General features: G+C 44.2%; 2 protein-coding genes and 1 non-coding gene across 6 annotated transcripts; 1 reads left to right on the forward strand and 2 right to left on the reverse strand.

The window, feature by feature from the left end:
* Window positions 1-64867: 64867 nt before the first annotated feature.
* On the forward strand, window positions 64868-102384 carry DIS3L (DIS3 like exosome 3'-5' exoribonuclease). Of its 3 annotated transcripts, none has more exons than XM_087704377.1 (17): window positions 64868-65008; window positions 68305-68458; window positions 74485-74613; window positions 76237-76372; window positions 79350-79526; window positions 84049-84127; window positions 84745-84924; window positions 87193-87362; window positions 87472-87633; window positions 89427-89674; window positions 91280-91372; window positions 93275-93808; window positions 95325-95479; window positions 95571-95749; window positions 98167-98312; window positions 100245-100419; window positions 101089-102384. In XM_087704377.1, exons 1-17 carry the CDS (start codon window positions 64879-64881, stop codon window positions 101401-101403), a joined length of 3162 nt encoding a protein of 1053 aa, XP_087560503.1. In that variant the 5' UTR covers window positions 64868-64878; the 3' UTR covers window positions 101404-102384. The 3 variants fall into 3 exon arrangements, with proteins under 3 accessions (XP_087560503.1, XP_087560505.1, XP_087560504.1); XM_087704378.1 differs by lacking the exon at window positions 64868-65008 and adding an exon at window positions 67563-67686; XM_087704379.1 differs by lacking the exon at window positions 100245-100419 and having other exon boundaries at window positions 101089-101225.
* A 1646-nt stretch (window positions 102385-104030) lies between these two features.
* TIPIN (TIMELESS interacting protein) lies at window positions 104031-121078 on the reverse strand. Of its 2 annotated transcripts, none has more exons than XM_014056667.2 (8): window positions 120987-121078; window positions 117939-118091; window positions 112394-112487; window positions 111341-111416; window positions 108937-109059; window positions 108776-108839; window positions 105883-106086; window positions 104031-104481 (listed from the first exon to the last, which is right to left on the reverse strand). In XM_014056667.2, exons 2-8 carry the CDS (start codon window positions 118066-118068, stop codon window positions 104351-104353), a joined length of 822 nt encoding a protein of 273 aa, XP_013912142.2. In that variant the 5' UTR covers window positions 118069-118091; window positions 120987-121078; the 3' UTR covers window positions 104031-104350. The 2 variants fall into 2 exon arrangements, with proteins under 2 accessions (XP_013912142.2, XP_087560506.1); XM_087704380.1 differs by having other exon boundaries at window positions 117939-118083; window positions 120987-121049.
* Window positions 107206-107340, reverse strand: LOC148048487 (small Cajal body-specific RNA 14). The gene has a single exon (XR_015695712.1).
* Window positions 121079-121896: the final 818 nt, after the last annotated feature.

Below are 121896 nucleotides of genomic sequence, written 5' to 3' on the forward strand. Positions count from 1 at the left end.
GGACTGGATATTCCTCATCTACAAAGAGAGGAGGCTACATGAACGTCTCAAAAGATCAACTGAGAAGGCACCCCTTGCTCTCTCCCAGGGAGGGGCTTTTTGTGGTGACCCGGAGCATGGCACAAAAGCAACACAGCCAGGGAAAAGGTCTAACTGCCCCTTACTGATCCAACTTTGTCCCCAAACGTCCCCACGTTTACTACAAGCTATGGAGTAAAGCTCTCACATGCACCTTCAGCAGCCTCTGGCTGCCAGTAGTCCAGTAAGAATGTTTAGTCAAACAGTAACCAGGGCCAGCAGTCCAATAAGCCAGGTTTAGGCAAACAGTAATCTCCAATCATTGGCAAAGTGCACATGAGGCTCCACAGATTCAACACTTATTCCTGACAAATGCCCCTCCCACCGGCACCTCCTTACATCTCAATCCCCAGGTGTGCCTTGTGAATGGGGAGGGGGCACTCTCCTCCCTCATAGCCGGCTCAGTCTGCGTTGTTCATGCCTTCTCTCTTCTCTCCAGGCTCTAGGATCAGGAGGCAGTGGTCCTTGCTCTTCACCTGAGCTCTGTCTCTCCTGCTCCTCCCTGTCTGCAAGCCTTTCTAATCCTGAAATGCCTTGCCCAATCTGACTCTGCCCTTCTCCAGTTTCCTCCAAGGCCAACGGAGCCACCCTCTCGATCCTGTCGGCTCTTGTTCCAGCTCATTTTCCCCCACAGATTCAGACTCCAATGGGGGCATGACACTTTTGATTCTAGGTACAGCCCTCCATCTTCCTTCACTGCCCCTATCTCCCCAGAAATCTGTTTCCTTCCAAATAGATTTCATTTCCTCTGTTCTCACCCAGTTTATTATGATTATCAAATGTTTATCTGCATAACTACCGGGAGTGGGAGTGTTGATCATCTTCTATTGATCTCGCAAAGCCCTTGAGAGAAATACAATTAAGCTGAACAGAAGGAACAAACTCTGCAGCTGAGTGATGGTTCCCAGTATTAAGGTCCCGGTTCAATTAAGCTAAGAGCTTTCCTCCGCGGGAGGCAGGGGGCTCCCCACCCCTAAACCTCTGCCTTACAAAGGAATCAATGTTCAAAGTATGCACCAAAATGTTCTGAAGTACCCAGAATATTTTCATACAGCTTTGTACAGTGCTAATGCACCCTTGCTTTAAAATATGACAAGCTGTCAATGTAAGGATTTAATTTAGTATTGTTGCTGTGGCACCGCACATAAACTAAAAGGCTTATAAAACTCTGAGAAATAAAGGAAATGGCCTAGCAGCTCTCAGTGGGGAGGGAAAGGGCTTGTTTAACAAAATCTATTGGACTGGAAATGGTGGGTCAAATATTTCAGCACATACAAAGCAGCGGCACAAAGAAGCTGAGATGGAGGCCCAATTGCCAATGGACCGGGATTTTCACAGCTCCCAAAAGGGGCTCAGGAGGATGGTAAGGGGTCTGGAGGCTAAACCGTTGAGGGGATGTTGAGAGCCTGCAAAGAGTGCAGAGAAGAGAAGCCAAGAGGTTAAGGGGTCTAGAGGCTAAAACCATAGGACAAACAGAATTGGGTATGCCCATTTTAAGGAAGAGGAGGACTAATGGTGACATGATAGCAAGTCTTCCAATATTTGAAGGGGCTGTCACAAAGAAGACGGGGCGGGGAGGGTTGCCCTATTCTCCGAAGCACCTGAGGGCAGGACTTCTTGTAACAGTTGGAGTAGCATTAAAGAGACATCCAACCTAGAACTAAGGTGAAATTTCCGGACAGTGAGAACAATTAATCAGTGGAACAACTTGCCTCTAGAAGTTGTGGATGCTCCATCACTGGAAGTTTTAAAGAGTATAAGGCTGTGATGGTGAACCTATGGCATGCATACCAAAGGTGGCACGCAGAGCCCTCTTTGCTGGCACATGCACAATCGTCCCAGGTCAGATCTCCACGGCGTTTCTTTTGTAAGCTTCTGTTTCACTGCAAAATGACGAAACAGAAGCTCACGAAAGAAAAAGATATTATTATTTCTTGCTGCACTGCAGGTGTGGGGATGCCCCACCTCCCAGCAGCCAGCTGATCTTTTGGTCTCTGCTGCGCATGCACACATGTTCGCATTTGCGCACACAAGACCTCTCAGTTTGGGCATGCACACCCACGCTGTTTGCGCACTCGGTGGAAAAAAGGTTCGCCATCCCTGGTATAAGGTCTCCTGCTTGAGCAGAAGTCTTCTGGCCTAGAAGACCTCCAAGGTCCCTTCCAACCACATTATTCTACATCAGTGATGGCTAACCTTTTTGGAGAGGCGTGCCAAAATTGTGTAAGCCCCCACTATCGCATGTGCGTGCATGCCCAGACCCACGATGGAATGCGCCCCACCCAGCTGCACATCCATTTGCACCCCTGTGGGAGGGAATTTTTGCCCTCCCCAGGCCCCAGAGGCTTTTCTGAAGCCTGGGGAGGGCTAAAACTTCCTCCTCCGGGCCCCTGGAGGCCCTCCGGAAGGCAGAAACAGATCGTTTCTGAACTTCCGGTTGGCCCATTGGGCCCGTTTTTTGCCCTCCTCAGGCTTCAGGAAAGCCTCCGGAGCCTGGGGGGTGAAAAACAGCCCAAGCGGCCTTCCCCGGCCCTCCAGAAGGCCAAAAATTGTGCCAGAGCTGAGGGCTGGCATGCCGGCAAATATGGCTCCGTGTGCCACCTGTGGCATGTGTGCCATAGGTTTGCCATCATGGTTCTCTATTCTAAGGAGGAAAAATGTAGAATTTAGGACTCTTAGCCCACAAGTGTCCAGTACAATGATGTCACATGCCTTGCGACATCTTCATGCAACTTTAACCCAATTGGCATCCTTGGATGTGATGACATCATCATGCCTGTAGTGTCACTTCCTCCACTTCCTCCCACCCCCAGGCATCAATGCTCTGGGCTGCAGGAGTTTGCCAGGATGAGGTTCATACGGGACTGGCGGAATTTCACCTGAGTTTTGTGAACTCCGTCAATTGTGGCTTATTCAACAACCTTAGATCCTGTAATCACATGAATCAAGTCAAAGTATTGTTGGGAAATCTAGGGGAAAGGAAGGCTTTTGAGTTGTCTGAAGGGGATTGCTGAGCATAATTCTTTGTTTCTAAATCTGCCAGAGCTATTCACCCCTTATTCGAATTAGGTCCATTTCAATTTTAGGTAACACAGAGACACTCAATAACAAGTTCTACATGACTACCCACATTAGTCTCCTTCACAGTACAATAGAGAAGTCCAACACAAGTTCCTTTAAAAGAAAAAAAAAGTGAAAGACTAAAAATGAGATGACAGTGCACTAAAGCCACTGTGGCTAGAATTACTAACATCCAAAGGCCTGGCCGAAGGATTGCGTCTAGACCTTTCCCAAAATAGATTAGATAGATAGATACCGTAGATGATAGGTAGGTAGGTAGGTAGGTAGGTAGGTAGGTAGGCAGGCAGGCAGGCAGGCAGGCAGGCAGGCAGGCAGGCAGGCAGGCAGGCAGGTGAGCCAGGCTGGCCACGCCCCGGAACTGGTTCCCCGGTCTCTTCTACCATTGCTGGCATGTTTCTGCGCATGCTCAGAACAATTTACAGTCAACTGCGCATGCACAAGCAATGTTCAGCAGGCAGGCAGGTGAGCAAAGCATGCGAGCAAAGAATGCACACAGTGAACCAGTACCAACCAGTACAGGAACCCACTCCTGGTAGATGGGTGGGTGGGTGGATGAATGGATTGATACATAGATAAATGATTGATTGACAGATAGATAGATAGATAGATAGATAGATAGATAGATAGATAGATAGATAGGATAGAGAGAGAGACAGACAGACAGACAGATATGAGACAGACAGACAGATAGACAGACAGACAAATGTCCGCTCCAATTTCAAGCATCAAAAGCAAGAGCGGGCCTTCATTTAGGAAGAATAAAAGCGGCGAGATACTTTAATAAGCCCAAATAATGTATTTTTCATCACTCAGAATATTCAGAGCTAATGTACAAATTAGCTTTTACATGGCAAGTTCATTTCTCTGGTGATCTCATTTAGATCTCGCAAAGAACAAGCGGGATTTGAAGGGACGTGCAGGTTTTCTCCTCCAGCTAGGCAGCTCTCTGACACTTCTCAACCCAGTTGCTAATAATCTCTCCATAATTGGGATCTTTCAAACCAGATTCATGCATGGTAATTAGGGGGCTTTGATTTCTGACCCGGTAATTTGGGAGATTCCAGGAGAGGAGAGGGATGGAGGACTAAAAAAAAGGGGGGGTTGTATATTTAAGGAGAGCATCTGCAAATCCAGATGTCTTCTTTAATTCTTTTGCTGAAGAAAAATCTCTTGTGTGCATTTATGCAGTTGGGGATGGTGATACCACCAAATACAGGCAGCCCTTGACTTACAACAGTTCATTTAGTGACTGTTTGAAGTTACAACAAGCAGCAAAAATGTGACTCACACTTGCAAAATTTGCATGATCAAAATTCAGGTCTTTGGCAACTAACTCATATTTATGATGGTTGTGGTATCCCGGGGTCATGTCAATTACTTTTTGTGACCTTCTCACAAGCAAATTCAATGGGGGAGCCAGATTCATGTAACAACTGTGTGACTAATTTAACAACTGCAGTGATTTACTTAAGAACAAAAGGTGGTAGAATTTCTTCTGCATAGTTTTCTCTACTGCTCTTCACCTACAGACAGAAATATTGCCAAATTAAAGCAATACGTGCATAACCAAAGATATTCCTCTGAGAATTGCTAGGTAAGAATAGAATAGAATAGAATAGAATAGAATAGAATAGAATAGAATAGAATAGAATAGAATAGAATAGAATAGAATAGAATAGAATAACAGAGTTGGGACCTTGGAGGTCTTCTAGTCCAACTCCCTGCCTAGGCAGAAAACCCTATCCCACTTCAGACAAAGGGTTATCCAACATGTTGAAACACAACTGTTTTAACTCTCTTCCACTCAACCAATGTCAACCCTGAAGTTGGCCCAAATGTGGCCATTTTCTTTTTGGTAGTTTCTCTCTAGGGAGGTTTCTCTTCTCTTTTTTTCAGGGCTGACACAGCCTGGATTTAACAGATTAACCGGATTGGAAGGGACCTTGGAGCGAAGAGGACAGGGGGAGGGGTGTGTAGAGATAGCAGGGGTGTTGTAGCCTAAATAAAATTCTTTCTCCTGGGAATCAAGGACGTTGGTGCAGGTGGAGACCGGTGGAGACTGAAGTCATCTGGCAACTGGACCAGGGGTGGGCTTCTGCCGGCATTACTGCCGGTTTGGTGCGCATGCAATTTTGTGTGCACTCCACGTGCATGCACAGGTGCCTATAGGTCTGCGCTTGTGCAGAAGATTTAAATAGATCAAAAAAAGATGCTGCGGTGACTGGGAAACTGTTTGGGGCATGGCGAGCATGCCATCCCTACTGGTTCGGAGACCCAGTTGCCATTTCCACTACCAGTTCCACTGAACCAGTGCAAACCAGTAGGAACCCACCTCTGAACTGGACTGTATGCTGATTGGATCATGTGACTGGAGACTTTGTAGGAAAGTGAGAAAGTTTTACTTTTAATTGGATGTAAAACTGGCAGGAACTTAGAGCCGGTTTTCCACCAGGAACATTCCCAATTTGATATGTCCCAATAAAATGTTCTTTGTGGAAATTGCCTGCCTTGGAGTCCTTATTTAATGGGATGTATTACTTGGAACTTTGACAACCAACCTATCTAAACTTCAATGTCTCTTTGACCTCTGGAATGCAGCCCCTCCCTCCTTGGTATCCAGGCTACAATCCACCATGGTAGAAGACACAATTGTCACCTTGAAATAATGTCTATGCTTGGCCCAAGCCTAGCACAAGCATTTCACTATGATCCACACTTTGGCATAGTATTATCAGGTGGTTGATAGGATATGATGTACAGCAAAAAAAAACAACTGAGGGCCAGCAATCTATGACCCTATTTCATCAAGAAAAAACTATATATGAGTCGTGGTGGTGTAGTGGTTAGAGTGCAGTACTGCAGGGCTACTTCTGCTGACTGCCGGCTGACTGCAATTTGGCAGTTCGAATCTCACCAGACTCAAGGTTGACTCAGCCTCCCATCCTTCCAAGATGGGTAAAATGAGGACCCAGATCATTGGGGGCAAGAAGCTGACTCTGTAAACCACTTAGAGAGGGCTGTAAAGCACTGAAAAGCAATATATGTCTAAGTGCTATTGCCATTTTCCTTCCTTCCTTCCTTTCCCTTCCCTTCCCTTCCTCTGCACAATGATTAGAATGCAGTATTGCAGACTAATTCTACCCACTGCCAATCGTTTGAATCTCAGTAGGCTCAAGCTTGACTCAGCTCTGTAAACCACTTAAGAGAGGGCTGTAAAGCACTGAAAAGCGGTATATAAGTCTAAGTGCTATTGCTATATTTAATTTATTACATTTATATCTTACCTTTCCTTTTTTTTCCGCCAACCACAATTGAAAAGTAGGCTCCCATGGCCACTTCCCTGGATAAATCTGGATTAGAAGCTGCATCTCCCTGGCCTTAATCGAGCACCTTCGTCTCTACTCCATGATGGCTGGAAGGGAAAGTATGGCCCAAGACAACCCTGAGAAGCTTCCATGGCTGAGGACAGACTTGAACCCTGGTCTCCCCACTCCTAATCCAACAACTTTTCCACTGGCTTGCCCTAGCGGTTGGTGTAGTCTCCAAACCTGGCAGCTTTGAATTGTGGACTTCAACTCCCATAGTTGCTCAGCCAGTAGAAAGTTGCCAAGTTTGGAAATGCCTAGTGTAGAAAGTTTGAGCAGAGAGATCTGTAGAGATCTGGTAGATCTCCTAGCTCGATTTTCCAGTACCAAAAGCCATCACAATACAGAGCTTGCATCTTCAAAGCAGAGGACTAATTTTATGTCATCGTCCCCCTCCCCTGAATGAGTCCTTGATCTAGAAACATACACCATCAAGAGACAGAAGGTAAGTCTATTTGCAGCTATTCCCATCAACAGCAACTCAACTCGGTGGCACAAATTCATTCAGAAGACTGTCTTAATTAACTCATTTATAAATGAGACTAGAGACGCTCTTCTTACAATTTCCAGAATTCTGTGTTTATGCCAAGTTCAACATTAAAATATAATCTATCTGAAATCTGTGTTCTTTGTGCTCCCTTGGTCTTGTCCAGGGGTGTCAAACTCCGACAGTAGTCTAGTTTTGCTCACTTTAGCATCGTGCTTTTCCAGGTGCTGAGTTCAGGATCTCCCTTCCTTTCTGCGTTTGATCCATGAAAAAGTCACACTCTGGCAATTTTGTTCAGGATTTCTGGTTTACACTGCCTCCTCTCCTTGATCAAGGCCAAGAAGAGGCCAACTGTTGCGCCAACCAAAGTACCCAACAAGCAATGAGTTTCCATGAGGTGAGAGGCAGACTAGGCTGATTTTGTGTGGTTTAGTCAACCGCCCTCTCGCCATCCAGCAGATTCCAGAATTGTGTCCTACTACCGTATTTTTCAATAAGACACACCTTTTTTCTTCAAAAAAGAGGCTGAAAATCTGGGTACATCTTATACAAAGAATATAGCATTTTTTGCCTCCTGATGCCAAAATGGCCATGCCTACCCTTATGGAGGCTTTCAGAGAGTTCCAGAGGGCTGGGGAGAGCAGAAATGAGCAAAAAATGGGCTGTTCTGTGCCCCCGCAGCCCCCAGCAGCACTCTATAAGCCTCCATAAGGCTATGCATGCAATTTTTTGACAAAAAACGGGCCCATTTTTGCAAAAAATGTGCTGTTTTCTACTCATTTCCCCCCCCCCCCAGGAGCACTCTGCAAGCCCCCTGCCCCAAGGCTATTCGTGCCTTTTTTGAAAAAAAAAAACAGGCCCGTTTTCGTGAAAGACAGGCCATTTTGGTGAGGTTTGCAGAGTGCCAAACCTTTTTTTCTTTTCCGAAAGCTCTTTAACTGATTGATGAGAATTACATTGATCAAGTGCTGTGCCAGCAGAAACACCTACCTATCTACTGTATTTCCCTATCTATCTCTATTTCTCTCTCTCTCTATCCCTCTACCTACCTATCCACCTACACACACAAACACTCTCTTTCCCTACCTATCTACTGTATTTCTCTCTCTTTCTCTCCCTGTCTATCCCTCTATCTACCTATCTACTTTTTTTTTAATTTGCCTCTTCAAAATCTTGGTGCGTCTTATACTCTAGTGCATCTTATACTCCAAAAAATACGGTATGTGAAGGTCCACACTCATCAACGATACAAGAAAGTCTTGGTGGCCTGGCCAAGTGTAAGCAACACTTGATCCAAATCAACCTCCTGACAATGCTAGGAACTTCTCTATCCACACATTCAGCCCTCAGGTCTCCAGAAACACTTCTATAATTTTTGCAATGTCTCTCACTAGATCATAGAATCATAGAATAACAGAATTGGGACCTTGGAAGTCCCTTGCTAAAATAAGTGCAGAGAAGATCAACCAGGATTATTAGGGGACTGGAGGCTAAAACATAGGATGAATGGTTGCAGGAACTGGACATGGCTAGTCTAGGGAAGAGAAGGACCAGGGGAGACAGGCTAGTCTTCCAATATTTGAGGAGCTACCACTGAGTGGAAGGGATCAACCTGTTTTCCAAGGCACCCGAAGGCCAGACAAGGACCAATGGATAGAAATTGAGCATGGAGAGATTCCATCTAGAAATAAGAAGGAATTTTCTGACAGGGAGAGCAATCAACCCATGGAACAGAAGTTCCCTTCAGAAGTTGTAGGAGTTTCATCACTGGAGACTTTCAAGAAGAGACTGGGCTGCCATCTATCAAAAATGGTGTAGGGTCTCCTGGTTGGACAGGGGGTTGGACTAGATGACCTGCAAGGTCCCTTCTAACTCTGTTAATCTGTAAATGGCTGTCCAATCTCTTTTTGAAAACCTCCGTTGATGGAGCACCCAAAACTTTTGAAGACAAGTCGTTCCACTGATTGTTCACACTTTCAGGAAACTTCTCCTTGATTCTAAGTTGGATCTCTCTTTAATGACCTCCCATCCATTGCTTCTTGTCCAGCCTTCAAGTGCTTTGGAGAATAAATGGACCACCTCTTCTCTGAAACATCCTCTCCAGTACTGGAAGACTGTGATCATGTCGCTCCTAGTCCATCTCTTTGCTAGACTAGACATACACATTTCCTGGAACTGTCCCGGGCCTGATCCAGAAGAGCTTAGGGTTGTATGAACTGGGACCTTTGCAGATTATTTCATCCACCCGTGTAGTTTTTCCAAAGAATATAAATTGAAGAGCTCAAAAAATGTAAGCTTGTCAGCCACAGAAGCTTCAGCCTGCCGCACATATCAATTCTGCAAATTGCCTCATTTCTAATTGTATGCATTTTGCCAAGTATGGAAAAAAAATGAGCTTTTCATCAGCCTTTTTACCGTCTGTGTGCTTCCAAGCATATTCTTTGCAGCCACCGCTTTAGAACAAGAATACACAAATTATAGCATGTCATACAAAGGAAGCTGGGCGAATTTAGCATAATTTATAGAAGATGCAGGATTTTGGTTTGTCAGAGGCAACAGACAAGGCTCCGTTTGTCGTGGCTGTTGTGCATTACACAAAAGTCACTCCAGCCTGCACAGAAGCGGCTTACGCTTGAGAAAATCCATTTCCACTTTGCAAAAACATCCTCCATTGTGAGCAATCTGTGCTTGGCCTGATAAACACAATGCAAACCTTGCACATTCCTAGCCCCATATTTCCATCCACTCCGATGACACACGGTAGTAGATACTGCCCTGAATGAGTGGCTATTGAAGTGCAACCAATGCCTTCCCAAAGAGCCCTTTGATTCAACGGCCCCACCCAAAAGCCAGCTCCTCTTTTTCTATGCCCACTTCAAACAAGGAGAGAGAGATAGGATTCATGGCTCTGATTAAGCAAAGCATTGCACAAATGCCAACCATATGATTGATAGTTGAGTCTTGGATGAAAGAGAATTGTCTTCTTAGATCAGTGTTTCATGGTTGACTGGAGATCTTTGGGAGATGAAGTCCACACATCTTCAAGTTGCCAAGGTTGGAAAATACTAAATTAGGAAGATTTCCTTGCTGGCTTAAGAATTCTGGGAGTTGAAGTCCACAATGTTCAACTCCCAGAATTTGTCAAGGCTGAGGAACAGATAACATAACAGTTATATCTTATGTATAATGGTTGGATAACCATTTGTCTGAAGTGGTGTAGGGTTTCTTGCCTAAGCAGGGGGGTGGACTAGAAGATCTCCAAGGTCCCTTCCAACTCTGTTATTCTATTCTATTCTATTCTATTCTACTCTACTCTACTCATTCCATATTCTATTCTTATTTCATATTCTATTCTACTCGACTCGACTCTATTCTATTCATTCCATATTCTATTCGTATTTCATATTCTATTCGTATTTCATATTCTATTCTACTCTACTCTATTCTACTCTACTCTATTCTAATTTATTAAGACATCCTTGCTGGCTGCAGAATTCTTGTAGTTGAAGTCCACAATCTTCAAGTTGTCAAAGCTGAAGAACACTAATTTAAGAAGACTTCCTTATGGATTGAAGAATATTGGGAGTTGAAGTCCACAAATCTTCAAGTTACCAAGGATAACACTAATCTAAGAAGATATCCTTGCTGGTTGAAGAATTCTGGGAATTGAAGTCCACACTTCAAGCTGCCACAGTTGACAACTTGGTCTTCAATGCAGTGATGAAGAGATGACCTTCTCCCATGTCTCCATTCTTAGCAGCCTTCTCCAACGTCCTCTGCGATAACTATATTTGCAATCAATAAGGCATGGATTGCACGTCTGAGATTCTTCACCATCCCACCTGGGACTGTGACCTACTAACATGGTTTAAACATCAGCCACAGCTCTTGCCCACTGAGATGATGGCTTCTCCTACCCTTATTGCCTTATTTAGGCCATGCTGAGATTGGTCTGAGCCTCTTTCTGACCTCATGACATCAGCAGGTTCAGCCGAGCGGGCTTCTTTATTTCTGGGTTCTGTGATGACTCACTGGACATGACTGCAAAAGCTGATATTTCCCTTGAAACAGCTCCAAAGGCTACAAGCAGCCTCTTTTTATGCTGGCAAGAATGCTTGCCTCTCGGCTGAGGCTTTTACAAAGCACAGACAATTGTATGTGTGGTTACAAATGGAGTTGTAGGGGCCAGAGGGCTGGCAAGGCAAAGGGAGCAGAAATGTTTTTTTTTTCTTTGCAACAATTGCATGTGTTTTCTATCACTCCAGTTCAGGAATTGCTTCAATAAGGGTTAGGGAACGTGATATATCCATGGTGGCGAACATATGCCACAGGTGGCACGTGGAGCCATTTCTTAGGGCACGCGAGGCATTGCCCTGTCAGCTCCAGCGTGCGTGCGGACTTCTGGTTTGCGTGTTGAGTCGTTTTTCTCCCTTCTGAGGCTTCAGGAGGCTTCTCTGAAGCCTCCGGAGGGCGATAAACAGCCCTACAGGAAACCTGGAAGTTTCGGAATGGACTTCCGGGTTGCCCATAGGGGCATTTTTCACCTTCCAGAGGCTTCAGAGAAGCCTTCTGAAGCCTCCAGAGGGAGAAAAACAGCCCTACGGGCAACCTGGAAGTCAGAAAATGGGCCTTTTCCGGCCTCTGGAGGGCCTGCGAGGAGTGGGGAGGCCGTTTTTGCCCTCCCCAAGCTCTTAGAAAGCTTCTGGAGCCTGGAGAGTGCAAAAGCGGGGGGGGTGCACACGCATGCATGTGGAGAGGGCACACGAATGCACCACCACCACCCGCTCCCCCCGCTTTTGGCACGCGATGGGAAAAAGGTTAGTCATCACTGAGATATACTATCCTTGAATACTGCTCACCTGCCTGGAACCCACACTGCCTTTCGGACATTAAAACATGAGAGAGGGTCCAGAGGTATTTTAGAAGAAGAGGACCCAACTCCTCCGCTCGTAATAAAATTCCGGATACCATCAGGCTTGAAATATTAGGCATGGATAACCTGAACTACGCCGTCTACGTTCCGACCTGAACTTAGTGCACAAGATAATCTGCCATAAGGTCCTACCTGTTAATAGCTACTTTTACTTCAACTGCAATAACACAACAACACAAGGGCTATCAATAGATACAAACTAAATGTAATCTATTCTAATCTTGATTGCAGGAAAAACAATTTCAGCAATAAATGTGTGGAACACCCTTCCTGATCCGGTTGTTAGTTCCTCTAACTCCCATGCCTACCTTAAGCTGTCTACCGTGGACTTTACACATTTCTTAAGAGGTCCCTAAGGGGGCATGCATAAGCGCACCAGTGTGCCTACTGTCCCTGTCCTACTCTCCCATTTATATGTACTCTTTTTGTGTGATTATGGCTATGTTTTGCTTATTTATATCCATTTATTTGTACCATTTTTTCATGTGTTTTCATACTTGGTTCCTTGTACTTGTTGACCATAAACAAACAAACAAACAAACAAACTGCTTACTCCTTTACACCATGCAAAAATAGCCCAGTCTTTCCTGGAACAAGATTACCAGGCAAAGGTTGACAACATGGAAGTATTAATACAGCATTTCATTTATCCTTCAAATCTGGGCTTATGGACAGCTGCAGCTCGGGCACAAACTTTGAAAATTGTGGTGCACTTAAGTTGGTTCGGTCATGTACTCCAAGGATCCCCAAGCTGCTTTCTACAGACACGCTGCTGATTTATTTAAAATATTTATAGGTCATCTTTCAGAATAAATACTACGGATAAGGGGGAATTTGGCTTGCTTTGGTTTTTGATATCGGCTACGCAAATATTTGAGACTTGAAAATCCTTTTTTTTCCTGAGCAGGACAAAGAGGAATTGACTTTTGAGAAAAAAAAGAAAACCAAAATGGGAAACAAAATGAAGATTGAGCTATCCAGACAGATTGGTATATATATTGACGTATATACAGATTCTCCTTGACTTAGTTAGAACCATTTGCTGAATGACCATCCAAAGTGCAATGCCACTGAAAAGAGTGACTTATGATGGGTAACCAGCATGTATTCAAAGAATTTCAGCTTCTCAGTGTCACCTGATCATCATTTGCAATCTTCTCGGAGACCTTCCTTCCCACAAGCAAACCAGGAGGGAAGCCATATTTATTTCACGTCCATGTGCTTCACTTAGCAACTGCGGTGATTCCCTTAACAATGGAGGCCAAAACAATTGCCTTGCTTAACAACGGAAACTCTCGTCCTCTGGTTTAACTCAAGGACTCCCTGTAATCCAAAACCCACAACGCTAATATTTTCATTACGTCCAAGCGGAGAAAATTGGCAAAAACCTTTCAATCTTCAAGAATTCTCCTTTAGGAAAGATGCTCAGGACGATAAAAATGAAGAAAGAAAAACATGACTGATTTTGCTGGAGGACAACAACTAACATGGTTAGCCTCATGGAGAACTTTCTGATTTTCCATGATTACTTTTTTAAATTGAATTTCCAAATTTCTATAGGAATATGAGAGAAAGAAATCCACATTTTTTAAAAATCTGAAAATGGAGCGAACCTGTTCGTCTAGAACTCCTGCGTTCAGCAACATACATACAACACTGGAATTAAATTATAGATAAAAATAGACCTCATTCAATAAAAAGTACAACCCCTGAAAAAAGAACAAAAACTAAGGAACTCATTTATAACAATGCAGTTATTATCTAGCTAACAAAGAACTGTTTACACCCAGCTAATTTTTCAAACAATGTTCAATAGGATAAAATACCACAAATTTCTAGAAATCTATGAGAAACTCATCAGAAATATTCCTTTATTGAAGATTCAGAGTCCCACATATATATAGTTTCTATATAATACTAAGCCATAGTTTAGCTACCATTTGCAAACAATCATTGCTTGGATTTGTATACAAGTTACAGCACAATGATTTACAGACCATAATACTCATAAAGCCTAAACCAAACCAAACCAAGTAACCCTAGTAAGACCCTACCGCATCCAGTTTTGGTCACCACACTATAAAAAAAAAGATGTTGAGACTAGAAAGAATGCAGAGAAGAGGAACAAATATGATCAGGGGACTGGAGGCTAAAACATACGATGAATGGTTGAAGGAACTGGGCATGGCTAGTCTAGTGAAGAGAAGGACCAGGGGAGACAGGATAGCAGTCTCCCAATATTTGACGGGCTGTCACAGAGAGGAGGAAGGGGGTCAAGCTATTCTCCAAGGCACCTGAAGTCCAGACAAGGAATAATGGATGGGAACTGACCAAGGAGAGATTCAACCTGGAAATAAGGAGAAAATTTCTGACAATGAGAGCAATCAATCCATGGAACAGAAGTTGCCTTCGGAAGTTGTGGGAGCTTCATCACTGGAGGCTTTCAAGAAGAGACTGGACTGCTGTCTCTCAGAAATGTTATAGGGTCTCCTGCTTGGGCAGGGGGTGGGACTAGATCAGTGGTTCTCAACCTGTGGGTCGGGACCCCTTTAGGGGTCGAACAATCCTTTCACAGGGGTCACCTAAGACCATCGGAAAACACATTTTTTTAATAAAAAAAATACCGAAAACATGAAATCATTTTATGGTTGGGGGTCACTACAACATGAGGAACTGGATTAAAGGGTCACAGCATTAGGAAGGTTGAGACCCACTGGGCTAGATGAACTACAAGCTCCCTTCCAACTCTGTTATTCTGTTAAACCAATCATAACAGAAGAAGAGTTGGAAGGGACCTTGGAGGTCTTTTATTCCAGCCAACAAATGGCTGTTTAGTCTCTTCATATATGAAAAGGACCATCTGATTGTTCCAAATTGTTGCTGGGTCCTTGAGAAGCAGAAGACCAACTCTTCATCCAGGGTCTTGACCAGCAAGGGAGGACATCTCAGAAGATAGCAATAGCAATAGCAATAGCAATAGCAGTAGACTTATATACCGCTTCATAGGCCTTTCAGGCCTCTCTAAGCGGTTTACAGAGAGTCAGCATATTGCCCCCAACAATCTGGGTCCTCATTTTACCCACCTCGGAAGGATGGAAGGCTGAGTCAACCCTGAGCCGGTGAGATTTGAACCGCTGACCTGCTGATCTAGCAGTAGCCTGCAGTGCTGCTTTTAACCACTGCGCCACCTTGGCTCTCCTCTGACTATCTCCACTCACCCATCCTCCCCCCCAAAGGTGACCAGTGATCTGGGAAAAGACCCTTTTAGTATCTCTATAATTCTGTCCCCAGAAAGACCCACCCAGAACCTTTTCTAGTGACTCTCCTAAAGCCAAATATTTTCCTTCTCCAATGTTGCATAACAGCAATTGCTACAAAATGGCCTTTTGAAATTCTCCATCAAGTTTGCAGAACAAATGAATGGATGGTTTCTCAGGAAGAAGGAGAATTTGTTCAGCAATCCATCACTGGTAGAAGTTTCCTTCCACAACTACAATAAGCTTCTTGATGGAGAAAGGGTTCCTTCGCTCACACAAACACAACATATATTTTGGGCCATCTTGTAACTTAATAAATACCGTGCTACTCTTCATCCGTGGGGATTTTGTTGGAAATTTCCTTTTCCTTTACAAGAAACTTCGACAGCAAATTATATTTCATCTAATTCAGAACCAGGAGTGGGGAATACAGAAGGTCTCTACACTGTATTTGGGGCTACTTTCAGATTCTGCAATAGAATTCAAGGCTGCTAATTTTCTTACCATGCAAAAACAAAAACAACCCATCATATGAGCTCAATAAATCTTAATCCTAGGCCTTCCCATGTCTGAATTCAGAACATTTAGAATAGAATAGAATAGAATGGAATGGAATGGAATGGAATGGAATGGAATGGAATGGAATGGAATGGAATGGAATGGAATGGAATAGAATAGAATAGAATAGAATAGAATAGAAAATGTAGAGAATGGAATGGAATAGAATAGAATAGAATAGAATAGAATAGAATAGAAAATATAGAGAATGGAATGGAATGGAATAGAATAGAATAGAAAATATAGAGAATAGAATGGAATGGAATAGAATAGAATAGAATAGAATAGAATAGAAAATATAGAGAATGGGATGGAATGGAATAGAATAGAATAGAATAGAATAGAAAAGAATAGAAAAGAAAAGAAAAGAAAAGAAAAGAAAAGAAAAGAAAAGAAAAGAAAAGAAAAGAAAAGAAAAGAAAAGAAAAGAAAATATAGAGAATGGAATGGAATGGAATGGAATAGAATAGAATAGAATAGCAAAGCAAAGCAAAGCAAAGCAAAGAAAAGAAAAGAAAAGAAAAGAAAAGAAAAGAAAAGAAAAGAAAAGAAAAGAAAAGAAAAGAAAAGAAAAGAAAAGAAAAGAAAATATAGAATGGAATGGAATGGAATAGAATAAAATAGAATAGAATAGAATAGAATAGAATGACAGTGTTGGAAGAGACCTTGGAGATCTTCTAGTCCAACCCCCTGCTTAGGCAGGAAACCCTACACCACTTCAGACAAATGGCTATCCAACCTTTTCTTAAAAACATCCAGTGTTGCAGCATTCACAACCTCTGGTGGCAAGTTGTTCCACTGACTAATTGTTCTAACTGTCAGGAAATTTCTCCTCAGTTCTAACTTGCTTCTCTCTTTGATGAGTTTCCACCCATTGCTTCTTGTCCTGCCCTCAGGTGCCTTGGAGAATAGCTTGACTCCCTCTTCTTTGTGGCAGCCCCTGAAATATTGGAACACTGCTATCATGTCTCCCCTGGTCCTTCTTTTCATCAGACGAGACATATCCAGTTCCTGCAACCGTTCTTCATAGCATGTGGTGGAGAGAAGCAATTGGGCAAAGATGGCAAGGTCAACCAGGGAAGGTTATCAAGAGTATCCCCCAAAATTGGGGGTGTGGATGCGGAGAGGTTAGAGATGAAGAAACTTCTTGGATTAGAATTTAAATGTTTTTAAAGAAAAAAAACCAAGAAAATCCATTTGCCTTTTGGAGAAGCACCTTTGAGACAACTGTCATGATTTACTTAACAACTATGGAAATAAGTCATAAAGTCAGGCATGACTCATTACAACCCCCTGGTTTAGCAATTGAAAATTGTGTCCCCATACTGTGGCCATAACTTGAGGAATACCTGTATTAGATGGGGGGTGGAAATCATTCCTCCCCTTCAAATGAGTCTGCTAAAGAGCATCTCTTGGTGCATGGAAGCACATGGACATGAAAGATGCGTATAAAATCATAGGGCTGGAAGCAGTGGTGGGATTCAAATAATTTAACAACTGGTTCTCTGGCAACGACCATTTGGGTAGGCATGGCTCTGTGGTCATTTGACTGTGTGGGCGTGGTCAACTCAACATCACTCATGTCAACGGGCACTTCGCCCTAGCTGTGACAATGTAATGAGGGTTAACCGGAGAGGCAGTTTCCGTAAGCAGGGCAATAAAGATGATGCTAGAAACAACACCAGAATGTTTCCTTCCTGCCTTCCTTACAGGATTAGCCCTGTAAAGTGGGGAAAAACAAACGGAGATTTCTTCCAACAACCGGTTCTCCAAACGGCTTAGAAAGTTAACAACCGGCTCTCCGAATAGGTGCGAAATGGCTGAATCCCACCACTGGCTGGAAGGGACCTTAGACATCTTCTAGCCCAATGGTCCCCAACCTTTGAGGCTTGGCAGTCCAGCTTGGTGAGGGAGACGGGAACCAGCCCACCGAATGGAACTGTGCCCACTGTGCATGTCGGGCTGTCTCTTGCTTGGCCCAGTTCCAAATAGCCCATGGCCCAATAGTGGATCGCAACCCAGGGGTTGTGGATCCCTGTTCTAATCAACCACTTGCCAGAGGCAGGAGACCTTAATGCACCATGGACAAATAGCTGTCCAATCCTTGTTGAAAGCCTTGAGTGATGGAACACCTGCAATTCCAGAACCATAGACCTGTGTAAAACCCGCCATCCTGGGCCCAACATTTGGGGAGCCAGCTCTGTCTGTCACAAGCCAGGACAAAGGGTGAGTTATGGAGGAGTAACACCTCCTTAAAAAAACCTTGGTCCAGCTGGCCCGGCTGGTAGCCCCTCATAAGGGCCCCTTTCCAGAGTTACAGGAGAAGACAGTCAATGGTTTTGAAGGTGGAAGAGGGCTCTATGCCCCAACAGCAGATAAAGCGACAGAACCATCTTCTAGGAGAAGAGAAACTCTGATTACAAACCTCCACTGCCTTGTGGCTGTATCCACTCCTGGAAAAGGCTTCAGGAGTCAGCCTCCAGGCAAAATCCAGAACCGGAGTCCCAGAAGCAATTCGTGACTGTGTACAACCACATTCTGGTAACTCCTGCGACGCAGCTGGAACCAACTGTATCAGCTCTGCCGTTCCACTGGATTATTTCAGCAACTTGGAGAGGGAGGATCTGCTGCTTGGGTAACAGTCTATCCTCCATATTAATCTACCCAGGCCTCATGTTCTGCAGAGAACACTCCAGCTTTGACCTCTTCCCAGAGCACGATACCAGAGTCTTTTGAAATGCCAATGCAGACCTATGTAGCTCTATAGGTCTGTGGATTTAGTACTCCTACCTCTTACCAAAATTATAAGCACGGAAACAGAGAGCATAGAGCAGATATTTTAGAATATATTTGCCATTTCGTCTGTCCTCCTCCCTATACATAAAACAGAATTTCATGACCCATTTACTATTCGCAAGAGCTGAGCAGATGAACCTCATTCTCACTTTTGAGTTTTCGCTGTGCAACCACCTCACCCACCTCCTGCATAAGTCCGGAGAGGAAGAGGGAGGGAGGGAGGGAGGGAGGGAGGGAGGGAGGGCAGATTCTTTGAAACAATACAAACTTGGAAAATTACATGTCATCCCTCATCTTCCAGCAGGCTGATCCTAAGCTCCAAAGGCCAAAAACCGCCTCTGTGTGATTCTCAAAACTCATTTCCAATTAAGCGCAATCACAACGTTCTAGAGATGATGAGCGGCTGGGAGAATGGAAGAAACATTTCACAAGGCCGCTTTTAAGCTGCCTTTTGCAGGAAATTCAGCCTTGATAGATGGGCACCAGGGTAGGATTAGCCAAAAACCACTTGCAAAAGAAAGCTCTTAGATGCTTTTTCTTTTTAATACAGGCAACATTGATTTAAAAGACTGGTTTCCCTAAAGAGCATAGAATCATAAGACTGGGAGGGACTTTAGAGATCTTCTAATCCAATCCCCTGCTCAATAGGAGACCCTATACCAGGGGTGTCAAACCTCAGCAACTTTAAGACTTGTGGACTTCAAGTCCTAGAATTCCCTAGCCAGCCTGACTGGGGAATTCTGGGAGTTGAAGTCCACAAATCTTAAAGTTGCCAAGATTGGACATCCCTGCCCTATACTATTCCAGACAAATAGCTGTCCACTCTCTTCTTGAAAGCCTCCAGTGATGAAGCACCCACAACTTGTGGAGGCAATCCATTCCACTGGTTAATCGCTTTCACTGTCGGGAAATATCTTCTTAGTTCTAGATAGAATTTCTCTCTAAGGATCTTCCACCTGCTATTTCTTGTCCTGCCCTCAGGTGCTTTGGAGAGTAGTTTGACTCCCTCTTCTTTGTGGCAGTCCCTCAGACGTTGGAACCCTGCAATCATGTCTTCCCTAGTCCTTCTTTTTATTAAACTAGACATAACCAATTCCAGCAACTGTTCTTCATATGTTTTAGTCTCCAGTCCCCTAATCCTCTTGGTTGCTCTTCTCTGCACTCTTTCTAGAGCTGTGATGGTGAACCTATGGCACATGTGCCAGAAGTGGCATGCAGAGCCCCCTCTGTGGGCACGCATGCCATCACCAGCTGCTCTTTTGGTTTCCGGCACGCATGGTTTCCAGTTGGTCTTCATTGGCACTGGAGCACAGGAGAACGGCCTGAATACAGCCTGAAAAATGCCCAAAAAACAGGTTGTTTTTAGGGCCATTTTCAGACCATTTTCAGGCTGGTTTTGGCCTGAAAATGGCCTGACAACCACCCTGTTAATGGCCCAAAACAGCCTGAAAATGGCCCCTAAAATGGCCCCAAAACAGGCACCCATGTGCTAGCCAGCTGGTCTTCAGATTTCCAGCGCCCCGACACTCGCATATGCACACTTGCACACGTGTTCTGATTTGGGCACGGTGCCAAAAAGGTTTGCCATCACTGTTCTATTCTATTCCATGCCATTCCTTTTTCTATTCCTATTCCATTCCATTCCAATATTCTATTCTATTCCTATTCCCATTCCATTCTATTCTTCATATGTTTTATCCTCCAGTCCCCTAATCATCTTTGTTGCTCTTCTCTGCACTCTTTCCAGAGTCTCCACATCTTTCTTTCTATTGTGGTGAGCAAAAGTGTACACAATATTCCAAGTGTAATCACTCCAGTACAGTATAAAGCAGCATCAACACTCCATGTGATCTCAATGCTATTCCTCTGTTGCCAATGCAGCCTGGGATTGCATTTTGGGCAGCTGCAGCACAGGGCTGGCTCATATTGAAGTGATTGTCCAGTAGGACTTCAAAATCCCCCTCCTAGTTACTACTGTTGGGCCAAGGAGCACCTAGTGAGTCTCAACATCTTTTTTTTTATTACATAGACAACAATGGGAAAAGGAGAAGAAAAAAAAAGGGGGGGAACCCCATCATCACATACAATATGTCATTTGATCATAGGTGCATCCCTACTAAGTTTATACATCCCATATCTCTCTATTGTATATTTAATAAACACCACAATAAGCTAGGGTTTTTTTTAAAAAGGGGGGGAGGAGAGGGAAGCCAAAAAGGACAAAAAAGTCCAAAAAAGAAGGCAACCAGAACTGGGTGCAGTATTCTAGGTGTGGTCTTACCAATGCATAAGTGACACTTTATCCTATGGCAAGTAACTTTGCCAAGTAGCTTAAGAAATGAGTGTCAAGCAGAGAAGATTGCGGCTTTCTTCATAGTGGGAAGTTCTGGGATAGAAAATCTGAGCTCCTCACATCATAGGACTAGGACATCTGGACAGCAGATATGCAGACTACCACTATATGCAGCCAAATCGCCACCAATTTGCCATGGCCAACAAGACAATTCACTGTGGGACAATTCAACAATTCAATTTAATTTTAAAAATATTTTGTTTTTGTCATTTACAATTTATTTTGGCCCTCCTTTGGCATCCTTTCTTTATTGATCCTATTCCACTATTTTTTCAATATTAGTGTAACTCTTGTTCTGCAGCTAGTTGGCTTCAGTTGAGTTGGCCATGATGAGTTGTTCTAGACCCCACTAGATGGTTAAACACGTTGGTATTTCTGCGCTATCAGTCATCTGAATTGCGTGCAATCTGGATAGGGTAGAGAGAGTCTACCATTAAAAAAAAAGACTGTTTGTACATCATGATTCAAGAGTGTGATTTTCTTTCTCCCTCTCTCTCCGTCTCTTTTTCTCTCTCTCTCCCTCTTGCGATGTTGGCCGTCAATGACTGCACTGAGGAGGAAGAAGCAGAAGTACATGCCAAAGAGGTTGACGACAAGAACAAGTAAATGAGTGGAACCAGGCTAAACATTACATTTGATTCCATGTAATTTACATTTTGCTATCATTAAAATTAAATTACCTCCATTTAATGTGATTAATATAATTATCATCACCGTATTTAATAGCTTTCCTCCTTGTTACACTAGAAGTCACAATGTGGAAATATCTGCAGAAGTGGCTCTGGTAGCTGTACTAAAAAAATAAGTGTGGGGTGGGGTTGCAAATATAACTGTGGGGTTTTGTGTTGTGAAATCTGTCCTGAGCCATGGCTTACAAAGAACAGTAATTCATAGAGCTTCTCTACCAAGTCCTCTGTTTTTCTGCCATTCTCATTCAGCCGGATGAAGAATTTGCTTTCAGGTGAGAAATTTTGGTGAAATTCACATGTTAGTTTGAGGTGACAAAAGAACCCAAATATGGGGGTGAACACCTTGGCAAACTTCTCATCTACCAAGAAAGATTCCTGAGGATCTTTCTCTGATTTGAATGTCTAGGTGGTGAACCAAAACATAAAGGAACCAACAATACCAATTGTAACCCTCTCTGGCTCCACACCAAAACCCTCTGGAAGATTTCAGCCAGAGGGGTTTGAAAGAAATGTCCGTGTCCCTTGAAAATAAAACAGAAAAACAGAAGTAGAAGTCAGAAATACCTGGGGAATGGCAATTTGACTTACACTCGAAATTCCAAAGAAGACAAAAGAAGGAAGGAAGGAAGGAAGGAAAAGAAAGAAAGAAAGAAAGAAAGAAAGAAAGAAAGAAAGAAAGAAAGAAAGAAAGAAAGAAAGAAAGAAAGAGAAAGATTGATTTACAATACTTTAAAAAATCTAAAAATAACAAGAAACAAAATCCATGTTCTGGTTTGATTCATAAACACCTCATTCTACTGTATGATCCTGCCCTCTTGCAGTCCCAAAAGCATCAGGCCAACCTCAGAGGTAGATCTCTTATTCCAATTCTCCCAAAGCACCTCTTTAGGAGACGAATTATGAGATCCATACAAAGTTTGGAATCCAAGGATCCGCCCATTGGTCAACAGTCAAAAATCTCTGACTCCAGAAAGCCAGATCCCATTAACATCAGGGCCACTGTTATTCTCACTCTCCAGAAGCACTGGCCAGGAGATCTTGAAACCAACCAAGGACAAATATCTCAAAGCTGGTTCTTAGTTAAGATCCTTCAAGCACCTTCCAAGAGAAAAAAATGTCCCATCTGCTGGCACATTCCTTCTTAGCAAGTCATCTGTGTGGTGATGTAAGGTGCAACCCAATTGACCATGTCAGGTTTGTCATGACCTAGAGACCCTAATGCAGGCCATGTCCAACCTTGGCAACTTTAAGACTTGTGGACTTCAACTCCCAGAATTGCCCAGAAAGCATGGGGAATTCTGGGAGTTGAAGTCCACAAGTCTTAAGATTGCCAAGGTTGGACACCCCCTGCCCTAATGAATACCATGATACCAAATGAAGGCTATGCTCTCAGGGTTCCAAATAGTATCTTCCATGAAATAATAGCTCAAGGCAAGAAGTTCCTCAAAACACCAATTTATTAGAAGAGCCAAGTTGGCACATCTGGGGAAAACCAGATCTGAAAGCTTCCAGGTTTTCCCCACCCAGTTGAAAGTTCAAGATCCTGCCCAACACTCAAAAGTCCATCACACGGTCCAATCAGTCACTGCCGTGGATGAAGATTCCTTCCATCCACATCGGTCCAGGTGCAGAGGTAAGGTGACCTTGACTTTCTGAGAAGAATGTTATTATGGCTACACATCTCCCAAGCTCCATACCATCCCCCCGCCCAGTTTCCCATAGTAACTATGTTTGAATATGTGGCCGGCTTGAGGCCCTATCCCTCCTATGGCTTCCAAGCGTGTTTCTTACCTTCTCTACCGCCTGCAAAGGCAAATTAAATTTCAGCATTTTCCTGATAAGTTACAAAACAGCAGAAACTAGAAGTGGACGCAGGTTTCCAACCTGTTTCGTGTTAGAAATTTAGAAAGGTCAGGATTTGCCCACCGCCCTCCTCAAGCAAAAAAAAATTAACCTTATCTCCAACACAGCGAGGCTACAATTTATTCCAAACTAATTGCCCACACAGTTTTTTAAATACAAGCAGTTCTGTCCATCTTTTGAATTTAAAGCCAAGGCAATCAAAAGACTAATTAACACCGTATCTATTGCTACAATGCCACCACATTGTTTTAATTTGAGGATGGGGTGAGCTAGCTGGAGGGAGCAGATTAAAAATATCTCTTCCCAGAGAGGGGGGCAACCTGTGCCTTACCTCCACAGATTCTGTCTTTGTCTAACAGCATTGAGAGTTTCGCCCTTAGCGGAAAACATCCAGCTACGCATGTCAAAGAGACAACTTTGCTTTTTAATGCACCTGGACAGCTCATTTAATAGGATTGGAAAAGGCTCTCAGGCCTCCAAAAGGGGCTTTGAAGAAGCCTTTTGAAGTCAAAGGACCATCTTCCCTCAAAACCCAAAGGAAGACCTTTTTCCAATTGGACAAATTCATAAGTTCTTTAATACCAGCAACAAGAAAGCAGAGGTTATCCCAGTGGTGTGCTCAAAAAAGTCAAGGTGGCAATGCGGCTGAATCTCGAGCAGACTTTATTTCTTAAATATGTTTTATGGTCAGCCAATTTTATATGCAGGACATCTTCTACATGAAGCCGCTGGGTGAGATCATTCGACGGTACGGGATTAAATACCATCAGTATGCGGACGATTCCCAGTTGTATTTGTCCGCCCAGTGCCAACTCAGTGAAGCAGTGGAAGTAATGTGCCAGTGCCTGAAAGCTGTCAGGGTCTGGATGGGAATGGACAAGCTTGCGCTCAACCCTGACAAGACTGAGTGGCTTTGGATGTTGCCCCCCAAAGATAGTCCAGATATTCCACCTTTAAACCTGGGGGGTGAAATCTTACACCCCTCAGAGAGGGCTCGCAACTTGGGTGTTGTCCTGGATCCGCAGCTGACTCTAGAACACCATCTGTCAGCTGTGACCAGGGGAGCCTTTGCCCAGGTTCACCTGGTGCACCAGTTGCGTCCCTATCTGGACCGGGTGGCACACCAAATGGTCACTCACACCCTCGTCACCTCAAGACTCGACTACTGTAACGCGCTCTACATGGGGCTGCCCTTGAAAAGTGTTCGGAGACTACAATTGGTCCAGAATGCAGCCGTGTGAGCGATATTGGGTGTACCTAGATACACCCATGTTACACCTATCCTCCGTGAGCTGCACTGGCTCCCTATTGGTCTCCAAACACGCTTCAAGGTGCTGGTTATTACCTTTAAAGCCCTACATGGCCTAGGACCTGGATATCTCCGCTACCGCCTCCTGCAACATACCTCCCAGCACCCAATAAGATCGCACAGGGTGGGCCTTCTCCGGGTGCCATCGACTGCACAATGTCGTCTGGCGGCTCCTCGGGGGAGGGCCTTCTCTGTAGCTGCCCTGGCCCTCTGGAACGATCTACCCCCTGAGATCTGGACCCTCCCCACTCTCTCGGCCTTCCAAAAGTCTGTTAAGACCTGGCTGTTCTGGCAGGCCTGGGGCTGCTGATCTTGAGTGACCTTCAGCCCCATTAAGATCGAGTGCATGTTGTGTCCTTTTTAATTCGTTCTGTCTTATATTTTAAATCTTTTAATATATATTTTTTTAAACTGTTTTTATGTAAGCTGCCCGGAGTCCTCCGGGATTGGGTGGCATACAAATCCATTAAAATTGAACTGAAATTAAATTGAAATCTTAGAAGCAGGTGCTTTGACCGCATCCTTAGGAAAAGAAGCAAAACAAAAAGTACACTGGAAGCTTTCAAGAAGAGACTGGACTGCCATCTGTCAGAAATGGTGTAAGTAGGGTCTCCTGCTTGGGCGGGGGGGTTGGACTAGATGACCTACAAGGTCCCTTCCAACCAGTGGTGGGTTTCAAAAATTGTTGAAACCTACTCTGTGGGTGTGGCCTCCTTTGTGGGAGTGGCTTGCCACCCATGTGACCGGATGGGAGTGGCTTGCTGCCCATGTGACCAGATGGGAGTGGCTTGCTGCCCATGTGACCGGATGGGAGTGGCTTGCCGCCCATGTAACCAGATATGAAATTATAAATTAGTACTTAGGTCGGTCCAAATAGCTATTCAGAAGTTAGTGGTTAGCAGCAATCGTAAAGCAAGATATGGAATTAAAACCAGAAATATTTTGTTGGCTATTTGAAAGGGAGTGTAATATATATTTAATTTTACACATGTTTGGAATGTTTGAAATGTTTATTTAATTTGTATGCTGCCCCACTCCCGAGGGACTTGGGGCGGCTAACAACCAAAGGGGGGGAAGGGGGTACAAATAGGACAAAAGACAAACAGAGTAAAAACAGCAACAGTCACAACATTTCAGGTGGGGCTGGAAATCCATCAGCCCCAGGCCTGCCGGAACAACCAGGTCTTCGTGGCTTTGCGGAAAGCCTGGAGGGTGGTGAGGGTCCGGATCTCCACGGGGAGATCGTTCCAGAGGGCCGGAGCAGCCACAGAGAAGGCCCTCCCCCGGGGATTTGCCAGTCGGCACTGGCTGGCAGATGGAATTCGGAGGAGGCCTAATCTGTGGGATCTAATCGGTCTTAGGGAGGTAATTGGCAGGAAGCGGTCTCTCATGTTATGTTACATGTTAGCAGCTGCTGGAATTGTGCTTGTACAACAGTGGAAAACAGAGATATGTAAATGAATAAATATTACAATGTGCAGGAATAAATAAATTGACAATTAAAATCAAGAAGGCTTTGAATACTTTTTCACGTGGGATTTGTTTTAGCAATTGCTAACTAATGGAAACAGAAATTAGAAATCCGAAAGTATGAAAGAAAATACCAATTATGTAAGGAAAGGTCCCTAAAATGTATAAGGAAATATTACTAGATCATTATTAATGTGTAGATAACTGTGGGACATTACACACCCACCAGTGGTGGGTTTCAAAAAATTTTGGAACCTCTTCTGTAGGTGTGGCCTGCTTTCCGGGTCCACTGTGGAACCTCTTCTAACCGGTTCGGTAGATTTGACGAACCGGTTCTACCGAATAGGTGCGAACTGGTAGGAACCCACTTCTGCTTCCAACTCTGTTAACCTGTATCTGCTGGATTTAAGGAAAGCCCTCCCCCCCCCCAAAAAAAAAACCCACAGGAAAAAAAAGAACAAAACACCAAATCTTGGGGAAAGAAAGGAGAAGGCTGGGAGACTCACAAAATTAGATTCTGAAGACCCAGCTGCAAACGACTCCAATAAGGAGGGAAGATTTAAAAGCACTTAAAATAGCCCCTGGCTGGGTTCACCCATTGCGGTAAATTGCTATAATGTGGTTTTTCTGATTCTGGCTTAGACTATTGTACGAACACAGCCACTGTGATTAACAAGTCATGATTTACAGCTTGGCGGGGTGGGTGAAGCCGCTCCGACTCTCCGCATGGGAAGAGGGGCCGAAGGTTTTAAAAGGCACAAACTGGAGATGAAAGGAACCCAGCAAAAGCCGCTCGCTCGGGGGCATAACTCTGGCGGGGAAGGGTCCACAGGAATAGTCTAAAGTAAGGGGAGGGCTGGGGTGAGAGGATTAAAAGCTGGGGGGAGGACGAGGAGGAAGGAGGAGGAAGGAGATGGAAGGAAGGAGGAGAAGGAGGTAAGAAAGGAAGAGAAGGAAGCGAACAAGGAAGAGAGGGAGGAAAAGGAGAGGGAGAGACAGAAGAAGGAAGAAAAGAACAAGGAAGAGACGGAAGAGGATAGGGATGAGGAAGGAAGGAAGGAAGGAAGGAGGAAAAGGAAGAGAACAAAGAGGAGAGGGAGAAAGAGGAGAGGAGGGGAAAGAACAAGGAGGAGGAGGAGGAAGAGGGGAGGTAGGGGAGGAAGGAAGGAGGAGGAAGGCAGAAGGAGATGGAAGGAAGGAGGAGAGGAGGAGGAGGGGGAAGGAAAGAAGAAGGAAGAGAGGGAGGAAGAGGAGAGGGAGAGACAGAAGAAGAGAGAAGAATGAGGAGGAGGGTAGGGATGAGGAAGGAAGGAGGAAAAGGAAGAGAACAAGGAGGAGAGGAAGAAGAGAGGAGGAGAAAGAAAAAGGATGAGAGGAGGAGGAGCAAGAAGAAAGAAAGAGCAAGGAGGAGAGGGAAGAAGAGGAGTGGGGGAGACAGAAGAAGGATGAGAGGAGGAGGAGGCAGAAGGAAAGAGCAAGGAGGGTGAGGAGGAGGAAGAGGGGAGGGAGGGGAGGAAGGAAGGAGGAGAAGGAAGAGAAGAGGAGAGTGAGAAAGAGGAGAGTAGGAGAGTGAGAAATAGGAGGAGAGGAGGAGGAAGAAGGAAGAAAGAGAAGAACAAGGCAAAGGAGAAAGAAGGGAGGGAAGGAAAGAAGGAAGGAAGGAAGGAAGGAAGGAAGGGGAAGGAGGAGAAGGACATGAAAGGAAGAGAGAGATGATCGTTAACTCCTTCAAAACATCAAATCACTGTTGGGCGCAACACCCAAAGGGAACCTGGCACTACAGTGCCTCCTCCCCCCAGCCCCCACCCTTTGCACGCTCACTTTTTCAACTAGAGCTTTTTCACATTCCCCAAATCGGGAGCAGCAGCCCTCGGAGGATTCATGTAAACCGGACATTGCCACAAGAAAGGACTTGAAGCCCAGGAGATTATTAGAAAGCATCTCTCCGCTTTACACGGCTAGCCTCAGGCACCAGGTGGCTGAACAACAGTCACTGAACTCAGCCAATATCCCGAGCCGAGCCCGGCACTGAAGGGCTCGTGGCAATGAATGGGCATAAGTGGGGGGGGGGGGAGCTCCCTGGCTGCCCGAGAAGAATTGCACCCCAGCCCTTCTTCCAGCCGCTCTTCAGAACCACTGCCTGAATTCTGGATGCTTTTCTCCAATATCAGAAAAGCAGATTTGGGCCAGCACTAGATAGAAAACATCAGCTGGGTTTCCACAACGCTCCCAGGTAGCTTCCTTGCAGGTAGTTTGGTCTCTGGGGTGAACCCAGCCAATTGTGGTTATCCATAAGCTGCAGTTAAGCAAACCAGACGTAGCTTGTTGTGTGACTACAGCCACAAAGTGGCCTGTTTTGTTCTCACCCGGTATTGATGTCAAGGATGGTTCTTAATTAACTTGAAGACAAGAGAAACACAAAGTTAAAGAACGTTAATTTCTGGATGTGGACATCAATAGAGTTACGGAATTATCAGGAAAGGCAAAGATTGCGGGGGGGGGGAATCTTAGAGGTCATCTAATCCAGCTGGCTGGAGAATTCTGGGAGTTAAAGTCCATAAGTCTTAAAGTTGCCAAGTTTGGGGACCCCTAATCTAATCTAACCGTCGTTCAGAGCAGACAGAATTCCTGAAGCATTCTTGCCAAATGAAACCCACCCCCCTTCCCGGCCTCTGATTTAAACATTCCCAGCAATTGAATGTTTTTTTTTAATTCAAATTTTTTTAAAATCAATTTTTTCTTGAAATGCAGACTCCCCCCCAAAAAAAGGAAAAAAGGGGAAAAATACAGAAGCAGAACAAAACTAGACAAGAGTACACAAAAAGGAAAAAATGTGCATTAAAACATTTTACAACCTCTTAAATTATTTAGTATTTAGTGCACTAACAGAGAAGATCTCCTTTCCGGACCCTTCTTTTTCGTTTGTTTAATTTTCCATAATTTTCATAATCTATTTTATATTTATAACTGTGATTATATGTTGTAAGCTGTTCATCAGAGTTGCTTCATCTGCAAAATGGCCTACAAATAAATTTTAATCAACCAATCAATTAATTCATTCCATTCAACCCCTTGTGACTCCCTTCGTCACATTTCCATAGAATTAAAGATCTGCTTAACTCTACAAAAGTCCTTGTTTTCTGTCTGTTCGATTCCTCTGTTTTGTTTTGTTTTTGTTCCAGGAAGAAACTGGAATCGTTCAGTGAATTGTTGGAGGCCAAGTGCACATAATGAAACACTGAGATATTTGGGGCTTAACTTTTGGGCAAAAGTTATTTTGGATATAAATTGTATTCTAGAGGAGCGACGATTTTTGCCGATGATCATTTTCTTTTGAATTACATACAAATGGTTGGAAATTAGCAAGTGGAGAACTGTTGTGGACCATCGGCGAGCAGCAGAGTCGGACAGTGAGGAGGTTGGGGAGGAACACAGGCCAGTCCTGGGGGCTGAGGGAAGCTCAGACGAGGGCTCTGCATCGGAGGCAGAGAGGGAGCTAGACAGCAGTGAGGCAGAGGAACAGCTGGAGCCTGTTCCCAGTGTGCGCATGCGCAGAGCTGCCAGAAGACAAGAAGAACTAAGAAAACAGGGTCGACTTAGGCGTAACGCCACACCTTGGAGGTGATTGTCGCCTCCCCTAGGAAACAAAAGAGGAAGGAACGGGGAGTGGGCTTTGGCAGGAAACCATTCATTCATTCGGTCATTTCAAGAGTGGAAAGTTCTATTTGTGATTTAAGAGACTCTGTGCCAAGAGAGTCTGTGTTTTGAAACTGGCAGCACTTCAAACGAGATAAGGTGCGTGTGGATAAACATTCCTCTGAAAGACTTTTTGCTAAGCCTTGCTGACTGTGAATGAAAAGAATTCACAGTTCGTGTAAATAAGAGGTTTTGCCGGGACCAAGACTTTGCTTCTTGCTTTCTAAGGAAGCCTGGGCCAGAATAAGAACAGAAATGGAGAAGGCATGTTGTTAGAGTTGGGAAAAAAGTAATAAAACTATTGCTGGTCAATTATATAATGTTCTGAGGGACGTATTTCACTTTCTTTATTTGAACAACCATTTTATTTGGGGGGATGGAAACTGGAGAACTGGGGAAATTTGGACTTTATATATCAATTTGTATATTCCTTTTTTTTTCTTTTTTTCCCTATCACGTAAACTTAAACCAGTTTGCCCAATAGTAGAAAAACAGAGAGAAAAGCAATTTTAATAATTAAATAGTACAGTTTGACATGGTCCCCTATGGAAAATTAAGAAAAATATTTTCAGTTGGTCTGAAAATGGAAATAAGAGACTGATTCAATGGAAGATTCAGTCAAAACTGGATAGCCAGACAGAGAAGGGATAACAGAAATTCAAAGGATCACTAATGAAAAACAAAGAGAGGGGAAAACTTATTTGCTGCCTTCTACTGGGGGTCTAATATTTGTAGAACATCTGGAAGCCCTATCAGAGCCCACAGTTGTGTTCCTCACCCTTGACAACTTTAAAATGTGTGGAATTCCATTCCCAGAATTCCCCAGAAATTTTAGAAGGGGAACTCCATACATTTTAAAGTTGCTAAAGTTGACAAAGTTGGCATTTATGAAATATCCTACAGCCTATTGCAGGAAGTTAGCACCCACCCCTCTCCTAGAGAAATGAAATATTTTAGGAAATATAAAAAGGGCAGATTTTTTTCTCCTAAAAGGGAGGCAGAAACTCAGCCTCCCCACCTTTGTCAATGGGCCATTAAGGCCTGGGCCAGTCTATTCTACATAACAAAGATACCTCCTTCAAGCAGAGCTATAATAGGAATCCCAAAGCCCTTTCATTACATCATCACCCAGCAAGAGTCAACCAAGCCTGGGACTCAGGACAGCCTGCAGAGTTGCGCCTGCATGGCCCCATGGGAGTCTGACAACCAATCAGAAGACAAGCTCAAATTCAAAAGCCCAGAGAGGGCATAAAACCCGAGGCATTCTCAGCATCTCTTCCCTTTTTCCCCGCTTTGCCCAAGATCTTCAAGGCATGTCATCCTGTTCATCAATAAACCTTCTTTCCAAGCAACTTCCATTAATCCAGTATCTTTTTCCCCACTTGGAAGTAGACCCAGAAGGACATTTCTTCCAACACTATCATACAGCTATCAGATATGAATAATAGAGAGGATTTGATGTGGAGATAACACAGAGAAGAAGAATTTACTTGACCAGAAAAGTAGAATTAGAAATCTCGAGGAATTTTAGGTTGCATAAGCAGGTCAGTGTCTAACTAGTTTACTTTCCCCAACCTGCTGCCCACCAGTTAAGGTGGGGCCAGAACTTGGAAGATTGGAACTGGCAGTGCCAACTATTGTTTGTTTGTTTGTTTATTGGATTTTCTCCCAAGGACTCAGGGCGGCGTACAACATAAAAAAAACCCGCATATTACAAAAGTTTAAAAAAAATTAGAGTATCCAAAAAACAAACCTAATTAAGATGAACAATAACATTTAAAATTCGATTAAAATTAACAATAATCAATCATTTATTTTATTTTGTTCAGGCCAGGCCGGCTTGCTGGAAAAGCCAACTTTTTAGGGCGTGTCGGAAGGACCGGAGGTCAGGGATTATACGAACTATAAATTCTAATACAGATAATTGACTCTCAGCCATTCATTCAGCGACCATTCAAAGTTACAATGGCATTAAAAAGAGTGACTTACAGCCATTGTAGTATCCCCACGGTCACCTGATCAAAATCTGGGCACTTGGCAATCAGCATTTTTGTAGGAGATGACAAGGCTGAGCTTGAAGGAGAGGTCAAAGGCGCCATCAGTCATGAGTCCCTGCGTGCCCACAAGAGATCAAAGTGCAGCCAACCTTGAATGCCTTTCTATTCTTAACTGCCACTAATTTCCTTTGACTGTTAGTAGTTCAGATTTTTATAAAGAGCTTGCAATAAATCTTTATAGTCATGTGAACTGCCTTGATTTTATGATTTCCTGGGTGGCACAGTGGTTAGAGTGCAGTATTGCAGGCTGCTTCTGCTGACCGCCGGCTGACTGCAATTTGGCAGTTCGAATCTCACCAGGCTCAAGGTTGACTCAGCCTTGCCTCCTTCCGAGGTGGGTAAAATGAGGACCCGGATTGTTGGGGGAAAGAGGCTGACTCTGTAAACCGCTTAGAGAGGGCTGTAAAAGCACTACAAAGTAGTATACAAGTCTAAGTGCTATTGCTATTCCTGGCACCCACAGGCCTCCAACCAGCAAAGTAAATGGGGGAGGAGCCGAATTCACTTAATGACGCATGATTCACTTAACAGCTCAAGTGATTCACTTAACAACAATTGCAAAAAGTAATAAAATCTGATCCGACTCACATAATAACCACCTGGCTTAGCAATGGAAACTCTGCCCCAATTAAAGTCATAACTTCCTGTATTCCCTCATTCCAACAGATTTTCTTTTAAGAGATGAAATTTATGAAAATCATTCAGAGTTTGCTGTCCATGCGCGACTCTGAATCTGAAATTGGCAATCTTTCTTTTTAGTTTTAGTTTAGACCAACTGGATCTATATTGAATAGGCAAAGGAAATCAATCTAAAGAAACAGCATTCCCAAATCCATCTCCCTTGCAAACGTTTGCTTCCCAGCAGCACCTTTGAGAATTTATTACAAATTCTAAGGTTTCCTGCCATTGTTTTTAGCTGATTTTATTTTATTTTTAATAAAGTTATTAAAATCCAACTGAAAATAACGCAGGCTCAGCAAAAGGAGACACGAAAGCTAATAAAATTTGAAATGTAAATCAATATTGCTGTGCATGTGGGAAGCACGATAAGCTAATATATGGGCGAACACCGCACAGCCATACAGGAAGTCACCAACAGAATGGCTTTGGCAGTCCTTTGTGCTACTTGCAACCAGCATAAAGATTTGGGGCATTTAGAATGGCACTGGGATTAGCCCCACGGACAATCCCTCCAAATGCATATAAAGAATGGTTGCTGGAATTGGGTTTGTCTAGTTTGACGAAAAGAAGGACTAGGGGTGATGATAGCAGTCTTCCAATATCTCAGGGGCTGCCACAAATAAGAAGAAGTCGTCAAGCTATTCTCCAAAGCACCTGAAGGCAGGACAAGAAGCAATGGGTGGAAACTAATCAAGGAGAGAAGCAATTTAGAACTAAGGAGAAATTTCCTGACAGTTAGAACAATTTATCAGTGGAACCATTTACCTCCAGAAGTTGTGAACTCTCCAACACTGGAAGTTTTTAAGAAGATGTTGGATAACCATTTGTCTGGAATGGGACAGGGCTTCCAGCCTAAGCAGGAGGTTGGATTAGAAGACCTCCAAGGTCCCTTCCAACTCTGTTATTCTAACATTCTAAATTCTAGAAGCTGACACGTTGGTATCCTGGGTGGCTCCTACAAGCATGCTTCAAGCTCCAATCTGGTCAACATTGTGTCCAGGTGGCCAAGAAGTCACCTGGGGGAAAGGAAGGTATCTACATAAATAAGGACCAAGTTAAATCATTTTCCCAGAAGAGATGCTGTGAATGTTGTAAAAAAAATCCCCCAGACCCATTGCCAACAAAATGAGCAAAGCTTCTTGTCCTGTTTGAGCAGAAGCTTGAAGGGATCGGGAAAACCAACTGGGGTAAATGCCACCACAGGGGCAGGGGATGGGATATCTAGTAAAGGTAAAGTTTCCCTTTGCACATATGTGCTGGTCCTGACTCTAGGGGGCGGTGCTCATCTCTGTTTCAAAGCCGAAGAGCCAGCACTGTCCAAAGACGTCTCCGTGGTCATGTGGCCGGCATGACTCAATGCCAAGGGCACACGGAATGCTGTTACCTTCCCTCCAAAGGTGGTTCCTATTTTTCTACTTGCATTTTTAATGTGCTTTCAAACTGCTAGTTTGGCAGAAGCTGGGACAAGTAACAGGAGCTCACTCCGTTACACGGCGCTAGGGATTCCAACCACCGAACTGCCGACCTTTCTGATTGACAAGCTCGGCATCTTAGCCACTGAGCCACCGCATCTCTCCATGGGATATCTACCGTCTCCTTAATTCCTGGGTGAGCCGAGAACAGGAGCAGTTGCCATATCCAGAAATCATAGGATAATGTGGTTGCAACTGGGTGCTATCTCAGATGTTAAGCCGGGGGTGAGAATGTTTTACATCAGAGGACAAACTAAACATTGGAAAAGAGCTAAAAAAGTTGCAGGATTAAACTTTAGATCCCCTTCGTCTCCCTCCCATCTAAATTCAGAATTTCTTCCAGAATAGAAACATCCAAAGTTGCCTCTGAAGCACAAATTCTTAGAACACTGACAAGCGTTTCATCAGAGTAAAGTATGAAAACACAACAACAGAAGGAGGGAAGGGAGAGAGGAGGAGAGGGAAGAGGAGAGGAGAAGAGAGGAAAGGAGAAGGAAAGAAGAAAGAGTAAAGGAGAGGAAGGGAGAGAGGGATAGTAAGAGTAGGAGAGAGGGCAGGAAGGGGAGGAAGAGGGAAGGAGTAGTGGAGCGGAAGGGGAAGAAAAAAGAGAAAGGAAAGGAGGAAAGAAGAAAGGAGAGAAGAAGGGAGGGTAGGAGAAAGAGAGAGGGAAGAAGTTGTAATGCAAGATGGATGTACGGGATGGCAGGAAAGCAAGCCCAGCTATAAATATTAGATCTTTAGGGAAAGAATGGAAGCATAAATGTTAAAGGATGACATATAATACTAATAATATTTATGACAAATGTATATTTGTGAATCTTTGAGAAACAAAAATAATTTTTTTTTCAATAATAATAAAAAAAAGAACACTGACAAGAGTTTGAGAATCGGTTTGTCTTTTCTCTCCTTGGCGATACGAAGCCATTGGGTTTCTGGTACATCTGGCGCAATTCTAGTGCTCCATACAAGACAGATAGTCCTTGACTTATGATGGATCATTTAGTGACCATTCAAAGTTATGACCATTTTTCACAGTTACGACCTTTGCAGCGTTCCCATGATCGCATGATCAAACTTCAGACACTTGGCAACTGATTCATACATACGACAGTCGCTGTGTCCCAAGGTCACATGATCCCCTTTTGCGACCTTCTGACCAGCAAAATCAATACATAAGCCAGATTCACTTAACAACCAGGTTACTAACTTATCACTTGCAGCAATTCACTTAACAACTGAGGCAAGAAAGGTGATAAAATGGGGCAAAACTCACTTAAAGAAGTGTTTCATTTAACAACAGAAATGTTGAGCTCCATTGTAGCCATAACTCGAGGGCTGCCTATAATAAAGATGCTTTTTCGGCATCTGTACTCTGCCAATACAGCTCTTCCTAACATGCGCTACTCAAAAAAATCTAAGTGGTATTTGGGACAAACTGGGATCCCTAGTCTGGAACGGAGGAAAGGTGGGAACAGAGCAACTGGGAAAGGGGCTTTGTGGACAATGTTCCTCCAGAGCAAAGTCAATGTCACCATTAGTCCCTTGCTCATCATGCCAGTCCTTAACCATCATTTCTACTTTATGCCACAAGGGTTTCGCCCAGTGGTGGGATTCAGCCAGTTTGCAACTATTCGGGAGAACCGGTTGGTAACTTTCTAAGCAGTTCGGAGAACCGGTTGTTGTTTAGTTTCCGTCCACTTTACAGGGCTAATCCTGTAAGGAAGGCAGGAAGGAAACATTCTGGTGTTGTTTCTAGCCTCATCTTTATTGCCCTGCTTACAGAAAGTGCCTCTCTGGTTAACCCTTATTACCATTGTAACAACTAAGGTGAAGTGCCCATCGACCTGAGTGACATTGACTTGGCCACGCCCACATGATCACATGACCACCGAGCCCTGCCTACCTAGTTGGTCATTAGGGCAGAGAACTGGTTGGTAAATTATTTGAATCCCACCACTGGTTTCGCCCATCATGCTAAGCCATAAACCGCAGTGCAACGAACAGTTGGATTTGCACAACATCATCTGAGCAGTTGTTTTTTTTAAAAAAAATTGCCACCTTTAAGTGCTTTATGTGTGACTGCAAAGACGTTTCCTTGCATACACAGGAATACGGCCCCACCTGCGTTTGATGAGAAGGCTGCTTTTGAAAGGAAAAAAGTATTTTTTATTTCCCAGTTAATTTTGGTTCCTAGAGGCTCTATAGATGCATCCATATAATGCTCTTGGCAACAACCCGGAGATGGTTTCCCCATGCCCCCCCTTTTTTTTCCTGGAAGCTTTTTAGATTTCCCAACTTAGCCTACTGTCCTGGGATTTCCTGATGGTGAGCCATCCAAGTACCTAACAAGACGCACTCTCCCTAATTTCTTTAAGTGCAAGAATGGACTTGAAAAAAATATATGTGGGAGGCCACAGAAAGACTCATGGGCATCCAAAAACTCTTTGACACTTCTTCAGAGGGTGGGGGGGTTAAACTGACCATCAAGCTCTGTATAACTTCATGTTCCAACGGATAGTAAGACTGCAGAAAGAATAATTGCAACCAGCGTTGCCTTCCGTAGAAGACCTAGATGTTGTATTGCACAAGTCAGAAGGGGGGGCTGAGAAGAGAGCCACAAGTCACTCGCACCTTGGACCTAAACTGTTTCAATTCCTTCCCTCAGAGTGGTGCTATAGGGCCCCCAACCTTTGGGGCACTAGGGACTGCTTCCAGGGAGCAAGGTTTTTCCGCAGATCGGCAGGGATGTGGTTTTGTGTGCTACTCACGGATGGGACTTTGTTTGTGTGGCCCCGTTGATGGCATGGCATGGACTGAGGGTTGGAGACCCCTGCTATAGGGCATTGCATGCCAAGACAACGAGACACAGGGATAGTTTTTCCCCCTCGTGCCATCACTCTGCTGAAAACCTAATTTTCATATAGACAGAGTCCTGTCTAATGTCTATGTGCTGTATATTTACTCACGTAGTATGGCTGTGTAGTCATACTATTTATCCTTATTACTCTCTTTACTTCCCCCTTTTCTTGGTATTATTATTATTATTATTATTCTCTCTGTCGCTTTGCATGTACACTGAGCGTTTCTGTACCAGAGACAAATTCTTTGTATGTCTAAATCACTTGGCCAAATTAAATAAGTATTTATCATAGCCGCCTTTTCCCCTTTTCTGTGTCCAGCAGGGAAGTCTGGATAATGAGGTGCAATTTTTAAGAGCAACCAGAAATTCCTCCCCATTCAAAGCTCTTAGTCAAAATAACCGTGATACAACCCATCTTTTATTATGTCATCTGGCTCAGCTTCATAAAATGAATGATCTCTGGGAATTTGAGCATGTTTTCCCTAGCAGCCTCTGCCTGCCTTTGCAGCTTGTTGAAAGTTTCAAAGCAACTAAGGAACCTGTGAAATGATACTCAAGAAACAACCGCCAGACGTAGACTTTGCAATAATGCAGAAAACATTGCAAACATTTAGAGGAGGGTTCGTTTAACCTTTTCACGGGGAAAAACAGCCGGCACAACTTGCTTTTAAAAGCTCTATTCACTCCCTTTAGAAAGTGCCTCATGTCAAGAAATCATAATTTTGCTGAGTAGCACATTGGCTTTAAGACACAGAACAATAATGACAGCTTAAAACATAATGCAAAATGAATTTATAAAGCAAAATTGCTCTAATGGGACTTTTTTAAAAGAGAAAAGAAAGAAAAGGTGGGGGGGGCTTGAAACATTCTTCAAGCTAAAAACATAATTTGGAAGGAAAGCCAGAGAGAGTTATTTATTTTCTACCTTCAGAGTTAAAATTAAATTTTAAAAATCTCTTTGTTAATTTAAATTAAGTGGAATTTGTTCAGCTTTAATTTGATTTTTCTTGGAGCAACCATGAAACAAATATTTATTTATTCTGAAAATTACTTCAAATTACTCAAATTGAATTACTTTCAATTTTCCTTTTACAAAATGCATCTGCAAATGAGCAGCAATGAGCAAACAAACTTTCCCAAGTATTTAGCCATAAAGGGACGCGCTACAAGCAGAATTTCTGAGACTCAATCTGAATAGCCCTCTAAACGGTATAAATTATTCCCTAACCCTACCATCCACCTATACAGCAGGCAAGTAGCATTCAACACGCATCCTTCCAGCTCATGAGACAAAGCACGAGTTGTATCTGCTAGCCCTTGTAACATTCATTTTCAGAGGAACATTTTCCCAGGAGGACATCTGGCTTGTGCCGAAGCTTTCTCCCGTTCTCTTGGCCTTCACTATCATTATTAATCCAGTTAACTCTGCACCCAAGTCTCTTCTACAGAGGCAGGCAAATTTAAATTTCATTAAAAGTACAACAGGTTGGTGGATGTACAAGCCTGAGCCGTGACTCCTTCTAAAGACAATCCTGAGGATGTGTGAATGACACAATTTTTTTTAAAAAAAAATTCTGCCTCAGCACAGCAGCCTGTTAAGAGGAACTTCAGTAGCAAGTAGAGTCGGTTGCCAGTAACAGACAAGAAAATAAAGCCACCCAATTAATTCCCCTGAGTTGACAGAAGCGCAAGGAAATCAGGCATATTTTCGTGGACTATTCAGGAAGCGGAGTTACTTCCAGGGACTCAAAGATGCTGACCAATGCTGACTTGGAGATTTTTTGCTCAACTAAGTCATTTTTAAGGTAATTTTGCAGGCTCACGTATGGGTGGGAAAGCTCTGCCTCCTTCAAGGTGGGCTCCATCCAACCCCAGGTGTTGGGGACAAAAACCCTAGTTGGTGGCATGGGGCCCGGTTTATTTGAGTGAGGGTCTCTTGCCCCCTGACATCTATCGGTTCTGTCCCCCCATGCTGTGAGTCCCATCTAGGAAGGAACAAGTGGGATGCCAGCTCTCTTCTCAACAACCTCCAGAGCAAACTTTAAGAGTCAAAGAGCTTGGATTTAGGGTCACGGGAAAATAAGCAGCGGGGGTCTTCCCAGTCATTTAGCAGGACGGCTCTCGGTTCGCTAAGAGCCGGCAAGTTCAAGCCTTTAACGCTCTGGATTTCGGTTAACCTTGGCATCTGAGCAGGCAAAACAATTAAAAACCAAGCTCGGAATTCCCCCCCCCCCCCCGGAATCTGGATAAGCCTCTGCAGATACGAAACGGACGCAGATTTTGCAATGCGCTTTGGAGAGCCGCGAGCCAGCAGGCTGTCATTTGCAAAGACCCCCGTCTCTTCCCCCCGCACCCGGCCCCGCGTTCCCAGCGGGCTCTGCCACCCAACTCCCGGCCCCTCCTTGCTAGTGGCCAGCACGCCCGCATTGTCCCCCGCTCTCCCACCCAGCCCCCCAAAAAACCATTTATCACGCGCGGGGGCCGCCTGGATGACCCGGGAGCCCCGAAACCGCAGGGATTTAGTAGGTGTTTTTTTTGGGGGGGGGCAGAAGTTCATCTTTAACAAGCAGCGTGAAAAGGGGGCCCCGCACAACCTCCCCGCACACAGTCAGAGGCACTTGGGCGGGGAGTAACATCTCCCCAGGTGTATTTGGGGAGTGGGGAACAGTCCTGAAAAGGAGCAGCAATTGGGAAGGTTTTTCTTCTTTGGAGGGGTCAAAAGGGGGGGAAGCTCTTTTTCCCAATGCAGTTTTCTTTGGGGAGTGGGGGGGAAGAGGCTGGAAGGAAAGTCAAGCCAGCAGAGGAATTAAGTCAGGATCTGGGGAGGGGGCGCAGGCAGTTCAGTGGGGAATCCCGGCTGGTGGAGACCCCCCCACATACACACACAGACACCCGTCGGGACTCCAAGGGGGATCCTTTCCCGCTTCTTGCGGGCACCGGGTGATGGCGAAGCTGGCATCCCCTTCTGGGCTTCCCGCGTGCCGCCATTCAGCCAACCTGGGGGTGGGGAGCGTCACCCTCCGGCAAGGACAGGGCAGGGCAGGCGCGGAAGAGAGAGCCTCACCAGGGACTAGGAACTTGACAGCCGAAAAATGAGCCCGGCTGGGAAAGGAAGGGAAAGGCTGCCCCCCCCCCCCACTCTCTCTGTCTCCTCCTTTCTCCCGCCTCGCCTTCCCCAAAGACCCGCAAGACGGGCCAGGTCTGCGCCTTCAGCCCGGCCGCCCGCGCAAGGAAGCGGAACTCTGCACGCGCTCAGAGACTCGGCGCTTACCTGGCTGGGAGCCGGCGAGGGCAGCGGAGAAGATGCGCGGAGCCGGACTGAGCCAGAAGGGGGGACCGGAGCAGCAGGAGCCGCCGCAGGAGCCGCTGGCGAGGCCGGGAGAGGCTGGGGGCGTCCGCCGGCTGGGGCTCGCTGGTCCTTCCCGGCGCCTGGTCGGCTCGGTGGGAAAGTTGCAGCAGCCGCCCGAGCGCCTTAAACCCGCCTCCCAGCAGGACGGGGCGGCCCGGCGGGGCGGGGACTCCGAGCCGGCCCGGCCCAGCACCGCCCCCGCCGCCGGGGGACAGCGCCTCTGAGCGTCTGCAGAGCGCCGCCGCCCGCCCGCCCGCCTGCCTGCCTGCCTGCCTGCCTGCCGGGGAGGAGCGCTTGCAGCCGGCGGCCTCGGCCGTGCCGGAGACTGCAGGTAATAAATGATTAAGTCCTGCGACAAGGACGGGCGGTCGCGCGAGTGGCGAGACCTTCCGCCGCTTTGCGGAGCAGAAGTTTGGCCAGGAGGCGGACGGAGGCGCGACCCCCGGCCCGACCTTTCCCACGCGCGACCCCCACGCCGCCGCTCCCTCCGGCCGCCCCGGGAAGGCAGCCGAAAGCCCGCCTGCCCCTCCGCCTCCCAGCAGTCGTCCGGATTTCCTCGGGACCCGTGGGAGGGAGAGGACGGGGGTCGGGGCTTGGGGGAGGCGGGCAACCGTGCTTCCCTCCCCCCCCCCAAGGAAATGCGCTCGTGGCAGGGGAGAACGGAGCCTCTGGGAAATAAATGCCCCGATCGACGGGCTTCCAGCGACAGGAGCAGTCTACCTGGCGCTTGGAGCAAAGCTGCAGATAAGAGCCATGCGGTCCTGGTTCCTCTTCTGGGGGGGGGGGGTTGCTTTGCTTCTTTGGACTGCGAAGAGAAGCTGTTGCCTCCCGCTTCCCAAGTTAGGGATCCCGTGGCCCCCTTCTTTGCCGACTCCCTGTTTCTCTCCATCCCCCTCACTCCGGACAGGTGCTTTTTACTAAATGTCTGAATTATTGTTCACACTTCTCCACACTCAGCAGTGAAAATGCCCACCAGCTGCGGGGATGGGGCCCATCCTTGACACACACAGATGACTGAGGTTAATCCCGGCTGCCTCTGCTTGCATGCACCCCAAAAAGTCAGCGTTCCCCCTCCCCCCCCTTCCTTTTTACTGATCCCCAAATTCTGCCTGTCTGATGGACACAAGGCTGGAGTGAGAAACCAGCAGGCAAGGCGCGATCATCAGATCCGTGCAGGATTTGCCGTATAGATCTGGCTCTCTAGAAGATGAATGAAGCACCCAGGAAGCCGGTGGAGCAAGAGAGGGTGGCCTGATTTCTGCCACTGATGGCATGATCAATCCAGCCAGGAGAATTGATCACACATGTGGCCATGATTTGCTGATGGCCTCTGCCCTTGTGGTCCCTCTGCCTTGTTCCTGGGTTTAAAGCAGGTTTTGGGCACTGGGTTTGGTGGAAGACTTTTAATTATCTTCCCCTTGGAAAACAAAAACACAAAACTTCTTAACTCATAACATCAATAATAAATAAGTGACTGCTGATTAAATTAGAGCCAGGATGGAAAACCATTGAATATTGATTGAAATTTAGCAATGGCTTATTGAATAAACAAGAGCGAGCCTAATTGCTTTTCTTTATTATTTGCATTAGAATATTAAAAACAAATGCAGATCTAGGAGAAGAGTACTTGTGGTGAGAGTTTTAGCTTTCCCCCCCACCCCGTTTTTTTAAAAGTTACAACCCCTTCCAAAAGTGGTAGAAAGAGAATAAAGCAGCGAAGCTGTTCTTTATTGAATGCTTTTAGAACATTTGGAGCATATTTATTTAAAAATAGGTAACAATTACCTCAATCTAAGCAAATTCCATTCCTGACAATAAGAGCATTGTGGGGGGGAAGCGTTATTTATTTAAAAATATTTGGTTTGCCCTTTATCTAATAATTATACAGCAATATATACAAATGGTAATTTAGGTATAGAAAGGGATAAAATTACTACAATGAGAAAGGGAAGCGGGTGTAAAAAATAGAGGTGGCCCACGCCAAGCTGTTGAAGAGAAGGTTGAAAAACTCAAGAAAAAGGATCTCTTAAAAATGCAACCAAGATCTGGCCTCTTCTTGACAAGTAGCCCCTCTCCTCCTCTTCTTCTTCTTCTCCTTCTTTCCTCCTGGGAAATCAACACTCAGTGCTTTAGCTAAGAGGAGAGGTGACTCTCATGGGCAATGAGGGAGGCTTTGCATATGGCAAAAGCTCAGTCCTTTCTCTGAGCAGGTTTTTGACTTCAAAGTGCTCTCCCGCTCCAGGGGGAAAGATAGGGAACCAATAAAATAGTGCTGGAAGGGACCTTGGAGGTCTTCTAGTCCAGCCCCCTGCTCAAGCAGGAGAACCTATATCAATTTAGATAAGTGACTGTCTAGACTCTTCTTAAAAACCTCCAGTGATGGAGTGCCCACGATTTCTGGAGGCAAGCTGTTCCACTGGTTAATTATCCTCATTGTTAGGAAGTTTCTTCTTAATTCCAGGTTGTTTCTCTGGTTAGTTTCCAACCATTGTGTCTTGTCCTGCCCTCTGGTGAGGGGAGGGGAGGGGAGGGGAAAAGGGAGGGAAGGGGAAGAGAAGAGAAGATACACTCTGAAACTCAGAGTTGAATTGTGAGGACCTTTGTGCTCTTGAAGTTTGGTTGTTCTCTTGCAGACATTTCATTACCAGATGAGGTAACATCACCAGTGCTAGAAGGGAGTGAGATTTGCAGAAAGGAGAAGGGGAGGAAGAGGAGAAATTTGATGTCCTTGATGCTCTCTGAGCTTGGTTGCTTTCTTGCAGACATTTCATGACCCAGCTAGGTAACATCATCAGTGCTCCATCAATGCATCATCAGGGCATGACCAGTTAACCTCTGCAAGCCAACAAATAACCTTAAAGAGCATCAAGGACTCCACAGATATGAGACCTTTATGCTGGATTCACCCCTTGGATTAAACCACGGTAGGTTGAAATTACAGCCCTCTACATGCAAGGGTAAAAGAACCCTGATCTCGTGGTTATATCTTCCTCTCCTTTCCTGCTAGGGGTGAGAAAGATAGTAGAAAGCAACTCCGATCTTCTTTCTTTAAAAAGTCTCTCCAACAACAAGAATTCTTGAGTTGCATCACAATGACACCTCATTCCCAATTCTTCAAGGTGAGATGTGAAGCAGCATGGGAGATATTCCATTATCAGGAGCTGGTGGGATGCCCCCAGAGTTTGCCAAAACCATTTTCTGAGCCTTCTGCCACGTCAGGCTCTTCTTGGGGCGAGGTATTTAATCTATTAGGGGTGGGGGAAGCATCTTGTTAAAGACTCACACCTTTCAAGGGTATCCATAATTTAAGGAATTACGTAGGACAAAAACTTCTGGAATAATAAATGTATTAGCTTTTAGGAGCCTTTGTTTCCTCGGCCAGTGGAAATAGAATAGGATAGGAATAGGAATAGGAATAGAACGGAGATAAAGAATATAGAATAGAATAGAATAGAATAGAATAGAATAGAATAGAATAGAATAGAATAGAATTCTTTATTGGCCAAGTATGATTGGACACACAAAAAATTTGTCTTTGGTGCAGATGCTCTCAGTGTAGGTAAAGAAAAATAAAATAGAATACATTCATCAAGAATCATGAGATACAACACTTAGTGATAGTCATAGGTTACTAATAAGCAATCAAAGCATTCTAGGAAACAAATAAAACAATATAAATTGTAAAGATACAAGCAACATGGTTATAGTCATAAGTGGGAAGAGATAAGAACTAGGAAGGAAGAGAATAATAATAGTAATGCAGTCTTAGTAAATTATTTGACAGTGTTGTGGGATTCACAAGCAAAATTCAGACCATGGCCACCAAGCACCTCTTTAAATACCTTTTTAAAAAGCTATGGCTCCCGCTGCTTGGCTGCATCTATATATGAAACTATTGTGCTACACTAGGGGGTGGGGGCGTGGGGAGGGGGCTTCAGCTGGTGCATGAGGCAGCTATTTGGTTGCTTACGGACAGCCACTCGGAATATTTTGCACTGGCTGTGTGTTGGACAAGGTTATCTCAAGGGCATCTTTCTGAATCTCTGCAACCTGAAAGATCTCATTCAGGAAAGACTTTCACAGCCCATCACTAAGATTTAATAGATGGGAAACATTTCTGCAGATGCTCTAACCTTGAAAGAGTCCCTTCATGGGAAGGGAAGGGGGAAGAAATTAAAGAGTTCCTTTCCTTTTGGTTTCCATATAGGCTTTAAAACAGGGGCCCCCAAATTTGGCAACTTTAAGACTTGTGAACTTTAACTCTCAGAATTCTCCAGCCAGCAGAGCTGGCTGGAGAATTCTGGGAGTTGAAGTCCACAAGTCTTATAAGTTGCCAAGTTTGAAGACCTCTGCTTTAAAAGATCTAAGGACTTCTGGAGAATCTAAAAGCTTGCAATAATACAGGTAGTCCTCCACTTACGACCACAATGAAACCAAAAATGTTGCTGATAAGTGAGACAGTTTAAGCCGGTTTTGCTCCCTGGTCCTTTTAAAAATGGTCCTTTTACGACCTTTCTTGCCACAATTGTTTAGTGAATCCTTGAAGTTGTCAAGTTAGCGACACGGCTGTTGAATGGATCTGGCTTCCCCGTGGATTTTGCTTGTCAAAAGGGGATCACATGACCCCACCCCTCACCCAGGACACTGCAACCGTCATAAGTGTGAGTCACTTGGCAAGCATCTGAACTTTGCTCACGTGACCACAGGGATGCAGCAATGGTCGCAAGTGTGGAAAACGGTCATAAGCCACTCTTTTCAGCGCATTATAACTCTGAACAGTCTCTAAATGAATTGTTGTAAGTCAAGGATATGGATTGGGGCTTAGGTTTTCTATTCTCTTAGGGGTAGCATCTTTGGTTTGGTTTTTTTTTCTTTCCTTCTTTCTTTCCTTTCCTTTTTTCTTTCCTTCTGCTTGGCCTTTGCCAAGCAAAAAATGTGAAGGAGGAGCCAAAGATTGTGGTTATGCGGCAGCTGAATGATAAAGCCGGGATGGTAGACCTAAGATCAAGTAGCCATGGCTGTCTCAAATGACTCAGTCATGTCGGCTAGAGATTGTGTTCCTATAATACATTTAACCTGGTGGCTGGATTAACCCATGCTCTGGTTGGCAGGACGCAGTGAATCCCAAATGAATTAGACGGTCTGGAGTTTGCCCCACCTGCTAAGCACCACACAAGGAAACCAAGTTTAAATACCAGCTGAGCAGTTTGTGCTATTGCAGGGATTAGCTTTTTCTGCAAGATTTCTTGCAAACGCAGCCATTGTTTTAAACCCTGGATCACAAAACCTCCATGCGCCCATTTGGCATTTGCTGTAGCGCAGCATCTAAAATTAAGGCTTCAATAATCTACTGATCAGCAATCAATACCTGCTCCAGAAAATGACCCAAAGAAGGGGAAAAAACATCTCCCCTTTAGCAGGCACATTGTAATACCTCTGGGAAATCAGGATGGTTATTTTTGCTGAGAAGAGGAACAGGGTCTTAGGCTAAGTGCAGCAAAGCTTAACCCTTCCTTCCTGGAACCCTTTGCGATCAAAATCCATTTCTACTCATGGAGGAAAAAATATAAAATCTACTAGCTGGGCTGATTCCTTCCCCACAGTTGATCGAAACAGCAGTTTCCTAAATATGCTAAATTACTCCATCAAAACCCTGACAGGGTTCACGTCTTGGGCTGGATAGGAGCTTGTTATTCGTTTGTTAAATAAACTTCAATTGGCTGGGCTCAGGGAAACACAAACGCAACCCATTGCGGCTTAACATGGTGTCAACAGAGTGATGGTTTGGCCCTGATTCTAAGCACACTTATTATTACTGAGGAAGTTTCATGGAACATTTCCAGGCAAGGAAATCTATCATTGGGCTGTAAGAAATACGTTGTAAGTGCCAAGTGCAGTCTCCTGGCGAATTCTTCAGCTTCAACCCTGGGGAAAACAAGGTGTGTGAGTGTGTGGGTATCATAAAAAGTCAAATGGCAGCCACAACTGCATAATCAAAAAACCCTTTTTGTTGTTAGTTGCGAAGTCATGTCTGACCCATCGTGACCCCATGGACAACATTCCTCCAGGCTTTCCTGTCCTCTACCATCCCCCAGAGTCCATTGAAGCTCAAGCCGACTGCTTCAGTGACTCCATCCAGCCACCTCCTTCTCTGTCGTCCCCTTCTTCTCTTGCCTTCAATTGTTCCCAGCACGAGTCTCCAGTGAGACCTTCCTTCTCATCAGGTGGCCAAAGTATTTGAGTTTCATCTTCAAGATCTGGCCTTCTAAAGAGCAGTCAGGGTTGATCTCCTCTAGGACTGACCGGTTGGATGGCCTTGCAGTCCAAGAGAATCGCAGGAGTCTTCTCCAGCACCAGAGTTCAAAGGCCTCCATTCTTTAGCGCTCAACCTTCCTTATGGTCCAATCTTCACAGCCGTACATTGCAACTTGAAAAACCATAGTCTTGACTATACACACTTTGGTTAGCAGGGTGATGCTCTGCTTTTAAGTATGCTGTCTAGAAGTGCTTAAAAAGAGGCCATGGCTTTGATCGGGCAATTGTGGCCACCAATTTGATTTATGTGCCTGTTCTACATAGGGACATGTACATCCACATCACATCTATTCTAGGTAGTTATGTGCAGATGCGGTTCAGATTCCCAAATTTTCTCTAGACTAAGGTGTGAGCAATTGACGTTCATTGAATTGAATTGTGTCTAGGGGCCAACGAAGAGAAGAACCAGGGGTGACATGATAGTGGTCTTCCAATATTTGAGGGGCTGTCCCAAAGAAGAGGGGGTCAAATTATTCTCCAAAGCACCTGAAGGCAGGACAAAAAGTATCAACCTATAACTAAGGAGAAACTTCCTGACAATGAGAACAGTCAACAAGTGGAATGGTTTTCCTTCAGAAGTTGTAGGTGCTCCATCACTGGAGGATTTCAAGAAGAGATTGGACAGCCATTTGTCCGGAATGGGGTAGGGTCTCCCAGTTTGAGCAGGGAGGTTGGACTAGAAGACCTCCAAGATCCCTTCCAGCTGTGTTATTCTGTATGCTCTATTCTTGTGTCACATAAAGCAACAAACCCTCATTTACAAGCCACAAAGATTCAGCTCACATGATTTGGAAAACTAACAGGACTTCGCATGCAGTGGTTTAACAAACATATGCCCTTTCAGTCAGCCACAAATTTACACCAGTGAGACAACTTTTAACGAGTCATTTCTAAAAACACGACAGATGAATTAGAAACAGAATTTTCTTCTGCCAGCTCATGTGTATGTGTGTGAGAGAGAGGGGGGAGGGAGGGAGGGAGGGAGGGAAGGAGGGAGGGAGAGAGAGAGAGAGAGATTGCCTTCTTCATTGTAAGCAACCTCAGCTCTCTCTGAAAATGGAAAATCAGATCTTTGGAGAAAAATCTGCTGTCGGGGCACTATTCAGAAAATGTGCCTGGACCATCCTTAATAAATTTATCATATCGCTAATATCCAAGTGCAAGCAATTACACAGACACAGACAGACACACAAAATCCAGACACCGTTTGTTTCTTGGAAGAACAAATAATGGTTTGGTGAAAATGGTAGCAAAGAGATGCGTAGATTGCATCTGTCTTCTCCCCTGTTTTTATTTTCTTTCTTCTCCACCGGAATCCTCTTTATGAATCGCTTTATCCTTCTCTATAAGATACTGTCTACACAATCAGCGATGATAAATGAAAAATAATTGTAAACCTGATATTGCTTTTCAATATTGAATTTATCATGCTGTCTTCTTAACACATATTAAATACTTTAAAGAATTTATATATTTGTTAGATTACTCCCTGCTTCTCCCCCATCGCACCCCTTCCCTCCACTAAGCAAAATGTATTAGTTTTCTAGTTTGGGGGAATCTAAGAATAGACAACATCATTAATAATGCTGAATAACAATCTGGTCTCCTTCACAGCTAATCTCTCCTTACTAATCCAAAAAACTCAAATCAAATAACTTATATTAGATTTAGGTGCCGAGTCTCAATGCAAAACATTCATTCTGTACTCTGCTCTCCATTTAGCTGATTTCACTCAATTTTTGCCTGAGCAGGGGGGAAAAAGGGAACTTATCAAAATTGGAAAGCTTTGAGGAATAATTGATCAAGGTGATCGGCCTCCATCCTGGACCTGCCAGGGATGTAAGAGCGATAAAGATTCAGGAGGCGGTTATAGAAACAGTCAGCTGCCAGCTTGGTAAAAAGTCCTTGCCAATCCATCCAGAAAGAGAAACATAGAGTCTTGCCATAACATATATGGGAAGAGATTAGTTCTAATGAGAAACAGTTCAGCTCTTCACATTCTTGCAACCCCCGTGCCATCCCTTTCAATAAATCTTGCTAAAGAAAACCGTGAGCATGACGCATGGAAAGGGCTCACTTTTAGGCAGCTGCCAATAAGCCTGACAGAGGTTGGATTAACTGTCTGAAGACTCCCGCAGCTGCAATCCAACCCCAGACTGAGGAAGGTTGAGTTAATTTGCTGCAGTGATTCCGGATTGTTTCACAAAGAGCAGCACTTCCACTGTTTTCCTAGAAGTGTTAAGGAGTAAATCTAAAATTTGGGGCAGGAGTGAAAGAGCCGCCCGAAACCCACAACTTGGTGGCTCATCAGGTGATGCCCAATGGCTGTATCGTTCCCAGTTTTGTCCGTCATCTTTGCTGAAATTTAAGACAGGATTCTCCAGACTAAAAGAATTCAGGGAAGAGCTTGAAGGAAGAATCTAGAATCCCTAACAAATCAGCAGACTTTTTATTAAGACCCATTTTCATTCTTTACAAACAAAAACAGCAACCCTACAATACTGTACTTTTTAGTTTATAGGACTAATTTTTCCTGCCGTGTTTCCTCAAAAATAAGACAGGGTCTTATTTTCTGTTGACCCCCGAAATAAGCACTTGGCCTTATTTTCAGGGAGATCTTGTTATTTTTGAGGTGCAGGAGATGGCCAACATGGACACCACATGGCTGCTGCTGGGTTGCAATATTTTTGGGAAGGGCTTATTTTAGCACATGCACCCAAAAGCCTGATTGGGCTTATTATCCAGGAAGGTCTTATTTTGGGGGGAAACAGGGTAGGAAGTGCCCAGTGGCATCAATTTGGTTTGTTAATTCCTTCTTAGTGTCTACCAGACTCCCTGCTCCTCTTACTGATTTTTTTTAATTAGAAATTTAAAAATTATGGGTTGTTTTTTTTAAACAGTCACCACGCTCTAACATTACTTTCTTGTCAAGATTGCCTGGGTTCCACATAGGAATTCTTAGAAGATAAAAGCGAAGCCCAAGGAGGCCATTTGGTGCCATAACATGCTGCCAAAATTCCCAATATTTTTACCCAGTTTAAAATGATAGCAAGCCCGCGGAGCACAGAATCACACTTTTCAAGATAATATTAAGCATCTCCTGCATTGGCTCACAGGAAGCATGGCTGGCAGGGAAGATGGAGGACTCAAGATTGTGTGTGTTCCAGTCTCAAAGTCCAGGCAGAAAAAAAATGCAAAGGGCAAGAAACCCATCAAGCGAACGATGATTTTTAAGAAGACATTGGACAACCATTTGTCTGAAATGATAGGGTTCCCTGCTTGAACAGGGGGTTGGACTAGAGGACCTCCAAGGTCCCTTCCGACCCCATTGTTATGATGATGAGGCACTGCTTGACTCATTAAAATAACTTTCAATGGGAACAAAGGGGAAAAAAGAAGAAAGTTTCCTATGGTTTGAAATTCAAGGTCATTCTAGAGTTCATTTTTTTTCTCCCAAGCGTTCTTTTCTTCTATGATTTCTAGTGATGATGAATATGTTCCAGATCCGAAGGCAGTCACCCTCTCCAAGCCAGTTGTGCGAGATCTACTTTTATACCCAGCTCTCTGGACCCAGCAGAATGTCCAAAGATTAGACTTGCACTGAGTAAAATCTTAAATGGGAAAGGGCACCTTTCTAATGTAATAAAAGCTGCATAAACTCTTGGAAGTGGCTCTTTTGTGCTTCTAAACACGGAGAGCAGATTCCTGGCTAGAAGGCAAGAAAGTGGCTTAAAAAGTGGCAGCAGCACAGAAAAACAAGTCTCCATTTTACACTACAGTTCATAATGACGTCTCCTTTTGGCACAAGCTTTGGCTTTTCTGCCTCGTTTTCTTTTTCCTTCCCTTCAGGGCACCCTCCCAGGGGAGATTAAACTGTCTGTGTGGGATGGGGGTGGGTGAGTGACCTGCCTCCATGCCCCCTCCTTGCTCATGATCTGCTTGTCCGCAGACAGAAGGCAGGAAGGAGAGGGTGCCAGGTGAACCATCTGTCTTCATTATGGCCTAGAAGAGATGCCAAGATGGTTTCCTGCTCCCCCTCCCCAGTGAAAGAATATGTGAGTGGGGGTGGGGGGAGAACCCACTTTGATCCAAAGACATCATGACTCTGGATTTTGCCACCAGATAAGTATATGTTTTTAATCAGGCTGAAGCTGTAAACCTCAGCTGGACATTTTTCTATCTCCAAAACCTCACCACATTCAGCCTTTTTCAAAACCTGTCCCTTAGAAAAATAATAGATATCAAAAAGAAACATATTTGATTCCTCGGTCTTCTTCCTTTGAGCTGCTGAATCAGTGCCCATGGGATTTAAACTCTCGCAGGACCCAAAGGAAATGAGATGGAGAATGAAATGGTCTCCAAATATCTTTTTTTTGTCTAGACCAGGGATGTCAAACTCAACGCCCACGAGCCAGATCCGGCCCACAGGGTGCTTAAATGTGGCCCATGGGGCCACACTGGAAACACTGAAAGACTGGTCCGTGGTGCCTCTGCCACAGTGCTTCACTGGCAAAGGGTTGCAGGAGGCCGTCGCAGCCGAAAACGGACATCGGGAGCTCATTTTCGCTGGCAGACACTTGGGCCACCACAGGCACCCCTGACACGAATGACATCATGTTGGCCACGTCTACCCCAGCCCCTGAGGTCAAACACAACCCTGATGTGGCCCTTCATGAAATCGAATTGGACACCCCTGTTCTAGACCAAAGTTCCAGATTTCTTGTTGCTGTGTAAATGAAAATAGCTACCGTGTTTCTCCAAAAATAAGATAGGGGCTTATTTTCTTTTGACTCCTGAAATAAGCATTTGGCCTTATTTTCGGGGAGGTCTTATTATTTTTAAGGTGCAGGAGGCGGCAAGCGTGGTCACCTCAGGGCTGCTGCTGTGTTGCAATACTTTCATGGAGGGCTTATTTTAGTGCATAAGCTCAAAAGCCCAATTAGGCTTCGTATCCAGGGAGGTCTTATTTTGGGGGGAAACAGGTGAATCACTACAGCAGTCCTCAACCTATGGTCACAACTGGGGTCCAGAATTTCCATTGCTAAGCAAGGTGGTTATTAAGTGATGCACACCTAATTTTACCCCCTTTTTGCCACAGTTAAGCATGTCGCTAAGTGAATCACATGGTTGTTAAGTGAATCCAGCTTCCTTCCCTGACTTTGCTTGTCCAAAGCCAGCTGGAAAGATCACAAATGGAGCATTTGCAACCAACGTAAATAACTGCTGGTTGCCAAGTGCCCAGATTTTGACCACGTGGCTGCAGGATGCTGGGATGGCTGTAAGTGCAAAGACTCCTCCTAAGTCACATTTTTCAGTGCACTTTGAAAGAGCTGAAACTACTCTATACAGGTAGTCCTCGACTTGCAACAGTTCATTTAGTGACCGTTCAGAGCAGTGGTGGGTTCCGGATTCCGTTCCAACTGGTGGAACGGCCCTGGCGTCAGCCACATGAATGCGCATGGCGCACAAGCACACATGCGTCGTACTTGCTTGTAACGCTTCCACAAGCCTCCATCGACGCTCCAGCTGCTCGCCGGAGCATCGTGCAGGTGCCGTATATGCCATGTGTGTGCGCGGAAGTGCCAAAGGCTTAAAGGATAGGCAAGGAGCTCAGGCGGGCAGGTGGGCCCTCTGGAGCACTGTACCGGAATGGTACCTGGTGCTCCGGGCAGGCTCCGGTATCCCCGTATCGGGGCGTACCGCCTGCAACTCACCACTGGTTCAGAGTTACAACGGCACTGAAAAAAGTTATTTTTCACGCTTATGACCATTGCATAGCATCCCTATGGTCACATGAACAAAATTCAGACGCTTGGCAACTGTCTCATATTTATGACAGTTCCAGCGTCTTGGGGGGCGGTGTCACATGTTCCCGTTTTGCTACCTTCTGACAAACAAAGACAATGGGCAAACCAGATTCACTTCACAACTGCTTTACTAACTTAACAACTGCAGTGTTTCACTTAAACTCTGGCAAGAAAGGTAATATGGGGCAAAATTCACTTAACAACTGTCTCATTTAAGAACATAAATTTTGGGCACCATTGCAATTTAAACCAAGGACTACTTGTATGCTGGAGGGAGGAAATGGCACCTGGAACAGCTGTTTGAAGAATCTGAAAACGGGTCTAAGGGTCCAAAGAATGAAATGCTCATCAGGAATGTAAAACCACTCATCGGAGCCACAGAAAACCAGGAGCTGAGGTCTCCTAACCCTTTTAGTCGACCAGGCAACATGCAAGGAGCTCAAGTTGCTGTTGCGTTTGCACAGTTGCTGTGAAGATAAAAAGAGATAATTGTACATTACAAAAACTGTCCTAGGTATTTGTTAGAAAATTACCAACAAAGCTAGATTTAGTCAAGTAAGCAGATTTGATAGCAAGAAATGACAGTTCAGGTTCCAGAAGACAAATCGTGGCACGACTAGTTTGCATTATTGGGGGGGGGATCTACTTTGGCCCACAGATGCTTGGTGCTCCAAAACAACAGCTATACCTCTCTTGCACACTTTCTGTTTTGCATTTGCAGTGCTGGCCATCAAACTCTAATAAAAGCTAATTCACAAAAATGAAGATAATGAGAAAACCCTGCAAGTAAATGGTGCTTAATGTTGTTATGGACTTTTGCAGGCATGAATAATTTTATCGAGGTCAAAATCAGCAATGCACTCAAAATAAGTTTAACATTCAAGTTGACCAGTCTAGGTACCTGCTATTGTTTTTGCATATCATTTGGCATTTTTCATTTTTTTTTCCTCCCTGTTATCTGATACCCAGGAGACAATCAGCAAAAAAGGAGGCTGGATGAACAAAACGGAATAAAAGAATCTGGAAAAAGAAAAAGGCATACTTAAATTCTAACATTAATAAAAGTGAGGTGATTAGAAGCATATTAAAAATAGTGCAAGGTCTCCTGTATATTTTCTTTATCATTTATTTCAACAGGACTGGCGCAAGAGAAGATAAAAAGGGTCTGGAAAAACTGTGCCCCTCATAAGAGTTCTCTCTATCTCCATCCATCTCCATTCTTAATTGAATAACTCATTACTTAATAAAGTCAACCGATGATTTATTTGAATTCATTAATTCTGAATAAATGCTCTTCTTTGGTGTTGCTTTTGTCATTGACAAAGATCAGGTCCTGAAAATAATGTAAGATGGTTTTATTTAAGCAGGCCATGTTAACAGGCCCCGTGGTTAAATTGTGGTAAAAGATGAATGCCCTTGCTTCTGTTTTTGAACATGTGCTGTTGGGGGTTGGGAAGATGGAAGGTACCGAATGATGGCATCGTAATAATAAGGAACAATCTTTCTGGGAGAATTGAGAATGTGGGAACCCCTCCATTGCAGAGTAACTGCCTTTCCCCCAGGGGTATTCTTGGCACTGCACCAAAATATGCTAAGGCGGCCATCAATATCTCCCTCTGACTTTCATTGCAGGATATATTAAGTTACTGCAAAACTCTATATAAAAATAGTTTGCTTGAGGAAAGAAATACGACTCAAAAGAGAACCTGGTCCTGCATAAAACAGCCAACGGGCAACAGATCAGGACAAGGGGACGGTGGGAAATTTGGCTGCTGTCCTGTCAAAGACACTCAGCTCAATGGATGACCTCTGGCAAGCCGTTTGACCTTCCTGTTCTTTGGCTGCCAAAATCTCAGTCCTGGTAGAGCTTGTTTTGCATTTGCACCAGCAAAAACCTTTCCTTCGAGAACGCAAGCAGAGCGACATGGCTCAGAAAAGAATCTGCGCGCCGTCTCCTCTGTGCCTCCTCATCCTTGTAGCGTTTCATTTTTACCTGCTTGCTTAGAGGTTTGTCAGCACAAACTGCATTTTTTCCCCTGCCTTTCGGAAGAAAAACCAAACAACAGATGTGGGGGGGGGGCGTGTTTACAGTGCAAAAAAATAAAATAAAACAATTAACAAAGTCAAAAATTATTCACCAGCAAAATTTAAGTTCTGCACGTGCAATATTAGGCATCGTAACATATGTCTATTTTGCATATTATTTTATTCATCTGAAATCCAGCCTGCCAAATATCTCTATGGGCTGCAGAAAAATGAAGCGGTGACAATGGAAAGTTTGCAGGATGGGAAAAACTGTCCAGGGTACTGAAATAAAAAATACTGGCAAATACTTTTATTCTTCCGACCACTTTTTATGTGTAGTTCACACAGTCCATGCACCGAAGCTGTCTTACCTTTATGGTTACTGATTTTATCAGTCAAGAATCTTTAATAGTTGGAATTGTTTATAAAAATAGCTGTGTATCTCCATGTCCATTGCCTGAATTTTAGACCAATCTATAGCTTAAACATTATTCTCTGCCAACACAGGCAAGTTTATTCAACCATTATTACAAAACATTTTCTTTGGGGGTTTCCCCCCTTTTTTCTTTTCAAGTGGTTATGGAAACATTTTTCTTTCTCTCTATGGTGCTATAAAAAGAGCCGTATATGCCAATTATCATTCTGAAAAAGATACTCCCTATATTTTGTTTGCAATTCTGGTTTTCTGACGTTGTCCTTACAGGTAAATTACAGTTTGTAACAATGCTAGTGTAAGACTTCAGAATAAGATAAGCTTAAACACTTATTTTACCAATATCCAAGGAACAAGGGACCTGGATTGTCCGAATAGTTCAGATCTGTCCTTATCTGGATAGGAACCCCAGTTGGAATGTCCCAATATTTATGGGGTGGTTAGAGTTCTTTGATTACAAGGCCCAGGGTGTCTCTTGACTCAGTTTGGCTGCTTAGAATTACATTGCAAAGGCCTGCTAAAAAAAATGGAATTGATTTAATTCCTTTTAGCCATCTATCGGGAGAAATTAAATCAGGTGGCATCATTGAACTATTTCGATTGATCATTTGCTGCACAGATAAGATGGGAGGAAGTTTAGGAGGGTACCTTAAAGCTGTGTAGAAGGGAAAAAAATCATGGTCCACCAGCATTTTTCTCATCTGTATGCGCATTAAAATGATCTAATAGTGATGAATATTTTCAGATTCCTTTGAAAGCAATCAGATTTCCATGACAGCATATACAGGTAGTCCTTGATTTATGACCACAATTGAGCCCAAAATTTATTTTACTAGATGAGACAGTTGTTACATGAGTTTTGCCCCATTTTATGATCTTAACAACACCATAGTTGTTAAGTGAATCACTGCAGTTGTTAAGTTAGTATCATGGTTGTTAATTGAATCTGGCTTCCCCATTGACTTTGTTTGTCAAAAGGTCACAAAAGGGGATCACATGACCGCAATCATCATAAATATAAATCAGAGTGTATGAATTTTGATCACATGACTACAACAATTGTAAGTGAAAAACTATCATAACTCACTTCTTTCAATGCTGTTGTAACTTTGAACAGTCACTAAATGAATTGTTGTAAGTTGAGGGCTAGCTATACACAGAAATCTTCTATCAGCTTCGATCCATTCATGTTTTTGCCAATGCCAATTTTCAGAAAAACTACTAATGAGTATAAAAGCTATTTGGATATAACAGGTAAGTTGCTGGTGGTGACCCGTTTCCAATTTTCTCTTTTTTATACTCTCAGGATGATTTGGGCTTCTCTCACCCTCTAACCTGCCAGACTGAGTTGTGGCTAAAAGGATAATCTAAGATACAGCATACAGGAGAAGAATTCTGCTGAAAGAGTTTACTTTACAATAGTGCAATGGGATAAATAATGCAACACATGGTTTTAATAAAAGAGTTCCCCGTGTTGTACTGGCTTCCAATTCTGCTATGTTAACTGTGAAGCACTTTTCTGAAATTATTAAAAAAAATGAACAGCTGGATCCCATTATGTGTGTTACTCAGTTCAACAATTGATAAGAATTCAGGAGGCAGTTTTGTAAACAGCCACCTGCTCCTTTGTTATCAGTGAAAAGAATTGCCATCTTGTTGGTTCACAACAAAGCTATTAGAGAGGAACTAAGAAAAACACCACCAATAAGGCGCGGGGGAATAAATTAGTTCGACACTTGGAATAAGTCAGTTCTAGAATTCTGGTAATCCTTTTTCATCTTGATAGATGGCGTTAAAGAAGACCCTGTGAGAATCTTGCTTGGAAGAATTACTCTGGGTTGAGGTAGTTGCCAAAGAGCTTGACAATACACTTAATTGTAATATAATACGTTTTACAGTATTTAATTTGGTGGAGCACACTGTCTGGTAAGGCGTGCATAGGCTATAATTTAAATGTTGATATAGACAAGTGCACTGATTTAAAAAGATGTATGCGGAGCTCTAGGCTAGATTGGAAAGTTAAAAAACATTAGCACTAGATGATGTTACCCCAACAACCAAGCTCAGAGAGCACCAAAGTCCTCATAGTTCCCCTCCTTCTCCTCTTCCTCTCTGCACATCCAAATCCCCCTAGCACTGATGATGTCAACTAGTTGGATAATGAAATGTCTGCAAGAAAACAACCAAGTTCAGCGCACCAAGGACCCCTCATTTCAACCCTGAGCTACAAAAATACGCCCTTATTAGTTAAAACACACAACAAATTTATCTCAGAATGACAAATGTGATGTTGCCAAATACTTGCAGTCACCAAACTTTTCCTTTTATACAGGTGTAAAATGGCACGATGTATAAAAGTAGAGTTTAGCAATTTAATCTTAATAATGTTGGAATTGTTTAACCAATATGTAACGGTAAAAACTAAGCAAAAATAAAAGTAGAGTGAGGATGATCTCTCTCTAAGAATCTAATAGGTTACATCATTGCTTGTGACAATGTATACAGAGCGGCATTTCTTATGCATTTTTTTTAGAAGATGAACTTACAGGTTTATTAAGCATAATTTGAAGGAAGCAGCCGGGACATTGGAACAATCACAAAAAGGCAATGAAGCTCTCTGCTTCCTCCAGCAGCAGGGCTGATCTAGGGAAAGAGTGACTCTCAGTGCCAGTTATGGAAATTACACCCTGAAAACTATTTGCAAATGCACTTAAATGATTTAACGAATTAAAAAAATCTTTATAGATGATCTATGGCTCTCTATTGCCATCTCAAATCTGTGAATTAACTGGGTGGGATTTACCTCTATGCAAAGATTCATAGGATTGCAATAGACCAGCTGTGAGTCATGATTTTGGAAACAGAAGCATTTAAAATACAGAATAAACCGTTTTTGTCTTATTTTTTCGTGGCTTATTTCTTGAGTTCAGCTACTGTATATCTTTTAATTTGCCATATGGAGGGAAAGGCATTTTTCTTCCTTGACTGGCATGGGGGAGGGAAGGAGATGGGAGCTTCTACAGTGTAAATGAACATAACCTGAAAATGAAAGGAGTTACCAGATTAAAATGTCATTAAAATGTCAAAAGATGATACATTACAACTGCACGTATATGGAAAAATCAGAGTTGTGTGTATCACAGTAAATTTTCCTTCTTTACTTAATAATTGATCATAGTGATTCTGACATGCCAACAAAAATGAAGATACTAATGCATTCAGAATGACAGCTTTGGGTCTATTCCTGTGTTTTTAGCAACCTGCGATTATGTTCGTTCTTAACAGCATTGTTTACTTGAGTAGTAAGTTCTTTTATGCTGAAATAAAACAGTACCGTCTCTCTGGGAGAAATACAGGTGGTCTTCAACTTACGACCACAATTGAGCCCAAAATTTCTGTTGCTAAATGAGATAGTTAAGTGAATTTTGCCTCATTTTATGACCTCCCTTGCCACCATTAAATAAATCACTGCAGTTGTTAAGTTACTGATACAGGTTGTTAAGTGAATCTGGCTCCCTCATTGGCTTTGCTTGTGAGATGGTCGCAAAAAGTGATTACGTGACCCGGGACACTGCGACCGTCATAAATGTGGACCTCTTGCCAAGCATTTGAATTTTGATTACACGACCATGGGGATGCAGCAACGGATGTAAGTGTGAAAACTGGTCACAAGTAACTTTTTTTCAGTTGTAACTTTGAACGGTCACTAAATGAACTGTTGTAAGTCAAGGACTACCTGTAACAGGAAAGTATCACAGCACATATGAGTTGGTGGGGGGAGCTTACAGATCTGGACCATTCCTTGGTTACTTTGGGAATCCAGTAACTCTTTCTGAACAGAAGACTATCTACCCCAGTGATGGCGAACCTTTTCGGCACCAAGTGCCCAAATTGGAACACGCATGTGTGCATGCGTTTGCATGCACCGGAGCACCAGTAATCTGAAGACCAGGTGTCTGGCGCCCATTCAGCTGGTCTTCGGGTTTCTGGTGCTCCTGGGTGCATGTTCACTGACCAGCTGGTCTTCATGCGCACCAGAAACCAAGAGAACAACTTGCAATGATGTGCGTGCCCGCAGAGGGCTCTGTGTGCCACCTCTGGCACACATGCCATAGGTTCGCCATCACAGATCTAGCCCCTATTTGGAAGCTTCCTCCCAGAGTCGTGTCCGTCCGTCCATCCCCCTCACCCTCTTAGGTGGATTGTCCCACTGCTCAACAGTTCTGGCCACTAAGAGGTTTCTCTCAGAAGCTGCCTGGATCATTCTGTTTCTAAGAGGAAGGCTCTACAGCAGTGATGGGATTCAAAATATTTTTACTACCGGTCCTGTGGGTGTGGTTTTGGGGGTGTGGCAGGGGAAGGATACTGCAAAATCCCCATTTCCTCCCAATCAGCTGGGACTCGGGAAGCAGAGAATAGATGGGGGTGGGGCCAGTTAGAGGTGTTATTTACTGGTTCTCCGAACTACTCAAAATTTCCGCTACCGGTTCTCCAGAACTGCTCAGAATCAGCACTAAAAACTGACCTACATCACACTTGATGATCATAGCTGAATTTCCAAGGCCAGTAAGGTTTATTGTCACTTTCTTTCTGGGAACACACTGGCACACATTAAAAAATGAACTTTTGAAAAAAATCAGAATTCAGGCGCTTGACAACCAGCATGAAGTTACGATGGTTGCAGCCTCCCAGAGTCAGAGGATCGCCAATTGTGACCTTCCCAGCCAGCTTCTGACCAGCAAAGTCAATGTAGGAAGCTGGATTCACTTAAAGGCCACATGATTTGTTTAACAACAGCAGTGATTTGCTTAACAGCCATGGCAAAAAACATTGTAAAATCAGGCGCAACTCTCTTACAATGGACTTGCTTAGCAATAGAAATTCTAATTCCAGTAGGGGTCTTATGGTGAGGACTACCTGTGTTATCTTACTTTTCAGACACACTCCCCCCCAAAAAACCTCTTTTAACACCCTTATTCCTCCCAACTCCAACCTTACATACTTATCTGTTTGGATTCCTGCTGAGTCTATTTTCGATATGCATCTTTTCGCTTTTCGGTGAATTTCACAGACTTCTTAAAAGCTTTCGTTTTCCCCTATTATGGGGATCATTTATGCCTATATCTATTTTCCCATGTCCTCCCATCCCTCTTTGACTTCTCACTTAGGATTTCAAGTTTCAATAGGCTGCATACTTTTTGCCCAGGCTGACTGAAGCTCGCCTCTGAAGTCCATGGCTAATTCCACTCAGCTTTTCTCCCCCTTTAGTCTGAATATCGACACTACCTGCCCACTTCTTCCCAGGGCACCTGATACCATCAGGCTACTGATCAGCTCCTCTCTTCGGTCCGAATTAAGTCCAGGGTAGTGGATTCTCATTTCTTATTCCCCTTCTGAAAAACACTATGGTCAGCGAGTGAAACATCTGTAGGGCCACTCAATCTGAGAGGAGTTTATTTTCCAGCTAAAATCAAGGTATTTCATGTTTCAAGTTTCAAGTTTAATTTTATTTATAGGCCGCCCAATCCCGGAGGACTCCGGGCGGCTTACAGCAAGGAAAGAAGAACAATAGAAGAAAATAAAAATAAAAAATAGACAAGTTAAAAACAACACAGATACATTCGTTTCCATCGGGGCTGGACCTCAGCAATGAGGTCAACAGCCCCAGGCCTGCCGGAATAGCCAGGTCTTAACAGCTTTTCTGAAGGGGTCTCGTATTACCACTATAGCTTGTTTTCTTGAGAACTTGTGAGATGATTTACAAAGAGTTTGGTCACATCTCTGCCATCTCTATAATATAACTCATAATTGTATAACCATAATCCATAGCAGTATTATTTTTGCTTCCAATTTCTTTTGGGGCTGGAAACTCTGCTGCTAAGCAATATGGTCGCTATACAAAACATCACATGACTACAGCAGATTTACATCACTTCTCATTTGGTGGTTAAGTGAGTCACTCCTCCTGACTGGCAAGAAAGAAGTGCAACCTTGACTTGCAATTTTACTGTCAGCTTCTCCATTGACTCTCCTTATCAGCAGCCAGTTGTAAAGCAAGCAAATGTCAATCAGCACAGGGACACTGCAACAGTCATTAATGCAAAGGCCAGTGGTACTCTTACTTTTTCAATGCCGTCAAGAGTTTTAGATGCTTGCTAAACAGGGCAGCTGTTAAGTAAAGCCTTTCTATTGGAGAGATGAGATTATCACTGCTTAATGGTCTTGCTGCCACATACAGGTAGTCCTTGACTTATGACCACAATTGAGCACATTTTCATGCTAAGCAAGGCCATTGTCAAGTGAATTTTACCCCATTTTATGATCTTTGTTGCCAGCCGTTAAGTGAATCACTGCAGTTGTTAAGTTAGTAACACGGTTAAGTGAATCTGGCTTTTCCATTGACTTTGCTAGTCAAAAAGTCACAAAAGGTGATTACATGACTCTGAGACACTACAACAACAAAAAATACATGCCAATTGTCAAGCATCTGAATTTTGATAATGTGAATATAGGGATGCTACAACGGTTCCACCACAAAAGCGCGTAGGACAAAATCGCGCTCGACAAAAGCGCGCTGTGACGTCATCACAGCGCGACGAAAAAGATCGAAAAAATGTGAAAATAAAGCTAAAACCTTCCCCTAACCCCCCCAAACCTAACCCTTACCTTTATGTGAATCGGCTTGCTTTAATTTAATTTTTATTAATTTTTATTTGAATTTTTCGATCTTTTTCGTCGCGCTGTGATGACGTCAAAGGCGCGATTTTGTCGATCGCGCTTTTGGCGTCCGCGCTTTTGACGGGTCACGGCTACAACAGTTGTGTGAAAAATAGCCATGTCACTTTTTTCAATGCTATTACTTTGAACGGTCACTAAACAAAATGGTTGTAAGCACCACCTCTATTATTATTTTTTGTCTTGCATAGCCTTATTCTGGCTAAAGTCTCATACTGTTGAGGAAAGGGCTGGTCTAAGAATCTCAGATTTTATACAATTTTCTTAATTATCTATTCACTTTCAGGATCTTGCTTTCCTGCAAAAAAAAAAAAAGCCCTCTTACTTTCACACCCAGCCTCTTCACTTCCTACTCGACTTTATATTTAAACCAGTGTTTCTCAACCTTGGCAACTTTAAAACATGTTGGCTGGGGAATTCTGGGAGCTGATGTTCACATGTTTAAAGTAATCTCCCTTAAAGTAATTGTCCCCTTCTAGCTATAATGCACATCCACAAATGGGAGTTAATTGCAATTAGTAGTTTTGATGTGGCTCAGTAGTCTTTCCACTTCATCTGGATGCCCTCATCAGAAAGACAGTTCATATCCTACAAAAGATATAGTTGCTCCTACCCGTCTCAATATCTCACTAGCACTCTTCCTTTTTTCTCATTGAACTTTTTGTTAATTCTTTTGTAGTTGAGAATCATTTACACATTTATACCTACTGTTCTGTATGTGTCAGAATGGTAGGATTACACAATTAGAAACTCAAATTATGCTCACAGTATGTTCACCACTTTGAGTTATTTATATAAAGAAAAAAAACAAGAATTATAATAATTATATATTTATTGTGGTTTTAATATTTTTGGTTTGGATTATTTTGTTGTGTTGTTTTAGATTAAACCAGAGACTATTTACACATATAAAATGTAAGGTTTTTTTGTTCTTAGTTTGCATTTTTATTTTTAAATTTTTTAAAGATTAAAATCTGTTTTGTAACAAAAATGATACTAAATTTTAAAATTGTACTGTTTTATATTTTTAATTATGTATGCTACTCAGACTCTCATATAGTAAGATAGGCAGCTATATAAATTTCCCAAATAAATAAGCAATTCAAATTTATATAGCCGCCCTCCACTGATATATGACTCTGGGCAGCTTACAAAGAATGAAAAAGAAAATATAAACCATAAAGAATAAGACAACCGTTTAAAAACATGGAAAATGCATATAAAAGCACATTTTAAAAAGCTTCATAAAATACATAAAACTCACAGCTATTGTGCATTATTTATTTCATAGGACTTGCACTCTTTTGACAAAGGAAAGGAAGAACAAGACCAAAAGGAGACAACAACATAAAAGAATTGGAAGGGACCTTGGAGGTCTTCTAGTCCAACCTCCTGCTCAAGCAGGAGACTATATCATTCTGGACAATCTTTTCTTAAAAATCTCTAGTGATGGACCACCCGCAACAACTTCTGAAGGCAAGTCATTTTACTGATTAATTATTCTGTTAGGAAATGTGTCCTTGTTTCTAGCTTGGTTCTCTGTCTCCTTGATTAATTTGCATCATTTCTTCTTGTCTTGCCCTCAAGAGGTTTGGAGAAGTGGTGGTCCCCTTCTTCTTTGTGCTGGACTAAGAGTGCAGAGACCTGGGTTCAAGTCCCCACTCAGCCATGAATTATCCCTGGGGGATTCAAGGTCAACCTACTGATGGGGTGGTGGGGAAAAGTGCTGCACTAAGTTGGATGCAGCATTCAAAGTGTGATCTCACCTTGCAGTATAAGGCAGTTTTAACACTTCCCATGTTCTTAAAACTATCCTTTTATTGATGCAGACGGCATTTGTATTTTTTTCTTGCCTAAGTGTAAACCCTTACTTTTCTCCCACTGAATTGCCTTTTGTTGGATAGCTGTCGTGTTTTCAGTCTGTTAAGATCCTTCTGAACCTTCAGCCCATTTTCTGGAGTATTGGCTATTTCCACCAACTTGGCGTCATCTGCGAATTTGATGGTTTCCCCTTCTATCCTCTACTGCAGGCTACTTCTGCTGACTGACTGCAGTTTGGCAGTTCAAGTCTAACCAGGCTCAGGGTTGACTCAGCCTTCTGTCCTCTGGACGTCGGTAAAATGAGGACCCAGATTGTTGGGGGCAATAGGATCCTTAGGTTCTGTAAAGCGGTATATAAGTCTGGGTGCTATTGCTATCTTCCTTCGTTCCCAGTGGTTAGAATACAGCATTGCAGGCTAACTCTGTCCACAGCCAGCAGTTCCACAGCCAGCAGTTCGAGTCTCACCAGGCTCAAGGTTGACTCAGCCTTCCATGCTTCCGATGTCAATAAAAGGACCACCCAGATTGTTGAGGAGTGGGGGAGTTGTTAACATCTGTAAACTGCTCAGAGTTTTGTAAAGCAGTATATAATTGCTATTGCTCCTGGAAGAGTACTGGACCCGACAGAACCTTGGGATACCCCACTAGATACTTCCCTCTAGGTCCACACAGCTCCATTGAGTGTACTTTGTCAAGTTGAGCTGTTAAGGACTGACATTGAGTGATGGGTAGGTTTTCCAAGTGACATTTGGGAGGCTCCCTGTGAAGGGGATGCCTGAGAATGGGGAGAGGCAGGGACTCCCTGGTGGCCTCTGGGGAAGGCATTGAACTGGCACGACGGAGACCGAAGCCTCCTTCAGAAGCTCCCTCAGCGCAGCTGGGGCCTCATGTTCGCCCAGTCTACCTCGCAGGATTGTTGCTATGGAGAATTAACAGGAAAAAGAAGCCCCATCGAGATCTTGAAGGAACGGCGGGGCAGTAAAAGGAGGAGAGCTTGCGAGGCTGAAGTGACGAAAGATCCAGCCTCCAGCTCCGCTCGGCCTGCCTCACAGGGGTGTCGTGATGGCAGGCGGAAGCAGGAGGACGGAGCAGGGCTTATTTCGCGGCTCCGAAATAATGAGGAGCCCTCACAACTCGCGCTACTCGCCCAGAGCGCGACGCTCGCTGAGAGGTCGATGACGATAACAACGTCCACCTTTTACCTCAGACATTGGCGGGAAACGGCAGCGGAAGTGGCGACGCCCTTTTCGCGCGGTCCCGCCCCTCCGCGCGCGTCCTTTCTGTTAGACCCAGCCCCTCCTCGGCGACGGCCAATCAGAGGGACAGGAAGGAGAGCTGCCCGGCAACGGGAGGCGGGCCGGCGAGGGAGCCCCCCCCTTCTCGCGGAGATGTTGCGGACCGAGAAAGTGCTGCTGCTGCGGAGCCTGCAAGGCCGCTCCGTGCGGGTCGTGCGTGAGCACTACCTGCGCCTCGACGTGCCCTGTGGCAGCGCCCTCTGCCGGGCGGGCTGTCCCCGCGGTGCGTTGAGAGCGGGGGCGGAGCTTCGAGGGGGCGGGGCGGCGGCTTTGGGAATTGGATGGTCGTGGGAACGCCGTTCTCGGCCTTCCCGTGGGGCTTGTGAATGTGGGGGCGGAGCCAGGACGGGGCAGAGCCAAGGGGAGGTTTTCTGTCTGATTTCAAAATATTAGTTTCATGGGGACAGTTTTGTGTGAATGTGTGAACACGTGTTGAGTTGAAAAGAGGCTTGTTGGTGGAACAAAATCACTGCTGTTGCTGAGAGCTCTTATTTCAGACCCGCTGAAGGAACTCAATGTCCATTGGAGGGAGGGCTGTAAACCTAATATTGTCGTTTAAAGCTTGTATGTTAAGAAGTCAAAGAAGAAGGCATATTAGGAAGTTTTGGTTTAAAGAGAGAAAAGAAAAAAGATGGGCTTTTTTCTTTTTCTTTTTAAACGTTTTAGTACTTTGAAGGAAAAATGGTGGGGAAAAAGGCTTTTCCTCACCCACCCTTTTCCTCCCCAGTAAAGTCAAAGAATTTGAAATAAAAAACTGAATTTTGGAAATAAAACTGGTGACAGTTCACAAAGACTACTAGGTGCAAATGGAAAGATGAATTATTTCCATAGCAAGGAACATGGTTAGAATTGATTATTTCATTCAAAGAGGTAAATTTGTTTTCATTTTAATTTCACTTCTGGAATTTGTGCTTGTGAAGGGGGAAAAAAACTTCATTACTTCTCATTGAATGCTAAGGGATGTGGGGGGAGGAAAGTCAAAATGCATAAATGCATTTAAAAAGTAGGCTGTTAAAGCAACTTCCTTAGAAGAGAAAGAGTTGCATTCCAGCCCTTTTCTTACCTTTCCCTCCCCAGAAGCTTCTGGTGAAAGGCTTTGAGGGTCATCCCTAAGTGATAAATTCAGCCCAGACAAGCAAATGGAAAGAATTTATTCCACGTTTTTATGGTAGCTTGCAAGAAGAAGGCTTCATGCCGAGCAGAACGGAGCTGGAAGGAGGATCAGATTGCTTTTTGCACAGTTACAGGGGCAGGAAAGGCCTTGCAAGCTATGTAGGTTGAATCTAGGAAAAGTATATAGGATTCAGGCATAAGCCAGCTTTAAACTGTAGGAAGGAAAATCCATCTGGTTCATTTCCAAGGTGGGAGAAAGATGCTGAAATTAACATGGGGGCTGATTGGAAAGAAAGTTTATTGATGGAGAGAACCACACACAAAGACAGCTGTGCAGTTTTGGGTCAGCTGAACAACCAGCTGAGAGGAAGGGTTCTTATATGGTTTTGTGCTTTTGAAGTTTGGGATTTGTACAATATGGGCTTTGTGTTTCTAAAAAGGGTATTGAGCAATTCCCATGATGGCTGATGGATTTTGTCCTGTGCTGGATTTGGGTGAGGGGCTGCTTGTTATAATCCTATTACTCATATTTTGTTAGCTGTCAAACCTTACTGCAAGGGGTTTGGAATGGACTTCTGTTGGCAGTATTTGTTTTGCTTATGAATGGAGCCATCTAGATAGTTGGTTTTCAATAAGCTTGTTATTCTCAAGTGCTGGCATCTGCTGTGGGCTATTAAAAAGACTGGAGGCTGCTTTCTGCCTCTAAGAGCATGTTTCTCCATTTCTCCTGCAGGGAAATATAATATTCTGCCTCTTTTAATATTTCCCAAAATATTTTATTCTTCAGTGGGGGGGGGGTCTTTCCACAAAGTAGTCCTTGACTTGCAACCGCCACTGAGCCCCAAATTTTTGTGGCTAAGGGGGACATTTGTTAAGTTAGTTTTGACCCATTATATGACCTTTCTCACCACATTTGTTAAGTGAATCACTGCAGTTAAGATAGTCCAGGGGTCGGCAAATTTAAACACTCAAAGAGCCATATGGACCCGTTTCCCACAGAAACACCGGGAGCCACAAAGGTCCTAACCGGAAGCCCCCTGTTCAATTCTGGAGCTGACCGGAAGTTCGGTTCCCCCACCATAGAGTCTGCTCCTAGCGCGGCATACTTTTTCCTCTACCTGTCATAACCGAAAGCCCTATCAGTTTTGGAGACAACTGGAACCCCCCCCCCCGCCATAGTGTCTTCTCCTGGCGCACTGTGCTTCTCTCCCCTTCCCTCCCCTCCCCCACCGGAAGCTCCTCTCAAAATTGTGGTGCTGACTGGTGACAGAGCCGCAGCAGAGGAAGGAAAGAGCCACATGCAGCTCCAGAACCCCAGTTTGCTGAGTTAGTCACACGCTTGTTAAGTGGCTTCCCCATGTACTTTGCTCGTCAGAAGGTGGCAAAAGATCACACGACCTGGGGACACTGCAACTGTCATAGATACGAGACAGTTTGGGCATCCAGGTTTTGATCACAGGACGGTGGAGATGCTGCAATGATGTGAAAATTGAAAGCTGTTAGAAAATGTTTCCTTACCCGAATTGACCTTTACTAATGTCCTTTACTCACCTGTTGGCCTTTACTAATAAAATAGATACGTGTTCTTAATAAAATTATTTCCAGATCATTTTGGCAATGCAGTCTCTTTCTCATACAAAAGATGGAGGGGTGGGGGGCAGATGACATAAGGATGTCTCCCCAGGACTAAATGTGATACGTCAAAAGCAGAGAGGTTTTTTTCCTTCATGATTGCTTAAGGATGAAATAGGATATTTTAAAAGGATATCATTCGATTGTTCTCATCAGGTATTTAATTCAATTTCTCAATGTGCATACCCTGTTGTAACTCTGGATGCAATGTTTGTAACTCTTGAACTAAACTGCTTCAATGCTGTGAACAGCATGTCTGCTTTTGATTTTTCATCAAAGAGCATGGGAAGTCCCCTTATTGATACAGGCATTCCCAAAAGATGAAGTTTGGTTTGAGGATAGCACCTTGTCTCTGACTCTTTAAAGCAGCTGCATCATTTTGTAGGATTGACTCCCACAGCGCACGCTGGAAAATGGGCTTTGGTTTCCACCGCACACATGCGCACCAGACAGCTAGTCTTCCAGTTACTGGCATACATGCACGCGCGACTACCAGCTGCCCTTCCTGCAATGCATGCAGATTTCCAGTTTCTGGCCCCACTGCATGCAGGAAGGCAAGCTGATGGACGAGCACGCATGCACACCAGAAACCCAGAAGACAACATGGCTTCACATATAAGTTTGCCATCATTGTAAATTAAAATGGTGGGATACATGAAATTTATCCCATTTTAAATTGTAAATCTCTCAGGACTCCCCTGCCTGTCATCTTCACACCTGAGAACATCATTATATACATTATATACATTGCTAATAATTTTTTTCCTGCTTCAGATGGGAAATTGCTGTCCGATGATGTCACTCACTATGTTGTGCCTGACTGGAAAGTGCTTCAAGATTACCTGGAGATTCTGGAATTCCCTGAGCTGAAGGGGCTGGTTTTCATGCAGACCGCATGTCAAGCAATGCAGCAGCAAAGAGGCCGCAGGTATCTGGTCTGCTCCGGGAGGGTTGGCACTTCACAGGCCAATGCAGTCCTAGATTGCATCAACAGAGGCGGTTTCAAGATCATGTGTAAGGCCCGGCCCCTCCTCCTCCTCCTCCTCCTCCTCATTCGAGAAAGTAAAGACTCTTGAAACTTAGCATTTCAAAAGGGACCTTTTATTGAACAGGAGTGATAGCAGGGCGAAATCAAAGCAGGCTCTGAGGGCTCTCAGGCCATGCAGTTAGAATAAAATGAATTAGAAACCCCTCCCAACAGCCCAGTCAATCCGCAGGTGTGAAGATGTCATTGTACCAGCCGCTTTGAGAAAGTGATAAGGGGACTTTCGCAGGGTCAACCTCTGCCGGCTTTACAGTGATACAACCAGTGGTGGGTTCTTACCAGTTTGGACAGGTTCAACCGAACCAATAGTAGCTTGGTGGCCTGGATTGCGGGAATCGGCAGTGACCCAGGCCTGCCATGCACCCGAACCGGTTCTCCCAGCGGCATAGGTGCCACCATCTTCTTGCATCCACAGAGCAATTTTAGTTGTATTGCGCATGCACAGCCTTTAGCAAACCAGTAGGAGTCTCTATCAGAATCCACCTCTGGATACAACCCACAGGACCTTTCCATGCTCCAAAATGTGAGAAAATGCCGGCGTGCCTAGGCGCCAGGCTAACGGCTATAAATCAGTGGTTACAGGATGCAGGATACATAGGAGAGAGAGCGATAAAGTATAAAATTATACGAAGTATAATAAAGATGTATAATGAATTAGGATCCCCCTCTTCATGGATCTGGCATCATGTGACATGATAGTACTCTTTATTTATGTTATTTATTGATTTATCAAACTTCTTAACCGCCCATCTCCAACACAAAGGGTCTGCTGCACCAGTGGAGGCCACACTTGGAAGGCAGGGTGTCCTCACAACCACAACTGAGCCCAAAATTTATGTTGTTAAATGGGACATTTGTTCAGTGAGCTTTGCCCCATTTTACAACTTTTCTTGCCGCGTTTGTTAAGTGAATCACAGAAGCTAATAACACGGTTGTTAAGTGAATCTGGCTTCCCCTTCGACTTTGCTTGTCGGAAAGTCGCAAAGGTGGATCAGGTGACCCCAGGACATTGCAACCGTCATAAATGGGAGTCAGTTGCTAAGCATTTGAATTTTGATCACGTGACCATGGGGAGGCTGTAACAGCTGTAATAAGTGTGGAAAATGATCATGCATCTTTTTCATGCTGTTGTAACTTTGAATGGTCACTAAATGAACTGTTGTAAGTTGAGGGCTACCGGTCCTGTGTTCAATTCTGGTCACTATGATACACAAAAAAATGTTGAGACTCTAGAACCATGATGGCAAACCTATGGCACGCAGAGCCATTTGTCAGGGCATGCGAGGCCTTCTTTTGACTTAGGCCTTCTTTTGAGGCCATTTTTTGCCTTCCGGAGGCTTCCCTGAAGCCTCTAAAAGACGAAAAAACGGCCCTACGGGCAAACCGGAAGTTCAGAAAAATACTTCCGGTTTGCTCGTAGGGCCGTTTTTCACCTTCCGGAGCCTTCAGAGAAATCTCCTGAAGGCTCCGAAGGTCAAAAATCGGCCCTACAGGGAACCTGGAAGTTTGGGAATGGTGACTTCTGGTTTGTCCGTAGGGCTGCTTTTCAACCTCTGGAGCCTTCAGGGACCTTCAGGAGGCTTCCCTGAAGGCTCCGGAGGGCAAAAAATGGCCCTAAGAGCAAATTGGAAGTCACCATTCCCAAACTTCCAGGTTCCCCATAGGTCCAATTTTGTCCTCTGGAGGCTTTAGGGAAGTTCCTGAGATCTCTGGAGGGCAGCGCGGGGGGGAGGCTGTTTTCGCCCTCCCCAGGCTCCTAGAAAGCCTCTGGAGCCTGGGGAAGACGAAAAAAACATGGCAAAAGCTGGGGGGGGGGGGTGCCGATCGTGCGCATAGTCCCTTCCAACCCTATTATTCTATGTTCTGGATTGTTTCCACTCTGCTTTTCCACCAAGAGCCAAGCAGGGTGAAGGTGTTGGAATAGTGGCTAGAGAAATCCAGGTTCAGCTTTGTCATCAGCCACAAAAATTGGTTGGGTGACTTGGGGCCAGGTGCTGTTTCTCAGCCTAACCTACCTGACCAGGTGGTTGTGGTGATGGGGGGGGAATGGGAGAAGCAGGATATATGTGTGTAGTCTTGAGCTTCTGAAGAAAGGTAAGATATAAATTGTTTGTTTGTTTGTTTGTTTTATTTATTTATAGGCCGCCCTTTTCCCTGAGGGGACTCAGGGCGGCTTACAATCAAAAAGGAAGGGGAGTGTAGGACAATACGAAAAAAGAAATGTGCACAAAGTAAATTAGACAATAAAACTCAACATTCACTCAGCATTCGGGAGGGGCGAAATAAGATTATCCCCAGGCCTGACGGGTTAGCCAGTTCTTGAGGGCTGTGCGGAAGGCCTGGACGGTGGTGAGGGTACGAATCTCCACGGGGAGATTGTTCCATAGTGTCGGAGCCGCAACAGAGAAGGCTCTCCTCCGAGTAGTCGCCAGTCGGCACTGACTGGCGGATGGAATACGGAGGAGGCCAACTCTATGCGATCTGATGGGACGCAGGGAGGTAATTGGCAGAAGGCGGTCTCTCAAATAGCCAGATCCACTACCATGGAGCGCTTTATAGGTGGTGAGTAGGACCTTGAAGTGCACCCGGAGACCAACAGGTAGCCAGTGCAGCTCACGGAGGATCGGTGTTATGTGGGCGAACCGTGGTGCGCCCACGATCACTCGCGCGGCCGCATTCTGGACTAGCTGTAGTCTTCGGATGCTCTTCAAGGGCAGCCCCATGTAGAGCACATTACAGTATTCCAGCCTAGAGATCACAAGGGCTCGAGTGACTGTTGTGAGGGCCTCCCGATTCAGGTAGGGCCGCAACTGGCGCACCAGGCGAACCTGGGCAAATGCCCCCCTGGTCACAGCTGAGAGATGGTGGTCAAAAGTATAAATCCAATAATAAATCCATTGTCTTCTGACATTCCAGTTTTCACCTAGAATTGATGGATGTTTGTGTTTTCACACCTAGATCCGTAAGCTAAAATGCTTCCATTTATTTGCAATCTGTGATACATGCATGCATCAATCCATCCACAACATACTGTTAATAAAATTTTAAAAATGAAGATTTGCAGGCCCTTCCATATTTAATCTGCCTTGCAAATTAATAGACATGCTTAAAATCACATATTCTTTAGTTTGCAGATTTATTTCAGATTTACAGTGGCATTGGAAAAGCCAAGATACACAGAATCAAACTCTAAAAAGTGTACTGGAGTTTCTTTTTTTAAAAAAAAATCGATTGCAAAGGTTAATAATCTGCCTTGGCGATTATATGAATACATCCGTGCTCTAAATACCCTTGAGACCTGAAAGGTTAATCAGGGATGTTTTTTTTATAGCTGACATTAATTATAGCATCATTATCTATGAATATATTTCAGAGGTAATAGAGGATTTTAATCCAAAGTCATAATACAGCAAGTTAATAAAAATGTTTAAAATCTTTCTGCCACTGGTATGTTTTTTGTTTTACTGGTGGACCCTCCATGAATTGTGAAAATGATTCCATGTTATGCCTGTAAAATACTTACTAATCTATTTCATTCCTGACACACCATATGCCATTTGCCTCCCTGTGCAACTTCCCCATAGTCTGGCAGATGGGGTTAAATATTCCTCACTAAACATGGAAGACATGGGTGGCATGTTTCAGTGGCTTAAATGAATTATTTTTGACTGACACCTTATTCACAAAAATACTTATGCATAGTTTGAATTTTTAAGGTTTGGAATGCAATGCTTTTTTATTCAGATATTAGCCGATAATCTGGCATTTCCTGGGTATTTATTTATAGGGGGGGAAACATAATATTATAATGTTGGATTTTCCCCCATGCCAGAGGGAACCCCCTTGTGGAGTACTGTGAAGCCTTTACAATGGCAAATGCACTGTGCTGGACAGTAGAAGCCATTTTACGGCAGGCTGCATCTTAAAAGAATAAATACCCAGAGGCGTGTTAGGAGTGTCTTACCCCCACAATATTTTTCTCCAGAGAGAAAAATAGAAAACAGTGAAGGTATCTTATCTTTATCTTTATCTGTCTTTGTCTCAGTCTTTATCTTATCCTATTATTTTATCATTGTTCTATAATTCAGAATTGTGAAGTTTCTAACTGGTACCCAACAGGTGAATATGTTCACGTAGGTTAGGGCAGCTCTCCAGACACCCTCCAAATACGCAGAGCAACCCCAGGATTCTCAAAAGGACCCTCTGCCTGGGGGAAATTTTGCCATCCGCCTTTTGATGGGAAGCCCCAATAAAGGAAGGCTGGCCCAGAAACCTCTCTGGTGCTTTGTTGGCAAGGAAATCTGGCTGCTCCTTCATTTACTGAGGATATGGTTGGATTTAAATTGATTTCATTTCCTTTATACAACTGCCCATTTACAACTACAGGTAGTCTTCAACTTACCATATTTTTCGGATTATAAAACACACCAGAGTATAAGATGCACCATGATTTTGAAGAGGTAAATTTTTCAAAAAAGTTTTTGCACTCTGCACGCCTCATTTTTTTGCATAAAAAAGGGCATACATAGCCTTTAGGAGGCTTGTAGAGTGCTCCTGGGGGCTGGGGGGGGCGGGGAGACAAGCAAAAATGGCCCATTTTTCACTCGTTTTTGCCCTCCCCGGCCCCAGGAGCACTTTGGAGGCCTTCCAAACCCTCTGCACCTCCATTTTTGCAAAGGGGGCAGGGTTTCAGGATGCCAAAAAGCTTTATTCAGTGTATAAGACACACCCAGATTTTCACCCTCTTTTTTGGGGGGAAAGGTGCGTCTTATACTCCGAAAAATACGGTATAACTATCATTACACCCCAAATTTCCGTTGCTAAGTGAGACATTTGTTAAGTGAGGTTTGGCCCATGTTACGACCTTCCTTGCCACATTTGTTAAGTGAATCCCTGCAGTTAAGTTAGTAACATGGTCGTTAAGTGAATCGGGCTTCCCCATTGACTTTCTTTGTCAGAAGGTGGCAAAAAGGGATCGCCTGCCCCAGGGACAGTGTGACCATCATAGATACGCCTGGATTTTGGCCATGGGGTTGCTGCAAGGGTCCTAAATGTGGAAAGCAGTCAATAAGTCAGTTAACAGTAACAGTAACAGAATTGGAAAGGACCTTGGAGGTCATCTAGTCCAACCCCCTGCGGATGCAGGAGACTTATACTAGGGATTCGAACTGCCAACCTTTCTGATCGACAGATTCAGCCACTGAGCCAGTCACTTTTTTCAGTGAATTTGTAACTTCAAGCGGTCACTAAATGAACCGTCGTAAGTCGAGGACTACCTGTAAATGACTCTGAGTGGCTCATTGCATTAAGCAGACTTGGTCAAACCCTTCTAAAAAGTGCCCAGGTGCAGCCCCGGCTGGCAGGAACAGCCCTTCCATTGACCTGACAGACTGGCAGGCAGAAGGAGGAGCTGGCATTCTTGTTGGCAGGCAGAGCAGGGCAGGGGAAGAGATGCCCAGGCAGGGACAGGTGGGGTGGCTGGTGAAAACGCTGTAGGACACCTGGCCAGCCACCTGCTCCTCACTGAAGTGGTTGATGCCCTCCGATAAATCACTGCCATCAGATGAAAGGCAAAAATGAAACAGAGCCCAGAAGGAAACCCATTCAGGGCCCTCTGTCACATTACACAATTCCTTTGATGTAGCTGTTCAATAATTTCAAAATGCTACGTTGCTTCTAAAATAAAAAATCCTCCGTGCCAGTGCGGTTCTTCACGTAGTTTAACATAACATATTATCTGAAGCTCTGTATGTATATACTGTATATCCAGATTTCCTGGCAGCAGATGAAGTCTGCAAATGATTTGAGCAGGAAAGTCTAAATATGAGGGATGGCTCTTTCATGTCTTAAATAATGAAGTTGTTCTCCCTCTCTCTCAAACCGCCTCTTGTCTTCTGCTTCTTCTACAGGCACTACAATAAACTGCGGAATTTAGTGAGGGATGCCCGTCGCGATTGCATTATATTTTTTAATGAATTCCAGCTGCTTTCTTATTTGCCACGAGAGCGGGGAGAATCGCTGGAGAAATGGCAGACCAGGTAGGTGTTCCACGTAACGCAGCCCTGGTGCACCTTCATGGTCATCAGACCAGGCGTGGCCTGGGGGATGATCGTTGTCTCGGGAGCCCTTGACTTACGGCCAGGGGTGGGCTTCAAAAAGTTTAGCAAGGGTTCTCTGGTTGCTGGGTGGGCATGGCCATGGTGGGGGTGGCCTAGTTGGCCTCCTGGACCAAGGCAAAGTGGTGGTGTTGTTTTTGCCTTCCCCAGGCTCCGGAGGCTTTCCTTGAGCCCCTGGGAGGGAGAAAACTGCCTCCTCCGGACTCTGGAGGCTTTCTGGGAGGCCCGTTTTTCACCCTCCCCGAGCCTCCAAGCTTACCTCGCATCCAGAACGGTCCGCATGAAGACTCCTGGGAAGGTGGGCAAGGCCAGCCACGGGTGGGATTTGGAGGTTCTCCAAACCAGCCATAACGTTAGCTATGGGTTCTCCCGAGTCCTGGGCATTTCGTAGCAGCCCATCCCTGCTTACGGCCCAGAGTTTATGTTGCTAGGTGAGACATTTGTTAAGTGAGTTTTGTCCCATATTTCCATTTTTCTTGCCACGTTTGCTAAGTGAGTCACTGCAGTTGTTAAATTAGTTAACCCGGTTGTTAAGTGAATCTGGCTTCCCCATTGAGTTTGCTCATCAGAAGGTCGCAAAAGGGGATCACGTGATCCCTGGACACGGAAACGGTCATAAATGTGAGTCAGTGGTCAAGCATCACGATGCAAATCACGTGACCATGGGGATGCTGCAAAGGTCATAAGTGTGAAAAACGGTCATTGTTCCCTTTTTTCAATGCCTTTGTAACTTTGAACGGTCACTAAATGAACTGTTGTAAGTCGAGGATTACCTGTATCGGGGCAAACGTATGCAAACAAAGCAGCACAATTGAGACTGCCTGGATCTGTTTGGGGTGATACTGAAATAAAATGTGCATCGTTTTGCATCCATGTGTTTTTGCTCTATTTTTCACCTATAGTCTTATTCCCTCTTTTATACTCCAATAAAATATATTCTGATAAGGCCTAATGAATCAAGTATTACTCTAAAGTCATGTGGAGGGAACTCTCTTTGGTGTTCAGCAGTGTTGATCAGGGAACCTTTGAAGGACTGTGTAGAACAGGGATGTCAAACTCAACTTCATTGAGGGGCGCATCAGGGCTGTGTTTGACCTCAAGGGGTGGGGAGGGCAGGCTGGACATGGCCAGCTCAACGTCACTCTTGTTGGCCCCTGTGGTGGCCCAAGCGCTCTGCCAGTGAAAACAGGCTCCCAAGGAGGAGACCGCTGCAGTCGAAAACGGAGTTCAGGCATGCGGCCCTCCCCAGCTCCATTTTCACTGGCCCAGGGTTGCAGGAGGCCGCAGCAGCCAAAAACAGAGCTCGGGAACCCGTTTTCACTGGTGGGCCAGTCCTTTTGTTGTTTCAAGGGTGGACTAGATCTAAGTACCCCGCGGGCTGGATCTGGTACCTGGGCCTTGAGTTTGACACCTCCGGCATAGACGTAGAGGGTTGTGGCATGTTTTCAAACGGCAGACATTAAGTGGTACAAACTGCGGGATCAGAGTGAAATGAGAAGATGAAACTTGACATCCAAAGATAAATGTGAATGCTGATTCTCCTAGGAGTATTTACAACGCCTCCGTGTGGTACTATAATCACTTCTCGGGCCAGATGCCCATCGTCATGGTAACAGAGGATGAAGAGGCTGTGCAACTGTTTGGCAGTGAAACGGAAGGCGTCTTTGTGATCTCATTCAAGGTAAGGCTTTTGTGCTGTTCTTTTGTGTACAGGTAGTCCTCGACTTACAACCGGTCGCTTAAACTACTTTGGGGCCACTTAGGACCTGGATTCTGATGGTTGCCCCTGCCAACAACTGATTGAACCTGGGGTGCAGACATATTTAAGACCATTTGAAGCATCCTTTGTTCACATGATCATGTTTTTATTCATTTACTAGCTGATAACCTGGCGTTCTCTGGTTATTTATTTATAGGGGGGAAATGTCCGTATCAAACGTAATTTCTAATGTTGGATTTTCCCCCTTACCAGAGGGAGCCCCTTTGTGGAGTACTGTTAAGCCATTACCATGGCAACTCCACTCGCTGTACAGTAGAAGCCATTTTAAGGCACAACAGGCTGTATTTTAACAGAACACCCCCCCAAGGGGCATTAGGGGTATCTTACCCCCACAATATTTTTTATCCAGAGAGAAAGTTGCACCAAGTTTAGTTGAAATTGCTCAAGGCATTCCAGAGTTATACTGGAACACATACACACACACACACACACACACACACACACACACAGAGCCATTTATATATATATATATATATAGAGAGAGAGAGAAGATGATGATTTATTTAATTTATTTAGAAAATATATATTACAGCCTACTCACACATGGCGACTCAAGATGGCTTACAAGAATATAAAAACACAATATAAAAGAAAAACCATAAAAAAGAAAATAATAAAATAATAATGCCTGCCCCCCCCCCCAACTTCCCCTACCCCAGCGACAACACACATTCATACGCCAGTTTTGCTTAAAACTGGCACTTCCACGTTTTGACAACAATTGGTTCACTAACAATAGCGGTGTTCGCTTAACAACTGTTGCAAAAAAAAGGTTGTTAAAAGTCACGTGACCAACCCATTTACAGGCATCACAGCCATGAGGGGCAGACTCCCTTATGGTCGTAAGTTGAGGACTACCTGTAATAGACTTTCAGGTTCTTTCTTTTCGAATCCATGAAGAAGGATCTGGATTTGTCCTTTTAGAACCGGAGGGAGGATTTTTTTTTTTCATAAAGTACCTATTGGCCCAGTTTGGAGTCGCTCCTGATATTGGGAGGATCCACAACCCCATTTGAGGGCAAAGAGGCATTTGCTGCCTTTCAGAAATGAATGTTGTGCTCTTCAACACCTTACCTTTGTCAGGGTGCCAAATAGCATCCAAAATTGAATCAGAGTTCAAAGCAAAGTATTGCTCAAAGTTCCAATTTATGTTGGCACATCTGGGAAAACCCGAATCTGAATGCTTCCTGGTTTTCCCCACCCAGTTGAAAGTTCAAGATCTTCCCCCCACACCCACAAGTCCATCATATGGTCCAACCTTCCACTGTCATGCTGGCAGCTTCACCCATCCAGTTCCAATCAGGTGCAGAGGTGCAAAGACAAAGGATGACCTTGGCTTTCTAGAAATTTTTTTGTTATGGCTACATAGCATCTCTCCTTGCAATCCTCCCTCCCATTTTCCCACAATAGAAAATGTATAGTAGAATAATAGAAAGTGTGGCAGGCCAAAGATCCAAAAGAAAAGATGGCTGCAGGCCTGACAACCTTCCTATCGGCTGCATGTCCCCTACCTTGTTTAAGGTACCTGGAGCCCATCAATTCCAGACTGGCTGATAATTGAGATGCCCTCTTTGCAGAGATGCCCTCATGCCCTTAGAAGTGGAAGTTGACTGTTTTGCTGGGTTTTAAGGTTCGTGCACCAAAGAGACACGGCTTTCTTTTGACAGAGCGTGTTCTATGAGTGGTTCATGGATTCCCCCCCTCTCCCCCAAAGACCTTCTCTGGACCCGAGTTCGGAGGAGGGTGAATTTGAGTCAACAGAGTAAAGCACAGAGCTGAGTGTTGGGTCAGGAGTGCTGGCCTGACGGAGCAGCCTCAGCTGGGTCGTTGGAAAAGCGACAGGCTGAAGCTGACCAGCTGCAGCCAGTTGGTCAGGAGGCTCCAGGCTAAGAGTCGGAACAGCTGTTGCCTTTTAGCAATGAGGAGGAGGTAGACCAGAGAGGAGGCAGGCACAACACCTGTCAGCTAGGCCAGTGGTCTCCAACCTTGGCAACTTTAAGACCTGTGGACTTCAACTCCCAGAGTTGAAGTCCACAGGTCTTAAAGTTGCCAAGTTTGGAGACCACTGAGCTAGGCTACTCGTGTGGAGACATCCTTGCCTCTCATGAAGGATTGCACGGCATCCCCTGCTTAACCCCATACTGAGGGCTTGAGTGTTGTTGGAGCCGCGTGCCCAGTTCCGTGCCTTGTGTGTTCCTGCTGTGTATCCTGACTCATTTGACCTATGAACTGCTTTCCTGGACTTCATGTGTGCCCATTGGACTCGGTTACCCAGCGACTCTCGTACTGTGCTCAAAATCCGGACCTGCGCAACGGGGGTGTTCTCTGAGGACCTGTTTGCGGGGCTTGAATAAATACCTGCGGAACTCTTGCTGTATGTGTGGTGGTGGTGAGGAGTTGGGCAGCACACCATGTGGACATGTGCCCAGCTCCTTTGAAGTGTCGTCCTGTGCGCTGCGCATCTCAACTCCCTGCAGAAAAGTAATGGACGTCTTGCTCCCCTCACTTCAGGCACTGGAAGTGCTATTAACTGGTCTTCCCCAGGCCTTATAATGGTATGTGGGAATGGCCTTGGAGGCGGGAGGAAGAGCTGCAGGCAAGAGAGTGGTTGGATAAGACGCAGCAGAGGCTGGATAAGCATCATGGGCGTGGCAAACAGCTCAGAAAGGACCCTCCCTAGTTTCTGGGATGTAAAGGGGAGGGGAGGAGAGCTATACATTGAGACTGATAAGATTCTGTTAATGTAATCTCAGCGTAAAGTAGAACTACTTCTTGGGGGTATGTTTGTTGACTGGCCTCTCTTGCACAGCTGACATCAATCTTGCAATTCATGAAGTAAATTGGTGGGTAACTTCTTTTTTGTTGTCTGTGCACACAGAATTATTTGGACAACTTCTGGCCCGATTTAAAATCCGCTCAAGAGCTTTTGGATTCCATCCTCCAGTCGCGACGTGAACGGGAAAGCGAAAGCCATGAAAACAGCGGGAAGGAATATCCCGAGCATCTCCCTATAGAGACCCTGGAAGCTGGGATCAAATCAGGACACTACATCCAGGTGAGGCTTCCAATGCACACACAGAAAGCGGAAATGTCAGAGGGGAAATTATCAGTATTTCTGACCTCAAAGTAGCTCAACAACAACAGAGCCTTTTCAGTGGGAGTGTAAGGCCCAGCTCCTCCTCCTCATTCGAGAAAGTAAAGACTCTTGAAACTTAGCATTTCAAAAGGGACCTTTTATTGAACAGGAGTGATAGCAGGGCGAAATCAAAGCAGGCTCTGAGGGCCCTCAGGCCATGCAGTTAGAATAAAAGGAATTAGAAACCCCTCCCAACAGCCCAGTGTGGATTCAGCCAATCCGCAGGTCTGAAGATGTTATTGTACCGGCTGCTCTGAGAAAGCACCAGGCTAAAGGTTATAAACCAATGGTTACAGGATCCGTAGGAGAGAGAGCAATAAAGTATAAAAGTATACAAAGTTTACATTTTAGTTTACACTAAAGATGCCCAATGCCCTCTTCCCCTGAAGAATGGCAGATTCACGGATCTGACAATGAGCTTACTTTAAACTTCCAAGCATCTTTCTTTAAAATTTGCAGACCAGATCAGGCAATCTGGCCAAGTGGGCCGATTTTGCTAGAGTCGGCTGTAAATTCCAAAAGAGGCAGACCTGTACAGAATAATAAGCCATGAGCTATGATAATATTTCTATGCAGGGTTTTTTTTTCTTGGAAATAATGGTGAAAATGTTAGAGGGTCGGAGATATGTCAAAACGGGTATGGGAAATTCCTGAAAATAGGAGCCCTTCCTATGTATTTCATCTCTCTTGCTCTTTTCCCTCAATAATATAAAAGGGTTATTGTCTCTATAGGTAAAATAAAAGGGCCCAGAATCTTGGCAGCAGTGTCTCTGCTGGCCTTTGTAGAATTACGGAATTGGTAGGAAAAAAGCCCCAAATCCACAAAATGAAAATCCGGAGCATTTAGCAGCAATTTATTTTAGATAAATTGAAAATGGCCTGACAAGTAGTAATAAAAATTAGCTGTTTATGACTCTGAAAATGACATAGCGAAGCAACTGTAATAAACGGAGCACAGCTGGCCAGATAAAATACATAACATGGCTTGGTTGATGGCGTTTGCCCCAAGCTTCAAAGAACTGGGGAAAGCTAATAGAAGAGAGGCCAGTTTGATGGGTATAATATCTGCAGCATGAGGCAGTGAGTCCCAAGGGTGTTTTTTTTTTTTTCAAGAGGCAACTGGACTTTCTGGTTTTTCTTTGAAGACGTTTCGCTTCTCAGTTCAAGAAGCTTCTTGGATGAGAAGCAAAATGTCTTCAAAGAAAAACCAGAAAGTCCAGTTGCTTCCTGAAAAAGCACCTTTGGGGCAGCCGTAACCTGGATGACTGAGAATCTGTACAGAATTTTAGAGTTTAGAGTTTTATTTCATTTGTATGCCACCCTTTTCCCTAAGGGGACTCAGGGCGGCTCACAACTCAAGAAGGGAAGGGGGAGATACAGACAATTTAACAACAACACAAAACAATACATAGTTAAAAGCACAACAATCATACCATTCGAGATAGGGGCAGCGAATCTTTAGCCCCAGGCCTGTCGGAACAGCCAGGTTTTAAGGGCTATGTGGAAGGCTTGGAGGGTGCTGAGGGTACGAATCTCCACGGGGAGTTCGTTCCAGAGGGTCAGAGCAGCCACAGAGAAGGCTCTCCTCCGGGTAGTCGCCAGTCGACACTGGCCGGCGGATGGAATTCGGAGGAGGCCTAGTCTGTGGGATCTAATTGGTCTAGTGGAGGTAATTGGCAGTAGGCGGTCTCTCAAGTACCCAGGTCCAATACCATGAAGGGCTTTATAAGTGACGACTAGCGCCTTGAAGCGTATCCGGAGACCAATAGGCAGCCAGTGCAGCTCGCGGAGGATAGGTGTTACGTGGGTGAACCGAGGTGCACCCACAATCGCTCGCGCGGCTGCATTCTGGACAAGCTGAAGTCGCCGAATACTCTTCAAGGGCTGCCCCATGTAGAGCGCATTGCAGTAGTCATACAATTTGGGATGAAGACCCTTGGAATGATGTGGGAGTAGGAATGGATTTCCAGCAGGAAAAATTGCAGACTACAGAACCAGGAGCCCCAATCAGGTGACCCTGGGGACACAGAAAAACCATCCAGTCAGAGCTGAAGAAGCTTCTGGGATGAGAAGCGAAACGTCTTCAAAAGAAAAAAACCAGAAAGTCCAGTTGCCTCCTGGAAAAGCACCTTTGGGGCCACCATGGCCTGGATGGCGGAGAATCTCCATAGACAGAGCCCGTGTGGTTCGCTGCTTAAGGGGTTGAATTAAGAGCCGCAGAGGCTCAGGTTCACATCTTTTCTCGCCATGAAAACTCAGTGACTTTTAGTGTCAGCCGGTATCTCATCCAGGCTGCCTCTCCAGGTTGAAGTTGTAGGGAAAATTAAAGGTACAGGTTTCCTTGACTTACAACAGTTCATTTAGTGACCATTTGAAGTTACAACAGGATTGGGGAAAAGTGACTTCTGACCATTTTTCATGTGATCAAAATTCAGACATTTTGCAACTGGCATGTCTTAGGACACGTGATTCCCTTTTGCAACCTTCTCACAAGCAAAGTCAGTGGGGAAGCCAGATCACTTAACCACCATCTTACTAACTTAACAACTTCAGGGATTCACTTAAAAACTGTGGAAAGAAAGGTCGTAAAATGGTGCAAAGCTCACTTAACAAATGCTTCCCTTAACGACAAAAACAATGGGCTCAATTGCAGTCATAAATCGAAGACTACTTGTATTGCATTCACCTAGATCGGAATTTCCCAACCTTGGAAACTTTTCAAACCTGTAGATTTCAATTCCCAGAATCCCCCAGCCAGCTTCCCATAAGCAAGTTTAATGGGGAAAGCTGGGTTTGCTTAACAACTTATGTGATTCACTTAGCAACTGCAGTGATACACTTAACAACCATGTCAAAAAGGTCATAAAATCAGATGCAACTCATCCAGCAACTGCCTTGCTTAGCAGTTGAAATCCTGGTCCCAGGGGACTACCTCTATTAAAAATACTTGAGTAAGGAATCATCCCCTCCTTGTGTTCCTCATCCTTTCTCATCAGGACCAACTTTGCTTTGTTGCATGTGACTTTATTTTTAAAATACTTATTTATCTCGTGCACGAATACAAATGGACATTTTATGATACCTAAACCATTCGGCTGGTAAAAATTCTCAGTATTCCTCCAGGCAGCACTTAAAAGAATGTCAGCCAACAAATCAAACAAAGAATATCCAGGACAAACAAAAATAAATATGGACTGCCATTCATTTCCATGCTGTGGGTGGCTCTCTTTAGTATTTGAATCCTGAAGCAATCTTTATACTAGGTATTTCCAAAGCCCTTCACGGTTCAATTCTTTGCTTATCTTAAACCACGACTAATGATTTTCACTCACTTCCTAATACTCTGATACCACAGAGATGCTCTTATCAATATAATTGAGAAAAACCTCCCTTTACAGTATATAATCAGGGAACTGAAATAAACCAAGGCTTTGCCATGTATGATTCTGAAACTGCTCCACAATTTAAAAAATATTTTTTTAAAAAACACTGATGCAATCAATCCTAAGTTACATTTACAGACGGATAGAATCAAGATCATGCGAAGTGTTAGTACTGCTTTATAAGGCCTTGGTAAGGCCACACTTGGAATACTGCATCCAGTTTTGGTCGCCACGATGTAGAAAAGATGTGGAGACTCTGGAAAGAGTGCAGAGAAGAGCAACAAAGATGATTAGGGGACTGGAAGCTAAAACATATGAAGAACGGTTGCAGTAAAGTTTAATGAAAAGAAGGACTAGAGGAGACATGATAGCAGTGTTTCAATATCTCAGGGGCTGCTACAAAGAAGAGGGAGTCAAACTATTCTCTAAGGCACCTGAGGATAGAACAAGAAGCAATGGGTGGAAACTAATCAAGGAGAGAAGCAACCTGGAATTAAGTAGAAATTTCATGACAGTGACAATTATTCAGTGTAACTGTTTCCCTCCAGAGGTTGTGGGTGCTCCATCACTGGAGGCTTTCAGGAAGAGATGGGATAGTCATTTTAATGGGATGGTATATGGCCATGATGGCGAACCTATGGCACATGTGCCCGAAGTACGCACGGCATCACCTGTTCCTCTTCCGCGATGGTCAGCTGGCTTTTGTGCATGCGGCAATGAGCCAGCTGATTGACGCATGCGCAGCAGTAATCGGAAGACTTGCTGGCCGGCGCCCATGCATGCACCCCAAACCAGAAGTTCATTTTTGGGAGCAAGCATGCCCCCTGGACAGCTCCTCTTCCTGGTTGCGGCCCAGATGAGAGCAGCACACTCAAAGTGCTTCCTTTGCGGCGCTCGGTGCTGCGTGTGCTTGCTCAACATCCCTTTTGGGCAGCCAGTGCTGAAAAGGTTCACCATCACTGGCATATGGTCTCTTGCCATGAACGGGGCTGGACTAGAAAGCCTCCGAGGTTCCTTCCAACACTGCTCTTCTGTTATTTTATTGTTCGTTTTTGTAGGGGGTCTTGAATGTGAATAAGCACAGAGCCCAAGTAGAGGCATTCATGCGGCTTCAAGGCGCTAGCAACAAGGAGAAAGGTGAGGACAAATTCAGCACACTCCCTTTGCCTTCCTGTGCAATGTACCCTTGGGGCAATTTAAATTAATTTAAAATTCAATTTCATTAAAAATTCAATTCAATATTATTCTTTTCATTTATACCTCAATCCCTGACCTAACTAGGCTACCTGAAAGAAAGGCTGGCTGAATGGGTGGAATCTGCTTTTGAGAATGCTGTTTCCACATTTCTCTAACCTTTGCCCCTGTGGTGGGTTCAGCTGAACCTCAGGGCCATTTGAGGGATGGGTTCCCTAAAGCTATTGAGGATACTTGGAACAGGAATGGATTGGATTGGGATAACAATTAGCAAAATTAATATCCTGCAATGTTGGGCAGGTTTTTTTTAAAAAAAACTGACAAGCCATATCTTAACAGTTATGTTAAAATGAGGCTTTTTTGCATATTTGATTTTTTAAAATAATATTGTTCCACTTTAATTAATTATTCGTTATTGAATGGATCATCTCTCTTATCCATGAATATCTTTAATTAACAAACTGAATCAGATTGAAAATCTCCTCTCTCTTTTTTTCTCTCCTCTCTAACGCTGGAGATCCTAGTTCTCTTGATCCATATTTTCCTTCCTTGGCACCCAGATCTCAAGACAGATGTTCTCATTTACGGCACAAAAGCTCGGAATAGGGCAATCCATGGGGATGTGGTGGCCGTGGAATTATTGCCTCAGAAGGAGTGGAAAAGACGGACAGCTGCCCTTGGAGAGAATGAGGGCGAAGAGAAAACCCCTGGGGAGGTTTATGGTGAACCCATGCCCACCGGTACGTGTCCAAGAAGAAACCAGTCTCGTATTTGGATCAGCTCCCAGCCCAAGTTATTTATTTATTTATTTATTTTATTTATAAAATTTATATGCCGCCCAATCCCGAAGGACTCTGGGCGGCTTACAAAAAAGAGGAAAAAAAGGAAAGACACATAACGAACACATAACGGGGAAAAAAACGGTTTAAAATAGCAGCACCTCATACATTCATTCTAATCGGGGCTGGACATCAACAGTGAAGTCAACAGCCCCAGGCCTGCCAGAACAGCCAGGTTTTTACAGCTTTTCTGAAGGCCATGAGAGTGGGTATGATCCGGATCTCTGGGGGTAGCTGATTCCAAAGAGTCGGAGCAGCCACAGAGAAGGCTCTCCTCCGGGGGCCTGCCAGCCGACACTGGCTGACGGCATCTGAAGGAGGCCCAATCTGTGGGATTTTACTGGCCGCTGGGAGGTATGTGGCAGTAGGCGGTCTCGAAGGTACGCTGGCCCTAAGTCATGTAGGGCTTTAAAGGTAATAACCAACACCTTGAATTGCGTCCGGAGACCAATTGGTAGCCAGTGCAGCTTGCGGAGGACAGGTGTAACATGGGTGTACCTTGGTGGACTAACTGCAGTCTCCGAACATTTTTCAAGGGTAGCCCCATGTAGAGCGCGTTGCAATAATCCAGCCTTGAGGTGACAAGGGCGTGAGTAGCCGTTTGAAGTGCCTCCCGATCCAAATAGGGCCGCAATTGGTGCACCAGACGAACCTGGGCAAAGCCCCGCCCCTGGTCACAGCCGATAGTTGATGTTCCAGTTTCAGCTGCGAATCCAGGAGGACCCCCAAATTGCGGACCCTCTCTGAGGGGCATACATTTTCACACACACCCCCCAGGTTTAAGGATGGACTGTCTAAGCTGTCCTTCGGGGGCAGCATCCAAAGCCACTCAGTCTTATCGGGATTGAGCACAAGTTTGTTCACCCCCATCCAGATCCTAACAGCCTCCAGGCATCAGTACATCACATCCGCCGCTACACTGAGCTGGCACGGGGCAGAAAGATACAGTTGAGTATCGTCTGCGTATTGATGGTACTTTACCCCGTGCTGTCGCATGATCTCACCCAGCGGCTTCATGTAGATGTTAAATAGGAGGGTGGACAAGACCGAACCCTGTGGCACACCACATTTGAGGGGCCTAGGGGTCGACCTTTGCCCCCCGACCAACACCGACTGCGACCTGTCAGAGAGGTAAGAGGAGAACCACCGTAAAACGGTGCCTCTCACTCCCACCTCCCCAAGGCGTCGCAGAAGGATACCATGGTCGATGTTATCGAAGGCCGCTGAGAGGTCAAGAAGCACCAGGATAGAGGAATGTCCTCTATCCCCGGCCCGTCAGAGATCATCAGTCAGGGCGACCAAAGCGGTTTCTGTGCTGTACCCAGGCCTGAAACCGGACTGAAAGGTTTTATTATCAAGTGTAAGGCAGGTCTTCGGGGAGAGGATATTGGGGTGGGTAAGACTGGGCTGAGTTCTGATATGGTGCTTAATTGTGTAAGTGTGCATTCTGAAATTCTGAAAGAGCAACCAGGATGATGAGGGGTCTGGAGGCTAAAACCAAGGTAGAGCCAAGGTGGCGCAGTGGTTAAATGCAGCACTGCAGGCTACTGCTAGATCAGCAGGTCAGCGGTTCAAATCTCACCGGCTCAGGGTTGACTCAGCCTTCCATCCTTCCGAGGTGGGTAAAATGAGGACCCAGATTGTTGGGGGCAATATGCTGACTCTCTGTAAACCGCTTAGAGAGGCCTGAAAGGCCTATGAAGCGGTATATAAGTCTACTGCTATTGCTATTGCTATTGCTATTGCTAAAACATACTATGAACGGTTGCAGGAACTGGGCATGGCTAGTCTAGGGAAGAGAAGGACCAGGGGAGACATGATAGCAATCTTCCAATATTTGAGGGGCTGCCCCAGAGAGGAGGGGCTCATGCTATTTTCCAAAGCACCCGAAGGCCAGACAAGGAATAATGGATGGAAACTGAACAAGGAGAGATTCAACCTGGAAATGAGGAGGAATTTTCTGACAGTGAGAACAATCAACCAATGGAACAGAAGTTGCTTTTAGTAGTTGTGGGAGCTTCATTACTTGAGACTTTCAAGAAGAGACTGGACTGCCCTCTGTCAGAAATGGTATAGGGTCTCCTGCTTGGGAGGGGGATTAGACTAGATGACCTACAGGGTCCTTTCCAACTCTGTTAATCTGAACATTGGCCTCGGTTGCCCTTCCAGGCAAAGTGGTGGGCATCCTGCAGAAGAACTGGCGCGAGTATGTGGTCACTTTCCCATCCAGGGAAGAGAATCAGTTGCACAGCAAAAATGCCCAGAAGGTTCTTGTGACCCCCTGGGATTACAGGATCCCCAAAATCCGAATAAGCACTCAGCAGGCCGAGGCATTGCAGGTGAGCGGTTGTTTGGCCTTCAACATTCCCTCAGAATCCGTGTTTTTTTTTGTGTGTGTATGAAGATATTTTCTGTTCTTCTGACACCTCTGATGTGGTTTTGCGTCAGGATTTCCGGGTTGTCGTGCGTATAGATTCTTGGGAATCCACCTCGCTGTACCCCAACGGACATTTTGTGCGGGTTGTAGGCCGGATAGGCGACCTTGAAGGAGAAATACAAACAATTCTGGTGGAGAATACCGTTTCGGTTAGTCCTTTCTCTGAGGCCCAGGTAAGCTTTTGTTGTTCTTGTTCTTTTTTGGTTGAATTAAATTAGATTAGATTAGAGTAAGGGTAAATGTTTCCCTCGCACATATGTGCTAGTCGTTCCCGATTCTAGAGGGCAGTGCTCATCTCTGTTTCAAAGCCGAAGAGCCAGTGCTGTTCGAAGACACGACATGGTGATTTTAAATTAAAAAGTTAAATTAAATGTAGATATTAAATTAAAATTTAAAATTAAATTAAATTTTAAAATTAAATTAAATTTTAAAATTAAATTAAATTTAGAAATTAAATTTAAAAATTAAATTATAATAAAAAAATAAATTTAGAAATTTAATTTAATTTAGAAATTAAATTAAATTTAAAAATTAAATTATAATAAAAAATAAATTTAGAAATTTAATTTAATTTAAAAATTAAATTATAATAAAAAATAAATTTAGAAATTAAATTAAAAAATATTAAATTTAAAAATGAATTTAAATTAAATGTTACGGGCGGTACACAAGTAGTCCTTTACTTTCAACCGTTCGCTTAGTGACCATTTAAAGTTACAACAGAACTGAAAGAAAGAGACAGTTTTCCACATTTAGCGGTTCCTTGAAGCACTTGGAGGTTTACCTGTGTTAAAGTCGTTTTATGATTGTGTTACTAATTTAACAACAGCAGTGATTCACTTAACAAACGTGACAAGTAAAATGTGGCAAAACTCACTTAACAAATTTCTCACTTAGCAACATAAGTTCTGGGCTCAATTATGGTCATATGTTGAGGACTACCTGCACTGATGAACTGTTACCTCTCTAGAGCAATGTTTCTCTACCTTGGCAGCTTAAAGATGTGTGGGCAGTTCTGGGAGCTGAAGTCCACACCTCTTCAGGTTGCCACGGTTGAGAAATACTTCTAGAAAGTAATACCCAGATCAGTGATTGGCAACCTTTTCTTCCCCATGGTCCCCCCCTAAAAGAGGGTGAAAATTTGGGTGCGTCTTATACACAGAATGTAGCCACACCAACTGTCCCCCACCCTTTGGCCTCTGCCTCCCAGCAATTTGCCTCCTTGCAGCAAACAAGGAAATTGGGGCTTGCAGAGAGGCTGCAATAGGCTATAGCAATCCCTGCAGCCTGAAACAGCTGATGATGGGGAGGCCCTGTTGAAATTGAAAGTGCAACTTGCTGTTTGCTCCAGGAGGCAAATTGCTGGGAGGCAGAGGCAGATTTTTTTTCTTGTGCTAATCAGGCTTTTTACTATTTGCCGCAAGGAGGTAAGTCAATAACTATAAATGCCTATAGAATGTTCAAATTATTAGACATATTTTTAAAGACTGCTTCATTATTGTTCTAGACAGTTTAACAAAATGAAGAAGCTTTTTAAAATAAATGCTTGATCTGAAGAGGCCCAGTGCTATTGTATCTTCTTTTAAATAGCAGAGAATAAAGTATACTTCCAGAAAGCCACATCAATTTTAACAGCATCTGTACAAGTATAGTCTGAAATGGAACACTACAAACAGTGTATATTGTCTCTAATGTTTGCTGCAAGGAAGCAAATTGCTGGGAGGCAGAAGCAGATTTTCCCCCCTTGTTTTCCTCCCCAAAAGCTAGGTGCGTCTTATACTTTGGAGCGTCTTATAGTCCAAAAATATGGTAAATCATAACATTTCTTCAAGGCTTCGCAGACCCTCTGTGACATTGTGTCCCTCCAGGGGTCCATGGACCACAGGTCGAGAATCCCTGAGCTCCATTATACCAGTACTCAGTTTATAATGCAGCATTCTCTTTGTCTCACTCTTGGTTCCTGTAGATGTGTGAGATGCCTACTCTCATCCAAGAGAAGCCATGGCAAGTAAGCGCAGAAGAGCAGCAGAAACGCCTCGATCTGAGAGAGACCCATTTGGTCTTCAGCATTGACCCAAAAGGCTGCGAAGATGTGGATGATGCCCTCTCCATCAGGCTCCTTCCCAATGGCAACCTGGAACTGGGCGTCCACATTGCCGACGTAACTCATTTTGTGGCAGCCAATTCTTACACCGATATGGAGGCCAAAGCAAGGTAGGGCTTTTTCTGTTTAACAGCAAGGGAAATCTGCCAAGTGTCAGGGTTCCAAACAGAATCCAAAATTAAGTCAGAGTCCAAGGCAAAATATTGCTCAAAGTTCCAATTTATGAAGAGAGCCATGTTGGCATATCTGGGAAAACCCAAATCTGAAAGCTTCCAGGTTTTCCCCAACTACTTGAAAGTTCAGGATCTTCCCCCCCACACCCACAAGACCATCACATGGTCCAATCTCCCACTGCCACACTGGCATTTCCACCCATCTAGTTCCTGTCAGGTGCAGAGGTGCGGAGACAAAGAATGACCTTGAGCTTCTAGAAAGCTGGTGTTCCTAATAAAGAGGATGTTTCATTAACTACAAAGGGTTTATCATGTTTGGGAACTGGGCAGTGGTGAAATTCAATTTTTTTTACTACCGGTTCTGTGGGCGTGGCTTTGTGGGCGTGGCAGCGGGAGGATACTGCAAAATCCCCATTCCCTCCCCACTCTGGGGCCAGCCAGAGGTGGCATTTGCCGGTTCTCCAAACTACTCAAAATTTCCACTACCAGTTCTCCAGAACCTGTCAGAACCTGCTGGATTTCACTCCTGGAACCAGGTCAGAACAAGTTCATTTAATGGCCATTGAAATGTGTGTGCCTTTGAGTCACTGTGGTCTCCTGAACAGGTCCTTACAGGTTCTTTTGGGCAAGATTTTGAGAATGGTTTGCCATTGGCGGCTTCCTAGGGCTGAAAGAGAGTGACTGGCCCAAAGTCACCCAGCTGGCTTTCGGGCACCAGAAAAGGCTACAACTCAGGCTACAACTCAGTATCTGGCCCAAGGCCTTAGCCACAACACCAGAATGACTCTCAACAAAGATTAACATGTTATCATTAATCCAAATGCTACATGAAACCTACACCTCTTGTCTAGTTAAAGTTATTTTATATTCCGTAATTAAAAGCCTGAACACATCCGAATATGTTACCAAGTGAGCTGCCTGGAGCTGTCCAGGAGTCAAGACTGACTGGAAGGCTTAAAAAGACCATGATGCTACAAAGTGTATCTAATCTTTTTTAAAGCTTCAAAATGTCCAATGAGAAAATGATAGTAAACTATATTTGGGTTTGCGGAAACACTATCCCAAGAAAATATAAACTGAGATTTGAAAGAGACACCTATAACAATAGGAAAAAAAGGGAGGGAGGAAGAGGAGGGAAGGAAGGAAGAGGTAAGGAGAGGAGGGTGGAAGGGAGAGAAAGAGAAGGCAAGAGGGTAGGAAGAGGATGGGGAAGAGGAAGAATAGGAGTAGGGGAGAGGTAAGGGAAGAAGAAGGAAGGGGAAGGAGAGGGGGAAGAAAGGAAGTAGAGAAGGGAGGGAGGGAGAAAAAAAAGAGAAAATAAGGTGATGTTAAAACAGGCGGAAGGGATGGTAAATAAAACAACCCAAATTTATATTATCAACTTTTAAATGGAATAACATATGAGTGATAAATGTAAAGAAGAATTATGTGAATATATACCTATAATTATATGTAAGAGAATAAAAAATAAAAAAAACTTCAAAAAAATGTTCGGTGAGAGAAAAACCACTCAGTACTTTTGCTTTGCTCCCAATTTCTTAGGGCTACTACTTATTACTTAGCTGACCGTCGTTATGACATGTTGCCTGCCATCTTGAGTGCCAATTTATGCTCTCTTCTTGGGAACGTGGACAGGTGAGTTTTAAGCCTTATCAGCTCCTTGTGTTGGAGAAGTTAAGCTACTCCACCCCTCCACCACCTTAGTACACCTTTTCACCAACACTAACTCTGGTAGGAGCTATGATTCTAAATATAAAGACTTGCCGTCTTTTAACAAAGAAAATACAGGCTGCCTTTTCTTGCTGAGTGTATGACTGGGCTCATCCGCTGCAGTAAAAGATGGTTTTCCAGTAGGGTATGAAAAAACTGTACTTGGTTATAAGGTTATTATAAGGTTACAGAAGTAGAATCTTGCAAATAGAAAGTAAGATGTCCCCAATGCCCTCCCTCCTTCTGCGGGCTGAGACACGTATATGCCATATAAAAATTAGAATTAGAAATAGAAATAAGAGGGGGGGGAGAGGGAGAGGGCAGTGGTTCAGTGGCTAAGACACTCAGCTTGTTGATCAGAAAGTTCAGCAGTTCAGTGGTTCGAATCCCTAGTGGCGCGTAATAGGGTGATCTCCCACTACTTGTCCCAGCTTCTGCCAACCTGGCAGTTCGAAAGCACGTTCAAAATTCCGTCCTTCCACCAAAGTAGAGTCTGGAAATGTTAAGTGATTGCTTTAAATGACATAGAATACTTGTAAACTTTTTTTCTGTGTTATTATTATTGTATAAAACATGTCAACCCTGAAGCTGACCTGACCAAGGCCATTTTGAGGCTTCAGCGTTGCCACAATGGAGCTGAGGGATAGGGAGGGAGGAATAGAGATAACTGGGGTTTTGTAGCCAAAACAAAATACCGTATTTTTTCGGTAGATAGAGGGAGAGAAATACAGTAGGTAATTAGGGGGAGAGAGAGAGTAGGTAGGTAGATAGAGGGAGAGAGAGAGAGTAGGTAGTAAGTAGGTAGGTGGGTGGGTGGGTGGGTGGGTGGGTAGGTAGGTAGGTAGATTTATCCACGTGCTGGAGAAGGAAATCACTGACAATCTGCAGTACCTAACACTTTGTTTCTGCTGGCACAGCACTTGATCAATCTAATTCTCATCAATCAGTTAAAGAGCTTTCCAAAAGGGAGAAAAAAAAGATTTTTCATTCTGCAAACCTCCCCAAAACAGGAGGAAAACGGCCCTGGTTTTTTTTCCAAAACAAAAAGGCATGAATAGCCTTGGGGGGGCTTGCAGAGTGATCCTGGGGGTGGGGGGGTGGGGGCAAAAACAAGCAAAAAAGGCCCATTTTCCGCAAAAATGGGCCTGTTTTTTGTCAACAAAATTGCATGCATAGCCTTATGGAGGCTTATAGAGTTCTGCTGGGGGCTGGGGGGGGAACGGCCCATTTTTTGCTCATTTTTGCCCTCCCCAGTCCCCAGGAGCTCTCTGAACACCTCCATAAGGCTATGCATGGCCATTTTGGTGAACAGGGCGGGGCTTCAGGAGGCAGAAAATGCTGTATTCAATGTATAAGACGCACCCAGATTTTCAGCCTCTTTTTTGAGGAAAAAAGGTGTATCTTACACTCCCAAAAATATGGTACTTTCTCCTGGGAACTAAGGACATTCTCACACCAGAGAGAGAGGAGGAGTGATGTTATTAGGCAACTGGATGGCACCTTGATTGGACCATATAACTGTTTGGGGAACGGGAAAAACTTTTACTTTTAATTAAGTGAAAGAATTGGGGTTATTCTTGTAAAAGAGAAGAACCAGAGCAACTCCATTTTTACACTTAATACACTTTACATAACACAAGATGAAAACCACAGGAACATTCAGAGTCAGTTTTCACCAGCCTGTGTCAATATGATATATCCAGTAAAACTGTTATTTGAGGAATTTATCTGCCTCGGAGTTCTGTGTGCTATGGGTGTATTTCTTGGAACCCTGACACATTGCTTGTAGGTGCCTTCATTGGGGATGGTTTGAATATTTGTTTTCAGGTATGCGGTGAGTGTTATTTGGGAGCTGGACAAGGCCTCTTATGAAATAAAGAGAGTCCGGTACAAGAGAACCATCATTCGCTCTTCTTACAAACTCTTTTACGAGGCCGCCCAGGCTTTGCTAGAGGGAGACCTGACAGCTGCCGCGGAAATCCCGGAGCTCAAAGCCATGGAGGAAAACACACGGCGACAGAAGTTAGAGGAACTGACGTGGGCCATCGGGAAGTTAACTGATGTTGCCCGCCATCTCCGAGCCAAACGCAGCAGCTACGGAGCCCTGGAGCTGGAAGGGGTGGAAATTAGGGTTCAGCTGGACGACAAGAAGAACATTGATGACCTTATCCCCCGCCAGCCGCTGGAAGTCCACGAGACGATCGCCGAGTGCATGATCCTGGCAAACCACTGGGTGGCCAGGAGGATTTGGGAGGTGTTCCCCTACCAGGCGTTGCTTCGTCAGCATCCGCCGCCCCGGCAGGAGTTTTTTTCTGAGGTCCGAGAATGTGCTGCTGCAAAAGGCTTTTCGATTGACACACGGTAAGTGGATGTATTATTTATTTAGTGCATGGCAGGGCTGTCAAACTCCCAGCCCATGGGCTGAATGCATCATGCACTGGCCATGATCTTAATTGTATCCCTCTGTTAATGCAACTTAGCATTGCATTGGCTTGTTTGGATGCCACAGCACATCTTGACTTTATTATACCAGGGGTGAAATCCAGCAGGTTCTGACAGGTTCTGAAATTTTGAGTAGTTTGGAGAACTGGCAAATGCCCCTCTTGCTGGCCCCAGAGTGAAGTAGTAATGGGGATTTTGCAGCATCGTTCCCCTGGAGTGTGGAGGGAATGGGGATTTTGCAGTATCCTTCCCCTGGAGTGGGGAGGGAATGGGGATTTTGCAGTATCCTTCCCCTGGAGTGGGGAGGGAATGGGGATTTTGCAGTATCCTTCCCCTGGAGTGGGAAGGGAATGGGGATTTTGCAGTATCCTTCCCCTGGAGTGGGGAGGGAATGGGGATTTTGCAGTATCCTTCCCCTGGAGTGGGGAGGGAATGGGGATTTTGCAGTATCCTTTCCCTGGAGTGGGGAGGGAATGGGGATTTTGCAGTATCCTTCCCCTGGAGTGGGGAGGGAATGGGGATTTTGCAGTATCCTTCCCCTGGAGTGGGAAGGGAATGGGGATTTTGCAATATCCTTTCCCTGTCATGCTCACCAGGCCACACCCACCAAGCCATACCACGGCCACCAAGCCACACCCACAGAACCGGTAGTAAAAAAAATGAATTTCACCACTGTATTATACACTATATTGCCAAAAGTATTCGCTCTCCTGCCTTTCCTCTCATATGAACTTACTGTAAGTGACTTCCCATTCCTAATCCATAGTGTTCAATATGACATCGGTCCATCCTTTGCAGCTATAACAGCTTCACCTCTTCTGGGAAGGCTGTCCACAAGGTTCAGGAGTGTGTTTATGGGGATTTTTGACCATTCTTCCAGAAGCGCATTTGTGAGGTCACACACTGATGTTGGACGAGTTTACGTGACCTACCACTTCATGGCTGAGTTGCTGTCGTTCCCAAACACTTCCGCGTTCTTATAATACAGCTGACAGTTGACTGTGGAATATTTAGGAGCGAGGACATTTCACAACTGGATTTGTTGCACAGGTGGCATCCTATCACAGTTCCACGCTGGAATTCACTGAGCTCCTGAGAGCGACTCATCCTTTCACAAATGTTTGTAAAAACAGTCTGCATGCCTAGGTGCTTGATTTTATACACCTATGGCCACAGAAGGGATTGGAACACCTGATTCTGATTATTTGGATGGGTGAGTGAGTACTTTTGGCAATATAGTGTACTTATCAGCTTGAAAACTACAGGGCAGGGGTCGGCAACGATGGCCCCTTTACAACCTATGGACTTTTAACTCCAGCTGGCTCAGGAATTCTGGGAGTTGAAGTCCACAGGTTGTAAAGGGATCCTCGTTGCCCACTCCTGTTATGTGGCATTGAGCGATTAAGAGAAGTAATGGTAGTTCTTTCGCTGACAGGTCTAACAAGGCATTAGCTGACTCTCTGGACAGAGCGGTTGACCCTTCTGACCCCCTGGTAAACCAGCTGTTGAGGTCTATGGTCACTCAAGCCATGTCAAACGCGGTCTATTTTTCAACTGGATCCTGTCCCGAGGAAGACTTCTTCCATTACGGTATTTGCTGCCCCGTGGGCGACGGGTCTTGTTTCTTACTTCTGCACCTGGCCTTGCGGGCTTTGGCTTATTCGTGTGCTTTCCACCTTAGGCCTTGCTCTAGATAAATACACCCACTTCACATCGCCCATTAGGAGGTACGCAGATATAATTGTCCACAGACTCTTGTTAGCGGCCACCTCAGCAGAAGAGGGAGTGGATGCGAAAGGCTACTTGCTTGGCAATAAAGAACTTGAAGAGCTATGCAGACATATCAACCACAGGAACCGGGTAAGGCTACGGACCAGTTTCCTTTTATCCATGCCTCATCCAGGTGTCAATTTTTTTTTTATGATCATAGTGCTTTAAAACCCAACACACACACTCAAGCCTAATTTAGTTACAAATATTTACTTCCCTCCCTCCTCCCCCGCAACCCCCCCCAACCTCCCCCCCCCCGACTTCCCAGAACCAATACAAGGTATAAGTCTTTAACAAAAACTGTCTAAAATATATTTGAAAAGAAAGTAGAAAGTTAATAACATCTTTAAATTGATCTTAGCTCCTCCTGGCTAGGCTAACTCTAAACAATTTATATCATTCCTGATCTTAATCATAAGCTATCTGGAATTTCTTAGTCACATATTTATTTTGAATATAATCAATCTATTTTTTCCAGTCTCGTTTATATCTCTTGTTTGAATAGTCCTTAAGATATGCAGAATGTCCATTCTTGGATAGTAGGCAAATCTTCCTTCTTCCAGTATTGCGCCACCAACAATCTAGCTGCAGTTATTAAGTGCAAAATCAAATTAATCTCTACAAATGTACAAGCAGTAATTATACCTAACAAAATTAACTGAGGGGAAAACTTTATCCTTTTTTTAAGAACATTTTGCATAATCCACCATATTTTTATCCAAAATGCCTTAACCTTTTTGCAAGTCTACCATATATGAAAATATGTAGCGTCCACAGAATCACATCTCCAGCATTTAGGTTGTAAATTCGGATACATAGAAGCCATTTTTTTAGGATCTAAATGCCATCTATAAAACATCTTATAAAAGTTTTCTCTCAAAAAGAGGTGTCAGGTTTTTGAATTCAGCTCAGAATCTGATAATTCCAATAAAACTCTGAACACGAGGCTACCGATAATCAGTTTTTATTTTCTGCAGAAAGCAAAAAAGACTTGAGGTCATTTTTGTCTCCCACCTTAATAGAGCAGAGCAGAGAGAGAAAACAGGTTTCGCGCCTCACCGTCGTGGGAAAAAAATCTTTTTGTAGTCTTACACAGCTTGCATAGATCGTCAGAGTGTTAGAAACATTATTTCACGTTATGCAAACCTCATGAATTTTGGTTGTAGCTCCACCCTGGTGGACTAAATAGGACAATGGTTCTTGAACCCCAAAGGAAAGCCAGGGTCTGGTTTCAACGTGGATGATCACGCAGAAGGCCACCTTAGTCAATAGTTCTTCAAGTGTGGTTCCTGGGGATGGAGAACAAGCTATCCTCCCACATGTGCCAAGTGCTGAATGACAGCAAGATCCAGAATACGGCACTGCTTCCAAACTCACAATAAAAGAGAATATTTGTTGCTCAGGGTTGGAATGAGTGGTCCTTTGATGCTCTCTGAGCTTGCTTATTTTCTTGTAGGCATTTCATCACCCAAACAGTACTGATGATGTTACCTAGTTTGGGTAATGAAACATCTGCAAGAAAACAGCCGAAGATCAGAGACCACCAGGGACCCTCCCCCCCTTCCAAACAGCATTGTGATGGTAGCTGTATCCTCTTGAGAAGATGCTGACGATGCCATGGAAGCTGCCACAATCAAGGGTGCAGGTGATTTTAGGACTTTTTTGGCTGTGCAGCCATTCAGTTGGGCTGCACAGATGCAAAATCCACAGGTATTATGCATTGGTGTTGCCTACTACTGAATTCCTGGACACGTTCTGGCAGATTTCTTAGCTAGTATTTTTGGAAGAGGGACGTGGTGGCTCAGGGGCTAAGGCGTTAAGCTTGTTGATCAGAAAGGTCAGCAGTTCGGCGGTTCGAATCCCTAGTGCTGCATAACGGAGTGAGCTCCTTTTACTTGTCCCAGCTTCTGCCAGTCTAGGAGTTCGAAAGAACGTAAAAAAATGCAAGTAGAAAAATAGGAACCACCTTTGGGGGGAAGGTAACAGCGTTCCGTGTGTCTTCGGTGTTGTCATGCCAGCCACATGACCATGGAGACGTCTTCGGGCAGCGCTGGCTCTTTGGCTTTGAAACGGAGATGAGCACTGCCCCCTAGAGTCGGGAAAGACTAGCACATGTGTGAGGGGAACCTTTTACCTTTATTTTTGAAAGAGATTTACCCTCTTGGAGTCAGAGAGCAGTGGCCCAAAGTCACTAGCTGGCTTCGTGCCCAAGAGAAAACTAGAACTCATGGTCTCCCAGTTTCTAGCCTGCTGCTTTAACCAGAACACCAAAGTGGCTCTCTAATCCTGGTTTTTCTTTAAAATAGCCACAGTGGATTTTCTGTTGCAAGGGTGCTGGTTAGCTTGTTACAACAGAACAGACCAGCAGTTCAGATCCTGCTGGCAAAGGGACAAGGGCCAAAGAAATGGCAGGCAACATTAGAGGTCCTGGATTTGACAATATCTGAGACCCTAAAACATTTTGAGAGCAACGTCTGTGGCTAATTGCAATTGCTTTCTTTGGAAAGGCGGCCCAGCACGTTCAGAAGGAGTCCACGGGGCTCTTCCAGTGCATGTTCTTCAACGACAAGAGTCCTGCGCGGGAGGAGCAGCGCTCAGCGGACGGAGTGATCTATTCCATCCGAACCAACGGGGTGCTCGTCTTTGTGCCAAGGTGAGGAGGCATTTGGGAGAAGGTGAGGAGAGGCAAGGCACTGGAAGCAAGGGCGGATTTTCAAGATAGAAGTTGTTCTGAATTTGCTCCAGTGAAAAAGGGGTGGAAACGTTTTGTCAAGGGAGAGTCAACAGACGAGAAACAGCTACACTTAGAAACTTGGGGAAAGGCTCCATGGAGGTCCCACAATCAGCTAGCAAAGTTTTTTTGCAGGCAGTGGCTGGTAAGAGTTTTCTGAGAAGGATCTCTGCCAAACAGATGCCGTGGTTTAGACCTCAATTCATGTAACGGCATGTGAGAATGACTTTGGGAGACGGGAGGAGGAAGAAACGCAGCCTAGACAACAACATGCAAAAGGTATCTCAGCCCACGAAAGGAAAAGAGGCCTGGGAAGTGTCTCAGAAGGGAACCCCCTGGTTCTCTGGAAAGTAAAAGTAAGGAGAGAAGGGCTTCCAGACTTCAAGATTCTGAGGTGATAGATGATAGACAGATAGATAGAAAGATAGATAAGATTAGATATAGATAGATAGATAGATAGATAGATAGATAGATAGACAGACAGACAGACAGACAGACAGACAGACAGACAGACAGACAGATAGATAGATAGATAAGATTAGATAGATAGATAGACAGACAGACAAAAACATGCGTGTACATGTGTGTGTTCCGGCATAACTCTGGAACGCCTCAAGCAATTTCAACCAAACTTGGTACACAGATGACTTACCCTTTGGAGAAAAATATTTGGGGGTTGGGGGGGGGGGGTAAGACACCCCTAACACCCCTCGAGGTATGTGTTCTGTTACAATACAGCCTGTTGTGCCTTAAAATGGCTTCTACTGTTGCCATGGTAACGGCTTCACAGTACTCCACAAGGGGGCTCCCACTGGTGAGGGGGGGGAAATCCAACATTAGAAATTACATGTGGTCATTTTTTTGCTCTGTAAATAAATACCCGAGCAACGCCGGCTAGTCTTACAATAAAGGTACTTTTAGTACTCATGTCTTCAAAGATTCTCAATCATCCAAGTCATGTTTGTCCCCAAAAGTTCTTTTCCAAAAGGCAACCAGACTTGGGTGTTTGTTTTCCCTTGAAAATGTTTCAGTTCTCATCCAAGAAATGAAGACTGAAGACTGTTTCTTGAATGAGAAGTGGAAGTTTTTCAAGGAAAAAGCCCAGCCCAGTTGCCTTTTTGGAAAAGCACCTTTAGTACTCATGGTTTATTCTTCTTGTCTGGACTTTCCCCAAAGGGCTGACATCGCATCTGCCTCTAGAGTAGGTGATCCGCAGTAGTTCCTTTGAGCATGCTCTGAGTCTCTGATTCAGGGTGCATTTTCCTCCCCCAAATAAGGTATCTAGGACAGGATCTTCATGATGCCAATCCAGAGGGTTCTTTTCTCCAGCAGCTACTGGCTTCCTTTAACTTGGGAGTGTCAAACTTGATTTCATTGAGGGCCACATCAGGGTTGTTTTTGATCTCGGGGGGGCTGGGGTGGGCATGGCCAGCTTGACATCACTCATGTCGGGGGCACCTATGGTGGCCCAAGTGCTCTGCCAGCGAAAACAGGCTCCCGAGCTCCATTTTCGTCTGTGATGGGCTCCTGCAGACCTCTGTTGGCGAAAATGGAGCTCAGGAGGGCCGCATACCTAAGCTCCGTTTTCACTGGCAGAGGGTTGCAGAAGGCCGTGGCAGCCAAAAATGGAGCTTGCGAGCCTGGTTTCACTGGCAGAGGCACTGCGGGGCGGTCCTTCGCTGTTTCCAGGTCAGTCCCGCGGGCCAGATCTAAACATTCTGCAGGCCTTGAGTTTGACACCCCTGCTTTAACTTACGGCCAATGACTTGTATTTGATGCATCAGCTTCCTGGCCGTTAAATATAAAGTGATGAAGGATCTTGCTGAAGTATCAAGCACACCCTTTCTCTTACAGGTATGGCATTAAAGGAGCTGCCTACCTGAGGAGCAAGGAAGGGTTGGTCCTCTCCTGTCCAACCGATGGGAACTATGAATGGCAACCTGGTTCTTTGCAGCGCTTCCCCAGCAAAATTATCGCCACTCCCACTGTCGGAAAGCCTGTGACTTTGAATCTCTTTGATCATGTGACCGTAAGTGATGCATCTTTACGACAGGGTCCCCAACCAGCAACAGTCCGCGGCCCATCAGGAACCGGGCTGTGCAAGTGAGGCCCCATTTGCACATGTGCAGGATCCAGGCAGTGCATGAAACCACACCCCTCCCTGGTCTGTGGGAAAATCTCCCTCCACAGAAACTGCTCCCGGGTGCTCAAAAGCTTGGGGGCCACTGCTTTACTACACACACCATTAAGAGTGGCAGCTGCCACCTTATGCTATTGTGCTCACTATTTGATGACAGACTGCCAGGCACAGTAGGGGGTAGGGGAAAATGTAATGGGAAAATGTAATGGGAAAATGAAAGTGCGTGCTGTATCTCCTCGAGATGCTGCTTCAAGGTCCTCCAGCATACCAGCAGCATATCAAACTCTGTCTGTATTGTCCATTAAGAAAACATCTTGCTTGAACCTCATTGGTTGCCTGGGAGTGGGTAATGGGAGGTAGATAAGAGATGGGAGGAAGTTGAACTAAGGGATTTTGGTGTGCAGTTTTCGATTCTGGCTTTGCATGATTGCAATAAGCTTGATTTCTAATAAAACTATACCTTTCTCAGCAAAATGGGAGTCAAGGATCGTTTCTATTTAGGAGTTTAAGCTGTGGCAGGTCTGATAGAGAGATTTACTCCGAGTTGTTTTTACCCAGGTGAAAATCTCCGTGCAGACGTCTCGCTGCCATGCAGACAGGATCCAACTTCAGATCACAAGCTGCAAACCATACAAGACTTCGGAAACGGAGGCATCTCAGGGGCCCCAAATGTCTAGAACAGACTTGGTCAGGGAAGTCACGAAGACGGCAGAGGAAACGCAACTTGCACAGAATCTGGCCAAAGCAAACCAGGCAAAGGAAGGATTTGACGAAGAGTATAGGCAAACCCAGTGCAGGAGGAGTTTGTATCACCTGCTAGAAGAAATCAAGGATTTGTCTCTCTTGGATGTATCTGCAGACCATGGAGCGTGAGGCCTCCTTTCGCACAGCTTCTGTGCCAACACCCCTCTTCTTGTTTCCTTGTTTTTTTTTAAAGTTGTACATTTATTATTACAATGTTATGTAAAAAATTGGAGATTCTATTTTGCATTCTTAAATCCATTTACAGCCATTATTGGTCATGGAAGATATGCTCTGTCTTTTATAAATTAAATACAGAGAAATATATATAGCTCTTAAGCACCTCAGGGAGTTAAGTGATGATGTAGCAGCTTAGTTCTTTAAAATACTCCTGCTTGGTAATTTTGACTGTGTAGAAACCTACATTAAGTGAGCTGTTTCAAATTATTTTAATGGGTAGTGTAGCATTTCTCAACTTCAGCAATTTTTAAGATCATGGATGGCAACTCCCAGAATTCCCTAGCCGGCATGCTGACTCAGGAATTCTGGGAATCAAGAATCTACACATTTTAAAAGTTGCTGGGTTTGAGAAACAATGAGCTACTATTTAGTTATTTTTAGTTGTTTTGACATGCAGACGCAGTATTTAAATCAGGGGTTTCCAACTTTGGCAACTTTAAGACTTGTGGACTTCAACTCCCAGAATTCCTCAGCCAGCTTTTCTGGGAGTTGAAGTCCACAAGTCTTAAAATTGCCAAGGTTGGAGACCCCTGATTTAAATGACAGGAAATAGTCAGATGTAACTTTAAGAAGAAATTTAGTTCAGTCTTTTTTTTAAATAAATTTGTTTATAGGCAGTGTTTGCTTAGCGTTTGAAGTTTTTGAAGTCTACAGGAAGTAAAACCAAGTAATTTTTGATGTTCAAATATGCTATTTTCTTATGCTGAAAGTTGAATTTTCAAGGTTTCTTTGTAGGAATCCTAATTTCTCTATAAAAGCACAAAAACACCTGGATTTGCACAATATACTTACAAATGGTTAACCTAATCCTCTGGATCTGTAATGGACCATGTACTAAACTCATCGGTTCTCTAAATACACTAAAGTGCTGGTGACTGGTTTGTACCTCAATCTTAGTTGCCATTTATAGTACCATGTCCTTCTTATTGAGGGTGGAACCCCCACGCTTATTGGTCACACCTGCCTTTTCCCCTGTAGCACAAGCACTCCTCAAGTGAGTTCACACCAGCTTGGCATAATATGTGAAGCAAGCTTTTATTTCTTAGCAAACATCTGTGAATTGCCAGGCTTAAGATTTAATTCATACAAATTTGTGGAAGCAATACAAATGTCTTCTCCTTCCCCAACTACGATCAAAGCTGGCAGGCATCACTTTCAGTGGAAGGGCCAAAGATTTCATGGCCTTGTCTGAACTTAGCAGCCAGGGGGGGAGGGAGGGGGGGGGAATGGAAAATTAGTGTCTGTGAAACTTGGCTGGTTATAGATGTGGGCATCCACATTGTACAGTTCTTTGTAGTGGTTTTGGAAAATAAAAATGGTTATTCTTTAACCTGTTTTTGTACAATGTGTGCTCACACTCTCTAGACTTGGAAGCCAAATACATGTAGGGTTGTTTCTTACCTGATTGGAGACTTCCAGGGAATTTCTAGTTTGTAACTTGTTTGCAAAACATCCTGAAGTTCTAGAGGACGGTGTTGATAAGAACTTTTGAGTTGCCACCCAAAAAAAGCATAGATGTGTTCATCAGGACTCAAGTCTGAGCCACGGGTGTATTTTCTTTCCCCACATCAGGTATGTAAGATATTTTAAATCCAGTCTCTAGATATAAGCTGGAGCCAGTTTGGGTCTGATATTAAGGTGTCAGAAGGGAAACTTGGGCATAATAGCTGGGTAATCCCTTTTTCTCAGACCCATGAAGGAGACAGTGACAAACCATTAAGTATTAGTTGTGATCTGCATGAAATGGAATACTGCGGCCAACTTTGGTCCCCATACTACAAAAAAGATGTTGGGACTGGAAAAAGTTCAGAGAAGAGCAAATAAGATGATCAAAGGCCTCGAGACGAAAACATATGAAAAATGGCTGCAGGACTTGGGTTTGGCTAGTCTAAAGAAAAGAAGAATTAGGGGCATATTGTGTAATGGTAGCAATATTCCAGTATTTGAGGGGTTGCCACAAAGAAGGGGGGGTCAAATTATTTTCCAAGTATCAGAGGATAGGACAAGAAACGAAGGATGGAAACTAGTCAAGGAGAGAAGTAACCTGGAATTAAGGAGATACTTCCTAACAGTGAGGACAATTAACCAGTGGAACAGCTTGACTTCAGAAGTCACTGGATATTTTTTTAAAGAAAAGACTAAACCAGGGGTGTCAAACTCACGTCATCACGGTGGGGTTATGTGACATGGCCAGCACATAACACATCCAGCCCTAGGCTGGGAGTTTGACAGCCCTGGAATAGGCAGTCACTTATCTGAAATGGTATAGGTCCTCCTGCTTGAGAAGGGGGCTGGACTGGAAGACCTCCAAAGTCTCTTCCAGCTCTATTTTATTTTTCATTCATCCCTTGCTTCTTTTAGTAAACAAAGATTTTAGTTCACTATTTCTGCATATCCTTCAGTCCATGCCTTTAAATCCAAAAGGTCTGGAGAGCCAATTTCTGGAAGGCAATCATAGCTTTTAACCAGCAATTACAGCATTAGAATATATTTTTTTCAGGTTGAAACTTATATATTAGTTCTGGTTTCCAAGATTTATTATTTTCATTTCTAGTATAAAATATGGGCAATTACAAATATTTCACAATGGGAAAGTTATAAAAGATTTAAATTGTAGAAATATAGCATCATTTGACTTTTATGTATAGTTTTCATTAACGTTTGCTGTACAAATGTTGCTTTAAAGCTTAAAATGTTCTTCCGCTGAAATGAAAACACTTCTTTAAAACGTTGGCATAACAGAAAACACTAAAAATTATAGTAGCTGCCAAATTAACCAGCCCTGACATCTAAAATTGCAGTAAAAACAAAACTATGCTGAAATTCCCATTCCACACAACTAAAAAGTCACTTGCTCTGTACTACTTCGCGTGTCCTCGGTAGCTTGAAAAGGAACACCAGCTTGGTCTATGCAGACCTCGTCCTCCTCCTGAGCTGTAAGGGTGCCGTATTCTTCATTTGTAGACAACTCTAAAGGAAACAAAAAAAGTTGGCTTTAAAATCATGATTTGTGCATCAGCTCTTTTCCTCTAACATACGTAATTACCATGGCAGAGTTTTCCAGCTGGTCAATTGCTTCATGAGTTTTATGAAGTGAAAAAATTCTCTTTAGTAGAAAATGGGAAATAATTATTACTCAGGGATCAACTTGCAGAAAATACTTGATTTAAAAAAAAGCAATGCACATACTGATAGGCACATACTGATCATTATAGATTTCCATGGAAGACTATAACCAAATCCTATCAGGCTCTGCCAGAGTTCTCAAAACAGAACCTTGCACTGTTTAAATAACACAGAATATAAGAAACCTTGAGGTGTTTCTCTGTTCCCAGCTTCATCTGTTGGGTGGCTAGAAGTCCCAGTGCCCAGGAAGGACTTGGAGAAAAAAGTTTGGGGCCAAAACTACACGGGATGAAAGCCCAAATAAAATGTCAAGATGACCCATTTGGTGTAGTGAGAAAGGTAATGGATTAAAAACCAGGAGATCTAGTCCCACCTTAGGTGCAAGGCCATTTGGGTGGCTCTAGGCCAGGCACTCTCCCTCAACCCTAGGAAGGAGGCAATGGCAAACCACTTCCGAAAAGCCTTGCCAAGAAAACTGATCTCTGAAAATTGGACACAATTTAACAGAAGAAAAACTTTCAATATAGTTAATTACTTATGTATGTAGTAAATTTCCTCTTCTGCCATATTGAAAACAATTCTTGGAGCGGTGCACCCAACAGCTGGGATGGCTGTATTGGGTGAACACTGGTTTACAGCCCAGGCAGTTTGGGACAGCCCTCCTGCATTTTTGCCAGGAGTTGAGAAATACCGTTGTAAACTGATTTTCTCAGAAAAAAAGGGGGCTGCCTTAATAAACCACAGCAAGGTTGGCTCTGGAATTCTGGGAGTTGAAGTCCACAGGCTGTTAAGGGGCCACAGCTGTGCACCCCCCCCATTTAAATCCATACTACAATTGACCAACGTGAATCTATGGTCTCCCAACAATGCGGATTAAGATGCCTACATTTTTTTCACTACTGTCGTTACTCTCAATTGTCACCATTAAACAGAGATTGGGTGCCCTTTTTCAAAAATCAAATTAAATGAGAAGCGTCAACTTTCAACCACAGCCTGAAGTGATGAATTCTAGCAACACAAACATGAAAATTCCCTCCAGCCATTGTGTTCAAAGTTCTACTTATTTAAATTATTTTATAATAATATTAAAATTACTATTTACTCTTTGGCTTTCAGGAAAGCAGCTTTTGGGGGATGGAAAGAGGAGCCTCTCTAGGTTTAAAATTGTGACTTTTGAGCAGGAACCTGAGCATTCTGGTGTCCCCAAAATGCCTCGGTCTTTCACAGTGGATACTTAGAGCTCACCATCACTCTGAGATTGACTGAGCTGGTTTTTGGCTTGTCTTCTTTCAAGGGCTCTTCGTCTGTTCCTTTCAATTCTCTGCTGTTGCTCCTCGGTCAGGGCAGAACTTAAAGATGGAGAACCAGATTCTTTGGGGGTATTCTGCGTTTCGGGAAGGAAAGCTGGTTCCTCGGTGGCTGGGCTTAGTCTGTTGGTCTCATCTTCACCTGTTTTAGATGGAAGAGGATCACTATTCATCAGTTATCAGCAAGGCCAGTATTTCTCAATCGTAACAACTTGAAGCTGTGTGGACTTCAACTCCCACAATTCCCCAGCCAACTGGGAGTTGAAATCCACACAGCATAAAGTTGTTATGATTGAGAAACATTGATCTAGACCAGGGGTCTCCAACCTTGGCAACTTTAAGACTTGTGGACTTCAACTCCCAAAGCTGGCTGAGGAACTCTGGGAGTGGAAGTCCATAAGTCTTAAAGTTGCCAAGGTTGGAGACCCCTGATCCAGGCAACCATGACAGTTAAGCTGGACTGCTTCAAAAAAAGTCCTCCAGGGATCACTTCACCCTTAAGCCACATCTCATTGCTAGAAACGCCCAAATCAATATGCCCTCTTTTTAGGATATGTTCATTTTTTAATTTATTGTTCGATCTGCATGGTTGCCCACTTCTCTAAGCAACTTTGGAGTGGCCATACAATAAAGAAACCTAGTTGTAAAACTATTTACATACCGTATTTTTCAGAGTATAAGAAGCACTCCCCCCACACATACACACACACAAAAAGTGGGTGGAAATGTCTGCATCTTATACAGCAAATGTTGCCAAAGCCCCGCCCACCTACTTGTTCCCACCCTTCAGCCTCTGCCTCCCAGCAATTTGCCTCCTTGCAGCAAACAGCAAACAGCTTGGTCAGCTTCAGCACAGCAGGATTTAGCACGGGCAGCTGATTGGCGGTTGGATCTGCCTCCTTGAAAACCTCCACATGCCCCTTTTTCAGTCTCCACGCATCCCATTTTTAACCTGTTCCAGGCGCCGATGGGCGACAACAATCCCCGCAGCCTGGAACAGCTGATTGGGAGGAATTCCGGGAGGCAGATCCAACCACCAATCAGCTGCTTGTGCTAAATCAGGCTGTGCTGAAGCTGACCACGCTGTTTGCTGCAAATTGCTGGGAGGCAGAGGCAGATTTTGTCCCCTCCCCAAAAGCTTGATGCGTCTTATACTTCGGAGCATCTTATAGTCCGAAAAATATGGTAATCTTTGGAATTCGTACGAAAGCAAGCACTGACATTGTTTTTCTTTCCTTGCAACCCGATCCTTTCATAAATAAATGTATGGAACCATCGCACAGAAATCTGATAACTAGACAGACACTGTCGGCAGGAACCATTGCATTAATGTGTGTGGCTGCCTGGGGATGTATTGTATTGCTTACAAATACAACCGATAATTTATCGCAGCCACATGTTTTGAAGAAAGAGAGTAAAACAACTCCTTATAACAGTCTGAACAGTTTTCCCTGGCTTTCAATTGTTTGGAAATCAGTAACTGAATTTCTTCCCAATTCCAGTTTGTCTCTTAACATATACTCTCAAAGTCATTCTTAACCCATTCGAATAAATTTAATGAAATTCACCACTGTCCTAACGATTTCCAATATTTCTACCTATTACAGACATGAGCATTTTACGACCCTGACTCAAGTTAATTGCCCACTCCTGACCTAGCCACATTCACTTAACAACCGTGTTAATAATTTAAAAACTGCAGTGATTTACTCAACAAGTGACTCAAACAAGAAGGCAAGAAAGGTCATAAAATGGGACAAAACTTACTTAACAAATGATTCATTTAGCAACAGGAATTTGGGGTTCAATTATGTTTGTAAGTCGAGGACTACCTGTAGTCCTTATGAAGAAAGAAGTAGAGGATTCTTAACCAAAATATGATAGCTGGGATTCTTGGGAAAAGTGACTCCAATTTATATGGAAAGCGTCTGGTTAGGCTATACTGGAATTGGGATGGTTTTGCTCTTACTCATCAAAACATTCATTAACAAACACACACAGGTATTTTATTTTCTAGGCTTACTCAATAGAAACTATAGGCAATCCTCAACTTACAACCATTTGCTTGTTCAAAGTTACAATGGCACTGAAAAAGTGACTTCTGACCGATCCCCGCACTTACAACGGTTGCAGCATGCCCAATAGTCACGTGATCAAATTTTGGACACTTGGCAACTGGCGTGTATTTATAGCAACTGCAGGGTCTCAGTCATGTGATGGGCCATTCGGGACCATCCCAACTGGCTTCCGGCAAGCAAAATCAACAGGAGAAGCTGGATTTGCTTAATGCCCATGATTCACTTAACCACCATGGCAAAAAAAAAAAAAAAGTCATAAAATCAGGTGCATCTCATTTAACTCCTGAATTGCTTAGCCGCAGAAATCCGTGTTCATAAGTTGAGGTCTACCTATCCTCTTCTTTTAATGACCCCATAATCCCTTGCTGGGTGGAGTCTGGGCAACTGAATAGAGCTGTGTGTTTTAATGGCCAGATGCCCTTCCTGTCCCAAAGTGGAGTTTTGTTCAGCAGATATATTCTTGTAGTGCCCAAGGAGAGAAATATCTGCCTCTACCTAGGATTGAACTTGCAGCCTCCTGATGGTGAGGGGAGAGCTTCGCCTGAGAGGTCTAACTATGCTACATGATTAACATGAGTTCCTCAGTATAAATTCTCGTTAATTTTAACTGAGGATTAATAATTTCGAATAACTAAAGACTAAAAATCCTAGACCATTATTATTTATTATTTTATTGTTTTTTCTCAGGGGCATTTACGTTTGATCAATTCAAACGAAAAGAATCGAGTGCAAATGTTTTAAAGCCATACATGCCTTCATGATTTCTGAAGTCTTCGTTCGAAAGAGGGAGATCAAGTCGAATTCTCTTTAAGGACGCCTAGAGGGGCAAAGGTAATGCTGTTTATCCCAGGTCAAGAGGTGTAAGCTTTCCCTTGTTTTATCCCCACCCCCCAACTAATCCCGTTAACACTCACCTGAACAGGTTTTTTATTTCCCAAGCTCTCTATTGTCTCCACAACGTTTTCAAACTGAAGTTGGGGGAAGAGGCGGTGGGCCCAATGTTCCATGTGCCTTATAAGCGTCTTCAGGTCGGCTGCCTAAACAAAGGAGAATACTTTTGACCAGCGTAGCAACAGGAGACTGGAGGGGCCCCTCCCTTTTAAGTCTTCCCAAAGGCCACGAAGAGCATTAAGCTAGGATGGCATTCAGTCTGGAGGCTGTTGGTCTGAGCTGGCAACTGATGGGAAGGGTTGTTTTCTTTTGATTTTTCTTCTTACTGTCTCTTTGAGGGCCCTGGGATCATTAGATGAGCTGTGTCCTTCCGAGGTGGGTAAAACAAGGACCCAAATTGTTGGAGGCAAGAGGCCAACTCTGTAAACGGCTTAGAGTGGGCTGTGAAGCACTGCGAAGTGGTATATAAATCTAAGGGCTATTCTTGTTGGCAAAAATGGTCCCTCTTCATTTTAATATTTAGTCAAGTAGTCTAAATGCTGTTGCTATACAAGACACGTTTTTTAAATAAATAAATGAGACCTGTCTGTCACTAGGGTTTATTTTGTTGTTTAATTCAAAGGATTTGGTGGAACCTTCTTTATATGTATCGCGTAAAGCAGGGCTCCCAACCGTTGGGCAGTGGCCACTGCTGAGCCGTGAGCCATTCGGAACTGGGCCACCAAAGCGGCAGGGGAGCTCACACACAGGCACTCCCATTCCCAGGCCTGGACAAACCGGTTGCTACAGTATGTGATGTTTATACTACACCTACATTCACTGTCCTTGTGAGCTTTTTTTTCCTCCTTAGCAGAAATTTGAGCAATAGCAATAGCAGTTAGACTTATATACCGCTTCATAGGGCTTTCAGCCCTCTCTAAGCGGTTTACAGAGTCAGCATATTGCCCCCAACAACAATCTGGGTCCTCATTTTACCCACCTCAGAAGGATGGAAGGCTGAGTCAACCCTGAGCCGGTGAGATTTGAACAGCCGAACTGCAGAACTGCAGTCAGCTGAAGTAGCCTGCAGTGCTGCATTTAACCACTGCGCCACCTCGGCTAGCATCTCACCTTGAGATGCTAGAAACACCTTGGCTTTCCATCTGAATTGGACTGGCTCTTTTACATCAATGGCAATAATTATTTCTGCATTAGGCATTTGAAGTAGAATAGAATGAATGAGTTGGAAGGAATCTTGGAGGTCTTCTAGTCCAGCCCTCTGCTCAAACAGGAGAACCTATACCATCTCAGACAAGCTGCTCTCCAGTCTTTTTTTTAAAAAAACTTCCAGTGATGGAGCACCCACAATTTCTAGAGGTAAGCTGTTCCATTGGTGAACTGTCCTCTCTGTTAGGAAGTTTCTCCTTAATTCCAGATTGCTTCTCTCTGTGGTTAGTTTCCAACCATTGTTTCTTGTCCTGCCTTCTGGTGCTTTGGAAAATAAGTTGACCCCCTCTTTCTTTGGGCCAGCCCCTCAAGTATATGAAGAAAATGCAGCATTTTAGCCTCTCCTGGCCTCTCCCTGTTAGCACCACACCCATTTCTGACCGTATAATAGCCTTATAAACAGGTTAAATGCCGCAAGAGCATTCAGAAAAGAACTTTTAGAACCCCACATCTTAATATTAGAATGCACTTCTCCTTTTTTTTGTTTCTGTTTTTAAGATGTTGTATTCAGATTGTTGTGTCTTGAGACTGCATTCAGGTAGTCCTCAACTTACAACAGTTCATTTAGTGATGACTTGAAGGTATAACAGCACTGTAAAGTGACTTATGACCAGTTTTCACACTTATGACCATTGCAGCATCTCCATGATCATCTGATTTACATTCGGATGTTTGACAACTGACTCATGTTTATGACAGCTGCAGTGTCCCGGAGAATCATGCAATCCCTTTTTCCGACTTTCTGACAAGGAAAGTCCAGGAAGAAGCCAGATTCACTCAACAGCTGAATTACTAAGTTAACAACTGCTGGATTCACTTAACAACTGTGGCAAGAAAGGTCGTAAAATGGGGTAAAACTCACTTAACTAATGTCTCACTTAGCAACAGAAATTTGGGGCTCAATTGTGACCATAAGTCAAGGACTACCTGTACTATGTCTGTCATTTCATTATTATCCAGAATATCTTTATTTGAATAATTATTTTGTCTGCAGAGATGGAGCCTCAACAGTTGCAGAAGTATAAAATCAAACAAAAAATACTTAAAATAATCAATTCTATATATGCACAACTACTTTAAATAAAGCTAAACAGGCTGGCATGGAAGCTCTGAAAATTTCAGCCAGTATATCAAAGACATTACAACTTTGACATATTTTAGACTATATATGGGTACAACAACTACAAAAATCCACAATTTTTTTCCTCAGCTATTTCTTACCTCGTGACCTTTACCTTTGAACGTTACATTGTCGAACAAATTGCACAAAGCTGGAAGTCCGCGCTCTGAAATCAATCTGCAAACATTAGAAGGGTCTCCAGTTACTTGGGAAATATCATAAATAGGTACTCCATCATCCAAGATCTTGAAAGAGAAAGTCAACCCTTTATGAGTCTTAGTCCTTGTCCAGCCAACAGGCTTTGTTGCAGAATTTACTTTCCAAGTCCTTTAATCACCTTCCCACAACCCCCCTCTGGAGGCCCAGCAGGGTTCATAAAGGAACAGTACATTTTGCAGCACATAATTCCCAAATCAACACATTTTACACAAAAATTGAAATCAGTCTTGCCACAGTTGTTAAGTGAATCTCTGCAGTTCTTAAGTTAGTAACACGGTTGTTAAGTGGATCTGGCTTCCTCATTGACTTTGATTATCAGAAGACTTACAAAAGGAGATTATATGACCCCAGGAGTCTGCAACCGTCATAAATATGAGTCATTTGCCAAGTGTCTGAATTTTGATCACGTGACTAAAGGGATGCTACAATAGTCGTATGAAAAATGGTCATGTCACTTTTTTCAGTGCTGTTGTAACTTTGAACGGCCACTAAATGAATGGTTGTAAGTCAAGGACTATCTGTAGAAACCAGGTGTTAAGATCACAGGCACTTAAGAAAAATCCATGAAGCAAGTCAGGGCAATCCCATAGCTAAATGTCAAGGAGTGAGCCCACGTGTCTCTAGCGGAAATTACAGGCAGCTGAGGGGCTTCCCAATACTCAGCGACAAAAGATGTTTCTCATAACTTTGGGAGGACAACGAACAGGTCAACCGAGAAAAAAAATAGCTTATCATCTCTGTTCCAGGAGTTTGGCCTGAAAACCATTTTCAAAACAGCAAAATTGAGGCTTGTGTAACATATATACATACATATACATATATACATACATACATACATACATACATATATATATTGTATGTATGTACGTATTTTTACATGCATACATATAAAAATAGGATATGCACCATACAGGGAGTAAAAAATGACTACATACCTTTGAGCATCTAATCTGGGTATTGTTCTTTTAACAGCTTTTCTTGTGGTCACAGAAGAATCCTTGCTTTGTGTCAACTGATTTCCCTCTGGATCTGGTGAATGAAATAAAATCTAATTCTAAAAATAGGAACACAAATTGTACCTATAGGATTTTCGTCATGAATTATTCATATTAGGAAATACATCTAGCTAAAATATGTGTACAACCAAGAAGAGAATGCCAAAGGTAACAGGATAGCCAATATTAAAAGAGACAGTATTACTAGCAAGGGCCAATCTATTGCAAGTGGGCAGAAATGGTGTTGAAGATAAGGCATGACTTTTATCTACCCAGGCTCAAAATGTGCAAATATGGTTCCTATAGGCACAACAGATAGTGACTACTACTTGAGTAAATATTAAAATGAAGAGAGACTATTCTTGCCAACAAGAATAGCACTTAGCAATAGCACTTACTTATATACCACTTCACAGAGCTTTACATCCCTCTCTAAGTGGTTTACAGAGTCAGCCTGTAGGCCCTAACAATCTGGTTCCTAATTTTACCAACCTCGGAAAGATGAGTCAATTTTGAGCTGGTCAGGATCGAACTGCTGGCAGTCAACAGAAGTAGCCTGCAGTCCTGCATTCTAACCACTGTGCCTCTACAGCTCTTATATGAACATGCCCTTATCAAGTCCATATAGGAGAAGGTTGGAAAAGCTTAACCTTAGGAGCAGCTAAATGAAGAAAAAGGCCTTTGCAATATGGTGGGGAAAAAATCATGAGAATTCCTTGGACCCCTCAGAACCAAATAATTCTAGATGAAGTACAATTAGACTGCTAAATGAAAGAAAAGTTCATGTCAGACCTATCCAAGTCTGATCCCTTAGGGAAGTAAAACTCTCCACTCTATTTGAAGTGAAAAGGCACTTTTACTAAGGTTGCAGGAGAGTCAAGCAGAATCTAAAATTCCTGAGCGTCAATACAGAACTAAAGCTGAGGTGTTTGGGCTGGTAAAATTCCACCCTTGGGACAAACGGCCTTGAAGATGTCAGCGTGCCCACACAACAGAGATTCCAAACGGCTCTGTTCTTCCTCAACTATCAAATCCCCGCCTCTCAATTTCCCATCATAAAGGTATTACAGCAAATTGCTCATTTGTTCCCCCCTCCCTTCCCCGATTAATGGCAAAATGCCAAGCCAGAGCTGCTGGTTCTGTTTAAATGTTTTGGCCACATAATGATAACTGAAGGGTCATTGGGAAAGCCTGTGGGGAAAAATCAAAGGCAAAAAAAAACAAAACCCCTGTCTGTTGTGAGCCGCCCGGAGTCCTCCGGGAGTGGGCGGCATACAAGACAAATAAAATGAAAATGAATGAAATTAACAATGAAACATTTTTTTAAAAGAATTCAAATTAAAATTAACAATAATCAATGCTTTGATTTGTTTTGTTCAGGCCAGGCTGGCTTGCTGGAAAAGCCAACTTTTTAGGGTGCGTCGGAATGACCGGAGGTCGGGGATTATACGAAGCTCCGGGGGCAGCTCATTCGAGAGGGAAGGCGCTCCCACAGAGAAGGCTCTCCCCCTGGGGGGGTCACCAGTCGACACTGTCTGGCTGACGGCACCCTGAGGCCAACTCTGTGGGATCGCACTGGATGATGGGAGGCTACCGGTGGCAGTAGGTGGTCTCGCAGGTACCCTGGGCCTAAGCCATGGAGTGCTTTAAAGGTCATAATTAGTACCTTGAATCGCACCTGGAAGACAACCGGCAACCAGTGCAGGCCGCCTAAAAGGGGTGTAACATGGGAGTACCTGGGTGCCCCCATGACAACCCACGCAGCCACATTCTGGACCAGTTGAAGCTTCCGGATGCTCTTCAAGGACAGCCCCATGTAGAGAGCGTTACAGTAGTCCAGGCGAGAAAGGACAAGGTCATGGGTGTCTGTGCACAGAGCATCCCGATCCAGAAAGGGGCGCAACTGACGTACCAGACGAACCTGGTAAAAAGGCCCCCTGGTCACGGCCGTCAGGTGTTCTTCTAAACTAAGCCGCGTATCCAGGAGGACGCCCAGATTGCAGGCCCTCTCTGAGGGGGCTAAAATTTCTCCCCCTATCATCAATTAAATTATGTATTGTTTTTGTGTCGTTTTAATTTTCTGTTTGTATCCCCCTTCCCTGGTTGAGTTGTGAGCCGCCCTGAGTCCCCTTCGGGGGAAAAGGGCGGCATATAAATAAAATCAACATTCAACATCAAAGATGGAACAAGATGCATAAATCGGGATGACGGAAACCACAGCCACTCCGTCTTGGAGGGATTGAGCTTGAGCCTGTTCCTCACCATCCAGATCCACACAGCCTCCAGGCATCGGGACATCATGTCGAGGGCATCGTTTGGGTGGTTTGGGGTAGAGATGAAAAGTTGGGTATCATCAGCATATTGATGATACCGTACCCCAAAACCATGGATGATCTCACCCAGTGGTTTCATATATATGTTGAACAGGAGGCGTGAGAGAACCGACCCCTGGGACACCCCACAAGTGACGCACCTCAGGGTCGATCCCTGCCCTCCAGTCAACACAAACTGCGACCGATCCAACAGGTAGGAGAACCACCGTAAAACGGTGCCCCCCACTCCCAACCCCTCGAGTCATCGCAGTAGGATAACATGGTCGATGGTATCGAAAGCCACTGAGAGGTCTAATAGGACCAGGACAGAGGAACAGCCCCTATCCCGGGCCCGCCAGAGATCATCGACCAACACGACCAATGCCGTCTCCGTGCTGTATCCGGGCCTGAAACCCGACTGAAACGGATCCAGGTAGACAGCTTCATCCAGGGACTGGGGAAGCTGATGTGCTACCGCATTCTCAACAACCTTCGCTACAAAGCGAAGGTTGGAGACTGGACGATAGTTGGCTAAAGAAGCTGGGTCCAGGGAAGGATTCTTAAGGAGGGGCTTCACCACCGCCTCCTTCAAGGCGGTGGGAAAGAACCCCTCTCTCAAAGAAGCGTTGGTAATCGCCTGGAGCCAGCCTTGAGTCACCTCCCGGGAAGCCGAGACTAACCAAGAGGGACACGGGTCCAGCACACAAGTGACAGCACTGAGTCTCCCCATAATCCTGCCCATGCCCTCGGGGGTCACAGGATCAAACTCATCCCAGATGGTCTCCACAAGATTCATCCCCGTCAACTCGCCCGAATCTTCCCAGTCAGAGTCCAGGCCCGTCCGAATCTGAGCGATTTTATCCTGCAGATACTGAACAAATTCTTGAGCCGTACCCTGCAAGGGGTCTTTCCCAGCTCCTTGGCTAAGTAAGGAGCGGGTCACCCTAAACAGGGCGGCTGGACAGTTATCTGCGGATGCGATAAGAGCGGAATAATATTGCCGTTTTGCCGCTTTTATCGCCACTAAGTAGGACCTAATATGAATCCTTACTAGTGTTCGATCAGATTCGGACTGGCTGGCCCTGTAAGACTCTCTAGGCGTCTTTTCCGGCGTTTCATCTCCCGGAGCTCCTTGGTAAACCAGGGAGCTACCTGGGATCGACACCAGGTCAGAGGCCACAAAGGCACAACACGATCCAAAGCCCCAGTGGCCGCCCTATCCCAGGCTTCCACAAGGGCTTCGGTCGAGTTGTGAGCAAGGGATTCAGGAAAAGTCCGAAGCTCCATCAGGAACCTTTCAGGGTCCATCAGGAGCCTGGGGCGGAACCATCTATTTGGTTCCGCCTCCCTGCGGTGAGGGGTAGCAGTATGGAAGTCAAGCCTGATGAGGAAACGATCCGACCATGACAAGGGTTGGATAGAAATATCCTCTAAATCTAGATCATTCATCCACTGCCCAGAACAAAAATCAGGTCGAGCGTGTGTCTCCCATTATGGGTGGGGTCTTGAATTAACTGAGTTAGGTCCATAGCCGTCATGGAAGCCATGAACTTCCGAGCTGATTCAGATGTCTCGCCAATGGAAGGCAGATTGAAATCCCCCAGGATCATGAGCCTGGGGAAATCAACCGCCAATCCAGGTAACACATTCAGCAGCTCCAGCAGGGCCGATGAAACATAGCAGGGAGAAAGGTATGTAACAAAAAGGCCCACCTGAACTTCAAGGCCCCATTTCACAAAAAGGGACTCACACCCGCCTATCTGAGGCACAGTGACCTCCTGAGGTCTGAGACTCTCTCTAATAACCACTGATATTTTCTTGTTCTGTTTTTTTTTTTTAGAAAATGTATATGGCTGCCCACTCTGTTTCAGTGACTCTAGACAACCCTTTTAAATTATTTTTAATTACATGTGACTTTTTGAACCAGATAGAAAATATGTACACTAGTTCAAGAGCTTTTGCCACAGCTCTGCCATGTGCAGCATATTTATATATGTATATGTATATGTGTATGTGTATATGTATGTGTGTGTGTGTGTATGTATGTATGTATGTATGTATGTGTGTGTGTGTATATATATATATATATATATATATATATATATATATATATATATATATATATATATATACACACACACATACATACACACACACACACACACATATATATGCATGCATACATACATACATACATACATACATACATACATACATACATACATACCAGTAACGTGCGGTGAGGTTTATGGCTGGTGAGGCAGCAATTTTTTTAGACTTGTGGAGTTTAACTCCCAGAATTCCACAGCCAGGCATGCTCAGTTCCGATTTAAAGCGACAGCATTTGTTTTTCTCCTTTGCTAAATAAGTTTCCTTCTTTCTTTGTCTTCTCCTTTCCCCGCCTTCCTCCCTCTCAAACACACACACACACACACACACACACACAAAGTTGGATTGTAGTGTTTAACTTCATGTAGCTGATTTACAGTGCAAAGGAGGAGTTATTTTTGCCCTGTCCAATCAGTTTTTCTCTTGCATTTTCTTTGATAAAACAGACAGAAAGATGGTCTTTGGGTTCCCTCTTTGAATGAGAGAATCCGTTTTAGTCAGAACGTTCAAATGTAATAAAATGATCTTCCTGTCTTGATCTGTTTCATTGGAAAAGATGCCCGCTTGAGGAAAGAGCCTTTCACGTCTCTAAAAGCCAGCCCGGGGTAGGATTTTTTTTTCTTCCCTCCCCTGTCTCACCTGACTGCACGTCACTGATATATACAATACAATAGCAGAGTTGGAAGGGACCTTGGAGGTCTTCTAGTCCAACCCCTTGCCTGGGCAGGAAACTCTATACCGTTTCAGACAAATGGCTAGCCAATATCTTCTTAAAGATTTCCAGTGTTGGGACATTCACAACTTCTGGAGGCAAGCTGTTCCACTGATTAATTGTTCTAACTGTCAGGAAATTTCTCCTCAATTCTAAGTTGCTTCTCTCCTTGATTAGTTTCCACCCATTGCATGCATATAATTATATATAAAATGAAATCCTCCTAAAATAACTGGTATTACTAGCATTGACCACTTATCTGCATGTATATTTTGGAGAAACTCCCAACGAATATTGTAAGGCTTATGCACAAATAAACACATAATATTTCAATTGTCAAGAGAATGGTTACCTCCATTGAGTAAGGCATCTTCAGCTGCCCCCCCTGGAGAGTCTGGGGGGAGGAGGGGCTGAAAGGTCTCATCGTGGGTGTTTTCATAATCAGGAAGATCGAACAAATTGTTTTCAACAGGATCTATCATGTTGCCTCAAGAACGCTTAAAACCTGAAGATATCAATAAAAAGAGGAAGAGGAAATATAAAGCTGAAGAGCAGAATTCTGAAATCTTTGCAGAACTAAATGACATCTCAAAATTCAGCGATATCCAATTCCTACAACTGTTCTGTGCTTTAGCCTTCAGTCCCCTAATCATCTTTATTGCATTTTTCTGCACTTGGTAGTCTCAACATCTTTTTTTATATTGTGGCGACCAAAACGGGATGCAGTATTCCAAGGGTGGTCTTAGCAAGGCCTTATTGCTAAATGTTATTAACCCTTCACGTGATCTTGATTATATGTCTGTGTTTATACAAACAAGAATTGTATTAACTTTTCTGGCAGCGACTGCACACAGCTGGCTCATGTTTAAGCAATTGTCCACTAGGACTCCAAGATCTTTCTCTCTCTTAGTGCTGTTTAGCCAGGTACTTACCTGTTCTATTTTTCTTCTTGTGCCATATCTATCATCAGACATTGGCGATCATGTTGGCAATCCTATTTTTGTCAACAGCTGCATGAAAAAGTGCTGCTGAGTTTTGTCCAACCAGTCCCTTAGGTTTTGAAGCCTGATGTTCTTCTTCTGCCTGGACCTTCTTTGCCTTCAATCTTTAATGGCTTTGATGATTTCACCCCTGGGGCTGGGGTGAATCATCACAGACCACCTTTGGGCCGGGGCCTCCCTCTCAGCCCATCCCACCTCGTGGGTTTGTTGCCAGAGGGAATAGAATAGAAATAGAATAACAGAGTTGGAAGGGACCTTGGAGGTCTTCTAGTCCAACCCCCTGCTCAGGCAGGAAACCCTACACCACTTCAGACAAATAGTTATCCAACATCTTCTTTAAAACTTCCATTGTTGGACCATTCACAACTTCTGGAAGGAGGTCGTTCCACTGGTTAATTGTTCTAACTGTCAGGAAATTTCTCCTTAGTTCTTTTTTAAAAAACTTTTCCCCCCATAACCACTCATATCAGTAATCTTACAGTGTGTCATCCAGGTACCATCTTTGTGTCATCATATTTAACAGTTACATCATTTTTAATCTATTTTTATCTTCCATTTACCTTTACATTTCAGTTGCCTTTTAATTCAACTCCTCCCCTATAATTCTGCATTCTTTTCCAAATTATTCAATTTTCTGTTTCTTTTTGTCTATATTCGTTTTCTATCCACTGATAAAAATATCCCCATATCTTATAATACTCTGGTTCTTCCTTCTCTTTAATTGCCAATGTTAATCTGTTCATTTCTGCAGTCTAATATTCTTTTTAATTACCTCACCCTCTGAGGGAATTTTTTTTCCATTTTCCAATTTTGTGCAAATACAATTCTAGCTGTAGCTATTATGTGAATAATTAAATATACACTTTCTTTACCATATTTCTCTGGTAAAATACCCAACAAAAACAGTTCCAGCTTTAAATCAATATGCTGCTGTATCATCCTTTCCCACACATGCGAATTTTTGCCCAATGTTTTTTTGCCTCTGCACATGTGCCCCACATATATATGATCCTGGTGTCTAGGAAATTTCTCCTTAGTTCTCTAAGTTGCTTCTCTCCTTGATTCGTTTCCACCCATTGCTCCTTGTCTTGCCCTCAGGAAAGATGGGAGACAGGAGTACTGTGCCAGTGAAGGAAATGAATAAATAAAAATAAGTTACTCTTTCATGTAAAAGTGTAAAATGTAACACAAAGGTATGAGACTCTTGGAGCTGTTTTTCCTGAATGTAAATTAAACACAAATGTAAGCAGTAAAGACACTACAAGATGACTTGCTAAAATTCCTTTGGTATTGAAATACAGTAAAGTCAAGTCTGAAGACAAGGACACTAGTTAGTGAGATTGGAACACAGATGAGTTAAAGGGGTCTGCAAGAAAAGTCAGGCCGACCTCTTGAAAGATGAATTAACTTCAAAGAATGACCTTGGAGGTGGGGAGGGCTTCTTCTCAGGCATTGGGCGTAATGGTTAGAAAAGTATAAATTGTACTGATGGGCTGGCTGCTAAAGCAAGATCACGGCACACACTGGAAAGTAAATCAGGAAGACTGTAATGGGGAGGGGGGTGTCTGTCTGTCTCACAAGAACAAAGAATGCTTATCAACAGGAAATATGCATGTGTAAAGCTTGTTGCAATTATGGATAGCTGGAAAGCTGATAAAAAGTAACAAGAATTAGAAAATTTTGCAGATTTCAGCTAAAAGTTAGCAATGGAGGTGGCCTGCAGCAAATGGAATGCGCATTAGATAACTCCTGGGGCATTCATTAGCCAAGGCTTAGCAATGGGACAGCTATAGACCATTAGAACAAATTGTAGAAATTGCTAAAATATTTATTAGAGGAGAGTTCTTATTATTTCACCTTGTCCCGCCTTCTCCTTTAGTGAAAATGTGCAAAGCTTCCTTAATCCTTTCTTCTTTTGTTCTTGGCCTTTTGACCAGGAACCCTTTTCCTTGGAGTCCTCCCATAAAAAGCATTCAGAAAACCTGCACCTCGTGTCTGGCGTCCATCATCGGCTTCGGGACCAAACTCAGACCCAAATTGGAGACAACAGTATTGCTTGAAATCTGTGTTTTTGCGCTTCTTGTACTCAAGCCATTGGGTAACCTCTATTCCATTTCTTTGCAATAAACCTTTTGAATTTTGAACCAGACTCGTCTTTCGAATTGTGATCGTAAGGATTGGGTTTTAATCTCTCACGTCAGGAAAGAATGTCGCCCTGGAGTTGGCTCTCCTGGTGGCCTCCCATCCACGGACTGACCGGGACAACCGGGGCTTCCCAAATGAACCTCCTGCGCCAGAGAGAGAAGCCTCCCAGCTCCCGGGACAGAGGATGCCCATCCACCCGCGCCCCAAATATCCCGCTGCCTCCCGAAAGGCTCCGCCATCCCGCTCCTTCATACCAAGAGAGTCGGCTTCGCCTTTGCCGGCTGCCCCGGACGCAGTTGATCCCGCCCTCTGCGCTGCGCTTCCGCTTCCGGAGCGAAGGAAAAAAACCGCGGGAGCGCGGGAATCGCAGGCGGGCATCTCGCGTCCTCTCGCGTGAGGAGCCGCGGTACCATAAACTTAAAAATGTAGAGCGATCAAACGTGCTATTCCCCCCCCTCAAGAAGCAACTGGAGGTTTTTTTTCTTTGAAGACGTTTCGCTTCTCACCCGGGAAGCTTCCTCCCCACCCCCCTTTCCAGTCAGAGCTGAGGAAGCTTCTTGGAAGAGAAGTGAAACGTCTTCAAAGGAAAAAGCAAAGTCCAGTTGCTTCCTGAAGAAAAAGTATCTTTGGGAAAACCATAACCTGGATGGCTGAGAATCTCCATAGCTGTAGAGAGAGGTCACGTTCTCTCTCCTGCTCAAACACCTTTTAAAAAGCAGGTCTTCCAACTTGGCAACTTTGACTGATGGACTTCAACTCCCAGAATCCTCCAGTCAGAATAGTCCACAGTCTTAAAGTTGCCAAGTTGGAAGACCTGCGTTTTAAAAGGTTGACATTCTGCAAATTCTGCCCACCCCCGGGCAAAAAAATATATATAGAAAGAGGCTTGTTTAGATTGTGTCTGGGTCCTTTGGCTGGCATTAAAAAAAATAGCTGCAATGGAAAGGAGGCCACGAGGAAATCCCCAGGTTATGGATAAAGTGGGGGAAAGCAACTTCAGTCCTGCCGTGAAAGCTCACCAGGAAACAAAGCAAACCCGGGTGCTGCAACCCAGGAAAAAGCAATGCTGCCTCCTTCATGGAGATGCCACCCTCAGATACAAACGCCTTCCTCCCATTCCAGATAGCTTGGGTGAAAAGGCAGCCCAGCCCAGCTGAGAGGTCC

Source organism: Thamnophis sirtalis, unplaced genomic scaffold (assembly GCF_051295495.1).
Source record: "Thamnophis sirtalis isolate CommonGarterSnake01/CBP01778 unplaced genomic scaffold, rThaSir2_p1.2 scaffold_2, whole genome shotgun sequence".
NCBI lineage: Eukaryota > Metazoa > Chordata > Lepidosauria > Squamata > Natricidae > Thamnophis > Thamnophis sirtalis.

Excerpts from the sequence above, each read along its gene's own strand:
- TIPIN (XM_014056667.2), bottom strand. The coding sequence starts at position 118,068 with ATGATAGATCCTGTTGAAAACAATTTGTTCGATCTTCCTGATTATGAA. Across the intron at positions 111,417-112,393 it reads CCCAGATTAGATGCTCAAAG|ATTGATTTCAGAGCGCGGAC; the intron begins GTATGTAGTCAT and ends TAATGTTTGCAG. Across the intron at positions 108,840-108,936 it reads GAAATAAAAAACCTGTTCAG|GCGTCCTTAAAGAGAATTCG; the intron begins GTGAGTGTTAAC and ends TTGCCCCTCTAG.
- DIS3L (XM_087704377.1), top strand. The coding sequence starts at position 64,879 with ATGTTGCGGACCGAGAAAGTGCTGCTGCTGCGGAGCCTGCAAGGCCGC. Across the intron at positions 79,527-84,048 it reads AATCAGGACACTACATCCAG|GGGGTCTTGAATGTGAATAA; the intron begins GTGAGGCTTCCA and ends TCGTTTTTGTAG. Across the intron at positions 95,750-98,166 it reads ATATCAACCACAGGAACCGG|GCGGCCCAGCACGTTCAGAA; the intron begins GTAAGGCTACGG and ends TTCTTTGGAAAG.